At 44.2% G+C, this 144,179-nt stretch overlaps 1 protein-coding gene across 3 annotated transcripts; it reads left to right on the top strand.

Moving 5' to 3' along the window:
* Window positions 1-32,994: 32,994 nt before the first annotated feature.
* On the top strand, window positions 32,995-102,716 carry TSC22D2 (TSC22 domain family member 2). Of its 3 annotated transcripts, XR_012232874.1 has the most exons (4): window positions 32,995-34,942; window positions 63,649-63,824; window positions 96,437-96,488; window positions 100,211-100,294. XR_012232874.1 is itself a non-coding variant. In XM_073579075.1 (3 exons), the coding sequence occupies exons 1-3, from the start codon at window positions 33,432-33,434 to the stop codon at window positions 100,475-100,477; spliced, it is 1,830 nt and encodes a 609-aa protein (XP_073435176.1). In that variant the 5' UTR covers window positions 32,997-33,431; the 3' UTR covers window positions 100,478-102,716. The 3 variants fall into 3 exon arrangements, 2 of the variants coding, with proteins under 2 accessions (XP_073435177.1, XP_073435176.1); XM_073579075.1 differs by lacking the exon at window positions 63,649-63,824 and having other exon boundaries at window positions 32,997-34,942; window positions 100,211-102,716; XM_073579076.1 differs by lacking the exons at window positions 63,649-63,824; window positions 96,437-96,488; window positions 100,211-100,294 and adding an exon at window positions 74,236-75,280.
* Window positions 102,717-144,179: the final 41,463 nt, after the last annotated feature.

Below are 144,179 nucleotides of genomic sequence, written 5' to 3'. Positions count from 1 at the left end.
TTAGTCAGTCAGCAATAGTGCAAGTTCCACCACTTAAAAAGATGAGAGGCGTCTGTAATTTACATCATAGGTAGACCTCAACTATGGGAGACAAACTGAGAAAAAAAAATCCAGAAAATCACATTGTCTGTTTTTTTTTCATTTTATTTGCATATTATGGTGGAAAATAAGTATTTGGTCAGAAACAAGCAATCAAGATTTCTGGCTCTCACAGACCTGTAACTTCTTCTTTAAGAGTCTCCTCTTTCCTCCACTCATTACCTGTAGTAATGGCACCTGTTTAAACTTGTTATCAGTATAAAAAGACACCTGTGCACACCCTCAAACAGTCTGACTCCAAACTCCACTATGGTGAAGACCAAAGAGCTGTCAAAGGACACCAGAAACAAAATTGTAGCCCTGCACCAGGCTGGGAAGACTGAATCTGCAATAGCCAACCAGCTTGGAGTGAAGAAATCAACTGTGGGAGCAATAATTAGAAAATGGAAGACATACAAGACCACTGATAATCTCCCTCGATCTGGTGCTCCACGCAAAATCCCACCCCGTGGGGTCAGAATGATCACAAGAACTGTGAGCAAAAATCCCAGAACCACGCGGGGGGACCTAGTGAATGAACTGCAGAGAGCAGGGACCAATGTAACAAGGCCTACCATAAGTAACACACTACGCCACCATGGACTCAGATCCTGCAGTGCCAGACGTGTCCCACTGCTTAAGCCTGTACATGTCCGGGCCCGTCTGAAGTTTGCTAGAGAGCATTTGGATGATCCAGAGGAGTTTTGGGAGAATGTCCTATGGTCTGATGAAACCAAACTGGAACTGTTTGGTAGAAACACAACTTGTCGTGTTTGGAGGAAAAAGAATACTGAGTTGCATCCATCAAACACCATACCTACTGTAAAGCATGGTGGTGGAAACATCATGCTTTGGGGCTGTTTCTCTGCAAAGGGGCCAGGACGACTGATCCGGGTACATGAAAGAATGAATGGGGCCTTGTATCGTGAGATTTTGAGTGCAAACCTCCTTCCATCAGCAAGGGCATTGAAGATGAAACGTGGCTGGGTCTTTCAACATGACAATGATCCAAAGTACACCGCCAGGGCAACGAAGGAGTGGCTTCGTAAGAAGCATTTCAAGGTCCTGGAGTGGCCTAGCCAGTCTCCAGATCTCAACCCTATAGAAAACCTTTGGAGGGAGTTGAAAGTCCGTGTTGCCAAGCGAAAAGCCAAAAACATCACTGCTCTAGAGGAGATCTGCATGGAGGAATGGGCCAACATACCAACAACAGTGTGTGGCAACCTTGTGAAGACTTACAGAAAACGTTTGACCTCTGTCATTGCCAACAAAGGATATATCACAAAGTATTGAGATGAAATTTTGTTTCTGACCAAATACTTATTTTCCACCATAATATGCAAATAAAATGAAAAAAAAAACAGACAATGTGATTTTCTGTATTTTTTTTTCTCAGTGTGTCTCCCATAGTTGAGGTCTACCTATGATGTAAATTACAGACGCCTCTCATCTTTTTAAGTGGTGGAACTTGTACTATTGCTGACTGACTAAATACTTTTTTTCCCCACTGTAAAATACAATGCAGTTCACATGAGGCATATGGGGCATATTCATATGGGACCGCTATCACCCAAACTACTCCGCATACGGGTACTACAGCAGCCGCCATACAGCCGCAGGGGATAAAAGCCGAGCGCTCACTAAAAACAAACCACTGGTCGCACGCTGTGGTTACAGACTGTAAGAGACCGCTATCATCCAGACTGCTCCGCATATGGGTATTACAGCAGCCGCCATACAGCCGCAGGGAATAAGAGCCCAGGGCTCAGTAAAGGACCGCTGGTCGCACTCGGTGATTGCATAGACTGTATGGGACCGTTAACACCCACACTGCTCCGCATACGGGTATCACAGCAGCCGCCATGCAGCCGCAGAATGCTACTGCCGCCCACCAAGAAGTGCTACATCTTTCCCGCCAAGCAGAAGCCCGCCATACATAGACTGTTTCCCGCCAATGTACTCAGCAGTACGCAGCTAAACGCACAATGTCTCAAAAAAGTGTGGCGCCCCCAGGGGTATTGTCGCCACAGTGGCATTACCTTCCTCCTAGGGAGGGTGATGTCATGCTTGGAAGCAACAAAGGGTATCTCTATCAGTTAAATACAACACACAGCACAGTTCCCACTCCAGGCCAGCAGGAGAGCTCTAAACCAAACTGGGGGAGGAGCTACTCTCTGGGGGCCAGGAAGGGGAAGTTAAGGCAGTTCTGTGAGGAGGGCAAAGTGTGTGGATGTGGAAAAGAGGAGCTGGAGGATTGAGGGGAATTCAGGCCCACTTCTGGCTTCAAGCACATGGTTCAGAGTCCGGTATCCGAAGTTGTATGGATGCTGATGGTCCTGCAGCAGATACCGGAGGAGCAGAAGGCTGTAAATGCTCTGTTCCCAACTAAGACTCAGAGGCACAGCAGTAACGTGTGTGAGCCAGAGGAGATAGAAGGCTATGGCTGCCTGCCATACGAGGGGCGTTCTAAAGAGAGCAAGCAAGGGGGACTTCAGTGTAACTCAGTACTGCAAGTACCTCAGATAAGCACTAGGAAGGAGACTACACAACCCATCAGCATAGAGAGATTCCTAAGTTGCTTCCAGGCTAATCAACTCCTGTTCCATCTGTGATCAGGATCCTGGACTGCACTGACAAAGCACAGTAAAGGTAAAGGAAACTGCACCCTGTTGTGTCATTGCCTTCTTTCTGCAGCCCCTTCAGCACTGCTACATCTCTGTGCCTAACACTGCACCCTCTCCCTCAACATCTATTACTACTGCCCTGGAACTACAGCTCCACCTGTGGGGAGCTTCAACATCATTGCTGCACCACACCATCTGTTCCAGAGAAGCAACCCTGCAGCGCTGGTCAAACTGACCGGAAACCACAGGTGGCGTCACGAATCATCTCAATAACTTTATCCCCATCACTCTACCACTTTTACATTGACTGCCTGAGGCCACGGACCGGGTCACTGCCACTGTGACTGTCATGATCCAGGTTGGATTATGACAGATAAATGCACAAGTAACCTTTTTTTCCTTAAGCTGTGTGCTTAAAGATAGTTTTGCCCCCCGGTGGCCATTAGGGTCATTGCACTGTGGTGGTTTCAGTTCTAGTTTTGCCCCCGGTGGCCGTTGGGGTCATTGCACTCTGGTTACTTTAGTTTAGTGCACGTGATTATGAAGCAGATGTGATTACTGGCTCTTACCTATAAAAGAGTGTCAGGTGGTTGCAATCACTGTTGGTGATATTGGTCATTTCAACCATCCTTGGTGGAGGAAGGATCTAGAGAAAGTTCCTGGCAGCTCAGTCAGAGTCCTGGTGTGGAAGGAGCTAGAGAGAGTTCCTTGCAGCTCTGACAAAGCTTGGTGAAGCAGCAGCTATTCAAGAGGAAAGCTGCATTCTGGTGCTGGACTCTGTTGCTGGGAGCAAGAGCAACAGAGCAAAGCTAAGTGGTGTTATCCCTGTTTGTACCTTTCCTTTTGTGTGTTTCAGTGCAGTGGTGGGATTAGTTTCTGCACCGTCCATTTCACTAGAAAGGGCTAGGTGCAGGGCGAGCTAGGGTTTTTAGGTATCCTGATCATTGCCAGGTGCGGAACCTGCATAGGGACTGTTAGGAGGGCAGAGACACTGACTCAGGGGAGTGCAGAAGGTCTCCACGTCCCCGTTCCCTATCGCAGGGCCCTCCATTGTATCGGTTTCCCTGGTGTTTCCCTTTATTATTTAAATTCGCCCAGCTGGAGGCGGCGTATCCAGATTCACGTGTAATACTGAAATTCGCCTGCTGGAGGCGGTGTATCCGGCTGCACGTTATACTATTTAAATTCGCCCTACTGGAGGCGGTGTATCCAAGGTCACGTGTGTCAGAGAAATTCGCCCTGCTGGAGGCGGTGTGTCCAGTCGCACGTTGACCATCACAGTGACGTCTCCCATTGAAATCAACGGGCCCGGCACCGAGTACCCTACTGCCTCCGGGGCGGGTCAAAAGCACATCTTCACTTAAAACAAGGTCACGAGCAAGCTTCAGCAGGTCATCATTAGCAGAGCTCGCTGCCGTCGCTCACGCCGAGGCAGCCAAAGCAAGATCTTCCTTCGCCGAACGAGAGATGCATCTAAAGCTAAGACAAGCAGATCAGGATACGGAAACCGAACGTCTGCAAGCAGAGAGAGAGACCGAAACCGCACGCCTGCAGGCAAAAAGAAAGACTTGCTGCAGACAAAGAGACAGCAGCTGCAATAGCTAAAGCAGAGTATTTGGAAGCTATGAAAGATCCTGATTATGAGAGATGCAGCAACATTCTCGGACCAGATCTAGAGCAGCAAGATCCAGCACAGCGCGTTGCAGAGTACGTCCGTCAACATTCCGGCGTGGGTGACAGCCCTGAAGCATCATATCGATCAGCACATGCCGATTACCAGCGATCCAACCCCGAGCCTCACTATCATAGGTGAGATGTCCAGCACAGGAATGTCGACCACAGCTACCATTCCACTGAGAAGAAGGTACAGCTCCCATCCCGCCTTAAAGAGACACCTTCTTCATCGACAAGGTACCGCACAGACTATCCAGAGTCAGAAGCGTCTTACAGGTATGGTGATGCACCACACACTAGACATGACTATTACACACCGGCTCGTGCCAACACTGACGGAGCCACAATGGACCTTGTAAAGTTCCTTGCCCGTCAAGAACTGGTTACAAAGGGACTTGTAAAGTTCACTGATAAACCCGAGAACTATCGGTCATGTCGAGCCTCATTCCGGAACGCCATTCATGGTCTGGACCTTTCTTGTAGTGAGGAGGTAGATCTCCTGGTAAAGTGGCTCGCAAGTGAATGAGTCGAGCATGCCAAAAGACTGAGAGACATTAATGAAAAGCATCCTCGCACAGCCCTACATAAAGTGTGTGAAAGACTTGATGAATGCTATGGGACAGTAGAAGTCATAGAGAATGCATTATATAAAAGAATTAATGATTCTCCTAAGATAGAACCTAAAGGTTATCTAAAGCTTAGAGAACTGAGAGATTTATTGAATGAGTTGCAGGTTGCCCAACAGGAAGGAGACTTGCCCGGATTGGCATTCTAAGACACCGTTAAGGGTTTCAATCTGATAGTACAGAAACTTCCTTACAACCTACAAGAAAAGTGGATTACATGTGGTTCAGAGTATAAACAAAATCATAATGTATCATTCCCTCCTTTCACTGTATTTGTTGATTTTGTCACCAAACAATCTAGGATCAGAAATGACCCCAATTTTGACTTTACTCTGTCGTGTTCCACTGCCCCTGGTGTCAAACCTGGTAAGACACCCGTGGCAGTCCACAAAACTAACATTGTTTCCACAGGCCCTCCTCTAAAGGTGAATAAAACTCCTCCAGACGAGAGCAAGCCTCAGGATCTCAGTAAAAATTGTCCTCTACACAAGAAACCACATCTTCTACTAAAATGCAGAGCCTTCAGGGAGAAGTCTTTGGAGGATCGCAAAGATTTCCTCAAGGAGAACAGTATCTGTTTCAAATGTTGTGCCACAACCTCTCACTTCACCAGTAACTGTGAAGCTAACGTGAAATGTGCAGAATGCAGCAGCATGGTTCACAATACAGCCATGCACCATTGATCAACTCCACGAGTGTTGTCGCAAGCAGAGGAGCACGATGAGAAGCAGAAGGACACTGACGAAGACACCCCTGTGGTCAGCTCTCAATGGACGGAGATCTGAAAGGGACTCACAGGAGGAAGGTGCTGTTCAAAAATCTGCCTTGTCCGAGTCTATCCTGCAGGCCGCAAGGACAAAGCCTTCAAGATTTATGCAATTCTGGATGACCAAAATAACAGGTCTCTAGCCAGGTCCATCTTCTTTGACAACATCAGCATTGTAGACCCTGGTTCTCCCTACACCCTGAGGACGTGTTCAGGTCCAGTTGAGAGAGCGGGGAGAAAAGCAACCAGATACAAAGTGGAGTCCATAGATGGCCAGAACTGCCTATCATTAACGACCATCCTGGAGTGCAACCAGATTCCTGACAACAGGTCAGAGATACCTTCACGGGAGGTGGCGACACATCATCCCCATCTGAAGCGTATAGCCCACCTGATACCTGAGATGGATCCAGGAACCCCAATAGCTCTACTCCTGGGAAGAGATATACTACGAGTCCACAAGACTAGAGAATGTATAAACGGCTCTTGGAACGCTCCATATGCACAGGGGCTCGACCTTGGATAGGTCATCATAGGAGACGTCTGTCTAGAAGGAGCACACAAGCTGGCTTCAGTCAACAGTATGCTTACCAGGACACTAGAAAATGGACGTCCATCTCTCTTCCAGCCATGTCACAATAGTCTGCTGGTAAAGGAATTGCCAAACAGCACTCCACTACCTTGCCCTTTCTCAGCACCTACCAATGAAGACAACGCCTGTGAACGTGAACAAGACCACATAGGATGTACGGTCTTCCACAGGAAAAAGAAGGACGACAAGGTAGCGATGTCCATAAAAGATAGGATGTTCCTGGACATCATGGATACGCAAATAGTCTAAGACAACCTCAACAAGGGACAACCTATTCCTGGAGACAGCGTGCTAAAGAAGCTCGATCCAATTGTTGACCAAGACGGGCTGCTGAGAGTAGGTGGCCATCTTCAAGAAGCCGAGGTAGAAGTTTCAGAGAAACACCCGGTAATAATCCCCAGATGTCATCACGTCACATCCCTGCTCATTCATCATCATCATGACTTAGTGAGACACCAAGGCCGTTTGTTCACCAAAGGGAATCGGCGGGCGGCTGGTCTATGGATAGTCGGCGCAAAGAGAAGCGTTAGCAAACTCATCTTCAACTGTGTTACGCGTCACAAACTCCATGGCTCGTTCCAAAATCTGAAGATGGCCTTTCTTCCATCTGACAGACTCAGAACCGAACCCCCCCCCCTTCACCAACGTTGGATTAGACGTATTCGGTCCTTGGTCTGTGGCTACTCAATGCACTTGGAAAGCCAATACTGAAGTAAAGTGTTGGGCAGTTCTATTCACTTGTCTGTCCATCAGAGCTGTTCATATTGAAGTAGTCGAGTCTAAGGACACTTCAAGTTTCATAAATGCGTTTCGACACTTCGCAACAATCAAAGGGCCTGTGAAGCATATTCGCTCCGACAGAGGTATGAATTTCATTGGAGCAGCAAGAGAACTCCAAATCCCTTCCAATTTGGACATCGCTAATGTTGAAAGGTACCTAGGCGAGCAAGGATGCACCTGGACTTTCAATCTGCCACACTCTTCGCACATGGGAGGTGCCTGGGAGAGAATGATAGCCATAGCATGCAAGATACTGGACTCTATCTTCTTGCAAACGAACACCAGACTCACACTTGAGAGTTTAACTACGTTCTTGGCTGAAGTATCGGCTATCATGAATGCCAGGCCACTGTCAGCACTTTCCAGAGATTCCGGAGATCCGACAATTCTTAATCCAGCAATGCTACTCACACAGAAAACCTGTGTCCCGAGAGGTCCTCTCGGAGAATTCAACAATAAAGATCTCTTCAGATTCCAGTGGAGGCATGTGCAAAGCGTGTTTAATGTCTTCTGAGACAGATGAAAGAAACAATATCTCTCCACTCTACAAACCAGGACAAAGTGGCACAAAGACCGCCCAAACATTCAACCAGGCGATGTGGTACTTGTCAAAGACACTCAGTCACATCGTAATGAGTGGCCACTCGGCCTAGTCACCAAGCCTCTTCCCAGCAAGGATGGGAAAGTGCGCAAGGTAGAGGTCAAAGTGAGCAAACTTGGGGAGAACAAACTGTTCCTCAGGACAGTTACTGAACTTGTACTGTTATTATCCCCAAAAGAGCCAAATTGTGGCATCTGTTGACGCCAAGCAGGAAGTGTTCTGCCCATTTTCTGCAGCTAGATATTTTTAAGTGCTGTTCCAGCTATCGCCAGTAGATGTCATAAGTTACCCCTCTCTTTTATTCCTGTGTTTGGACTTTTCTGTTCCCCAAATGATTAATTGTTCAGAACCGCCCTTTCTTCTAGCCTTGGTCAACAACGTGTAACCATTCTCCAGTCGTCTCCCGAGCAGCCCACATTTGTTTAGATCAGCTCTTTGCAAAGCCATTGCTATAACAAGCGGATTCCGGTAAGGATTATGCAATTATGAGTTATGCATCTGTGTTAGAAACCATAATGCAGCCCCCCATGATGTTTGCAATGCATGCTCAGCTCCTGTGATATTTCACTGCATGTTTGTTATAAGCATCCTCTCTTGTTATGCATCCTCTGTTTAGTGAGTGTAAGGCTGGCAGCCACTAGTTGTGTTGGATATTTCTTTCTCCTTTGCTGCTGTGTATGTTGTATTGCTCAGCTCTTGTGTGATGCATGATGACAGCATCCTGTGTCATTGTTACTGTTGTGATAGTACCCTGCAATGCTATTACCTGCTAGTATTCGTGTATTGTATACTGTCTAAGTACTCACATGCTGTATTGTCTGTCTTATGTAGTTTTTACCTGAATCCTCCTCATTTTGTACAACAATCTGCTGAATTATCAATCTGTTATCTCCCGTCCTTGTCCATATCAACCCAATAAATAATAGACTTAATCACCCATACAGTCTTGTTTCTGGGAGTGGATGAAAGGTTAAGCCGTATGCTGGAATCCACACAGCGTCATACGTGAAAGAAGGCAGAACAGCAGTAATCAACGTCATTCTCGATCCTGGCCAGTAGAGCAAGGTGCTAGTTGTATAGTTTATCTGTCTTATAGATGATAGCTTTAGCCCAGCTCCTGAGCCATCACTGCACTGTAACAATATGATGCCTCGCTTTAACTACCTTCTGATGTAATAGCATGTCACAGGGGGAAGAGGTTAATATTCAGTATGGCATTGCACTCACTTTTGAAGTGGCTCGGAAGCTGGAAACGTTTGGACCCGCTGTTGTAAGTTTTATGGGATAAGAACTCCTTTCTAAGTGAAAGAATATATTTATCATGGAATTCTATAACTTTTTTTAAGCCAATAAAAATGTAGTGTGATTTAATAAAGAATACATACAGTGGGGAAAAAAGTATTTAGTCAGTCAGCAATAGTGCAAGTTCCACCACTTAAAAAGATGAGAGGCGTCTGTAATTTACATCATAGGTAGACCTCAACTATGGGAGACAAACTGAGAAAAAAAATCCAGAAAATCACATTGTTTTTTTTTTCATTTTATTTGCATATTATGGTGGAAAATAAGTATTTGGTCAGAAACAAGCAATCAAGATTTCTGGCTCTCACAGACCTGTAACTTCTTCTTTAAGAGTCTCCTCTTTCCTCCACTCATTACCTGTAGTAATGGCACCTGTTTAAACTTGTTATCAGTATAAAAAGACACCTGTGCACACACTCAAACAGTCTGACTCCAAACTCCACTATGGTGAAGACCAAAGAGCTGTCAAAGGACACCAGAAACAAAATTGTAGCCCTGCACCAGGCTGGGAAGACTGAATCTGCAATAGCCAACCAGCTTGGAGTGAAGAAATCAACTGTGGGAGCAATAATTAGAAAATGGAAGACATACAAGACCACTGATAATCTCCCTCGATCTGGTGCTCCACGCAAAATCCCACCCCGTGGGGTCAGAATGATCACAAGAACGGTGAGCAAAAATCCCAGAACCACGCGGGGGGACCTAGTGAATGAACTGCAGAGAGCTGGGACCAATGTAACAAGGCCTACCATAAGTAACACACTACGCCACCATGGACTCAGATCCTGCAGTGCCAGACGTGTCCCACTGCTTAAGCCTGTACATGTCCGGGCCCGTCTGAAGTTTGCTAGAGAGCATTTGGATGATCCAGAGGAGTTTTGGGAGAATGTCCTATGGTCTGATGAAACCAAACTGGAACTGTTTGGTAGAAACACAACTTGTCGTGTTTGGAGGAAAAAGAATACTGAGTTGCATCCATCAAACACCATACCTACTGTAAAGCATGGTGGTGGAAACATCATGCTTTGGGGCTGTTTCTCTGCAAAGGGGCCAGGACGACTGATCCGGGTACATGAAAGAATGAATGGGGCCATGTATCGTGAGATTTTGAGTGCAAACCTCCTTCCATCAGCAAGGGCATTGAAGATGAAACGTGGCTGGGTCTTTCAACATGACAATGATCCAAAGCACACCGCCAGGGCAACGAAGGAGTGGCTTCGTAAGAAGCATTTCAAGGTCCTGGAGTGGCCTAGCCAGTCTCCAGATCTCAACCCTATAGAAAACCTTTGGAGGGAGTTGAAAGTCCGTGTTGCCAAGCGAAAAGCCAAAAACATCACTGCTCTAGAGGAGATCTGCATGGAGGAATGGGCCAACATACCAACAACAGTGTGTGGCAACCTTGTGAAGACTTACAGAAAACGTTTGACCTCTGTCATTGCCAACAAAGGATATATCACAAAGTATTGAGATGAAATTTTGTTTCTGACCAAAAACAGACAATGTGATTTTCTGGATTTTTTTTTCTCAGTTTGTCTCCCATAGTTGAGGTCTACCTATGATGTAAATTACAGACGCCTCTCATCTTTTTAAGTGGTGGAACTTGCACTATTGCTGACTGACTAAATACTTTTTTTCCCCACTGTATAAGTTGCTAGTAGCAAAGGTGTAAGCCCTAATTATAAAGGATTGCTTCAATTTAGAAATACAGCTTTCTAAGGTTATTTTCTCTGTGCCAACTTCAACTGTGGATTCTCGACTACACGTTTATTAACTGCTCTAATTGAATTTGATGTTGCAATTATGCAGTGATATATTATTAAATCAAATACTTTTGATGTAATTAAATATTTTATGGGAATTGAAATCCAACATATGTCTGGAGAATATGCGTATAGAAAAATCATCCGCCATTCAGTTAATCTGCTTATGTTATGTATACTTTCCTATAGGTATACTCTGTAAACCCTGTAAATTATTATACTGTGAAAAAATAGAATAAAAATGATAGGTTTTTTTTTACTAAGATTAGTATGCAAAAATCTCAATTCCTAGGGAGCTCCATGGGTTCATCCTCAGAGACCAAGCCAGACAAGGCAGAAACCGAGGTTTCTGTGAAGAAGATGCTGGACAAGGAAATCATTTCTCGAGAATCCTCTCTCTGGAGCGCTGGAGACGCAGGTCAATCCGAATGGCGAGGGATATGAAATCATCCAGGGTCTCGGGTAGGTCCCAGACAGACAATTCATCCTTGATTCTTCTGGGAAATCCTCGCCGGAAGGCTCCGACCAGAGACTCATTGGTTCACTGGAGCTCCGAAGCCAGGGTGCGGAAATGGATGGCATACTGACCGACAGTGAGAGAGCCCTGCTACAAATTGAAGAGAGACCCCCATGGCAGATGTAGCACAACCAGGCTCATCAAATATCTTGCAGAACGTTTCCATGAATTCCTGCTGATCAGATACGATGGGATAATTCCGCTCCAGGTGAGAGGCAAGGAAATCCACCTTGGCCATGTCAGTCGGATAGTGCTGAGGCAATAGGCAAAAATGCAGCAAGCATTGTTTGAGAAATCCTTTGCACAACTTGGGGTCACCATCGTAACGAGGAGGCTTTCAGAGACGAGGACAGGTCCCCTAGTGGGCACAACTGTTGGATGCTGTACTGGAGGCTGAAAAAGTCAGGGGTGGCAACCAGCTGTGCCTTAGTCAACTGGTCACCCACAAAGGTCAATTAGCCCAACAAGCAGGTCTGCGTGTTACGTTTGTGATTGAGTTCCTGATGGAGCTCTTCTAGCTGGGTCGCGTTGGTGGGCTCGGCAGCCTGTAGAGACAGGCGGGTATTGAAGGTTTGCATAAAGGCCTCTAGCTGATCCTGGCTCTGACGAAGTGTAACCAGCTCTCTCTGGACAGAGACTCGGGTATCAGCTGAGTCCATGGCCTGGGCAAACTGTTATGCCCACAGGGTGTGCTGATGTATAGTGGACTCACTAGACCACTGATGGTGCAGTGGCAGCTGTACACCCGATACTCAAGCGACAGGAGATTGAGCTTGATAAAACCAAGGATATTTATTAAAGAGAGTTAAACAAAAGGGAAAAGGTGCCTGAGAGGAGGACCCTCTGGATCACAACACTGTACCACGTAGTCGAGCACTGGGCAAGGTATACCCCTATACAGAGATTCCCCCGTCAAAACAACAGGAGGCCTAAATGCCATGAATCCCGGACCAGAGGGGCAACCCGTACAGATCAGAGAGAAGAGACTGTGGAATACTGGCTCTGTCGGTGGAGAGAATCCCGGAAGCTCCGTATAATCCCGGAAAGGCTGATGCAGCCGGTAATGGTATCCAGATAGTTCCACGAGGAGAGGTTTGGTCAGCTTGGAGTGGGATCCGGAATGTCCAGAGGGATCCAGGATAGGGAACTGCCAGCAGAGGACTCTAGAGACAGAGGTATCTGTTGTGAGTTCATTTTTCCCTTCACCATTGAGGTGAAGGAAGGTAGTGAGGCTGATTACCAAACACCTGGGCAGCTAGATGATGACTGGGTGGCTGGAATTGAGGACTGGATATAAGGCAGCCGACGCCCTTCTGCATTGCTGGTGATCCTGCTGGATTCTTGGAGACCAGCCTGATTCCTGCGTCTCAAAGCTAAGTTTTTCTGCTCTGCTTTGTACTCTTCAGTTTTGTTTTGCCTTGTTTTTGGGAGTTCTGCCATCCCCGGCCGGGGGTGAGCTGAATTCCATTTTTGTCTCTGATCTGTTGATCTTTTGCTCTGTCTTCAGAATATACCTGAGTGCTGGTATAGTCTTTTGAAGCCTAGCGACTTCAGGGCCTGTTTTTCCTATCAGTCGGTTGGCTCATTTTGGATAGGGTTTTTGCGGATGACAGACAGCAGCTTTCCTATCCTGTCCTATTTAGTTAGCTTGGGCCCCATCATTTGCTCAACCTATCTTTCTATCTGTGTTAGTGTTTTCATCTTGCTTCACCGTCATTATATGTTGGGGGCTGCCTATTGCTTTGGGGTCTGCTCTGGGGCAGTTTAGCTTTTCCCCTTTCTGTCTTTAAGCTATGTAGTTCTCCGGCTGTGATCGTGGGGTCTAGGGCACCGTAGGAACCCCCCACGGCTACTGCTAGTTGTTGTGGATCGGTTCAGGGGTCTGCAATCCGATAGCTGCCAACCTCTCTGGTTTTTCTGGACTTAGCTAGTATTTTGTTTTTTCCTCCTTCGGTGACTCATCATAACAGGTATCAGTATAATGCAATGCAACAGTTTTCAGATTGCAGAGCACTGCAGAGTGTGACCTGAGCAGGAGGTAACAATCTTACAGAATGAACCCGTTGCCCATGCACCTCCCTTAAGGGGAGGATGCCTTTTATGCACAGAGCATCACAGCACAGACAGCCCTAATAGAGAACAGGTGCCCTGCTGCTATAAGTATGTGAAGGAAACGGGGCTCTCCTCCTAAGAGCATTTCCAGGAGACCTGCCAAGGGAATGTAGTTACTTAGCAGAGAAAGGAGCCGCTGATCATCTGGAGCCATGGACAGGGTGAGCAGTACCAGTGGAGCTGTGTGATAGCCGCTGGTCTCCCTGTCCATGAGAGACGGGGCCCACAGCTAAGGGCATGACACTCCCGCTGGCTTTATTGTCTGAAGTGCTTGACCGTGCTGTAGCCAATCAGTGAGTTGAGGGGTTCAGGTAGACATTGGAAGCAGTGTTGGAGCACAGCATAGTTTGTTGGAAACTTTTTAAAACCGGGTGAAAGGGATTTTTCAAAACCAAAAACCACAAAAAAATCCAAGACTGGGCAGCAAACATCAGAATACTACAACTTAAAGCACAGAGCAGACACGCACACACACCACTTGAGCAGAGCTACAACTGGCAGAGATTAGAGGCAAACAGCCAACTAAATCACTCCAAAGAGGAGACACCTGTAGGATACCCAGCACACGCCAACCCTGATTGGATGACTAGACAGTCACTCACCACACAGACAGCTCAGCACCCCAAAGCCTCTGATTGGATTGCTGAGCTATCACAATACTGACAGCTCCGTACACCCCTGCCCCAGATTTGACGGCTATGTTGTCACTCACCACACTGAGTGGAGGAATTATGACAGTATGTAAGAATACAAAAGCTAATGTGAATAGCCACATAGAATATAATGTGTCAATGTACTGTTATTAAAAGAATGGTCATGGTGCTTACACAAAACACTGACGTGTGATTACAAACCCTACTTACCCAATGCCACTCCTGTTCTGCCTCAGTGCTGCTCCTCACAATCTTTGTTGATACCACGATGTGCCTTGGGTTTTTGTGCGCTAACCAGGTCCCTAGAACTCGGGTGCCCTAGTCTATCCATGTCCCTCAGATTACTCCTGAAGGTGGTGACTCTGGATTCACATGCCTTGATATCATAGGCAGATTATAATGAGGGCAATCTGGGCTACTGCCTGGAGCCCATGGTCCAATTGTCTTCATTATGTTATGTTTCACCGCTGCCACTATTGGCAGCACACATATACCGGTAGCGTAGATGCTAGTATATGGGCTCTTTCCTGGTATGACATCATCTCCTGTCACGTGTTATTGGTGTGTTCTGACTCAGCAAAGCAAAAAGCAACTTTTAATCTGTGGACGATGTTGTCTCTTGCAGCGCTATCCATCTCTGCAATGCTGAGAAGCTGAGGCTGCAGGCGAGTGAGGTCAATGTCCTCAGAGTGAAAAATGGGAGGTTTTTTTTTAAATTGGGGTGAGGGTTTACGGTTGGGGCGGGGGGCTGTCTGGTGGGATTTGAAGTGGAGGTTTTGCTTGGAAGGGCTCTCTTATGAGCAGTGTCGGACTGGGGTGCCAAGAGCCATTGACTTTGTGGGGCCCACTTTTCACCTGTATACAAATATTACACTACCCTGGTTCACAAAATTACGTATATCTCTATATAATAATAAGCTAGGTAGTTTGGTTAATGAATGATGAGATGCTGCTTTTTTTCTGTACAGAGTAAATCAAGTGAATTATGCCAAGTATTATCCATATAGTGAGGTTGGGAGCCCAGATCTGCACAGGGGCCCACCGGGGGATTCCCCTGTTACCCTGTGGGCCAGTATGAGCCTGCTTGTGAGGGTTTATGCTTGGAGAGGCTGTCTGGTGGGGGTTCATGCATAAGGGGAGATGTCTGCTGGGAGTTTATGCTTTGGGAGGCTGTCTGGTGGGGAATCATGCTTGGGGGGCTGTCTGCTGGGGGCTTATGCTTGGGGGACTGTCTGCTGGGGGTTTAAGCTTGGGGGGGGGCTGTCTGCTGGGGATTTATGCTTGGGGGCGCTGTCCGCTGGGGGTTTATGCCTGAAGTTGCTGTCTGGTGAATAGCAGCGCAGCTCCAGGGGTGCTCCCGTTGCCTCTGCTGTGACATGTCAGTGTGATGATGTCATCAGCCGGCACGCACCAGCATATACATGCTGGGCACAAGTAGAAGCGGAGCCTTGGAGACCAGAGCAGAGCCATAGGGGAACAGACATGAGGTGAGTATGAATTTATGTTTTTATTTTTAAATTAATATGTGTATGGGATAGGTGCCTACTAGTGATGAGCGAGAGTATATTCGTTGCTCGGGCTTTCCCGAGCATGCTCGGATGTTCTCCGAGTATTTTGGCGTGCTCGGAGATTTAGTTTGTGTCGACGTAGCTGCATGATTTGCGGTTGCTAGACAGGCTGAATACATGTGAGGAATGCCTGTTCGTTGGAGAATTCCCACATGTATTCAGGCTGTCTAACAGCCGCAAATCATGCAGCTACTTCGACAAAAGCTAAGTCTCCGAGCACACCAAAATACTCGGAGCACACCCGAGCATGCTCGGGAAAACCCAAGCAACGAGTATACTCACTCATCACTAGTGCCTACATATATATTGGCTATGTGAGGGCTCGTACTGTATATAGTGAGCTATGTGCGGGCTCATACTGTATATAGGAGGCTATGTGCGGGCTCATACTGTATATAGGAGACTATGTGGGGGCTCATACTGAATATAGGAGGCTATGTGGGGGCTCATACTGTATATAAGGGGCTATCTGTGTACTCACTCTATGTAGAGGTTGTGTGTGGGCTTATACTGTTTGTATGGGGCTGTGTGTGGGCTCTTACTGTATATAGGGGGCTGTGTGGGGGCTCATATTGTATGTAGGGGACTATGTGGGGCATAATGCATGGGCCCAGATTTGGACTGGCCCATCAGAGAACAGGAGAAGCCTCCGGTGGGCCCTGGCTTCTTCTTCAGGAGAGTTCATAGTGCAAACCTTGAGTGGGGGAGGAAGGTGGGCCCTCAGAGTCAAATCCTCTGGGGAGCCCAATGTTCTTCAGTCTGACCCTGCACTGGGCCTGTGAGCTGTTATCCTCTTTACAATACATCATATGGTCTCCTTTTCTTGTCCTGAGTTAAGCAATTCCCTGATGAACCCCTGACTGACCAAAAGAGTGGGGAAATGCATTGAAAGAAGATGCCATTAAGCTAACGACACAACTGTCAGGCCATACAGGGTCTATATAGATATACCTGCACCTGCGATTCCATACTTGTCCACACCTGCGGTTTGGTGCCTATCCGCACCTGCGGTTCAGTGCCTATTTGCACCTGTGGTTCTGCGCCTACCTGCACCTGTGGACTGGAAGCTGTTCCAGTCTGAACTAGGTTCTACCTCTGTCTGTATATCAGCCGTGCCTGCTAGCACCTGCCTGCCAGCACATCAGCTGTGCACACTTGTACATGGGCCGTGCCCACCAGCACCTGTCAATCGTGCCTGCCTACCTCTGCCTGTATATCAGCCATGCCCGCCTGCACCGACCTGCCTGTATACCAGCCATGTGTGCCTGTACATCACCTGTCCCCAGCAGCACCTGTCTGCATGCCAGTCATGGCTGGCAGTACATGCCTGCCTGCACCTGCCATTACAGTGTCCTGTCCCTTTGGGGGTTAGCTGCCGTGCGTCCAAGGTCTGTCCATCTGGGGCTCTAGCGAAGAGTTAGGTGTTCGCTTAGCCACACCCCTCCAGGATCTCCTCGGTTCACAGCACAGTGGGTTCACTAACCACGTGTGACTCCTGCACTTGTAACAATCTGAGGTATATGGATGTTTTGTGGTTTTAATTGCACTGCCACTTGACTGGCCGTTTATGATCTGAAAGGTTATTCTTTGTTTAACAAGGACATCATATATATTTCTTCCTGGACTTTGTTAGGGTTTTTTCTGGTCAGACTGTTGAAAAGTATTGATGATACCCCTCAGGTCACTAGTATCTACAATGTTTATATTTATATAAGTGCATTACATATTATGTGATCATCTATTGAGGATGCCTGGTCAGTTACAGTAGTGGTATGGCTACATAAGGGCAGTCGATGAGGAGCGGGGGCAGCATACCGTTTCAACTAAGAGTGCCAACCTCCATTGTTAGGAAGGGAATTGTGAAAGTCAAAACTAATCCCTGTATCCCCTCATTTCTACTCTTTTTTTTTTTTTAAATCACTGTTTTTCTGTGCAAGTGCATGTGTAGTTATGTCTTATGTATTGGGTTTTTAAATTAAAAGAGAGAAATCTTTAAGGTTTTTTTATGGTTCAGATGTATAATGGCCCCATAGTTTGATCGCTTTGGTTGTTGATTGAGGGGGCTATGTGGGGGCTCATAGTATATAGGGGGATGTCAGCATACTTAATTCTGCTCAATATTAAGTCATACAATTAATATAAAAAAATAATTGTAATGAATATGTCAATATTGAATATAATATGTAATATAATAATGAATATGTTTGTAACACAGAGCCGTGAAAATAAAAAATCAAATTTTTCCCACAAAAATTTCCTTTAGTCACAATTTTTTTATTTTCACAAGGTAACGGAAGAAAATGGACCCAAAATTTTATTGTGCAACTTCTCCTGAGTATGCAGATACCCCATATGTTGTGAAAAAATACTGTTTGGGTGCATGACAGGGCTCAGAAAGGAAGGAGAAACGTTTTGGAATGCAGATTATGATGGAATGGTTGTAACGTAGATCCATGAAAATAAAAAAAAAAACAACACATTTTTCCCACAAAAATGTTATTTTAGCCCCATTTTTTTATTTTCACAAGGGTAACAGGAGAAAATGGAAACCAAAATTTGTTGTGCAATTTCTCCTGAGTACGACAATACCACATACAGTTGTGCTGAAAAGTTTACATACCCCGACAAAATTTTTGCTTTCTTGGTCTTTTTTCAGAGAATATGAATGATAATAACACCAAAACTTTTTCTCCACTCAAGGTTAGTGGTTGGGTGAAGCCATTTATCATCAAACTACTGTGCTTTCACTTTTTAAATCAGAATGACAACCCAAAACATCCAAATGACCCTGATCAAAAATTTATATACCCTGGTGATTTTGGCCTGATAACATGCACAGAAGTTGACACAAATGGGTTTGAATGGCTACTAAAGGTAACATCCTCACCTGTGACCTGTGACAAATACCAGGAAAATTGTTCGGGATGCAAAGAAAAACCCACAAATAACATTGTCACCGGAATAACCAGGCCATGGACACCGCCGGTACCGCATTCTCCGCCCAGATAGAGCTGGCTAACTTGCACAAGAATCAAAAACGCATCATGACCTTCATGCAAACTATGGACTCCTGTCTAACCTCGTTACAGGCCTCCGACCTGGTTAATGCAACTCAGCTTGCTGGCCTCCAGCAGGAGCTCACTCAGCAGCGTGACACACAGACTTGCATGCTGAGTTATATGGCTTCAGTTGATGACCACCTGTATAACCTGCAGACCGTTGCGGCAGTTCCGGCTCAAGCAGCTTCTCGTGACCTTGACTCTGCTTCCCAGCCTCATCCACCACCGCATCTTGGTAAGCCACCCAGGTACAGTGGGGATCCCAAACTCTGCAGGGGATTCTTGAATCAGTGCTGTCTCCACTTTGAGCTCCTCCCCAAGCAATACACCACCAATCGAGCCAAAGTAGCTTTTGTAGTATCCCACCTGGAAGGGGATGCTTTGGCTTGGGTTCATCCCTATGGGACCATGATGATGTCTTAGTCTCCCAGTTGGCGGTGTTCCTAGATACCTTCCGTAGGGTCTTTGACAAACCTGGACGGTTGGCATCCACGACTGAGTCTCTGTTCAATCTCAATCAGGGCTCCCTGTCAGTGGGTCAGTACGCCATCTGCTTTCACACCCTAGCCTCAGAGTTAGGGTGGAATAATGAGGCCCTAGTTGGCGCTTTTTGACGTGGATTGTTGAGCCGGATAAAGGATGAGCTCGCTGGGTGTGATACTCCTACCTCCCTGGAGGAGTTAATCTCTTTGGCTACACGCATTGACCTGCATTTCCAGAAATGGTCCCGCGAGGTGGTCAGAGAGAGAACGACTCGTTTCGCCCATCCAGTCTGCAGATCGTCTAGTCCTCGCCACGCGGGGTCCTCCTCAGCGTCCTCACCTTAACCCATGCAGGTGGATCGGGTCAAGATGGCAGAACAGCACCGGAGGGAGAGACGTGCCCAAGGTCTCTGTTTCTACTGTGGAAGTTCCACCCATCTACTGTGGGTCTGCCCAGAGAGACCGGGAAACTCCTCCACATAGGACAGGTAGGAGAGGCCTTCCTAAGTGTTTCTAATTCCCCTGACACTGTCTGTCTTACTGATGTTAGAGCAGAGACCCCATTCAGAGGTGGCCTACGTGGATTCGGGAGTGACGGGCAATTTCGTCAGTCTTGAGGCTGTTCGGACACTTCGGATTCCAGTACGGACCCTGGACAGACCACGTTTGATTGCTTCAGTAGACGGGATAACCAGGCAAAAGGCTGTTACCTTGGTGACTGAAGAAGTAGAATTACAGATTAGAGTGCTACATCGAGAACGTATTTACTTATACGTCTTGCCGAACCTCTTGCACGCTCTGTTGCTTGGGCTACCTTGGCTTAGGCTCACGAGCCTACTCTCGACTGGCACTCAGAAGATGTGCTCCGCTGGGCATCTACTTGCCTGAATTAGTGTCTGCAATCCATGCATCCAGTTTACGCTCCTCAGCCTACTGCCGTTCCCGCGGGATTACCACAACCGTATTGGGCCTATGCAGATGTCTTCAATAAGAAGGAGGCTGAGAGTCTTCCCCCGTATCACCCCTACGACTGCCCAATTGAGCTTGTCCCAGGCTCCACATCACCTAGGGGTAGGATTTACCCGCTGTGTCCTGCGGAGACTCAGGCCATGTCAGAGTATATCCAGGAAAACTTGGCCAGAGGATTCATTCGAAAGTCTTCATCCCCTGCAGGAGCAGGATTTTTGTTTGTGAAGAAAAAAGACAACTCTCTTCGACCTTGTATAGACTACAGGGGTCTGAATGACATCACAGTCAAGAATCGATACCCCTTGCCTCTAATCCCAGAGCTCTTTGATCGACTGAGGGGGGCTCGAATTTTCACTAAACTTGACCTTCGAGTCGCCTACAACTTGGTCCGAATCCGCTCCGGGGATGAGTGGAAGACTGCCTTTAACACTCGGGATGGTCACTACAAATACCTAGTCATGCCGTTCGGTCTCTGCAACGCTCCTGCCGTGTTCCAAGAATTTGTCAATGACATTTTCTGTGACTTCCAGTACTCCTGTGTTGTGGTGTATCTGGATGACATCCTTGTCTTTTCTTCTGACCTCTCTACCCACAGAAGGAGTGTTCGTCTAGTCTTGCAGCATCTGAGGGAGAATCTTCTGTATGCCAAGCTCAAAAAATGCCTCTTTGAACAAACTTCTCTTCCCTTCATGGGTTATATTATCTCGGACTCAGTTCTAAAGATGGATCCGGAGAAGGTGTCTGCCATCCTCGACTGGCCGCGACCCTGCAGGGTAAGAGCTGTTCAAAGATTTCTTGGATTCGCCAATTACTACAGGCAATTCATCCCTCATTTTTCTTCTGTGATCAAACCTATCTCTTCTCTTACCTGTAAAGGTACTAGTCCCAAGTCTTGGAATCTGGAAACAGAGGAATCTTTACTTCTAAAGCAGTCTTTCACCACAGCACCAGTAATCCATCATCCTGAGACTAACAGACGATTCATTCTATAAGTGGATGCTTCTTCCACGGGTGTCGGAGCTGTACTTTCGCAGAGGACCTCCGGGGGTTGGTTAGTTCCTTGTGGCTTCTTCTCTAAAACGTTTTCTGAAGCTGAACGCAATTATGCCATTAGAGACCACAAGTTGCTGGCATAAAACTAGCTCTGGAGGAGTGGGGGTATCTCCTCGAGGGGGCCGTGCATCCATTTGTGATCTTTACCGATCATAAGAATCTGGCCTATCTCCGATCCACACAGAGACTCAATCCTAGACAGTCTGGATGGTCCCTGTTTTTCACCCATTTTGATTTCAAACTTCATTTCCGGCCGGGCGACAGGAATGTCAAAGCGGACGCATTATCGAGGTCATTTCAGCATGGCGATGTTGAAGAGGAACCAACGCATATTGTGAATCCTGACAAGGTCATCACTGTGGCTCCTTTGAGTATGACCAGCCTGCCGCTTGGTAAGACTTTCGTCGCTGAGGGCAACAGGAGAGTGTTACTCTGGGGACATTCATCTAAGTTGGCCGGGCACGTCGGAGTTAAGAACACTTTTCTTCTCATTACCTGCTATTACTGGTGGCCCACTCTGCGTCTGGATGTCAAAGAATTTGTCGCCTCATGTCCATCTTGTGCTAGGAACAAAATTCCTAGACAATTACCTTCTGGAACTCTGCTTCCTCTCCCAGTGCCAACTGCTCCTTGGCAGCATATAGCCATGGACTTCATTACCGACCTTCCCAGTTCCTCTGGCTGTACCATCGTCCTAGTGGTGGTAGATAGGTTCTCTAAGATGGCTCATTTTGTTCCTTTACTCAGTCTTCCATCTGCTCGTGAGTTGGTCAAGACCTTTATTGGGAACATCTTCAGACTCCACAGGTTCCCTCAGCACATTGTTTTCGACAGAGGAGTTCAATTTACATCCCACTTCTGGAGAGCTCTGTGCAGACTCATGAAGGTGACTTTGGACTTCTCTTCTGCCTACCACCCTCAGACCAATGGCCACGTGGAGCGGACTAATCAAGTCTTAGCTACCTATCTTCGACACTTTTCTAACTCGCACCAGGATGATTGGGTCAACCTACTTCCTTGGGCAGAGTTTGCCTATAATAATCACTCCAGTGAGTCCTCCACCAAAAGTCCTTTCTTCATCATGTTCGTGCAACATCCAGGTATGCCTCTTCCTGTTTCCATAGCTTCAGAAGAACCAGCGACCGACTCTTTGATTCAGGAAATCTCTCAGATCTGGGAAGACCTCAAAGGGACGCTCGACTGTTATGAACTCATTTTCGGCTCCATCAGTTGAGAGTTCCCCTCCCGTTCTCCCTCTGGTGGTGACAGGAGGTAGTGCGGTTGGATTAAGTGGTAGTTATCCGCCACCTGATGAGGAAGATAACAATTGGATCTCTGGAGTATCAGACTGGATATAAGACAGCCGACGCCCTATCCTAGTGCTGGTGATTCAGTCTGCTTCTCAGGTCCTGGACTTCAGCTCTCTTCCAGTCTTCTCAAGTTAAGCTTGTTTTTTGCTATTGTTCACACTTGCGCTTGTTGGTCAATTCAGTTTCTTGTGTTGTCAGCCTGCCCCTGCTGGGGCTATGCTGAATTTCCACTCCTATGTATCAGTATTTGCCCAGCTGCTTTTTGTCCCTTATTGGATTGGCCTCTTTTTGATCTGTCTCAGAATATTTCAGAGTGCTGATATAGGTGTAGAAGTCTAGTGACTTCAGCGTTAATTTTGTTATCAGAAGTGTTGGACAATATTTTTGTAAGTTTTTTTGGCAATTGCAGACAGTGTCTTTCCTTTCCTGTCCTGTTTAGCCGGGCCCCATCGTTTGCTCAGCCTATTTTCCTGCCTTTGTTTGTAATTTCATCTTATTTCACCGTCAATACATGTGGGGGGCTGTCTTTTCTTTGGGGTCTACTTTGGGGGAGTTAGTTTTCCTCTTTTCCTGCTTTAGGCTTATGTAGCTCTCCGGTTGTGACGAGGCGTCTAGGAACATCGTAGGAACGCTCCACGACTACTGCTAGTTGTGCGGTTAAGATCAGGGATATGCAATCTGCATAGTTACCAACTTCTCTGGTTTTCTGAGACTTAGCTTGTTTATTTTTTCCTCCTCGGTGACCCATTCATAACACTCGACAAAGCATCTGGTAGGATGAAAAGACACGCCGATAAGAGGCCCCTGGATTCTCCTCTTTTCAGTCCCGGCGACAAGGTGAGGCTATCCGCAAGGTACTGTAAGGGAGCGCTGTCATTCAGATAGGGGACACTCGCTTGGCAGCCAAATAATCAGATCCGGCACGGGTTTTCCATAAAGCAATCTCAGTCCATGCAGTTTATTCATGCATCATAAACCATCAAAGCAATAGAAAACAGCATAGCGTCCATGACAGAGCTTCGCTCTGTCCAGCCTGTGGTCACACAGGTTATGCAATGTTCCATACGCAGGCTCTTCAGCCTCAGTTATCTCACCCTGTCAGGGTTCCCTCCTGGCTGCTTCAGCTCACTGCAAACGTCCATTCCCTCCAGGGAATTAACAGTTAACAGGCACATGCAGCCATTAAACACAGCATTCACTTGTTGTCAGGAAGACAGCCCCATCTCTCTCAGACGGGACCTTCCAAAACAGACCAACCAGGTCCCGGCATTCACTTGTGACCTACCCTGGTCACCTTATATGGTCTGTAGCCACACCCACCGGGTCACATGGCTATGACCTCATCACAGGTCCTACAAGTATTCATACATTCTTTAGTATGGCGTTCTAGACACACCCCTGGGTGGATTTGTAGGTAGCTCTCCCTAACCCATTGGCACGAAACCTCAGCAGTATCACTGCTGATCAACACATACACAAGTCTTCATCTCAAGGCCACCCACCTTGAGATACATTACGATCATTCAGCATCCTACACCTATCAGGACACTGGAAATGCTTATACACCTGTACTGGGACACCCACACAGCGCGCCCTAGCGGACACAGTGGTCACTACAACACAGTACATTAGACTCAAGATACTATCGTACAAGTTGGGTCCTCGATACATTGGTCCCTTCGAGGTGCTGAAACAAGTCAAATGTGTGGTCTACAACCTGAGATTGCCTGCCTCTCTCTGCATTCCCAATACCTTCCATGTGTATCTGCTCAAACCTGCTATCTTCAACTGCTTTCAATCTTCTTCTGGTGCTTCTTCACAACCTGTGAGTGCCGAGAATGTCTTTGAGGTGAAAGATATCTTGGCCATGAAAAAGGTTCGCGGGAAAGCTTTTTTCTTGATTGATTGGAAGAGTTTTGGTCCTGAGGAGATGGTCCTGAGGAGAGGTCGTGGGAGCCGTTAAAGAACATCAATGTCCCTCGTATCCTTAATAGGTTCCTGTCCAGTCGTGGTAGGAGGGTTTGTAGAGAGGGGGAACTGTCACTGCCGCCATGCCTGCCACCACCGCTGCTGTGCCTGTGGGGAAGGCGACTTGACAGACAGATGTGACTGGTAGAAGGAGGGGACGGTTTGTGCACAAGAGATGGAGATTGACAAGATAGAAGGGTGACAGCTAGGAAAGGTAGATAGGAGAGTGCAGTACCTAGAAATGACCACAAGATGGCAGGGGGGAGTAGCTTAGGACTTAACATCAGCTTATGGCTTGAGAAACGCTTAGTCATGGGGGGCGGGGAGATAGGAACCCAGGAGGGGAATTCCCGGTGAGAGAGGAGATAAATAGAACAGGATAGGGTTCCAGGCAGTCTAGTCCCGGGAGGAGCTCGGTAGAAGACGGTGAAGAGAGAGGAGCTCGATCAGGGGATGGACAGCAAAGAGACAGTCGGGGGGGGTGTTATGATGAGTCACCGAAGGAGGAAAAAACAAAATACTAGCTGAGTCCAGAAAAACCAGAGAGGTTGTCAGCTATCGGATTGCAGACCCCTGAACCTATCCACAACAACTAGCAGTAGCCGGGGGGGTTCCTACGGTGCCCTAGACCCATCGATCACAGCCGGAGAAGTATATAGCCTAAAGACAGAAAGGGGAAAAACTAAACTGCCCCAGAGCAGACCCCAAAGCAATAGGCAGCCCCCAACATATAATGACGGTGAAGCAAGATGAAAACACTAACACAGATAGAAAGATAGGCTGAGCAAATGATGGGGCCCAAGCTAACTAAATAGGACAGGATAGGAAAGCCACTGTCTGCCATCTGCAAAAACCCTATCCAAAATGTGCTGACCAACTGATAGGAAAAACAGGCCCTGAAGTCGCTAAGCTTCAAAAGACTATATCAGCGCTCAGGTATATTCTGAAGACAGAGCAAAAGATCAACAGATCAGAGACAAAAATGGAATTCAGCTCACCCCCGGCCGGGGATGGCAGAACTCCCAAAAAACAAGGCAAAACAAAAACAAAACTGAAGTGTACAAAGCAGAGCAGAAAAACTTAGCTTTGAGACGCAGGAATCAGACTGGTCTCCAAGAATCCAGCAGGATCACCAGCAAGGCAGAAGGGCGTTGGCTGCCTTATATTCAGTCCTCAATTCCAGCCACCCAGTCATCATCTAGCTGCCCAGGTGTTTGGTAATCAGCCTCACTACCTTCCTTCACCAGAGGAGGGAGTTCATCAGACTTCAACGGTGAAGGGAAAAATGAACTCACAACAGGGGTGGCCCTGACCCGACGGACCACAGGACAGATGAGGCCCCGGAGGTACCGATTGGACTACGACCTCGGGCAGGTGAAGCGTTGGCGGTAGATTGGTCTAGGACAGCCCCAGTGCAAGATCCGCGAGGGACGTTACTTCAACTGGAGCAAAGGTGCAGGTACCCGGGCCTGGAGACAGAGAACTGTAAAGAGGCTGCGGTACGTGGTTGTGGCCATCAGGAGGACGACGAATAAATCCGGAACTGTTACTATTGAAATCTTTGTCCGCCTCGTCCTTGCATCGCCTGGTGTCTGTGTCATCCGGACAGGGTAAGCAGTGGTCCACCCCCCAATCCCGGCCCCCTACCACATGCCTGCCACCACTGCCGTCCCTGCCCATCAGTCACTTACTTGGTCCACCGCGGGCAACGGTCCCTTCGGCTTCTCTCCCGGGTCTCGGCGCGCTGTCCCTGCATGGTCCCGCCGCGTCTCCCCTCTGCTTCCGGCCTCACGCTCTTCCCGGCATCTGCGCATACGCCGGGTCCCTTAAAGGGCACCCGCACCTCTCAGCATTTTATATCTTTGGATGCTTCAGTCCCGTAAAACACGGTAGCCATTCCGGGTTAGTCATGGGCTATTTCTGGACACCTCCTCTATGGAGAGGTGCCTGGTTGTTCAGTTGTTAGTGTCATACTATACACTTCGGCTTCCCAGCTCCCTGGGACTCCCTAGCAACTTCTGCAGTGTTGCTATCAGAGTGTCAAGAGTGGGAGAAGAGGGTTGCATTGACAATTCAACACAAGGGGCAGCACTTTGAACACATTTTATAAGTGCTCATAAACTTGTAAATAACTCATGAAAGAATAAAGTTACGTTAAAACCAAGCACACCATTGTTTTTCTTGTGAAATTCTCAATAATTCTGATGTGTCACATGACCATCTTTCTATTGAAAAAAAGTTGGATCCAAAATGGCAGCCATCCATCTTGAAAAGTTTCCCCCCTCCCATATACTAATGCGCCACAAACAGGAAGTTGATATCACCAACCATTCCCATTTTATTTAGGTGTATCCATATAAATGACCCACACTGTATTTTAATTTTGCAAGGAAACAGATTTTACCCCTGTAAAACTGCACAGCCAATGGTAAACGAAAAGTTTACATGTAAAAACCTACAAATATATTGAACAAAACAAACAATAGTCACTTGTTAGAGTAAGGGCTCATTCAAATGAGCGTATTCTACGTACTTGCGCTATCCAAGTTAAAAATTGGATAGCACACGGACAGCACACTGACCAATATTATTTAATTTGTCAGATGACCGTTTTTCCACCAGGACCGAGTGTGTGAAAAAAAAAAAGCAGAATGTAGTAGTCTTTTACATATCTTAGCGGTTACTCGCCTATCTAAGTCTATGTGTAAAAAAAAAAAATTGTATCCCATACGGATCATCTGTATAACATCGCATTTTTACAGATATATTGCAATTCTTAACATAAGGAACTGTATTTGGTCTTGTCATTTTTTTTAAAAAATGTTGATGCATAAAAATGGATGTCAACAATCCAATCCAAACAATCCAATGACAACACAGATGAAAATCGTCCTTTTTTTTCTTGATGAAAATCGATGGTTTTTCAGATGCTCTTATGCTGATCCAGCACCAATACTCCTGTTCAACCGTAGAGGTCTCTGCATACAACACAGTTCAGATGATACAAAGTGCTGGTGCATGGCAGCTGGGTGCAATCAATGACTACAACAAATAGCATACATACTGGAACCACTGCAGTGGCCTGTCATTGTCAAGAGCAGAACATGTATGCATGATATTAGGGGAATCAGATCTGATGGCCATTTCTAAGCTAGGTCAATAATTCAGAAATGAGAAAATGGAAACGGTCTTAGGAGCGCAGGAAAGAGACTCAGACAAGAGATGGGTTTAAACCACAACGCGTTTCGACGGAGGATCCGTCTTCATCAGGTGAAGGTGACTTTACCTGATGAAGACGGATCCTCCGTCGAAACGCGTTGTGGTTTAAACCCATCTCTTGTCTGAGTCTCTTTCCTGCGCTCCTAAGACCGTTTCCATTTTCTCATTGCTCCTATCCTCCATTGGAGGTTTTCGGCTGGAGCTGAGGTGGAGACCTGACATCTTTGTCTGCCCCTGGGTTGCTTCCTAAGCGCTCCTCTATGACCGCTTATCACTGACTCATAATAATTCAGAAATGGACAAACCCAATTATGACCTTTGTTTTGATCAGTCTCTAAGAATCCCAAAAGTTCAGGCTATAACTGTCTTCAATGAGCCTCGTTACCGTTTCTCCTAGAAATCTGCACTGACAGCAGCTGCCCTTTTTTTTTACAGCAGTTGATATGTCAGAGGTGCTGTCAGTGCCGGCCTGACAAAAGAGGCTGTCACAGAGGTCAGCGACCCTTTAGAGGCTCAGTTACAGTTTACTTTTGGCAAGCAAAAAGGTCAGATTACCAATAACCTGGAAAATGGTCAATTATGCTTTACAAAGGAAAAGCTATAGAGGATTTCTCACAGCATTGTATTTTAATGAGAGGGTCTATTAGATGCACAAATAAAAATAGGCTAGTAAGTGCTATGACCCCCAATGAATATGCCCCCGATAAATATTTCTTATACTCCGCTAAATACAGGCTGCAACCGATCAGTGGCTGCAGCGGTTACGTGACTTTGATTTTGTCAGGTGACATGAAGGTGGCACAGAGTTGCGATTGCAGAAATAGCAGAACGCAAATGTGGATTTTTTAACTTATTTTGTGCAGGGTCCAACCCGCAGGATCCAGATGTTACAGCATAGTGGATGGGATTTCAAGATATCCCATGCCCCCGTGGCTCACCAGCGGAGACAGACATGTGGCGCGTCTTTCCAAACTGCAGCATGTCCATTTATCTTGTGGAGACGCTCAGTCTCCGTAAATCTCACCCATACAATATATAGGACGCGGTGATTCCACACGGTTCAATGAACACATGCAGAATCACCTGCATTCAGGTATGGACTGGGGCTGAAATTCAGTCCTGGCATTTGAAAACACACAGGCCCATGTTGTCCTCATCCCATGAACCAGATGGGATATATTACTAATATTACCCTGGATGGAGGAAAGGAAGATTTACTGTAAGACGGAGTCAGCAACTTTGTCTTCCATCACAACTCTTAACAGTATGGGTGTCTTGAGAACACCGATTCTTTTAAGAACGTAGCAGACAAGGCAGCCCATGACCAGACAGGCCCTTCTGGCATTTGCCAGAATTGCCAGATGGCCTGTCCGGCCCTGCCTGCATTCAATAGCCGGCAGCGCTTTGGATGCAGCAGACATGTGCGGAGTCAAAAGCACTGCCAGTTACTGAACGTCTGCACATACTCTTATAGTACCAGCATAAGCAATGAGATCTCTGAAATCTTGTGTACACGATGCTTTGTTTTTCATATGTATTTTTGAGGCCTGTTGTGTTTTTGCCAAGATTTAGCATGCCAATTTTTACAGCGTTTTTCACAGGGCATTTAACCCATTAAAATAAAAGGGTGAAGACATTAAGTAAAAACTCTTGAAAAATCCATGTAAAACCACGTCAAATGCGTGTACTGTTTTTTTTCCTGCTACCACTCGCTTTAAATATGCAATGCGTTACCATACCCTTAGGGCTAGAAATTGGTTAAGGCTGGCGCTAGGGTAATAAAACAAATTAGATAAAAAAAAATTAAAAATAAAGTATAAAAAAAAATACATACAGTACTTTTTAACAATAATTTATTTTTTGTTTAAATGTTATGACGGATTTCAGCAAAAAGTAGCACTGTTATTTGCTTAGAATATAATGAGAGCTTGGGGATAAGGGACTAAATACTGGACTGTTGCAAGGAACTTAATGGCCCACGCGTGAAGAGGCGAAAATTATCTGCTATGCCTGGGAGCGCTGACATCTCACACTACAATACTGTTAAAGGGAACCTGTCACCACATTTTGGCCTACCAGCTAAAAATATCAGTCAACTGAATGTCAGCTATGCTTTCCCAAACTACTCCTAAAACCGCCTGACTCCCCATGTATCACCCATAAATACCTTTTTTATTTCTCTGGCGCTGTATGTTAATCAGTTTGGTCTGGTCCGATGGGCGTTGTCTCTGTTCCCTCACTCCACCCCTCCTCAGCTGCTGTACGCAATATTTTCCGTAAATATGGCAACTGCATACAGATCTCGCAAGTGCGCAGTATGCTTGGCTCAATTGCGGGCAAAGCCGAAAAGCAGAACAGCGCATGCGCCCTACATCTTTTTGGCTTTGCCCGCAGTTGGGTCAAGCATACTGCGCACGCGCGAGATACCATTTCACTGCCCACGTGCGAGATCTGCACGCAGTCTGCGATATTTATGGAAAATATTGAGTACAGCAGCCGAGGAGGGGTGGAGTGAGGGAACAGAGACAACGCCCATTGAACCGGACCAAACTGATTAACACACAGCTCTGGAGAAATAAAAAAGGTATTTATGGGTGATACATGGGGAGTCAGGGGGTTTCAGGAGTAGTTGAGGAATGCATAGCTGACACTCATTTGACTGATATTTTTAGCTGGTAGGCCAAAAATGTGGTGACAGATTCCATTTAAAGACTAAATAGTGAGGGAGGTACTAAAAAATGCTGGTGAAACCTGCTGATTACAAGATCAGTGTGTCGCGTGTTGAGACAATTTTCACTTGATGGCGGCTGTTCAGAGAATAAGGGTCTAACATGTTGTAGATCACCAAGCTGGATTCTCAAAGGACATAAGCCTCTACCAGAACAGAAGAATCCAGCGGAAACAGACCAGAACAGAATAGTCCAGCGGTAACAAACCGGAACAGAAGAATCCAGCGAGAACAGACCGTAACAGAAGAGTCCAGCGGGAACAGACCAGAACAGAAGAGTCCAGCGGGAACAGACCAGAACAGAAGAGTCCAGCGGGAACAGACCAGAACAGAAGAGTCCAGCGGGAACAGACCAGAACAGAAGAGTCCAGCGGGAACAGACCAGAACAGAAGAGTCCAGCGGGAACAGACCAGAACAGAAGAGTCCAGCGGGAACAGACCAGAACAGAAGAGTCCAGCGGGAACAGACCAGAACAGAAGAGTCCAGCAGGAACAGAAGAGTCCGGCGGGAACAGCAGCGTCCGGCGGAAACAGACTGAAACAAAAGAATCCGGCGGGAAGAGTCTGGCGGGAAAACAAGAGTCTGGTAGGAACATACTGGAATAGAAGAATCCAGTGGGAAGAGAGAGGCCCGGCGGGAACAGAAGAATCTGTCAGGAACAGACTGGAACAGAGGAATCCGGTGGGAAGAGAAGAGTCCGGCGAGAACAAAAGAGTCTGGCGGGAACAGACCAGAACAGAAGAGTCCGGCAGGAACAGACCAGAATAGAAGACTCCGGTGGGAACAGACAGGAACAGAAGAGTCCAACGCGAACACAATGGAATAGAAAAGTCCACGGGAGTCTGGCGGGAACACACTGGAAAGGAAGAGTCCGCGGGAACAGAAGAGTCTGGCTGGTACAAAAGAGTCTAGTAGGAACAGAAAAATCCGGCGGGAAGATAAGAGTACAGGAGGAAAACGAACAGATTGTGTCAGAAACAGAGGAGTCTGGAAGGAACACAGGAGTACAACAGAGTAAGGCGAGTTGGGTGGGAACAGTAGAGTCCGGCGGGAATAGACTGGAACAGAAGAGTCTGGCGGGAACAGACTGGAACAGAAGAGTCCGGTAAGAACAGAAGAGTCTGACGGGAACACACTGGAATGGAAGAATCAGGTGGGAACAGAAGAGTCTGGTTGGAACCTGCTGGAATAAAAAAAGTCCACGGGAACAGAAGAATCCAGCGGGAACAGGAGTCTGATGGGAACACACTGGAATGAAAGAGTCCGCGGGAACAGAAGAGTACAGGGGGAAAACGAACAGAGTGTGTCAGAAACAGAGGAGTCCGGCAGGAACACAGGAGTACAACAGAGATTTCGGAGTTGGGCAGGAACAGAAGAGTCCGGTGGGAACAGTAGAGTCCGGCGGGAAAAGACTGAAACAGAAGAGTCAGGTAGGAACAGAAGAGTCTGGCGGGACCACACTGGAACGGAAGAATCAGGTGGGAACAGTAGAGTCCGGCGGGAATAGACTGGAACACAAGAGTCCGGTAGGAACAGAAGAGTCTGGCGGGAACACACTGGAACGGAAGAATCAGGTGGGAACAGTAGAATCCGGCGGGAATAGACTGGAACAGAAGAGTTTGGCGGGAACACACTGGAACAGAAGAATCAGGAGGGAACAGTAGAGTCCGGCGGGAATAGACTGAAACAGAAGAGTCCAGTAGAAACAGAAGAGTCTGGCGGGACCACACAGGAACGGAAGAATCAGGTTGGAACAGTAGAGTCCGGCAGGAATAAACTGGAACAGAAGAGTTTGGCGGGAACAGAAGAGTCCAGTGGGAACCTGTTGGAATGAAAAAGTCCACGGGAACAGAAGAATCCAGCTGGAACAGGAGTCTGATGGGAACACACTGGAATGGAAGAGTCCGCGGGAACAGAAGAGTACAGGGGGAAAACGAACAGAGTGTGTCAGAAACAGAGGAGTCCGGCAGGAATGCAGGAGTCCAACAGAGACAGGGGAGTTGTGTGGGAACAGAAGGCGAGCGCCTTGCTGCCCTCAGTCTCTATACCCGGCCTGGTGCAGGAGTTTATAGAATACCGTACAGGGATGACAGGACGTGTTGGCGCCATTCCTCCCGACACTGAGCTGTGACTAGAGAGCACGGACAGCGGGGAGCAGGTATCACACTGCTCCCTGTGTGCCGATCATTACCGGCCTCTAGCACCGGCTGCCGCTGCAACACTCCGCACTACAGGCTCCTGCCGTGAAACAGTTAATCCCAGCTCGCGGACCGAACGAGCCCTCAGAGACAAAGCAGCAGCAAAATGATGGGGCGTACCAACTGCACCACCCCCTCCTCCGCCTCCCACAGCAATGCCCGAGGGGAATGGTTTCTCCCGCCTCTCGTCCCCGCCTCTTCTTGCTTCCCGCCTCTTCTGATGACGCATAGATTTCAACCAATGGAGCGGATTTATGAATGGCTGCCTGGGTGCTCTGCACAGCGCCTCTAGCGGCCGTCTTGCGTACAGTGATGAGAGAGGTTTGAATTTCAGTGTGAGCAGCGGTGAGGGGGCGGAGGCTGAGGTCACGTGCGGGGGGCGGGGCCCCGGAGGCGCCGTCACTAACAGACATTTGTCCCTTGTAGTTTGCAGCCCCCTCGGCGGCGCTCACTTCCTCTCAGTGATTCGGGCACAGGACGGCGCCACATCCTGATCCTGGCATGTCCGCCGCTGTGGACTGCAGGTAGGGGCGAGCGGGGAGCCGCGGCCTGTCCCCTCCTCTGGCCTCCCGCACAGGCTGGAGCCGGCAGTCCCGTGTGTAGCAGCCAGCGGCCTGTGCATCCCCGGACTGTGGTGACAGGAGGCCGGGCCTATCCGGGGCCTGCAGCGCGGAGCCCTCATCCTTCCCGGCGGCCGCAGACATGAGTGCGCTGCGCTAGGCGGCGGCCCCGGGACGTGTGACCAGCCGGACTCCGCTCCTGCCTCCCGGGGGCCGTGTCTGCCCCTCATCATGTCCAAGATGCCGGCTAAGAAGAAGAGCTGCTTCCAGATCACCAGCGTGACCACGGCGCAGGCGGCCAGCAGCATCACCGAGGACACGGAGAGCCTGGACGACCCCGACGAGTCCCGCACCGAGGACGTCTCCTCCGAGATCTTCGATGTGTCCCGGACCACGGACTACGGGCCTGAGGACGTGGTGGAGCGGAGCTCGTCCGAGGAGACGCTGAACAACGTGGGGGACGCCGAGACCCCCGGCACCACGTCCCCCAATGTGCCGCAGGAGGCCCGAGGCCCGCTCCTCCCGGCACAGCCGGCCTCCCCCGCCACCAGCACGGCCGCCTGCAGCTCTCGCTTCCGAGTCATCAAGCTAGACCACGGCTCCGGAGAGCCGTACCGGCGGGGGCGCTGGACGTGCACCGAGTACTACGACCGGGACTCCGACGGCTCCGTGATCACCAGGACTGCGGACTCCCTCCGCCACTACGATCACAGTGCGGAGCGGGACAGCGGCCTGGGCCACACCGGCGGCTCGGTGCATGCGGCGCACGGCCCGGAGTCTGACACTTCCCTGCCTGCGGTGTCACAGCTGACGGGCCCGCAGCACCCTGCGCAGCCTGCAGGGGGAGCAGTGTACCCCGGGGCGCATCACCTGATGGGGCAGCCAGGACAGTCTTACATCCATGCCCAGAGCGGGCACAACGGCAAGGCCCCGCAGAGCGCAGCCCAGGCCGGCATCACTCAGCAGTTCCCCTACACCCAGGGGCACATGGTGGGCACCCAGGCCTCTGGCCAGGCTGATTATGGACCACATCTATCTGCTCTACAATCACAAGGATCCGCTCCAATAGCCGCAGGTCCTGGGGCTCCATCCAGTCTTCCGGGCCAGCATGCGCAAATTGTAGGACTTCATCCGAAACCCGGGGACTCGACGATTCAAGGATCGGGACTTGTGCCCAGTGCACCAACTGCCCAGAGCCATCCGGTTCATATGCAACAAGCGGGAGGCGTGGCGTCTGTTGGTGGCGGACCTCCGATATCTCTAAGTCAGCAACAAGTGACTGGAGGTAGTCAGCTCTCAAACATTCCTGGTGGCCACCATGCCATCCCTCCCGGCCCGTCACACAGTGTGCCCAGTTCTGGGGTTTCTGGAATAACAAGTAGTGGCTCGGTGGCTACCCCTGTTACTATGCCAATTGCTCCTTTGACTTTTGTACAGTCTCCATTGAGTAGCCATACTTCTGTCAGTAGGAGTAACAGCTTGATCCCGACAGTTGGGCTTCCACCCGTGCAAGGTACAAGCACTGTACATACGAGCCTGCCACAGCCCACCATTGGTCAATTTCAGGGCCAGCCGTCGGCTGCTCAGATCGATGACCGGAGAAAGTCGGAACCCCTACCTCAGCCGCCAATCCCCCAGATTTCTGAGAAGTCTTTTGTGAAAGTTCCTATCACAGACCCGCTAACAAACCCTCTTTTACCCGTATTTGGTTTACCTATCTCTGTTGATGGTGAGGATGACAGGTATGGAGCATTTCTCATTTCTTACTGCTTACATGCCTTTCTTTCCAGGAACTCGCCTACAATGTGTGATGACACTCCAGACCAACAGGTTTGCAGCGATGTGAAAAATGGCTTTACCCTTTCAGATCCAGCGCAAACTTTGTAGTGAAATGACGTTTGTCCACTTGCAGCTGTTTCTGGTTCTAGGAGGGCACCAATGTAGGGCACAGTCTGGGTGGCACCTGGCACTGAGCTGTACATGAGAGAAGCTGCTGTCATGGCCTAGAGATTAGAGGGGAATGTGCACCCCTGTAAGGGAACTGTATCTCGCCATGTTACCACTGCATCGGACTGTTGATCCTTATTTTTTTTTTTTTTTCTGGTGCACTAATGAGAAATATTGGCTGATAAGAGCATGTCATCTGGTGATGTCACAAAGGAATGTCTACAAAAAGTCCACAGTGTCCAATCCATTCTCTGTAGTAGCCTACGGCCGCTCTTCTGTATTATGTAGTGTAAGGACTGCACACACTGTTACAGCTCCATGCGCGAGTCGTATTAGTGACAGATGTGGGTGCCTGACCACATGTACAAGGAAAGATGTATATCTTTGTACCGTGTTAGCCAGTAGATAGAAGAATATTTAGAATTGAGAGTCCCCAGTGGTTGATATCAACCACTGAGGACTCTCAATTCTAAATATTCTTCACATGTACAAGGATCAGGCTGAGGACTGGGGTAGGTCCACACTGGACTTAGTTCCTGCAAGATGACACAGCAGCAGATGCGCGAGGTAGTGAGATGCAGAGCATATATTGTCATACTCGGTCCACCCCACGGCTCAGTGTCATGTGCAGGCTCTGTGTGTGGATGAGTAATGTCATCAGTGATGGTGCTGCTGGAATGCTCACTGGTATGTGGGAGTACCCGTAGCACTTTCAGTGCCAGGACTGAGCCATCCTGGTGGCAGTGTGAGTACAGCTGGAGCTCTAGGACCTGATGTGTAGCTGACGTGATCGTCTCTGCTGTCCCACCTTGTGTGGTGTTCTGGGTACTCGGTAAGCTGGCAGTCTGTGGCCTGTGTACACTCGCCAGAGCAGAGCACAGTCGGACTGACTTGTATTGGCCACATAAGAGCTGTTCTGGATTTGGTGCCATTTTCTGGTTGTAACTTATTTTTGTATCATTACTTCTGGCTGCTTTTCAGCATAGTGAACTTCACCTCACTAGACAGAGCCCCTTTATTATGTATCTTCAGGATAGTTAGTAAGTTGCTCACTAGTAAGGGTCACACTTATCCCTGCTAGGCGGTGTCCAGCACTGACGCTCCGTTGTGCAACAGGCATAAATACTCGCCACCCTTCCGATTTACTGGTGCCAGCAGGCCTACCCCTACTGATCAGCAAGTTATCACCTAGCCTGTGCACAGACAACTGTCTTCATTGGACAGGGGATGTTCCACAGGGGCACTTGTGATTATGGCTGACATCCACTTCAGGCCTTGTTTGGGATTAGAAGAGCAGCATCGAAGAAAAATGCAGGAATGGCTGAAATCCACTGATATCTGGTAAGCTGTAGCCTCCTGTGCTTGCTCTGACTTGCTGTCCTCCTATATGTAGTGATTGCAAGCTCCTCGGACAGGAGTGAATGAGTATGGTAGTGCGCTGCTTCTAGGTGAATAAAGTCCTGTATATTGGCTGACACAGTCTCGTACTGTCCATGGTGGCGATACTTCATGGACAGATCAGTCTGCCGCCTTCCCGATGGCCTGCTGGAAATGTCTTATTTCCTGAGGTAAAATATCGCTTCTTGCTATCAGTTTTGTGGTGTAATCTATAGCTGCGCACAGGAAAGCAACAAAACCTGATTATTTGAGGAGACAAGTGCTAGGTATGTATTGCTATACATCATGTCCGGTGTGAGGTAAAACTGTCAGGGCCTTGTCATTGTGGATTTACCTACCGAAAAACATAGATGCTGATTGCCTCCGTCCATAATGTTACATAGACTATAGCCCCCAAATATTTTTCGCTGCCAGTGTATCTATTGCTCACCTCAGTTGAGGGGTCTTGCATTTTGACCATAGATTTGTAGTGCCTCAGCTTTCCACAGACATCTTACATTGGCAGCAGGGGTATCTGCACTCGACCACAGAGGAGACATTTTAGCATTACTTGGACTCGTACACTTGCCAGCTTGTAGTCTGTCACATGTCCATCTGATATTATTATGCATTTATATAGCACTATTTATTTCATGGCGCTTTACATGTGAAAAGGGGAAATATAGACAAGTATAATAAACATGTGTAAGACAAGGGACACACAAGTACATAACGAGAGGGGACCCTGCCCGCGAGGGCTCACAGTCTACAGGGATGGGTGAGGATACTGTAGGAGAGGGTAGAGCAGGTCGTGCGGTGGTTCAGTAGACCGAGGATCATTGTAGGCTTGTCGGAACAGGTGAGTCTTCAGGTTCTTCTTGAAGGTTTCCATTGATGGTGAGAGTCTGATGTGTTGCGGCAGAGAGTTCCAGAGTATGGGGGAAGCACGGGAGAAGTCTTGTGTGCGGTTGTGGGAAGAAGAGATAAGGGGGGGGGAGTAGAGAAGGAGATCTTGAGATGATTGAAGGTTGTGTGCGGGTAGGTACCTAGAGACCATGTCACAGATGTATGGAGGAGACAGGTTGTGGATGGCTTTGTATGTCATGGCTAGGGTTTTGAATTGGAGCCTCTGGGCAATAGGAAGCCATTGAAGGGCCTGGCATAGGGGGCTGCTGGGGAATAGCGGGGAGACAGGTGGATTAGTCGGGCAGCAGAGTGTAGGATGGACTGGAGCGGTGCTAGAGGGGAGGCCAGAGAGTAGGAGGTTGCAGTAGTTGAGGCTGGAGATAAGAGCATGCACTAGTGTCTTTGTGGTTTCGTGGTTGAGGAATGAGCAGATCCGGGAGATATTTTTGAGTTTGAGGCGGCAGGAGGAGGCGAGGGCTTGGATATGTGGTTTGAAAGAGAACGCAGAGTCGAGGATCACCCCAAGGCATCGGGCATGCGGGACTGGGGAAAGAAAGCAGCCATTGACATTGATGGATAGGTCTGGTGGGGGGGGGGGGAAAGATGATGAATTCTGTTTTGTCCATGTTCAGTTTGAGAAAGTGAGCAGAAAACGCTGAGCTAGCAGACAGACATTGTGGGATTTCAGTCAGTAAGGAGCGAGGTTGGGTCCAGATGGGTAGATCTGCGTGTCATCGGCATAGAGGTGATACTGCAAACCGTAGGATTCTATGAGCTGTCCCAAGCCAAAGGTGTAGATGGAGAATAGTAGGGGTCCTAGGACAGAGCCTTGAGGAACACCAACAGACAGGGGACGAGGTGAGGAGGTGGTGTGTGAGGGAGACACTAAATGTTCGGTCTGTTAGGTATGATGAGATCCAGTATAGGTCCAAGTCTGTGATGCCAAGAGATGGGTCTGTAGCAGGAGGGAATGGTCTACGGTGTCGAAGGCAGAGGACAGGTTACAGCTGCCCCTGACAGCGTGGCTCCTTGCCATGTCTGGTACGTCTGTGTGGCCCATTACAGGACAGCCAGACTGATAAAGTAGAGCAATTTAATTCTCTACAGAAATGCGTCTCACCTAGATGTCTCGGTACTCGGATAGGGTCCCACTTCATAATTCAGTGATGTAAAAAGAAATCAGCACCTATAGGTAGATGAAAAATGGAGTACATGTGTGTACTCCAATCTACAGTGTATCACATGATCACTTTTCCACTCTACCCAAGTCTTTACTCTGATGTACACAACGATGGCTGTCGCATTTTTTCTTGCGTATTTACTATTTTCATTACAGGAGTTGTCCATGACTCCTATACTGAGGAGCTATCTTTAGCATATATCATCAATATCCTGGTGGGGGGGGGCACTCGGAGTCGGCATCCCTGATATTTAGCTGTTTAGTGCCAGCCAAATGTGTTCAGTTGTGTAGCTGCACAACTCCAACTGCATAGTGGCCACAGATGAGTACCACATCTGCCTCATCCCTCTATTCACATCAATAAGGGGCAGATGTGGTCACTGGCAGTTGATGGAGCTGTGTAGTTCAGCAACTGAGTACAGCTGACCAGTGGGGGTGCTGGTGTCACACCCCACTAATCTGATATTAACCCCTTAATGACCAGAGCTTTTTTTTTTTTTTTTTGTTTTTCGCTCCCCTTCTTTCCAGAGCCATATTTTTTATTTTTTTTTTTTTATTTTTTTTTATTTTTCTGTCATTATGGCCATGTGAGGGCTTATTTTTTGCGTAATGAGTTGTACTTTTGAACGACACTATTTTTTTTTTTTTTTTTTTTACCATGTCGTGTACTCGAAAATGGGGAAAACAATTCCAAGTGCGGGGAAACTGCAAAAAAAAAAAAGTGCAATCCCACACTTTTTTTTTATTTGGCTTTTTTGCTAGGTTCACTAAATGCTAAAGCGGACTTCAGGTCATTACAAATTCATAGACACCAAACATGTCTAGGTTCTCTTTTATCTAAGTGGTGAAAAAAAAATTCCAAAGTTTGCTTTAGAAAAAAAAAAAAAAAAGCACAATTTTCCGAGACCCGTAGCGTCTCCATTTTTCATGATCTTGGGCTGGGTGAGGCCTTATTTTTTGCGTGCGGGGCTGTCGTTTTTAATGATACCACTTTTGTGCAGATATTTTCTTTTGATCGCCCATTATTGCATTTTAATGCAATGTTGGGGCGACTAAAAAAATGTCCTGACGTTTTGATTTCTTTCTCGCTACGCCGTTTGGCGATCCGGTTAATCCTTTTTTTTTTTTTTTTTTTACACTTTTGGCGTGCCTCAATAGCCTCCATAGGAGGCTAGAAGCATGCCATACTTGTTCGTCTCTGCTACCTAAAGGCGATGCTCAGATCGCCTATATGTAGCAGAAATACAGCATTGCTGTGAGCGCCGACCACAGGGTAGCGCTCATAGCAATCTGCCGGCAGCAACCATAGAGGTCTGAGACCTCTGGTTGTTTGTCATGGCAACGCGTCGCTGACCCCCAATCACGTCACGGGGGTCGGCGATGCGCTCATTTCCAGCCGGGTGCCGGAAGTAGTAGTGAAATGCCCGCGCTGTCAGCAGGTGCGGGCGGATCGCGATTCCACCCGCGCCTATTGCGGGCACATGTCATCTGTTTATACCAGCTGACATGTTGCGTCTTTGAGGTGGGCTCACCACCGGAGCTCACCTCAAAGCAGGGGATACTGACCGCTGACGTACTATCCCGCCAGCGGTCGGTAAGCCTTCACGACATGGACTGCACATGTCGTGTCTCGTCCTTTGATGTGGGCTTCGGCGATGAGCACAGCTCTTTTCTGGCACATGTCAGCTGTTTTGAACAGCTGATGTGCCCAGAACTGCCGCTGGTGGAATCGTGTTCCACCCGCGGCTGCTAACCTATTAAATGCCGCTGTCAAACTCTTGACAGTGGCATTTCACGTGCTCTGTGAATTCCGCCCTTCGGTGACCCTGTCACGTGATCGCGGGTCACCGATGGGTCAGCATGACAACCAGAGGTCTCAGCAGACGTCTATGGTTGCCACTGCCAGATTGCTATGAGCGCCGCCTGGTGGTCAGCACTCCTAGCAAGTTAGCAATTCTGCTACATACAGTCGATCTGATTATCGCTTGTATGCAGCAGAGGAGATCGGGTTATGGTAGTTTCTAGTCTCCCATGGAGACTATTGAAGTATACTTAAAGAAAAAAATGTTTTTAAAAATATTAAAATAAAAAAATCTAAAGGTTCAAATCGCCCCCCTTTCGCCCCATTCAAAATAAAACAATAAAAATTCAAACATACACATTTGGTATGGCCGCATTCAGAATGGCCCGATCTATCAATATAAAAGAACTAACCTGATCGCTAAACAGCGTAACGAGAAAAAAGTCAAAACACCAGAAATACTTAATTTTGGTCACTGCAAAATTGCATTACAGTGCAATAACGGACGATCAAAAGATCATATATGCACCAAATGGTATCATGGTGAATAAAAAATCCAAAGTTTGTTAAAGAAAAATAAAACTTGCGTCATTTTCCGAAACCCGTAGCGTCTCCATTTTTTGTGATCTCTGGTTTGGTGAGGGCTTATTTTTTGGCGCCGAGCTGATCCATGACCAGGTGTCACAAAACACGGGGGGGGGGGGAAACCGCAGGCTAATCCGCACTAAGGCTATGTACCCACGTATGCAGAAAATTCCTGACTAAAAACCGGACTCCTTACCAGGAAACGTGCATTTTTTTTATGCGTTTTTTTTTTTTTTTTCTGGAGCATCCCCAGTCTCCTAGAATATAGTTAGAAATGCGGATTTTTCCACGAAATTAATGAGCATGCTGCGTTTTTTTTACCGCAATGCGTTTTTTTCGCTGAAAAAAATGCATCAATGTGCACAAAAAGTGCGCAATTCTTTAAAATAAATGGGATGCTTGTAAGCGTTTTTAAGTGTTTTTGCCGGTAAAAACGCTTAAAAGCAGAAAAACGCTTACGTGTGCGCACAGCCTTAATCCGCAGGTAAAACGCAGGTCATTTGACCTGCGGCTTTAGCTAAATCTGCATGGAAAAAACAGCGGCAGAATCCGCAACATGTGCACACACCCTCAAGGTGCTCCGTGTATTCTTCCATCTGTCCTTGATCTGTTTTGGTTAGTTTGTTCCCGTTGGCATCTTTCAACATTCCAACTCTTGGTTGAAATTTTGTCATATTTATTTGCCTTCAGATGTTCGCTTTCTATCTCTATACATATATTTTGGCAGTAAAGTTCTTTGTGCTTGAATAGCTGCTTTTAGGCCTCATACCCATTGGCAATTAAAAAAACGGTCCAATTTCTGGAGTGGAAAAAAGGGTGGAGTGTTATGCGAGTGTCATGCGATTTTTAATCTTTCCATCCGTTTTCTATCCGTTTTCTATCCGTTTTTTTTCCCAGCAGCTATTTTTCTACAGTCATTTACAGGACCATTTACAGTGTTCTCTACCACAGAATGGTGATGTATCCGTTTAAAACGGATGGAAGATGGATGGTCTGTTTTTTTAATCGCACCCACTGACTTGTATTGGCGAAAATCGCAGCATACTGCGATGTTTTTTTTTTTTTTGTTTTTCCCTTCTCTCAGACCGACTTTGGATGAGAAAAAAATCGCAAGTGAGATGTCACCCATTCACTAACATTGGTCAGAGTGCAATCAGATTTAAAATTGGATTGCAATCGTCCGATTTTATCGCCAGTGAGTATGAGGCCTTAGGCTATGTGCACACATATGCAGAAAATTTCTGCATGAAAATCTGACTCCTTCCCAGAAAACATGCGGTTTTTTTTCCGCGCGTTTTTTGTGCGTTATGCGTTTTTTTTCCGGAGCGGCACCTGTCTCATAGAAAATAGTTGTGGATTTTTCCGCAAAATTAATGAGCATGCTATGTTTTTTACCGCCATGCATTTTTTTCGGGAAAAATGCTCATCAATATTCACAAAAAGTGCAGAATTCATTAAAATGAATGGGGTGCTTCTTGTAAGCGATTTTTAAGCGTTTTTACCGGTACAAATGCTTAAAAAAATGCGATAAAACCGCTTACGTGTGCACATACCCTGAGTCTCTTGCTGATGTCTGCGTCCTGCTTACCTTCTGCCATTCGTTTTTCTTCCGATGATCTATAAGGTCTCCTCTGTTAACTATGTCTTGGTTGGGGGTGTCTCTTCTACCTCTTGTTTTCCTTTCCTTTCTATCTTAGTAATAAATCTTTGAATCCCTAATTGTTGTGCTGGGAATGAGAAAATGGGTTGTGACAAAATGCAATAACGACGCGTGTTTAGCATGTAGTGTTTGAGCCAAAGTACGATTCGTAACCATGTAAAAACCCAGCAGCCACCTTACAGGAGTTTTGTATGAATGCTGGGATACTCTTAAGAATTACATACTACTAAATTATATAAATGGGCTGTCTATTTGCATTGGAAAGAATAACACTCCTGGCATAGGTTGACCTGCTGACTTCACATTTTCTTAATTTCCTACAGCACTTCTACTGTAATATGCAAATTTTCTGTCCAGATTTTTACCAAGTATGCACCCAAGAGGGAGAGTTTTACATGGGCCTGTAGTTAGTGCTGACTGCTCATGTGGCAAGTTAACTGCACATTTAAGACCTGATTTTATATGTTGCATTAGTTGATGAGATGTGCTGCTTAGATATTTTTAAGTTGGTGTCAAAAATTTGATATAAGGCAAAAATGAGTGAAGTGCTAGTCACTGCAGGTGTTCACACTGGGCAGGTATTGGAAGGCTCAATCAAGAAATCATCACCATGTGTGAAGGGGTTGTCTGGTTTTGATATTGATGACCTAGGTTCGTATACCAGCTGAGCTTCAGTTCTTGGCATCCACCCCTAACTGCATGGTGCACATCCATCCGGAGCTGGGAACAGCCGATCAGTGGATGTGAACTGTTCCCGATCTGATCCCCTTAGCAATGTCATAAGGCTGGACAACTCGTTTGATCTTTAGTCAATGTTAACGTATCGATGGAAAATCTGCAGACCATTACCATGAATAAAAATGAGTGCAGTGGGTAAGTCACCGCTCCTATCCTGTCCCATTTGGTAGTTACAGAGCATCTTTGCTTTTAACTTTGCATTGTACTATTCCTGTAATTTCTCCATTTTTTTTTTTTTTTTTTGATATAAAACTGACAATTGCAGGTTACTTTATATGTTCATGCAATAGGATACACATCACTGACCATGCCACTGTTATATATAGGGTGTTGTCTCCAACTAGTAACACTATGAATTTATTCATACATTTCTAGGTGGAATAAGGGTAAGTTCACATGCAAAACCTGATCTCTTGGCAGTAAAGAAGCTACAGGAAAAAAGCATATTTGCTTGCAATGTTTTTTGCCGCACTTTTGGCATGCTAGATTTGTCTCTTTGCTGTTAAAGTTTAGTGTTGAAGTAAAAGTCCTATTCCATAAAACTAGGTTTTGGCACCCAAAACACAGCAAAACGTGATACCTGTGTTTTTGGTGCGTGGTTTTTTTTTTTTCCCACCACCCATTCAAGACAATGGGTGAATAGCACTGAAAGAAGTGTCCAAAAAACCAGGGCTGTGGAGTCGGTAAGCCACAGTTGCGACTCCGACTCCTTCATAAATGGCCAATTCATAACAACAAATTTACTGTTGTAAAATATTATACATCGTGCTTATTCAGTTTCTCACCATCATATAAGTAATCAGACCACTTAGAGCAAAAACTACATTTATTAGAATACAATTAGAATATAGCAAATAACTTTTATAAACTTTTCTAAACTGTAAGTAAATATGCAATAAACACTTTTATGCAGTTAATAAGAAGAAATCTATAAATTTGTCCTCAGAAAAAGTATTGCCTCTGTCAGATCCTCCTTCATGGATGCCCTCAAATATGATCTAATTATTTTGAGAGCAGAGAACAACCTCTCTACACTAACTTGTGTTGGTGGCAAAGCAGTAACCACTCGGGCAACATCTCTGACAATGTCAGGATACAGAGGAATCGCTTGTTGCACTGTTATTTTTGATGAACGGTCAAATTTCTCAATTTCTTTTAGTGCACATGAAAAATTCTGCTGAAATGTACTGGCTGTGTTCCTTGATGGGGATGACTCTTCTATGCGGGAACGCTTTGCACGGTCCTTGTGATCCAAATATTTTTCGAAATTAAATTCTTCATCAGTTGATGATGAGGGTGAAGATGTGGCAGGACGACCAAATTCTTCTTGTTCCTCCTGACTGTTCTGCAACCCTTTCATCCTTACTGCTATTTCAAACAGAGCTTCTTTTCCTTTACTTAGCTGTTGATCATCTAGAAGAATCCGATGCAATGGGTCTACATAAACAGCTGCCAAAAGAATGTTATTTTGTAATAGTAGCTCCTCTCTCCTTTCATTGATGTAGCAATGCCACTTGCAATTAGCCCTCCTCTTTGGGACAGGCGAAACATCAGGTTCTTCCACTCCTTTAAGAAAATACCTGGAGTTAAGTCCTCTGCTTGTAATTTTTTAGTCACTGTAAATGGGTGCTCTAGCAATTTTTCCAGCTCAGTCACCTGATTCCACTGACTTTCATTTAGCGTCAGTTGAGGGTTAGCCATGTCTACAAGAAAGGTTTTCAGTTCAACCAAGCTCTGAATCATTAAGTAAGTACTGCCCCATCGTGTGGCTTGATCAATAATTGCCCCTTTTCCAGCACGTCTCTTCAAAATTGAGTCAACTTTAGGGGTTCTGGCAACAGTAGCCAATTTTCTCACCTTGCCAATCAGTGCAGCAGCATGTCCTTCTTGCAGACCGTCTCTTATAGCCAGCTGTAGCGTATGCACAACACAGCGCATGTGATGAATGAAAGAACATATTGACACAGTTTCAACAAGATCATCTAAACTATCATGTTGCTGTTCATCTGAAACAACTTCAGTTTGCTCCTCAGTTACAATACTGTGTTCCTCTATTTCAAACATTTCTGTGTCTGTGGACCCAGAATGTTCTTCTAGCTGCTGGTTACCATCATTACTCTCATTCATTAGCTTAATAGTACTTATCATATTTGAAGCATTGTCAGTTACGACAGAAAGAACTTGCTCTTTTTTAAGTTCATAGTCTTGCAGAACCTTTTCCACCAAGACCTGGAGAAACTCAGTGGTGTGATGAGCTTTGGTGTCTTTTACTGCCAATGTCTTGGTAACTATTTCATTTTTGTCACAAACAAATCGGACATTGATGGCAAAATAGTTCACTCTGTGACGTGTGCAGGCATCCATTTTAAGAAACAGAAAGCGTCCCTTGAGAGTTTTTTTAAGTTCTTCCTTTTGTTTAAAAGCTTCTTCGATTACTAATTTTCTAATACTCTCTCTCTCCAGAGAAACACCAAGCTTGCGGGCCATTTCCCCATTCAGACACACAAAAGCTGGTCGTGAAAATAATGAAATAGGCACACTATCCTTTACAACAAGCTCTATGATCTGTTTTTTAAATGTATCTACTGTCATTGTCACAGTAACTTTGTCACTGACAAAATATCTTGCAACTGATGGCTGCAAAGTTCTCTGCTCCTTTGTTTGGCTGGAAGAGCTGGGCACTGGTTCATTGGTTTGGATGCAGTCTTTCTCATCCACTGCTTTCAGTACTTCTGGATGAAAGCGCTGTAAATGTCTCTTTAGATTAGAAGCTCTGGTAGGAGCATTTTTATCTTTGCCTGAATATGCACTCATCTTGGCTTCACAGCATTTGTTTTCGTCTGGATCATTTGTCATACACTGACAGACATAATGTTTTCTATCTTGAGTGATGGTGAAATGTTCAAATACAGCTGATTTAATGTGATGCTTCTTTGACATTCTCAGGTTTTTCATTCTGCATTCACAATCCAAATGACAATTGTTTTTCCTAAAAACAATTGTACAAAATTATTGCCAGGTCGTACAACTGATATAGTGGTCAGTAATACTGTTATTATTCCTCATGTACTCAGTTAACTGATGCAAAGTTTGTTGAAAGGATAATACTTCTTACAGTCTTCCTCTTCTGAGTAGCAGGCAGCTGTGAGATGCTTGGAAGACGCACACCTAGTATGATCTAGTCTAGAGGAGGAACTTTACTACTAAGAATTTGCAACACATTTTCACTTTCAGTTTCATACATTGTAAGTAGGGGGGTTGGGGCAGCATGAGGTTAACCAAGTATAAGATTAGATAAGGGCAGTGGAGAACAGTGACACACAAGAAGTAAGAAATGTCTCTATCTCCAGCAGAACTGCTTATCACTGTTGTTCATAGTTTGATAGAACATATATATTTGAGTAACATTTATAAAATTCATATGAAAGTTCAATTATGAAATATTAATACATTTTTTTAAAGCTGGAGTCGGTACATTTCTACCGACTCCGACTCCAGCCAAAACTGACTCCGACTCCACAGCCCTGCAAAAAACCACACAAAGATCAAAATACTGCTGACGAAGTGTGTGCGTGAAACTTCTGAAATCGCATAGGCTTTGCTGGTACTGTGAAATGCAGCTGAAAATTAGCGTAAAAAAGCAGCAAAAACACCGTGTGAACTTGGCCTAACAGTGGAACGAGCGGTGCAATGTTACTAAGCAAAGATGCTGCAGAATTTTTTTCTGGGGAGTACAATTTCTCTTCAAATGCTAGGCATAATCAGTTCTATATCCCATGTCTTCTCCTGGATTACCAACACAAACCACTGAACCGCATGTTGTGATAATACATATTGAGATCTTTCTGCTTCAAATGTATGGCTTCTATGTGAGCTATGGAGATGGTTTATGTGAAGCTGGGGTGCATAAAGGAGAGCATTCCTTTTTGAAAAGTCCTCCACGTTTGGAGCACAGGTAAAATGCTGGAATAAGGAAAGAGTACAGATGATTTTCCATAGATATCTGACCAGTCTGAGCTGCTTCTGCTGCTTTCCAGGAATGCTAATGAATGGATGTCATTGTGGACTGTCGGCTCCAAAAAGTGGGTAGCTAAAAAAAAAACACTAAGCCACTCTTTCCCTTTTTTTATTTATTTTTTTTTAAGCTCCTTTTAGCCACAGTTGTCTGAATGTTAGCTTTTGTAGTGTTGATTTGAAGCTGATGATACAGCTTTATAACGGGCTAAAAAGAATCTTGTAAATTATTAAAGATGCATACATACTGTACATAACATTTCATTGCGAAACGTGCATTAGATGTGTTGGATCGTTGGTTCCATACACTGCAGGTAAGGTTAGCTTTACTTCTAGTCCTATGTGTGGTCTATATGTTGCTAGATTGGTGCTATGCAGGATTGTCACTGACTTATCCACGCTTTACTTAGAACCTCTTCTGATTTGCCATATAGAGATCCCCCCCCCCCCCCCCCCCGATACAATGCTTGTTTGTATTTAACTGATTTCATGAGGACTGTACAGTGTATCATACGCTATACTACCCAACTTGTTTCCTTTACTTGTTACTCCCATTTTTGTTGATCTGTCATGATATTGGCTATATATGTGTTTTGTGTGTGATATAATCCATGTCTGGGAACTATCTTGCTGCCTATTATGTTAAAAGGAACCTGTCGGCAGGATTGTGCACAGTAACCTACAGACAGTGTCGGGTCGACACCGTTATACTCATTAAAATGATACCTTGGGTGATGAAATCCGTCTTGTGGTTGTTTAATCTACACTGCTCAAAAAAATAAAGGGAACACTGAAATACCACATCCTAGATATCACTGAATGAAATATTCCAGTTGCAAATCTTTATTCATTACATAGTGGCATGCGTTGAGAACAATAAATCATAAAAATGATCAATGTAAATCCAAATTAATATCCCATGAAGGTCTGGATTTGGAATGATACTCAAAATCAAATTATAGATTGATCCAACTTCAGTGGAAATGCCTGAAGACAAGGAAATTATGCTCAATAGTGTGTGTGACCGTGGTGTGTGGCACCTCTCCACGTGCCTGTATGACCTCCCTCCAATGCCTGGGCATGGTCCTGATGAGGCAGCAGATGTTTTCCTGAGGAATCTCTCCCAAGACCTGGACTAAAGGATCCGCCAACTCCTGGACAGTCTGGTGCAATGTGACATTGGTGGATAGAGAGAGACATGTGTTCAATCGGATACAGGTCTGGGAAACGGGCTGGCCAGTCCATAGCTTCAATGCCTTCATCTTGCAGGAACTGCTGGCACACTCCAGCCACATGAGGTCTGGCATTGTCCTGCATTAGGAGGAACCCAGGGTGAACCGCATCAGCATATGGTCTCACGAGGGGTCTGAGGATCTCATCTCGGTACCTAATGGCAGTCAGGCTACTTCTGGCAAGCACATGGAGGGCTGTGCAGCCCTCCAAAGAATTGCCACCCCACACCATTACTGACCCACTGCCACACCGGTCATGCTGAAGGATGTTGCAGGCAGAAGATCGCTCTCCACAGCGTCTCCAGACTGTCACGTTTGTCACATGTGCTCAGTGTGAACTTGCTTTCATCTGTGAAGAGCACAGGCTGCCAGTGGTGAATTTGCCAATCCTGGAGTTCTGTGGCAAATGCCAAGCTTCCTGCACGGTGTTGGTCTGTGAGCACAACCCCCATCTGTGGACGTCGGGCTCTCAGACCATTCTCATGGAGTCAGTTTCTACCTGTTTGTGCAGACACATGCACGTTTGTGGCCTGCTGGAGGTCATTTTGCAGGGCTCTGACAGTGCTCCTCCTGTTCCTCCTTGCACAAGGGCTGAGGTACAGTTGTGGCCAAAAGTATTGACACCCCTGCAATTCTGTCAGATAATACTCAGTTTCTTCCTGAAAATGATTGCAAACACAAATTCTTTGGTATTATCTTCATTTAATTTGTCTTAAATGAAAAAACACAAATTGTCCTAAAGCCAAATTGGATATAATTCCACACCAAACATAAAGAGGGTGGACAAAAGTATTGGCACTGTTCAAAAAATCATGTGATGCTTCTCTAATTTGTGTAATTAACAGCACCTCTAACTTACCTGTGGCACCTAACAGGTGTTGGCAATAACTAAATCACACTTGCAGCCAGTTGACATGGATTAAAGTTGACTCAACCTCTGTCCTGTGCCCTTGTGTGTACCACATTGAGCATGAAGAAAAGACCAAAGAACTGTCTGAGGACTTTAGAAACCAAATTGTGAGGAAGCATGAGCAATCTCAAGGCTACAAGTCCATCTCCAAAGACCTGAATGTTCCTGTGTCTACCGTGCGCAGTGTCATCAAGAAGTTTAAAGCCCATGGCACTGTGGCTAACCTCCCTAGATGTGGACGGAAAAGAAAAATTGACAAGAGATTTCAACGCAAGATTGTGCGGATGTTGGATAAAGAACCTCGACTAACATCCAAACAAGTTCAAGCTGCCCTGCAGTCTGAGGGTATAACAGTGTCAACCCGTACTATCCGTCGGCATCTGAATGAAAAGGGACTGTATGGTAGGAGACCCAGGAAGACCCCACTTCTTACCCGAGACATAAAAAAGCCAGGCTGGAGTTTGCCAAAACTTGCCTAAAACGTTTTGGAAGAATGTTCTCTGGTCAGATGAGACAAAAGTAGAGCTTTTTGGGCAAAGGCATCAACATAGTTTACAGGAGAAAAAAAGAGGCATTCAAAGAAAAGAACATGGTCCCTACAGTCAAACATGGCGGAGGTTCCCTGATGTTTTGGGGTTGCCTTGCTGCCTCTGGCACTGGACTGCTTGACCGTGTGCATGGCATTATGAAGTCTGAAGACTACCAACAAATTTTGCAGCATAATGTAGGGCCCAGTGTGAGAAAGCTGGGTCTCCCTCAGAGGTCATGGGTCTTCCAGCAGGACAGTGACCCAAAACACACTTCAAAAAGCACTAGAAAATGGTTTGAGAGAAAGCACTGGAGACTTCTAAGGTCGCCAGCAATGAGTCCAGACCTGAATCCCATAGAATACCTGTGGAGAGATCTAAAAACGGCAGTTTGGAGAAGGCACCCTTCAAATATCAGGGACCTGGAGCAGTTTGCCAAAGAAGAATGGTCTAAAATTCCAGCAGAGCATTGTAAGAAACTCATTGATGGTTACCGGAAGCAGTTGGTCGCAGTTATTTTGGCTAAAGGTTGTGCAACCAAGTATTAGGCTGAGGGCCAATACTTTTGTCTGGCCCATTTTTGGAGTTTTGTGTGAAATGATCAATTTTTTGCTTCATTCTCTTGTTTTTCGGCAACTACCCACTACTTGTAATCACTTAGGAGTGCCAGTGCACGGTTATCATGCCGGTCACCTTTTTTTTTTTTTTTTTCTTTTTTTTTTTTTTAATTTGCAGCTCCCATAGGTGTGATTCCTAGCACCAGTAATCTGTAGGTTGTCCTGTCCATTTCTGGTTTATGCCTACACATGGGTCACAGGTTGATTGTTCTAGTAATGAATTTCACGACCAAGTTGTAGAATCTGACAAAATTCACAAACATGTAACTTTATCAATGTGTCTAGAACACTTAACTCTTCTGCCCAGCTATTGTAATATCACCTCGGGCTAGTATGGGAGATGGCAGTTGCTACGGATACGTAGGGTAGATGGGAGAATTGCCTATAGCTCCTCCTTGTCCCTCCTATCTAGTGGGACATGGTAGTCGCTATGGACATAATCCAATCTCTGTATTGGGAAAGTCTGTCCTCACTGAATACAGATGTTACCTCCAGAATTGAACATTTTGATAATGACTGATCTATTCTGTCAAAATAAGCAGAGTTGCTTGTTTTCATGTATACTATTGATTTATGAAATAAAAAAGGTTGCGCTGTAAATACCTGGGTCATGTCCTAGTAAAATTATACAACAAAAAAACTTCTACCGCACTAGCCCAGTTCTATAGCATATTGGGAAGTGGTAGAGGGAAGGTGTGAATAAATGTAACCTTTATTTGTAATCTAGTAAAATAGATATTTTAACATTTTTCATACATCCATATTGGATATATAAGGTCACAGCTATAAAGAGTGTAATCACAGTTCTGACTAGATCCTAAGATCTAGAATGTGAGCATTATGTATATTCAATTGGCGTACCTGACCATAGTCCCTTGTAGTAATGGGTCAGGCTATTAAACTTCCATTAGCATTAAATGTAGGGTTCAAATATGATGGCCCCCCATATATTGTATGGGAAATCTACCTGTCCCGGATTAATTGGGGATAAGTGGCATGTACTATGGGTATGACCACTATAGTTATTGTTACTCTCTCCTAGCTATTGGGAAAATTATCTTACACATTGCAGTTAATCAAATGAGTCTAAAATATTAATAGCTGGTGTTTTAGGTTGATAATGTGACTACGGACATGGTAACAGTATTCATACAACCTATACAGTCATGGCCAAAAGCTTTGAGAATGACACAAATATTATATTTTCACATGATCTGCTGGCCTCTAGTTTTTATGTGTTTGTCAGATGTTTTTATCACATACAGAAATATAATTGCAATCATATTATGAGTAGCAAAAGGTTATATTGACAGAATGAGTTAATGCAGCAAGTCAATATTTGCAGTGTTGACCCTTCTTCTTCAGGACCTCAGCAATTCTCCCTGGCATGCTCTCAATGAACTTCTGGATAAAATCCTGACTGATAGCAGTCCATTCTTGCAAAATCAATGCTTTTACTTTGTCTGAATTTGAAGGTTTTTGTTTGTCCACCCGTTTCTTGATTGACCACAAGTTCTCAATGGGATTAAGATCTGGGGAGTTTCCAGGCCATGGTCCCAAAATCTCTGTTTTGTTCCCTGAGCCATTTAGTTATCACCTTTGCTTTATGGCAAGGTGCTCCATCATGTTGCAAAAAGGCATTGTTGATCGCCAAACTGCTCTTGGACGGTTGGTAGAAGTTGCTCTTGGAGGACATTCTGGTACCATTCTTTATTCATGGCTGTGTTTTTAGGCAAGACTGAGAGAGAGCCCATTCCCTTGGCTGAGAAGCAACCCCACACATGAATGGTTTCAGGATGCTTGACAGTTGGCATGAGACAAGACTGGTGGTAGCGCTCACCTGGTCTTCTCCGAATAAGCCGTTTTCCAGATGTCCCAAACAATCGAAAAGGGGATTCATCAGAGAAAATGACTTTACCCTAGTCCTCAGCAGTCCACTCCCTGTACCTCTTGCAGAATATCAGTCTGTCCATGATGTTTTTCCTGGAGAGAAGTGGCTTCTTTGCTGCCCTCCTTGAGACCAGGCCTTGCTCCAAAAGTCTCCGCCTCACACTGCGTGCAGATGCACTCACACCTGCCTGCTGCCATTCCTGAGCAAGCTCTGCACTGCTGGTAGCCCGATCCCGCAGCTGAAACACTTTTAAGAGACGGTCCTGGCGCTTGCTGGTCCTTCTTGGGCGCCCTGCAGCCTTTTTGGCAACAAGGGAACCTCTCTCCTTGAAGTTCTTGATGATGGATGGATTGTTGACTGAGGTGCAATCTTTCTAGCTGCGATACTCTTCCCTGTTAGGCCATTTTTGTGCAGTGCAATGATGACTGCACGTGTTTCTTTAGAGATAACCATGGTTAACAGAAGAGAAATAATGATGCCAAGCACCAGCCTCCTTTTAAAGTGTCCAGTGGTGTCATTCTTAATCATGACAGATTGATCTCCCGCCCTGACTTCATCAACACCCACACCTGTGTTAATGGAGCAATCACTGAAACGATGTTAGCTGGTCCTTTTAAGGCAGGGCTGCAATGATGTTGAAATGTGTTTTGGGGGATAAAGTTCATTTTCTAGGCTAATATTGACTTTGCAAGTAATTGCTGTTAAGCTGATCACTCTTCATAACATTCTGGAGTATATGCAAATTGCCATTAAAAAAAATGAAGCAGTAGACTTTGTAAAAATTTAATATTTGTGTCATTCTCAACTTTTGGCCATGACTGTATATCTAAAGTTTTGGATATATTGCACTGTGAATTCTGTTGGCATAGGAAACTGTTACAATGGTGTTCAAAAGTTCTGCATAGGATAAATTTTTTCAAGTTTTAAACGTTTTCTGTCGAATATCTTCGATGTTAATATGACATATTATATATGGTTTTGTTCAGAATACAATTTTGCATTCTCTCCCTGTAATATTTTTAGCTTTTGAAGCAGTTTTGCCTGAAATTATTGCAACAATATGGGAATTGAAAGCACAACTAAATATTGTACAGCTTCAGATCCAAAATTAGCCAATCACAGATGAGGTTCTTGTGACCAATCATAACCTTGATATGGCAGCCAATCACATTGCATTACATTGCATCACATCTGCTGCTTTGTTTGTTTTATCTGTTGGTCTATCTAGTGAATCATACTGTAGAGTTTTATGATGGGAGCCTTCAGATTTTTGTCAGTGGAGGATCGTGTGCGAGTTGTGGTGCTACATGAAGAGGGTTATACTGGCCCGCAGATCGCAAGGAAGGTCGGCTGTAATCCGAGTACAGTCGTAAGAATTTTGCAGAAACATAAGCAGCTTGGAATTACCCAGGACAGGCCCAGATCTGGTCGGCCCAGAAAGTCAACTAAAAGGGAGGATAGAGTACTGATAAGAACATCCCTTGCCAATCGAAAGCTCACCTCTCCTCAGCTTCTGCGAGAATGGCAAGAAATGTGCAATATTGAGGCAGCAACATCAACTGTTAAGAAGAGATGTTTGGAAGCAGGATTGAGAGGGTGCAAGGCCCGAAAGAAGCCATTGATGACAGCCATACAAAGGTGAAAACTGTTGGCATTGAAATATTTAAAATGGAGGAAGGAGGAGTGGGAAAAAGTACCATTTAGTGATGAAAGCACTTATTGCATTTTAGGAAATGATGGCAAGTCTTATGTGAGGAAGGTTCCCACATGAAGAGTACAAGCCAGAGTGTTTGAGCTTCTCTGTGAAACATCCGATGAAAGTAATGGTCTGGGGCTGTATGGCAGCCAATGGTGTTGGAAGGCTTCATATTGTGGAGGGTATGGTTAATGCAAAATAATACATAGACATCCTTAATAAGAAAATGCTGCCTTCTGCTCAACACCTGTTTTCAGGGGATTATATCTTCCAGGATGATAATGCTCCTTGTCACAGAGCTAAGACAGTAACGGAATGGGAAAAAAAAGAACAAGGTGGCTACTATTGACTGGCCAGCTCAGTCCCCGGACCTCAATCCAATTGAAAATTTGTGGCACAAGGTATCATTAAAGATATCTAGAAAACAGCCAAGGACCAAGAGTGAGTTGATTCTCTGATACAGGCCTGGAACCACATCATCACTCGTGAACATCTGCAGAAGCTTGTTCAGTCAATGCCACAGAGATGCAAGCTGGTGCTCAAGAGCAAAGGCTGGCCAATAAAGTATTGGAAGCTAAATATGCACTCAAAAGGCCCTTTTCAGGACTCTGAATTAAATTAAAAATAATAAATCTTAAAGTAAAATTTAAGTCTGTGTGAACTTGCATTGGAAGTTAATGAACTTATAAACCTGTTCACCATTCTACACACTGTACTGGTGTAGGTATGGTTATGCTGTAAAAAAAAAATTATCAAAAATGCGCATACCATAACAATTTATACACTTGGGACATTCAAAAATTAGTATGGCATACAATGAGGGATTACAAAAACATATATGTTCCACCAGTTTCACTGTAGAGATGCAGAAGTATGAAACATATAGTTTTCTTCACGCCTATGCAGGACTTTTGAACAACACTGAACATGCATGTAGCCAGTGTTTGATACATTGTAGTCAGCATCGGTCATTGAGAGATAACAGCTGTTAGTGTAACATTGAACCTGAGGCTGCGTTCCCAACCGGGCCCCTGAATTGCAGTGACCTCAGATCACCACTAGCACAGTCAGAAAAGGTCTCGCGGTGCAGTGCTGAGCTCAGAGTTCACCGGGAGAAATGAGAAATGTCTCCCAGTGAGCTCCCTTCTGCGCCGTAAGACTTTTTCTCACTCTGCTAGCGGTGATGTCACCGGTGGACACCGCAGTTCAGGGGCCCGGCTAGGAACGCAACCTCCGTAACCGGTGACGTCACTGCTAATCTCCAAGGCTATGCTCGCAGCAGCCCATACTCCATTGTTTCTCAGGCTGAACGGTCACATCTTGGCACCGTCCAAGTTGAAAACTGTATCGCCAGACATGGATTACATCGTGGGACACAACAATGGACAGGTGAGGGTTGTGGCTGTTTTTTTTTTATTTTTGTTTTATTACAGGCGATGAGGGCTTCAATAGAATGGGTGTTAGGTGAATATGACTCCTATTTTTAAATGGGAAAATGTGTTTTTTCGTTTATTTCAAATAAACACAGCAAGAATAAAGTGTTTTATTACAACTATTGGATTAGTAATTGATGGGTGTCTTTCAGACGCCTCTCCATTACTAAGTTGTGGGCTTGATGTCACCAGACAATACAAAGGTGACATCATCCCCACAAATATGAACCCCGCTTGCCACCGTCACAGGTCAAGTGGGAAGAGCTGGAAAAAGTGCCAGAATTGGTGCATTTAATAGATGCATGTTTTCTGGACGGCTGTGGGCTGCTATTTTTAGGCCGGGGCCCTACGAGCCCCCAGTTGTCTACTTTAGCTTGGCTGGTTGTCAAACATGGGGGGACCCCATGCCATTTTTTTTCTTCTTAATTTATATAATTAAAAAAAAAAAAAAAAAAGTGTGGGGGATCCCTCTATTCTTGATAACCAGTCAAAGCTGGAAAAGCTGACTGCTTAGGGATTCAGCCCACAGCTGAGTTTTGCCTGCTGGTTTTCAAAAATAAAGGAACACACGCATTTTTTTTTTTTTTTTGCACGGGCTGATGAATACTCCCATGAGCCGCCACCTGCTCTGTTATTGGCATCAGCAGCAGGCATCGGCTGATGGGAGCAGTAGTCCCATCAGCCGATGCCAGTGATCAGAGGTAAACTTATCTTCGATCACAGCTACGAGGCTCATGCACATGGCAGTGAGAGAAACATCCGTTCGGATGGGAGAGAACCCAAACCGTAACACTGTTTATTTTTGGTGTCTGAACAGTAGGTGTTCGGTATGGACGCCGAACTTTCCTGTTCTGGTTCACCCATCTCTACCCTTGATGCCTTTTCATCTCGTGTATTGTCATCCATTTTGTTTAAACGTCGCACATAACAGTTCTCTCCTTTATAATGCATAATGGGACCAGTAGTAGCCCAATATGTTACCCTGCTGTGAGGATCTCCTGATTCTTTGTTGTATTTACTAGAGTTGAGCAAATTTGTTCGGGTCCCCACTTATTGGGCACGCTATAGCGCTTACCAAATGCTACAGAGGAAACCCGGATACAGCTGATCAGCTCCGCAGCTGCATGTGTCGCGGCTATGTCACAGCACATGCATGGAGAGCCTGTGTGTTTGGCTCTCCATGCATGTGCTATGACTGACAGCCACGTGCAGCTGCGGTGCTGATCGGCCAGCGTTCTCGATGGATCTGGGTTCCCGCTGTAGCTTATTCGGCAATCGATATAGCTTGCCGAATAAGCGGGGACCTGAACAAATTCGATCACTCTAGTGCTTACCATTTGTTATAATGGTTAATACAGTGTGTCCGTAAAGTCATGGTGCATTTTTGACCAGTCACTGGAAAGCAACAAAAGTCGATAGAAATGTGAAATCTGTTCCAAATAAAAGTAAAACTCTCCCAGTTTCATACCTATTTAGTGCAGTTCGATGTGGGCTCCATTTGTTGTTGAACTTAGGCCGGTTTCACACTAGCGCATTTTCAACGCGCGCACGGCCGGGGGTAGCTCCGCCCCCGATCCGGCTCTCTGCCCGGCGTGCCCGCCCCTTCCTTGTAGCGCCGCCTCCTAGCGGACAGCGGCGCCTGCGATCGGCGCACCCTATCTTTAGCATAGGGTGCGCCGATCGTGCGCAGGCCGTGCGCTAGTTGCGCTTTGACCTGCGCTGCGCACTTTTGACGGTGCGCCGTGCGCGCCAAAATCAAACTTTTCGGATTTTGGCGCGCACGGCGCACCGTCAAAAGTGCGCAGCGCAGGTCAAAGCGCAACTAGCGCACGGCCTGCGCACGATCGGCGCACCCTATGCTAAAGATAGGGTGCGCCGATCGCAGGCGCCGCTGTCCGCTAGGAGGCGGCGCTACAAGGAAGGGGCGGGCACGCCGGGCAGAGAGCCGGATCGGGGGCGGAGCTACCCCCGGCCGTGCGCGCGTTGAAAATGCGCTAGTGTGAAACCGGCCTTAGCGAGGCACAAAACACTGAACTTTCCTCTGTACCATCCATATCTCCATTGGCATGGGCTCCTCCACTGGATACACGATGTTACGTCATCTGCGCATGTTCACATGCTGCCACATCATCCTACAGAAACTGAGGGTTTTCCTTTTTTGTGCAGATTTCACACTTTTCGTCTTTTGTTGCTTTCCTGTGACTGATCAAAAGTGCACCATGACTTTACAGACACCCTGTACTATGGCCACTTAGTTTAACGATTTGTTTTTTTGTAGCTGGTCGATATTCACAATGTGTTTTCTGACTCTACAGTTTGGAAACTGCCTTCTAATACCTTGCAGAAATAGAGGATTTAGAAATTTTGTATGACTTGTCCCAGACTTTCACCTGCAGAGTACAGGCTGCTTTTTCATATCTATTTGTTTTATAAATTCAGTCCCAGCCTGTGACATGTCTGCTCTGTGGCCTACAGATGACTGCTAGAAAGGCACTGAGGCGTTTGGGAAAAATTACACACAACGGGTCTTGGCAGCAGCTACTCTAATTTTTTTTTTTTTTTTGCCCATTTTTGTTTGCTGTGATTTCAATTCCTATTTGGCACAAAGTATATGGCGGAATCAGACTATACAGTGCCTTGAAAAATATTCATACGCAGTGAACTTTTGTACATTTTTTTTACTTTATACCTACAAACTTAAATGTATTTTATGTGATTTACTAACACTAAGTATCAAGGACCACCGTTTGCTGTTATTACTGATGGTCGTTTGGTATATCTCTGCCAGCTTTAAACATCAAGAGGCTGAAATCTGTGCCCAAGTAGCTCTAGCTCAGTGAGATCGGATGGAGAGCGTCTGTGAGAATCAATTTTCAAGTCTTGCCACAGATTCTCAATGAGATTTAGGTTTGGACTGTGACAGGCCATTTACACACACTGTTTTCATCTAATCCATTTCATTGTAGCTTTGGCAGTATGTATAGAGTCGTCCTGCTGGGAAGTGAACCTATGCCCCAGTCTCAAGTTTGTTTGCAACCTTCAGCAGGATTTCCTCCAAGATTGCTCTGTTTTTAGCGCCATCCATCTTCCCATAGATTCTGACCAGCTTCCCTGTCCCTGCTGAAGAAAAGCATCCCCACAAGCATGCTGCTGCCACCACCATGTTTGAGTGTGGGGATGTTGGTTGGTTTCAGGGTGATGTGCGGTGTTATCCGCCACGTAACTTTTTGTTCTAAAGTTGAAATTTGGTCTCGTATGACCAGAACACTTCCTTCCACATGCTGGCTGTATCCCCTACATGGCTTTTTGCAAACATGACTTCTTATGACTCGCTTTCAAAAATTGATTTCTTGCCAGTGTTCCCTAAAGGCTAGAATTGTGGAAAATACAACTAATAGTTGTCCTGTGGACAGATTCTTCCACCTAAGCTGTGGATTATAATGATAAACATATACAACACACCGATGCCATCCATGTGCTGTATGTGTCTTACAGACTCCTAGACTTGTATTGGCCCTTGCCATTCGTGCTGCTGGTAAAAAATCTACTATATAATTGTCTAATTCTGTCTGTAACGGAAATCCCGACTGGCGCAGTCCAGCCTCACGTGTCGCTGATTGGTCGTGGCCTAATGTACGGATGGTAGCCAGGGTCTGGAGGAGAGGAGACTCCTCCGGACCCTGGGTACCATTACTCTGTAAAAAAATAGAATTAAAATAAAAAATAGTGAGAGACTCCCTTTCGGACGGCCCCCGGACTTCCCTTCTCTAACCACACGCCCGGCATCGCGGTCCCAGTAATGCTTTGCGCCAAAGACCGCTGATGACGTTGCCCTCTCGCGAGAGTGACGTCATCTTCGGTCCTTCGCGCTAAGCCTTACTGGGACCGGAAAATGCCGAGGCAGGAGTGCACGTGAGAATTGCGCATAGCGCTATCCGGCGCCATTTTCCTGAAGACACATTTGCAATGTGTCTTCAGGAAAATGGTGCCGGACAGCGCAGTATGGGCATGCGCGCACTCCGGCGCCAGTGCCACACTCCTCCTGGCTCCCCCAGCCTCCGGCAGAACGGGACAGCGCTGGACCACAGGAAAGATGGGTGAGTATAAATTTATTTATTTTTTTTTATTTGTATGTGTGTAGTTTCCGAGGGGTGAGGGGGACCATGCCTACCAGGAAAGCGGGGGGTGACGGGACCATGCCTACCAGGAAGGGGGGGGTGACGGGACCATACATACCAGCAAAGGGGGGGTGAGGGGGATGACGCATATGAGGAAAAGGGGGTGACGGGACCACGCATATCAGGATTGGGGGGTGCATTATTGCATTATTACTAAATCTTCATAAATAAACTACATACATATTCTAGAATGCCTGATGCGTTAGAATCGGGCCACCATCTAGTAGATTATAATGGGTACTTGTGGTATCCGTGAAAAAAAAACTGATAGTGATGCCACATGTACCTGAAACATGTGAAGGGGGTCTTAGTGTTATCAGACTACAGTAGGCTGAATACTAATACATATCACAATCTTCAGATTTATAACTTTAAAACAATGTATGGTTTCCTTTTATACTTCACAAATACTTGCTACTTTGTGTCAGTATATCTAAAATATCATAAAATCCCAATAAAATACATTTAAGTTTGTGGATGTAACAGAAAAATGTGGAACTGTTCACCGGGTATGAATACTTTTCAAGGCACAGTAGGCACCTGTGTCATATAATACCGTGTTTCCCCGAAAGTAAGACCCTGTCTTACATTAATTTTACCCCAAAAAGTCCCACCCTGTCTTACTTTCGGGGGAGGTCTTACATTAGCCGAAAAAAAATGACAATTTCTTTTTAACCAATAAATTAACATTTATTAACATGCTGTTATACCCCATAACAGTGCCGTATCCCACTGCACACAGCCCCACACCCCATAACACTGCCGTATCCCACTGCACACAGCCCCACACCCCATAACTGCCGTATCCCACTGCACACAGCCCCATACCCTATACAGTACATGTTTCCCTACTTGGTTTTTAAATGCTGGACGTTTTCCTCTGCGGTGCGGCTGTGGGTGCGGAAGGCCTGTGCTGCAGGGAACGCTGTGCCAATCAGCAGGGAAACAGCGGTGACGTGGGGCTGGGGCGGCCAATTACAGCCCGAGCTGCTGGACCAATCAGTGCTCGAGCCGGGGGCCGGCGGTGACGTGGGGAACAGGGGCGGCCAATGAGCTGTTGAGCTGGGCGGATTGCGGGGTTAACACGGCGAGTTAACCCCATGAGCGCTGGACCCGCCCAGCTGCACCTGAGGACACCTCTGGAGCCTGGGGACCCAATGGGGGACAGCGGCGGCCCAAAGGTAAGGGCCTTACATTTCACAGCGGCCCCCAACCCTGCCTTACATTCGGGGGAGGCCTTACATTGAAGGACCCCCCCGTAACCCCCACCCTGTCTTACTTTCGGGGGGGTCCTACTTTCGGGGAAACACGGTACATAAAATTGGATAGAAGCATTAGATCGTTGTTGGCAGACCCCTGATCACAATCTGTTGTATGAGCTGTAGAGATATCGGGATACCTGTCGGGGTAGATGGTGTGTAAGGATATAGAGGGGTTTGTGGTCAAACTAGTAATGAGCCATTGACGTTTGTCTTCAGTAATGATCTTCAGAGGAAACTTCTACATGCTCACCCCTGCTAAAGAGGAACCAGCACTGTGCAAAACTAGCAACATGTACAGGAAGGTGATGCTGCAGCTTTCTCGCTGACACACATTTAGCACTTCAATTTACTATTTTAAGTCTTGGTTTCAGTTACAAAAATACCAGTAACTGAGACATTTGTGTCTTTAGGCAATATGTCTTTAAGCTGGGGTCTGTTGGTGATCCTCGCCTTCAGATGAATTGGTGTCTTACCTGATCTGTAAAATGATGCACTTTTGCAGTCTCCGTCTTTATATAGCAGACATGTCCGGTCAGAAGTGCTCTTGGTGGGTTTCTGGCTGCTGAGTGCTGCACTGCTGGCATTTCAAATGGGTGACAGTGTTCTTCAAATTGTCACTGCTTGTGACAGCTTCTGGTTTCATGGTTCAGGAGTGCACCGCTCCTTGCTTGCCTTGTTATCTGTGCGCTCATAGAGGTTCACTAGGTCCGTTTCAGCCGGCAGTATGTCTGAACTGTAACTTTGCATCTGTGGTGTCAGCGATGCACATGGACACTAAAACTGGTCGGATCCAGCAATCTGGCTAGCCTCAGAGCAGAACTTGCATGCTATCCAAGAAACTCTGATAGATTAGACTTGACTGGTACCCAAAACAATAAGCTGTAAACTATAGTTAGAGAGAGAGAGAGAAAAAAACCCCATCCTTGACCAGAAGAGATTTTAAAAAAAGTAAATCACAAAGTTGCTTAATTTACAAGCAATTTTATCCATTTAAGAGCATGAAGCAACTCCTTTTAATTTAACTATAGGCTTTTCATTTTATGTTCTGTAATATTTTTTCCCTTTTTCGTCATCTACAGCACAAATAATTCAACTTTTTTTTCTTATTTGATTCTTGGGTCTCACAGGAATCCTTCCTCTGCTTTCTATGAAGCATTTCAAGTGAAGTTCCGTGGGTCAAAGAGACTGGGTAATAGGTATGAGCACAGTTTGGCCACGGCAGCGACTTGCATGACCGGCTTGCCATAAAGCTTGATTCTTGAATTAACCAATGGGAGCGGTGCTGTGGCCGTGGTGGAGTGATTCTGGTGTCGGTAATTCCAATGACTGGGCTTGATAGATAAATGAACTGTTCTTTTCTTCAGGTTTTACCTGCTCCCTTCATTGCTCAGATCCAGTTTTCGTCTTCCAGTTATTCATTCCCCTCCGATCAAACTTTTTTTTTTTTTTTCAGTTTGTTATAAATAGTGTTTGCAGATCGATGATGAGATGCAAACCGTTTCAGGTAGACCATGCTGGACATTGATTCAATGGAGGGCACCCACCACATCAACCTATTGGTCATCCCATCCATTGTGACTCTTCTTAAATATGGTTCCTAAAGGTACTAAAACAGTGACCAAATTTAATGTTAGGGGTGTGCAAAAGCACAAAACAAACTTCTAGATGTCTCTTATATAATGATCGGAGTTCTAATTCCTCTGTACCTTTTGGTGTTCTATCACCATCACTTCGTATAATAGTAAGTACAAACTCTAATGACCACTTTAACAGTAAAGGATCAGGCCCCCTCAACTTAATCATTCTTCAATAATGAGACCACATTCATCCCCCTGATGCACACCTGGTCGCGGTGCCGATACTTATGAGTCTTGTACCTGGATAGCCAAATGACATTACTGCATTTTGATAATGCTGAGACTTGCACAATGTTGTGGTTTTTGTGCCTGATCTACATGGGTCCTCTAATAACCAATATTACAATCATTTATGGTGTAAATTGTCTAGTTGAGGTCAGTGGGCTATGGAACAGACTTGGAAGGTCATACCAGCATGTAGACCTCTCCCATTACTAAGGGCTTCATCGTGTCCGTGGGGTAGAGCTTGGTGCCTCTTTTGAGGACCTCAGTGTTCCCCCTTCCCCCGCATAGTCTCACAGTACATACATGTGCAACCTATGTCATACATAGAACGTCTAGATTACTAACATGAGATTATCTTCAGTGTTGTATATCACACACAGACTGGACAATGTCTTCTACCACCATCCCTCATTATCTGTTTCATACATTCATGCCCACCATTCTTCTTTAGGGGTGACATTCTGTATGGTGCCCCAGCAAACATTGACAAAGCCATCATTTTTTTTTTTTTTTTTTTTTTTGCTCCAAAAACCTCAGTTCCCAAGTCCTGTGATCCTTGGTAGATGTGGAGGGAGCTATATAATCTAATTGTCTACACCTTTTTTTTTTTTTTTTTTTTTTTTTTTCTTTAGTCTTTTTAGATCTACAGTATTTCTATTTTGCATTGGAAGAACTTGGAAAACTGGATTAGAGCAGTCAAGGGAGCAGGGAATACCGTGTAAGAAAAATAAGTGGGATTAACAGTGTGAACACCGACTGATTTAGCAACTTTTTCTAAGTCCCAAACAGAAATAAAGAAACGGAAAAGGTAAGTTTTATTTCCCTTTATTGAGAAGGGTGCACCGAGTCCGTTACCAAATACAGGATTTGGCAAGTTTTGGGGTAAAGGAATATTGGGTATTCGGAGAGAAGTCTGCAGCTTGATGTTGGGGGAGAGAAGTCTGCAGACACACTTCTGCTAGGCCATGACTTGTGCGGAGTGATCTGTGACCATCGTCTGACATTTGCATTCTACTAATCTGTGGTTGGCTTGTAACCTGAAGGTGCACATTCGTCTTGCATTGTGTGATGTGTGCTTGTAAACACAATGACTTTGTACGGTTTTTATGCTGCATGACCATATTACAGATGGCTTGTAGCTCTGTAGACATGAACCCATAATGTGGAACAAGTGTTAGAACACAGATTGCTTCCAGCTACATACGTTGGCTATTCCGCCTCTTCTTTCCTCTGGGAAGTGGTATTTTCAGCCTTGCCGTTAAGGTTGCTATGTGACTTATCCCTAGAGTTCAGTAAAAGAAAAACCAGTTCATCAACAGGAATTAACAGTTCGGGCCTATTTGTTTTGTGGCTATATTACAAACATCGCAATGTGAGAAACACCTTAGCTGGGATACAATTGGGTTGTCTGATAAACACGACGCCGGATCGCTCTCCTGCATGTACAGTGCTCATTACAGCAGGGCACATTCAGGTGTACACGGTGACATACATGGGTACTTTAGTACCAGGGGAGGGTAAGTAGCATGCCCTGCTAGATGGACACATTTAACACCTTAAGAACCTGGAATTTTCTATTTTTGAGCTTTCAGCACTGCCTTGTATACTGAAAATCACTGTCTGCTATGAATGCCAGCTAAACATTGGCTTTGACAGGATAGTCATGATCAGCACGGACATCTTCAGGAGACCCCCGGCTGTTATGGCAACCCATCGGCGATCTGTGATCACATCACGGGTGCATTGATTGATATGGCCCCCTGATGGTGCACGTTAAAATGCTGCTGTCCGAGAGTGACAGCGGTATTTAACAGAGCAGACATGGGCTCCATCCGCTTCTGTTAAGTCGTGTGGACATGTTGAGTACATTTGGTGAGTGTTTTTTTTTTTTTTTTTTTTTTTACCTCCATATTTGTAAGCCAAAACCAGAAGTGGAACAATCTGAGATAACAACATATGATAAATACGGACGTGGTGACGTGTTTCTATCGCCCACTCCTGGTTTTAAAGGACACTGTAGGAGAAAAAAAGCGTGACTAGGGTCTTATCCGATGCAGATTTCAGGATATACAATCAGATTGCACTCACCTGATGTAGCTTTACATTGGAGCTTAGAATCTCACCAGGGTTGACACCTGCTGCAGATTCACAGGTCAAACTGGTGACCACATCTCCTATAGCAACTCCTGAGGAAGAAGTCCTATTGACTTTGAAACGCGTTGAGAATAAACCACCATTCCTTATCTTCAACTCTCCTGGACCTTTATTTATTCAGCAGCGCGGCCTGTATCCGCAAATTTTCCAGATTTAATGCCATTCCTGGTTTTGGCTTATAAATACTGATGTGAAATACTAAATGTGTGCAAGTGGCCTTAGTCACATGATGGCTAATTAAATCAGCCATCATTTGCCGGGAAAGATTCAGGCTTGGCATGTGAGACCGCATCAAAGGCAGGGACACAACATATGATGTAAGTGTACGTCGTATGTCATGAAGGGGTTAATGCACAATGAATGCTATAAAAATAAACCCAAAAACAATGGCAGAATTGTGTTGCGTTCACTCTTTCACCTGGGTTTATTTATTTTGTTATTTTCCCTTACCATCAACATTACCCTACAGAGTGTCATTCAGAACTACAACCTGTGCTGCCATAAGTCCTGATGTCTCACTGCAAAAATAAGTCGTCGCTATTTAAAAAGGGAGAAAAAAAAAATACGATTGGCAGAGAAGGGGTTAAATAAGTGAGGTTTCTCTCCCCTACTTCCAGCTTTCAAATCCTTGTGATCCTGAGCTTTCACTTGGAACCATAAAAAACACAAACCAAGTCACCAAAAAGGAAACACCATTAAGACACGCGGCAAAATACAGTGGATGTATTTGGAAGCAAATTCGACAGACTGAAGCAAGCCACCCTACAGCTCGGTGATCTTTGCCACCTTAACCAGTTTTTTAAATGCATCAGGTTTTTGCACTAATCTCTTAATGTGTGCATTGCTGCTGTATATGTCCAGTCTGACTGCTCCCTACCCAGTGGTAATAGTCCTGTTCAAGGGAAACTAGCATGGATTTATTTATGGCTGACGCCATCTAGTGGACCACAGGCAGTATAGCAACTGCATACACATTCTACTTTGTTTAGTTGACACATCTTCTGGTTGTAATATGGCTTAATTGTAGTTCAATCACCAACATATGAAAAGAATTCATTCAAATTGGCATCCGTACAATTCTTTTATTTTTAAAAAGGGTTGGGCCAATTTCTCATTAGTTCAGTTTTCCATGCAGTCCACACAACACTTTTTTGTCCATGTAATAACTACTGGTGGAAGAGCAAGTGACCAAACCTGTCTGTCAGTCGTCTCCAATTGTAAAGCTGCTTTTCTATTGAACGAGGCTGATTGACAGGTCTGACACGCTTTTCCACAGGCAGAAGCGCTGGTCAGTTTGTAAGGAAAACTGAAACAAAAATTTTTTTTTTTTTTTTTTTTTTCTTTTTCTCCATTTTTATTCTGGGAAGTTGTTCGTATGCTACTTGCTTTTCATCCATGAACCAACTTAACCTCTACGCCTTTTATTTATTGTGCTGACTGTGTGTATGTATGTGTGTTTATGCATACATACATACATACATACATACATACATTCCTCAATTTTCACATCCTAGGCTACCTGTTTCAGGCACTAAGGGTATGTGCACAATGTTAATTATCGGCTGCAGATGTTTCTGCAGGGTCCCATTCTTAAGAATAAGTGAAAAATGCTGCAAATATACTGAAAGAAATGATCTGCTGTAGATTGGAAACTGTGTCAAATCTTCAAGGGAAAAATTAAGCAACATTTGCATGAGATTTCAGATGCTGGGACAGTAAAATGCAGCATTCTGTACGGGGGGAAAAAATGCGCAGGGGGAAAGCACATTGTGAGCATAACCCTGAGGCCACATTCCCATGATGAGTTTTTGTGAGTTTAACACTGCGGATTTAAAAAAAAAAAAAAAAAAAAAAGCAAGTAACTAGTTACTTAATGGGTGCAGAAAATCTCAAACTCATCAAAAGCTCATAGTGAGAATGTAGCCTTAGGCTGATTTGAGCCCTATCTTATCTTCTGTATTAAAGCATCTGAGTGTTGTGAATGGTGGGTCCTATATCGGTGTGTGTATAGAGGTGATGTAGTAATGAGACTTCTGCAGTTCATTACTCCATGTTTTTGTATGATTTTAAAGGCTCCCATACACATTAGATGGCTGTCTTGGGAACCATTATCCTCTTCCTAGACTCATCCCCTCTCCATAAATCATTTTTGCTCGGCCTACACTCCTGTTTCCTGTGAAATTCGCTGGCAGACTTTTCTGGCAGCAGCTTGTCTCCATGAGCACAAAAGGATAAACCATTGGCAATCGGACATACAGGATTCTTTTTGTCTCATCCATAATCAGGCGTTTTGGGAGACCCCCATACATTTTAGAATGTTTTCTGGTCCTGAGTGGTTCATTCATTCAATTTCAGTCTGTGTATGGGGGATTTTAGCTAATCCCCAGTGCCAAAACTTCTATAGTGTTACATTTATTTTTTTTGAGAGATTGAGATCTGAACACCTTTTTTACTTTGGCAAAATTTTAAATAAAAAAAATACACTTAAAGGACCACTCCAGCATGTTTTTTTTTTCAATTTTTTTCCCTTCTAAGTGCTGCCACTAATGTAAGTTCCCTGCCACTAGTCTTGCGCTTACCAGCAGTCATCTTCACCGTGTATCAGAGCCGCTCTGGTCAGTCTCCTGCAGTTAACCCCTTGCCGGATCGTTTTTCAATGCAAGTCTGAGCGCCTCGTTCTGGCCCTCAGACTTGCATTGAGAGCTTCAGGTCAGTCAGACATTGCCGTCACAAAATGGGCTGCGGGTCTGGGAGGGCAGTGGGAAATGCTGAAGATAATATTGGGTGCAGGGATCTTGCGTTAGTAGCAGCACTCCAGCGCTGCAATAAAAAGAAAAAAGTGTAGTGATGTAAGATGGGGGGGAAAAAAACACATATGAAAATGCACAGAACAAACTTGCTTGTTTGGCATCATTGACTTATTTTCTCTTTCCCTTTTTGGGTGCTGAAAAATCAGCTGCATCTCTGCTGTGTGTGAAGATGCAGTGTTTCCCAGGCTATGGCCCTGTTACAGTATGTGTATTGAGTATTTGGTGCAGAAATTTCTGTATCTCCTCTTGGCAGGAATAACACACAAGTTTGTGTTTGCTGTGTTTGTTTTGTTTTTTTTACATGGGTTTTTGGTGCAGATTCCCACCCCTCATTAGTATGAGTGAAATCTACAGCAAAGTGCTGAAAGCATTGACATGCTATAGATTTAAATCTGCACCGTATCTGCAATCACAAATAAGCACCGTGTGCATGAGACTTCGGGATTCTTTTACTTTGCTGGCATCAGGGAACCCTTCAGGTTTTGTGACAAATCTGCACAGAAAAAGCGACATCTGCAGTGTATGCACAGGCCCTTAGTTGTTTAGCAAGTGATCTGGAATACCTGGATGAGGTGACATCAATTGCACAACAGTTACCTGAGATTTATGGCTGTGAGGCGAGCGCATCCTGCTGTCATGCTTGTGTGGGTGGATGGATCTTATCGAAGGTCACAATGACTTGTCGCTAACAGACATAATGTAGATCAGGTTCCTCTGCAGTGTTTTTCCTTTAGGTCTATTTTCAGATAGCATATAATGTTATGTGGACATAAGATCTCTTATCAGAACATTAAGATTGATTTTGAGATTGTTTTTTCGTGGCACATTATAATTTATGATAATGGTAAATTTAGGTCGATAAGTTTTGTTTATAAAAAGTTTCAGAAATTTGACAAAAATTGTAAAAATAAAAATTGCAATTTTCAAAAGTTGAATGATTATCCCTTTAATCCAGATAGTCATATCACACAAAAACATTAAATGACATTTCCCACATGTCTGCCATACATCAGCACCATTTTTAAAACGCAAATTTTTTTTATTAGCCTTTTAGGAGGGTTAAGGGTTTGTGCTTTTCTCTACCCTGTCTGGATCCAGTGCCACCTTTCCACCTGTGCTCCCAGTTTCCTGCAGCCAATTACTCTGTGACTGGCTGCAGCAGTGTCGATGTGATGTTGGTGTTAGGCAATGATACACAAAGCAGCTGCCAAGACTCTGCTCAGGACCCATCACTGTGAATAAAGAGGTTGGTTTTGTTTGTATTTTGTTTTTTTAAGACAAAAGCTGCAACCGTGGGACTGGTTTTCTGAAACTGTAGAACCAGTTTAAAGTCGGTCTGTCACCAATTCGTACTGCCAAAGCCATGGTCATTCATGCTGCCTGCCTGGCTCACTTAAAGGGAATCTGTCACCCCTTTTTTTGAGATATCATATAATGATATCATTCAATTGTGTGTTGTATTGTAGTTTGAGTTGAGCGACTTTGGTCGGATCGGGTTTCATGAAACAAAATGTGTTTCGGATGAAATTGGTCCGACTAGGGCAAAAAGTCGGAGTTTCGTCCGAAACCCGACCCCAATGCACGTCAATGGGAAATAAAAGTCGGCATTGAGCGGATGACATAATTGTAGTCGTACTTTTTATCCTCCCACTGTCCCCGCACCTTTGATGTATAAATACCTTTATCACTTTTCAGATTTATGGAAATTGCCGCGGTCTGGTCCGATGGGCGTGGCTTATTCTCCCCCCACCTTGGCTTGCTGGACGTAATTTCTTCTGTGAATATAACAGATGGCGTTGTTCGCGCTTGCGCAGTATGCTTTGCCTAACTGTGGGCAAAGCATATAATCGCTACTGTGCATGCGTCTGTATTTTTCCCTGCGCCTATCACCCGGAGGTCTTCATATGCAATGTCAATTCTTTCTGCGGAATCCGTAGCGGGTTCCTATTTCCACCATTGTGGAGATGGTGAATCCGCAGGACTAAACCGCAGATAATCCGCAGGTCTTTTTTGACCTGCGGTTTTTGCAAAATCCGTGCGGATTAATCCGCAGCGGATTCTGCAGCGTCTGCACACACCCTTAAAGTTTAGTTACCCTTTTAAAATATATTTCCAGGCTTTGGTGATCCTATAAATGTAACTTGAGAACTGTGTTTGGACTGAGGCCAGACAACTTTCTTGATCAGGTCATTTGTCAAACTAAGTAAACTCCTGGATGACGATGTGATTGGGTGAGTCAATACCCCTGTGTGAGTCGGGGGTTGGAGTCAGGATTTCTAGGTCAGAACCATTGTTGAATGACTCATGCAATTGTTCTCAAATCTTGTGACACATGCGTGTAAATATTACCTCAATCTCCGATTAGGATATTAACCTTCAGAGAACGAGAGGCCATAAGTAAATGTAATAAAATGGTATTTGCATCTGCTGCCTCTACATTTCGCTCTATTGGATCTAGTATATCGAAGTGTATTTTATTATGGCTTTCAGCATCAGTTGATTATACGCTATATTAGGGTGACTGGACTTGATAATGCTCCTCTGTACCTCGCCTCCAGCACCCTTGTGAAAAATTATGTCTGGTTGATTACTATGGAGGAAATGTATTGTTTGTTCATACAAGAAAAAAAAAACATTGAGTTTTAATTAAAATAAATCTAATATATATGTACTCCATAGGCTTCATGTTCTGGCACACTGAAAAGTCAAGCAAATGCGTGAAGCTTATAAGGTGGTCAGCAGATTTTCCTATGTGAACAGTTTTTGAATAGTCTTGTTCCCCCCCGGCTGGTATGTACACATGGGCTTTTTAATCTGTCGCCAGGTTTTTCCCACCTAAACTGAGAGCAGCATAGAGTAGAGGGAGAGACCCGGATTCCAGCGATGGATCGCTTACTGGGCTGTTTAGTGTAATGTTAATATTTTCTGATAAGTGATTTTCATTAGAGGACTAGTAAACCTGATGCCAAGTAGTCATATGCATAACCCTGCCTCCATCACTGATTGGCAGCTTTCTTCCTATGCACAGTGTAAGCAAAGCTGCCAAGCAGTGGTGTGCTATACAGAGCTTAGCATTCAGAGTACTGCTAGATCTGCACCAAATAAAACAGTGATTTGTATGAAAAAGACAGCAAGTAGCCCAGTAAGTGACACATCACTAGAATCCTAGTCATTGTCTTTACATCATGCTGACCGGATTGGAAGTGCTTCTGCACTCTCTGGAGTTATGACACAAGTAGTAATAGATAAAATTGCCAGTTTATTGTCAATGCGTTTCAGAATCCACAGACTCCTCCCTCAGGATAACTATACTTTTTTTTTTTTTTTCTGTATGGTTGTCCTGAGGGAGGAGTTGGTGGACTTGTCATAACGCCGAAACACTTCCAACCCGATTACCTTTCTTTGATATTCTATGGAAGCTGCTGCATTTGGTCTTTACGCTCTTTAAGGGGAACTTGTCACCAGGAATAACGCTGTTGACCTGCCGATATGCTGTTAATCTGCAGGTTAACAGTGTTCTGATGCTGTGTGGCACCTGCACGCAGCCGAATTCAGCAGGGAGGAAATGATCTTTATTCTCCCGCCAGCATTCAGTCATGGGGGTGGCGCTAGTTCAGTCACTTCTGAGTATACAGAGCGGCCGCTGTAATCGCACCCCCGTTCCTGACTGACACTGGCTCTACGTTGCTGCTGGCTGTCAGTCAGTGCAGGGGCTGCCCCCAGCACTGAATAATGAATGCTGGCGGGAGAATAAAGATCGTTTTCTCCCACTGCTTTCACCTGCGTGCAGGTGCCGGGCAGCATCAGAACGCGGTTAATCTGCAGGTTAACAGTGTTATTTCTGGTGACCGGTTCCCTTTAAGTGTTATGTCTCGCCTAACCTTACAAGGTGAGCAGATTTACCTATATGCATTCAATGTTTAACCTAGATAAGATGCCATTGCGCTCTTGTATTTCTCTACATCATGCTGCTCTCAGATGGCGTAGTAAAAACTTGGTGACAGATTCCCTTTAAGCGGAATGTACAGTCAGAAAGTGACTTCTAGCGTAAAGTGGCGGTTCATTACTGCACCTCCCAAACCAGCGCTGCTTCTGTGATTGTTGATAGTCTCTTCCAGCGGTCACATGACCTTCTGTTAGTGGCTGCAGCCTCACATGACCACCATGCATCGCAGTGCTGGTTTGGGAAGATTATTTTTTTTTTTGTGTGTGTTTGGAATACTTAAGCAGTTAAGAAAAGGGTTGTCCAGTAGTAGACACCATCTTACTCTTTAGGTTATCTAAAGGCATTTTTGAAGATGGACACTGGGGCCATTTTCTGTCCATCCAGACTCCTAGTCATCACAGTCAGGATTAGAATTGTCAGTAACACCTTTAGGGTATCGTCACATTAACGATCCAGACAACAATACGACCCGGTCAGGATCGCTGGTGCATCGCTAAATGGTCGCTATTGAGCTGCCAAGCCAGCGGTGCAGCGGCGGTCGCTACTTACCTGTCAGACGCGGCGATGAAGACGTCCTCCCGCACGCGTCGCTCGTCGGCGCCAGCAGGAAGCGCCCGACGAGAAACGGCCCAGGATGTTCTCGCGCGATCAGCGATAATCAGTGGGGGAGCCGGTCGGAGGTATCACATGTAGCGATATCGTTGGCAATATCGCTGCTGCGGCACAAAATCGGTGACGCTTTAGCGATATCGCTATGTGTAAAACCCCCTTTACTGACCTCGTGTCTGATACTGTGTTGATTATCTAAACCTAATGAAATTAGGATGATCATACCCCCTGAGGATTAGAACACAAGAAGCCACTGAGTAGTCTGTAAACCCCCGCCGCCCCCTTCCTCTTGTGTATATGGGTCATTTTGTCTGGAGGAATGACAAGGTAGTTCCACACCCATTGCTGATAAAGCCTTGCTCCTCAGTCTTGGTGACACATGAGTCTCTTGCACAAGTGCACACAGCTCTGTACGTGCAGGAGGGAAGGTTGGCTAGCATTGCGTTCACTGGGTTCTTTCCCTTTTTTTGAAGTCATAAATGCAAAAGCCAAAATGGCATGTAGACGTTCCTTCATGGGCTCCTCGTTTCCGCACTCCTCCCGGGTGCGAGCCTATTGGTGAGTTTTATTTTCTGTCTTTAGATCCTTGCATTCCAAGACAAATCTCTAAGCTTTATTTTTATACAAAGCGAAATGCATACATGTTACTAAACTTTTATTTTAAAGTCATCCTATGCTTTATGAACAGACTGAGCAGTGAGGTATGTTCGGAGAGATTTGACAATGAAGAAAGTGTGTGTGTGTGTGTGTGTGTGTGTGTGTGTGTGTGTGTGTGTGTGTGTGTGTGTGTGTGTGTATAATCTGCTGCATCAACATGTGCTGATAAATCCAAAAATCTATCAAACAATTGACACCTTCTTACTTTCTAGGTGTAAATAAAAGAATTGCTTTGGTCTCCTTAAAAGCTGTTTGCCTTCAAAAGAAACCTGGTCAGGATTTCTTTAACACAATGTGCAAAATATCTAGTTTTGTTTGTGCCATTGTAGTTCTCATGCTTGTAGATTTGATTCTTACTAGGACTAGTAATGAGGAGTGCATACTAAAGTGGATAAAGTTGGTGTTCACCTAAATCTAATTGGTTTGGTCTTCATGGTCCTGGTGTGCAGTTGGCATCAATTACTGGTCTAGTCCTGCTGTATGCACATGCATTAAAAAGCTTCCTACAATGTAAATTTTTTTTTTTTTTTTTTTTTTTTGTATGTACCCAGGTTAAGTATTTGCAGCAGACATTTGTACACCCAAAGTCAGTCACTTGGCAGGAAAAACGCTGCAAAAATATACACATTTTTATGCATTTTTTTTTCTCCATTCTGATTGGGTGAAAAACCCTGCAGAAACGCTGGAGGAATTGACATACTGCAGATTTAAAACATGTTTCAAATCTGCAAGGATGAAATAAGTATTGTGACTGAAACTTCAGAACTCCCCTCAGCATTACTGTAAAATGTTAAAATGTGGTGGCTTTTTCATGGGGGGGGAGGCAACATGTAAACAAGCCCTAAGGCCGCGTTCACATGTCTAGGTGTCATCCAGATTCCGTATTAAAACAGAAAACTGGATCCATTGCCAACGGCAAAATACTTGTGACTTACAGTATTTGAATGAGTCTGTCTTCAAAAATAAAAATGGGACCTGTTTTAACCTTTTTTTTTTTTTTTTGCGTTATTTTCTCAATATTAACAGATTTGTTTTTGTTACAGATGTCTTTAACATTTACAGATCTTACTCAGACTTGAGAACCCGCACAGTGTAAACACTGTCAGGTTTTTCACAGATGGGCTTGTGATCTCATGTATGTGATTGCTTACATGCGGTCATCTGCTGACTGCGCACTGGTACACTCAATATAAGTGATTTTAATCAAGGCCGGACATGTAGAGTCAGAATATGGCCAAAAGTATAGAAAATACGTACCTGTGCTCACGTGTTTGCTTGCACACATCATCAGAGGATCTTCACAGCGCACAGTGACTGCAGACCTGAGTTCCAAGCCAGGACAACCCTTTTAATGGATAACCATCTGTTTGAAGATCAGTTTTTTTTCCATTAACATTGAAGGCTATGCAGTCAACGTTTTTTTTTTTTAAGTCCCATTCCATGAACTGGTACTATACAGGATTGTCTCGTTTTTATCCTACAACAGATTCTAAAGTGGAAATGACTACTGGACATATGAGCAGAGTCTTTAACGGGTTGTCCACTACTAGGACAACCCCTTCTTAAGCTAAATGTTCAGCCCCGATAAAATAAAGCCTTCACTCGCCAGCTCCTTTCAAGTATCAGCACTCGTGGTCCTGGGGTTGTAATGCAGTGTTGTGACAAGTGACACCAGCGTCCAATCAGCGGTGGTGTCCCTGTCCCCCCGCCTTCGCACAAACTGAACATTAAGAGGAAGCCAGGGGTGCAGCTGATCCCAGACTTCCTCTTCCTGTTCAGTTTGTCTGAAGGTGGAGACAGTGACACCACCGCTGATTGGCATCGGGCATCACGTGTGATCAGAGTGCTGATACTGCTTGAGCGGAGTAGGCACGGGAGGCAAGTAAAGGCTTTATTATTTTATCGGGCCGAACATTTACCTTAAGGGTTTGTCTTAGTAGTGGATAACCCTTTTTAAGTTAAACTTGAATACCTCCTCCAATTGTCACTGCTTTGCTGATTCTGGAACAGCTTTTCTCTTATGCTTTGTTGCAAAGTTTTGATCCTGTTAATAAAGATGCAAATGTTCCCTTCAGCCAATTGTATGAACCGCTGAACTTTTTTGTGGTCATTTTGCTTTTTATTCTCTATAAGGCTAGTTTCACATTAGCATTTTTTAGCGCTGCGCTTCGTGCGCAATAGAATCGCATGCAGAAAAACGCATCATGCGTTTGCGTTTTTAGGCGCATGCGTTTTAATCAGTTTGTAGCCATGTTGACTTTTAAAACGCATGCGACTTCAAACGCAGGCGTGCGCAGGTCCATGTGTACACCTGCATTCCCATAACCTGCAATGTGTTATTTTTGCGCATTCCGTGCGCTAGCGTGTGCATGTGTTGTTTTTTTTTTTAAATTTTTTTTTTACTCTGTTGGAAGGACCCAAAAATGCAACAGGTTGCGTCGGGCGCACACTACAAATGAACGCATGTGCACGAAAACGCATACGTGCAAATGCTAGACCATCCGCCTGCCATGTTAAACATAGGGGCGCATGCGCATAGACGCGCACGATGCGCTGCGCTAAAAAACGCTAATGTGAAACTAGCCTAACTGACCAATAACATGCGACATGAAGTTGGGGAAAAAAGAAACCTGAGAAGAGAGTTGCAGCCTGGCTAAGCTAGTTCTCATTCCACAATTGCCGTGTACATGCACAATCATCTGTGCGGCAATAGCACCATGCTAAGCCAGGTACCGCTGTGAACTCTGTGGGCGTTTGCCTTTTCTCCTCTGACACTGGCCAATGAAAACATGTAATAAAGGGAATAGAAAGCCAACGCCCACAGAAATTCTGTGGTATACACCTAATTGGTTGAATGAGAAAATTTACAGGGATAACTTTAGAATGGGGACACAAAAGAAAAACTCCTAAATCGAATAGTGCTAAATGAAGTTGGTACTCTCTTAAAATTTAAGAGACACTTCCTCTTTAAGTCACAAATGCTGATAAAAAGGTGAAAAAAATCTGCATGCACCCATCAAATCCTTGCTGTTAAGTACCCAATCTTCTACTTATCTAGCTGCGCTGATGACATCACACATACCTCTCGCATAACTGCTGCAGCCAATCACTGGTCTCGGTGACATACCAGGAGACTGAGACTGGACGTATTCACTAAAACCAGATAAGTGGAAGACCACCTACTGGAGATGGACACCCAGATTCAGTCTACTACGTCTGCATCCATCTCCAAAATTGTGCACGTCTGAAGGCCCTGTCACACTAAGCGATATCGCTATAACGTCACTGGTTTTTGTGACGTTATAGCGATATCGCTATGTGTGATACTTACCTCCGACCGCTCCCCCGCTGGTTATCACTGATCACGCGAGAACGTCCTGGGCCGTTTCTCGTCGTCAGCTTCCTGCTGTGACGACGAGCGACGCGGGCGGGAGGACGTCAGGATCGCCTCGTCTGACAGGTAAGTAGCGACCCCCGACCCCTGCAATGTCGCTGGTGAGATCTGCCTGTGTGGCAGCTCACTAGCGACCACTTAGCGATGTACCAGCGATCCTGACAGCGTCGTATCGCTGGTCGGGATCGCTGGTACATCGCTAAGTGTGACAGTACCTTGAGTGCTCGTTTCCTCTGTTGCCATCATTATAGTTTTATGGCCCTGTTGGCGCATATACTCAAATTCCGTTTGGCGGGGTGTTCATACGTAGACTCCGACAGGGCCATTGAACGGGTTCCTTAATGCAGTGCGAAAGCACCCTAAGGCTATGGGAGAGGTAACAGCCAGCAGTGACAGTATTGGGATTGATGGATCCTGTGTTATCAGCTGTGTACACTGCGTGCAGAATTAGGCATGTTGTCTTTGAGAGGATTCTTTTTGTTATTGAACAACAACTATGCTCTCAATCAACCCAAAAGACTCATAAATATCAATGCTTAATATTTTTGGAAGTTGGAGTGGGGTTTTTTTTAGATTTGGCTATCTTAGGAGGATATCTGTTTTTTCAGGTAACTATTACTGGGCAGAATTATTAGGCAACTTAATAAAAACCAAATATATACCCATCTCACTTTATTTTCACCAGGTAAACCAATATAACACAAAATTTAGAAATAAACATTTCTGACATTCAAAAAAAAAAAAAATCAGTGACCAATATAGCCATCTTTCTTTACGATGACACTCACCTTCCTTCCATCCATAGATTCTGTCAGTTGCTTGATCTTTTTACGATCAACATTGCGTGCAGCAGCCACCACAGCCTCCCAGACAATGTTCCGAGAGGAGTATTTTTTTTCCCTCCTTTTAGATCTCACATTTTATGAGAGACCACAGGTTCTCTATTGGGTTCAGATCAGGTGAACAAGGGGGCCATGTCATTATTTTTTCTTCTTTTAGACCTTTACTGGCCAGCCACGCTGTGGAGTATTTGGATGCATGTGATGGAGCATTGTTCTCCATGAAAATCAATACCGACTTCTTCCTGTACCACTGCTTGAAGAAGGTGTCTTCCAAAAACTGGCAGTAGGTCTGGGAGTTGAGCTTCACTCCATTCTCAACCCAAAAAGGTCCCACAAGTTCATCTTTGATACCAGCACCCCACCTCCACCTTGCTGGCGTCTGAGTCAGAGTGGAGCTCTCTGCCCTTTACTGATCCAGCCTCGGGCCCATCCATCTGGCCATCAAGAGTCACTCTCATTTCATCAGTCCATAAAACCTTAGAAAAATCAGTCTTAAGATATTTCTTGGCCCAGTCTTGACGTTTTATCTTATGTTTCTTGTTCAAAGGTGGTCGTTTTCCAGCCTTCCTTACCTTTGCCATGTCCCTGAGTATGCCACACCTTGTGCTTTTGGATACTCCAGTAACGTTGCAGCTCTGAAAAATGGCATCTTGGCAGCTTGACGCTTGATTTTCCTCAATTCATGGGCAGTTATTTTCCGCCTTTTTTTTTTTTTTTTTTTTTATCAACACCCTTCTTGCGACCCTGTTGGCTATTTGCCATGAAACGCTTGATTGTTCGGTGATCACGCTTCAAAAGTTTGGCAATTTCAAGACTACTGCATCCCTCTGAAAGACATCACACAATTTTTGACTTTTCAGAGTCCGTCAAATCTTTCTTCTGACCCATTTTGCCAAAGGAAAGGAAGTTGCCTAATAATTAGCACACCTTATATAGGGTGTTGATGTCATTAGACCACACCCTTCCTCATTAGAGATGCAAATCACCTGATTTACATAATTGGCAGTTGGCTTTCAAGCCTATACAGCTTGGAGTAGGACAACATGTGTAAAAAGGATGATGTGATCAAAATACTCATTTGCCTAATAATTCTGCACACAGTGTAGAGAGGTGTTACCTGTCATTGGAAACTCTGCTGGTAAGGAAATGTAATGTAAAGAGTTTTCTGAAAAGACAAAAAGTACAGATTTAAAATGTACCAGTGTGAAAATTGGAAGACTCTTTTATTCCAATAAAAAAAAAAAGGCTGAAAACAGTCGTCATTGTTTTAAATGGTTTGTGGGTATGTACTTTTAAAAATCTGTCAGTTTCTGATGATGGCTTTTTGTTAATGGGAACCGGTCACCAGGTTTGGCCAATAGGAGTTACGGCCACCACCTTTCAGGGCTGATGTACAGCATTCTATAATGCTGTAGATAAGCCCCAGTAAGGCTAGTTTCACACTAGCGTTTATTTGGCGCCGCTAAGCCCCGCCCCCTGCCGGCTTCCTGCCCGCCCCATCCGGTCATCGCCGCCTACTATCGCACATGGACACTTGCGATCTGCGCACCCTTTCACATAGGGTGCGCTAGTAGGATTTTGGCGTGCACTGCGCACTTTTGAAGTTGCGCCCGTGTGCGCCGAACGCAGCATGTTGCATTTCGGCGCACCTTCAAAAATGCGCAGCGCACGCCAAAATCCTACTAGCGCACGATTTGCGCACCCTATGCTAAAGATAGGGTGCGCAGATCGCAAGCGTCCATGTGAGATGATAGGCGGCGATGACCGGATGGGGCGGGGCTTAGCGGCGCCGTGCACTGCGTCGAATAAATGCTAGTGTGAAACTAGCCTAAGAGAAGAAAAATAACTTTTATACTCACCTGCGGGGTGGTTCGGTCCGAGAGGTGTTGCTCTTCTTGGTCCGGCCCCTCGGTCTCCTTGCAAAGCCATCTTCCTTGGTTCATGTGGATGACGCGTCCCTGCATCATCCACACAGTCTCCCCAGCATCGTGCTCCTACGCAGGCGTACCTGTCTGCCCTGTTGAGGGCAGAGCAAAGTACTGCAGTTCGCAGGTGCTGGGCCTCTGACCTTACCTGATGCCTGCGCACTGCAGTACTTTGCTCTGCCCTCAACAGGGCAGACTGGTACGCTTGCGTAGGAGTGCGACGCCAGGGAGCCTGTGTGGATGACACAGGGATGTGTCATCCACATGAAGCAAGCAGGAGGACGGCATCGCAAGAAGATGGGAGGCGCCGGACCAAGAAGAGCGACACCCCTCAGACCGCACCGCAGGTGAGTATAAGTTATTTTTCAGTTCTTCCAGGTCTGGTTGGGGGCTGATATACTGCATTATAGAATGCTGTATATCAGCCCTGAAAGGAGGTGGCTGTAACACGTATCGGCCCAACCTGGTGACAGGTTCTCTTTTAAGGCTGGATTCACATTAGTACAAGTGAAGATAAAACTCTTAAATATATCATTAATCAACAGGGTGGATTTTTCACACTTCATTCATGGATAACCTAGGATAAAAACAAAGAGCAAATTCCCTGCAGTAACTGAATAAATGAATAGTAACGGTACCTGTAAATAACATTGAGTATTTATTTTTATTTTTTTTTATCCATATAGTGTCAACTAAATAATTGTAAAAGTCATCCCACCATGACAAGGTGCCTCCAATGTGAATGGTTCTACCTCTAAAGTAGAACCTGTGCGTGCCAGCAGGCCTCAATAGACGGGGCAGTCTCTGGCTCTGCCGCCACTATGATAAGCTGCTCAGTCTGTAGCTATATGCACTCAGAGCCTGGTGTGGGCATCCTTATGACCATGTAGTATTTTCAGTTGTTTTTTTTTTTTTTGTTTTTTTTTTTAATAAATTTGCAAAAATTTCTACATTTGTTTTTTTTTCAGTCAGGATGGTGTGCAGAGCGTACATTGAGGGGAAAAAATGAACTTTTTTGAATTTACCAAATGGCTGCAATGAAACAGTGAAAAATTTAGGTCTGAATACTTTCCGTACCCACTGTATGTGGCGCTCATGTTGTATATTGGAGCCTCTCATACTGTGCATAGGAGGCCATGTTGGGGCTCTTAGTGTGTGTGTATACACACTCTTATGGTATCTAGGGTCTGTGTGGGGGATGTCAGCATACTTCTGCTCTATATTAAGTAATACAATTAATATAATTTATAATGTGTTAAAAATATTAGTCAGAATTGACTTCTGCCTATTGGTTCAGCCTTCCACAACAATTATGGCCTCTGATGCAGCACTTTGGGAAAATTTAATAGCCCACCCTGGTCTTCAGTGACTAGAGATTTTTCCAATTATTAGTATCAAAATAGACTTGTTACTCCTGATAGTTCTATGGATAGGGGTGTGGGAGGCGCTGAAGGCCGACTGTGCGCTGCAAGTTTACATGACACGTCGGGTACACGTGAAGCAGTATTTGCATTGCTTTTTGGTCCCTGTTTAATCCACTCCATAAAGTGTACATATGATGGAGACTGAACTAATTACCAAAAGTGACATGAGTTCTCCATCCTTTTAATTGCTACATATATTAGTGGATATTATAGACATATTAGTCTATCTGTTAAAGGGAACCTGTCATGCTGTCTGAACCATGTGCAGCATGAATGACTGCCTGCTTTATTTCAGTCACGTTTGTATTGGGGTGCTTTCACACAGCGTTAGTCACCCGTTCAGTGGCTTATGTCTGGGGCCCCACCACCACAAAATGAGATTTGGAAGTACAGTGCCTACAAGTAGTATTCAACCCCCTGCAGATTTAGCAGGTTTGATAAGATGCAAATAAGTTAGAGCCTTCAAACTTCACACAAGAGCAGGATTTATTAACAGATGCATAAATCTTACAAACCAAAAAGTTATGTTGCTCAGTTAAATTTTAATAAATTTTAAACATACAAGTGTGGGTCAATTATTATTCAACCCCCTAGGTTTAATATTTTGTGGAATAACCCTTGTTTGCAATTACAGCTAATAATCGTCTTTTATAAGACCTGATCAGGCCGGCACAGGTCTCTGGAGTTATCTTGGCCCACTCCTCCATGCAGATCTTCTCCAAGTTATCTAGGTTCTTTGGGTGTCTCATGTGGACTTTAATCTTGAGCTCCTTCCACAAGTTTTCAATTGGGTTAAGGTCAGGAGACTGACTAGGCCACTCCAACACCTTGATTTTTTGCCTCTTGAACCAGGCCTTGGTTTTCTTGGCTGTGTGCTTTGGGTCGTTGTCTTGTTGGAAGATGAAATGACGACCCATCTTAAGATCCTTGATGGAGGAGCGGAGGTTCTTGGCCAAAATCTCCAGGTAGGCCGTGCTATCCATCTTCCCATGGATGCGGACCAGATGGCCAGGCCCCTTGGCTGAGAATCTGCCCCACAGCATGATGCTGCCACCACCATACTTGACTGTATGGATGGTATTCTTGGTCGTATGCAGTGCCATCCAGTCTCCAAACGTCACGTGTGTGGTTGGCACCAAAGATCTCGATCTTGGTCTCATCAGACCAGAGAACCTTGAACCAGTCTGTCTCAGAGTCCTCCAAGTGATCATGAGCAAACTGTAGACGAGCCTTGACATGACGCTTTGAAAGTAAAGGTACCTTACGGGCTCGTCTGGAACGGAGACCATTGCGGTGGAGTACGTTACTTATGGTATTGACTGAAACTAATGTCCCCACTGCCATGAGATCTTCCCGGAGCTCCTTCCTTGTTGTCCTTGGGTTAGCCTTGACTCTTCGGACAAGCCTGGCCTCGGCACGGGAGGAAACTTTCAAAAGCGGTCCAGGCCGTGGAAGGCTAACAGTAGTTCCATAAGCCTTCCACTTCCGGATGATGCTCCCAACAGTGGAGACAGGTAGGCCCAACTCCTTGGAAAGGGTTTTGTACCCCTTGCCAGCCTTGTGACCCTCCACGATCTTGTCTCTGATGGCCTTGGAATGCTCCTTTGTCTTTCCCATGTTGACCATGTATGAGTGCTGTTCACAAGTTTGGGGAGGGTCTTAAATAGTCAGAAAAGGCTGGAAAAAGAGAATTAATCCAAACATGTGAAGCTCATTGTTCTTTGTGCCTGAAATACTTCTTAATACTTTAGGGGAACCAAACAGAATTCTGGTGGTTTGAGGGGTTGAATAATAAATGACCCTCTGAATAAACTTTTCACAATTTAAAAAAAAAATTAAACAAAGAAATAACATTCTTTTTTGCTGCAGTGCATTTCACACTTCCAGGCTGATCTACAGTCCAAATGTCACAATGCCAAGTTAATTCCAAATGTGTAAACCTGCTAAATCTGCAGGGGGTTGAATACTACTTGTAGGCACTGTATGTTCGGCCCAAGACTATAATGGCGCTGACAGGGAACCTGCGCTCTGCCGTGCAAAATTGTCAGGCGTGCACGCCTACCGAAGATGGATACTGTGTCTGTGTTCACTTCCAGTGTGCATATAGGCCCAAAAATTATTCACGGCAGAGCACAATTTTGCTCTGTTGGCATCATTATAGTCCATTTCCCGTCCAACGCATACATTTGAATCCCATTTTGCAGGAGGGTGGTGGGGTTTGGACGTAAGCCCTTACGGGGCAACTGAACAGGTGCTTAAACGCAATGTGAAAGCACCCTTAGGGTGTGTGCACACATTGCGGATCCTGCTGCGGAATTTTCCGCGCAGATTTGTTCAAGTCCGCAGGTCAAAAGACCTGCGGTTTGACACCTGTCATGGAGCAGGTGCCAAACCGCTGCGGAATCTACACAAAAGTGACATGCTGCAGATTTAAAACTGCAGCAAGGGAAAATTCCGCACCGTGGGCACTGCGTTTTTCAATTTACATAGACTAAAAGGGTACTGTACAATGTAGCAGAAACTGCTGCTGATCTGCAGGGCCAAATCCGCTGTAGATCTGCAGCATGTGCACACCCTTACTCTAAAACATTGTGTGGTTTCAGAGAAAACATACTCTAGTAAAAAGTCGGTCAGGAATTATGCATGTCTTTTAGTCCAAAATAGATCCCTTGTGGCTCACCCTTCACTCCTAGACTGAATGGTCTTTTGCTATACACCCACTAATGGGTATATACTTGCCAATCTAGGGGGGACATGGAGAAACTGCCTGAGAATGGTCATCCAAGGTGCATAGACCCTGGCACCTTGGCTGTATTACTGAAAGTGTTTGTGTTGGATTACGGTTCCCTGTGGTTTGGGCAGCATGAATCAGCTTACAGGTTCCCTCTTAAGGGCCCCGTCACACATAGCGACGCACCAGCGATCCCGACAATGATATGACCTTGTCAGGATCGCTGGTGTGCTGCCAAACAGGCAGCTTCACCAGCGATCAACACCAGCGACGCACGTCGCTTAGTTACCCACTGTGTACCTTAGTTACCAGGGAGCTGGTAACCAAGGTACACATCGGGTTTCTAAGAGCGCGGCACTTAGAAACCCGATGTGTACCTTGGTTACCAGCTCCCTTCACTAGCGTGCTGGTAACTAAGGTACACACCGAGTTTCTAAGCGCTGCGCGCCGCTTAGAGACCCGGTGTTTACCTTAGTTACCAGCGCGCTGATCGCTGGTCTCCCGCCTGTCACACGCAGCAATGCGTGCTGCCCAGCGGGAGACCCAACGATTAAAAAAAAATGTCCTGGCCATTCCAGGACGATCAGCGCTACCCGCAGGGGGGCCGGTCGCTGGTAAGTGTCACACACAGCAATCTCGCTGGTGAGATCACTGTTGCGTCACAAACCTTGTGACTCAGCAGCGATCTCGCTAGCGAGATCGCTGTGTGTGACTGGGGCTTTAGCCATCGTTCACATGTCGGTGTCTCTGGTATGTGTGACATTTTTCACACGTGGCAGAGACACTAAAACACGTAGACCCATTCAAGTGAATGGGTCTGCGGACATGTCACTGTGTTTCCACGTACCTTGTGTTTGGGAGCAAAACACGCTGACATGTCTGTTTTTCAGCAGCCCGGGCTGCAAAACGTCCTGCACACATGCACAAACATGACATCCGTTTTTTTTTCATCAGTGTGATGTATACAGGTTCTGTTCCCGCTGATCGGCTGCTGGAGGCAGCTCTCTTCATTGTCCCCTGCTCATGCTGAGATCATCATGAGTAGCGGACAGTGTTCATAGTTGTATCTCGCCCTGCTATCTACATAGTATAAAATATAAAAAAAACTATACTCCCCTTAACACACGATCCCTTGAAGCCTCTGTCCCATGTAAGAAAAATGAAAAAATAAAAAAATATCCCTCGCCTGTCCGAAGTTGAAAGAATCCATCCCACACCGTATTCCATCTGTTCGACATTTGCTCATCGGCATGAACGCTGGGCTGACGTGACTGCTCTTGCTGAAGTGCAGGGTTGAATGACTTGCTGCAGCGAGAGTGAATCCAGATTTCTCACTGTGATCTCATTGAGGTCAGCGCAGTTCATGGGCCCATTCTTGCTGCAGCAAGTCATTCTCCCCTGCACTTCAGTATGTGCGGTCGTCTCAGTCCACCACTCATGCTGATGAGCAAATGTTGCACAGAAGGATTATGGCGTGGGACGTACTTTTTACAGGGGACAATGGCTTCAGGGGATTGTGTTACGGTGAGGATAACTGTGTGTGCGCCAGAGAACATCGCAAACTGCCGGATTTTCTCAGGTGCCGGTACATGTGATACTGATGTGACACACGTATTAAACACAGATTTCTCCGGTTCAGGCTTTTACTGGAAATATCAGGATGTGTGAAGGAGGCCTTAACATGTGCCATTAGTGTGATTTTTCTTTTGTCACTAATATGGATGCTACAATAGCCAATAGATGCCCATCCTAAAATGCTCATGGCATATACGCCATCCATCATTCGAAGGCTTCCAAGTATTCCTTTAACTTTGAAGAGGCTGTGGCTATTACATCTCACCCCAAACCGCTGACCGGAGAGGGTGCTGATAGTTGGACCCCACCAATCTAATAATCTTGCATTATTCTAAGAAAACCCCTTTAACTGAAAGGCTGGATAACGCTGTTAAACATGGTGGTCCACACTAGATGGTTTGTGTATGCATATTTTGCCTCTCGGCTAAACAAGTTTTCATTTGCTTTAGCAAACGGATGTATAAAATCCCCTATTGTGTATTAAGCTTTTTTTTTTTTTTTTTTTTTTTTTTAATAAACTGTAATGTAAAGATCTTATAGCACTTATTTGTAGATAACTGCAACACATTGAATGGGACTGTAGGAGCATGTTGTAGAGACTGTAGTGCCAAACTCTCATCAGTGTCAGCCATGCAGATGGAAAATTGCAGCTGGTGACTGATATTTACTGGTATAGAATGTCTTTGATAGAAAATAGTGTTCATAAGTGCACAATAGACTCCACTTCATGTATAGCGATGTGCATGTCCACTTAATGAGCAGAGTGCTGTTGGACAGGCATGCCCCGTTATGGTGCTTACTGCTGGATCTTCATGTATATTTTTCAATGTAGTAGATTCTTAGTTCACTGAATATAGTGGCATGTAAATTTTGGGCACCCCTAGTCTAAATTACTATAAAGTTAAAGGTTAAAGATCTCACATTTCCTTTGTATTTTAAGGAAAAAATATATTTTCATCTTTTACATTTTAAAAATTACAAAAAGGAAAATGGTCATATGCAAAACTTTGGGCACCCTGCATGGCTATTATCTAGTAGCACCCCCTTTTGCAAAAGCATCACAGCTTGTAAATGCAATTTGTAGCAAGCCAAGAGTCTTTAATTCTTGTTTTGAGGGATTTTCATCCATTCTACCTTGGAAAGTTCTCCCAATTCTGTGAGATTCTGGGCTCGTCCTGCATGCATTGCTATTTTAAGGCCACAGATTTTCAATGATGTTCAGATCAGGGGATTGTGAGGACCATTGTAAAACCTTCAGCTTGTGCCTTTTTGAGATTATCTGTTGTGGATTTTGACATGTGTTTAGGATCATTATCCATTTGTAGAAGCCATCCTCTTTTCAACTTCAGCTTTTTTTTTTTTTTTTTTTTTTACAGATAAATGTTTGCATCAAGAATTTATTGCAAATTTAAATTTAATTGAATATTTTTCCTTCTACCTGTGAAATGTTCCCCATGCCATTGGTTGGAACACAACCCCAAAACATGATTGATCCACCCCCCATCCTTATTGGTTAGCAAGATATTCTTTTCCTGAAAATTCTGTGCCCGTTTTTTTCCTTTGATCATTGTGGCCAAAGGGTTATATTTTAACCTCATTGGTCCACAGGACCTGTTTCCAAAATGCAACAGGCTTGTTTAGATGTTCTTTTGTATACTTCTGACACTGAATTTTATGATGAGGATGCAGGAGAAGTTTTCTTCAGATGACTTTCATGAAGGAAATATTTGTACAGGTGTCTCTGAACAGTGGATCAATGTACCAGAACCAGCTGAGGGTATGTGCACACGTTACGGATTGCTGTGTGGAATTTTCTGTGCGGAATTTTCTGCGCGGAATCTGCATCTCTTGGCCGAATCTGCAGGTCAAAATCTGCGTGTTTTTTTTTTTTTTTTTTTCGGATTTCCTGCGCATTTATTGCGTATTTTGTGCGGATTTGGCATGTGTTTTTACACCTGCGGATTCCTATAATGGAATGGGTATAAAAATGCTGCGGAACCTGCACAAAGAAATGACATGCTGCAGGAAAAAAGACGCTGCTTTTCCGCTCGGATTTTTCCACAGCATGTGCACAGCAGTTTTTGTTTTTTTTTTCCCCATAGAATTACATTATACTGTAAATCACTTGTGGATCTTCAGCGGATCCGCAGGGGAAAATCCGCTACGGATCCGCAGTAAATCCGCAACGTGTCAAATGGGGGGGTTCTGATTTGCCTCTATCAATTCTAAGAGCAGCTCTCACTGAAACTTTGCTTGGTCTTCCATACCTAATCTTGACTTCTACTGTTCTTGTTAACTGCCATTTCTTAATTACATTTCGAGCTGAGGAAAGGGTAACAGAGTGGTAGGCAGCTACTTAGAAGAACCTATGGCTGCTGTTTTTTGGCACAAGGTTAGAGGAGGCTGGGTTTTTGTTTTTTTTTATTAAGGCTATGTGCCCACGTAGCGTTTTATTCCAGACACTAAAAACTGGACTCCTTCCCAGAAATCGCGCGTGTTTTTTTTTCCCCGCGATTTTCGCGTGCGATATTCAAGCACTTTCCGAGCGATTTGAAGCATCGCTTGGAAAGTGATTGACAGGTTGGTCACACTCGTCAAACATAGTGTTTGACAAGTGTGACCAGCTTTTTACTATTGAGGCCGCCTATGCGGCATCAATAGTAAAAGAATGTTAAAATGCAAAAAAAAATAAAACTGGGTATATTTACCTTCCGGCGTCCCGCGCAGTCTCAGCGGCGCTCCTGTTCCCAGCGATGCCTTGCGAGACCTGTGATAACGTTGGTCTCGCGTTGCTATAGCGATCTCGCAAGACCGCTAGAGTCACGCGAGACTACGTCCTCACAGGACCTTGCCGCAAGGCATTACTGGGAACGCTGAGGCCGGGAATGCAGCGCGTGATGCCGGAAGGTAAATATACCCTGATTTTTTTTTTTATTTTTTTTTTTTATTTTTTTTACAGGGGTATGGTACCTAGGGTCTGGAGGACAGTCTCCTCTCCTCCACACCGTGGGTACCAACCGCACATGAGACTCTTAACTTCCCGCATGGTTGGCATAGCCACATGCGGGAAGTAAGCGATTCTCATGCATTCCTGTGGGTGCGGAATGGCGGCAATTCTTTGCGATTCCGCACAAAAGAATGACCATGCTGAGATTTTTTTTTTCTGCGATGCGATTCCGCCGCGGAAAAAAGCGCAGCATTAGCACAGCATGTGCGGAATGCCATAGGAATGCATGGGGGGCGTTCTGTACACGATTTTTAAACGTTTTCGCGCCGAAAATCGCGGCAAAAACGCTTAAAAATCGCTAGGTGGGCACACAGCCTAAAGCTGGGAAATTGTATCACCTGACCTTTCCAAACTATGATGAACAAGCCACAACCCTAACAGGCTAGTTGAGGTCTGAAACCTTGATCAAAGTTATCTGAGCACACAAATATCCAAGGGTGCCCAAAATTTGAAAAGATGGGAGATATATATATTGAGTGGCGACTTTTGTGTTTCGACTTTTATGTGGCGAGGTTGGTGTATGTGTGGTGAAATGTGTGCTGAGGGTGGTATATGTGTTGAAGCACGTGGTAGTGTGTGGCGCATTTTGTGTGTTCATATCCCCGTGTGTGGTGAGTATCCCATGTCAGGGCCCCACCTTAGCAACAGTACGGTATATACTCTTTGGCGCCATCGCTCTCATTCTTTAAGTCCCCCTTGTTCACATCTGGCAGCTGTCAATTTGCCTCCAACACTTTTCCTTTCACTTTTTCCACATTATGTAGATAGGGGCAAAATTGTTTGGTGAATTGGAACGCGCGGAGTTAAAATTTTGCCTCACCACATAGCCTATGATGCTCTCGGGGTCCTGACGTGTGACTGTGAAATTTTGTGGCTGTAGCTACCAGGGCTGTGGAGTCGGAGCCGGTGCTCATTTTGGTGGAGTCGGTATAAAATGGTCCGACTCCTAAAACATATAATAAATTGGGTACAGTAATTCAATGCAGAATGTGCTGAATATTTTTTCATAGGAATTTGGGAAAGTTATTAAATGTCCTATAAATGGCTGTTCTATTCCTGATCTAAGGCTACATTCACACACAGCGTTTTTCCTGCGTTTTTGAGGATACGTTATTTAGCTGCAAAAGCAGATCAGCTTTTTAAAAAACCGCAGCACCTGAAAGGTTTTTGAGCTCATAGATAATGTTTTAAATAGCAAAAGCAGATTAGAAATCTTCCATATCTGTCTGTCTATATCTTATCTGTACCGAAAAGAATGAAAGCTGGGTAGCACACAGACTAACACTCCTGGTCTCCCACCTGTCACACGCAGCGATGCGTGCTGGCCAGCGGGAGACCAGCGATCAAAACAATGTCCTGGCCATTCCAGGACGATCAGCGATACCCGGCAGGGGGGCCGGTTGCTGGTCAGTGTCACACACCGCGATCTCGCTGGTGAGATCGCTGTTGCGTCACAAAACTTGTGACTCCGCAGCGATCTCGCTAGCGAGATCGCTATGTGTGACGGGGGCTTTAGAATTTGTATTATGGCAAGAAAAAAGCAGCTAAGTAAAGAAAAACAAGTGGCCATCATTACTTTAAGAAATGAAGGTCAGTCAGTCTGAAAAATTGGGAAAACTTTGATAGTGTCCCCAAGTGCTACAAAGAAACTGGCTCACATGAGGCCCACCCCAGGAAAGGAAGACTAAGAGTCACCTCTGCTGCGGAGGATAAGTTCATCCGAGTCACCAGCCTCAGAAATCGCAGGTTAACAGCAGCTCAGATTAGAGACTAGGTCAATGCCACACAGAGTTCTAGCAGCAGACACATCTCTACAACTGTTAAGGAGACTTTGTGCAGCAGGGCTTCATGATAAAATAGCTGCTAAAAAACCACTGCTAAGGACAGGCAACAAGCAGAAAAGACTTGTTTGGGCTAAAGAACACAAGGAATGGACATTAGACCAGTGGAAATCTGTGCTTTCGTCTGAGTCCAAATTTAAGATCTTTGGTTCCAACCACCATTCATTCATTCATTCATTCATTCATTCATAATATGGTTTTGTGTTTTGCCTGAAATACAAAGAAAATGTCATCTTGAACATTGGGCCTTTTAGAGATCATTCCATCTTCAACTTGCTTAACTTTTCACAATGCCAGTAATTTTGACTAGGGCTGTTGAAACTTTTACACGCCACTGTATCTATGCAAACTGCTGGTTAGTGAAGAGCCTGAGCAGTATCGCAGTTGTGTACAGCTATGTCATGATTGATTTGTGAGGATACCGGTACAATTTCTTTGACCCCATGGTATACAGTTGTGCTAAAAAGTTTACATACCCCAGCAGAATTTTTGCTTCCTTGGCTTTTTTTCAGAGAATATGACTGATAACACCAAAACTTTTTCTCCAATCATGCTTAGTAGCTGGGTGAAGTGTTATGATTGGGTCACCGAGGAGGAAAACAAGACCAAGCTAAGTCACAGAAAACTAGAGAGCTTGGTAACTAAGCGGATTGCAGACCCCTGATCCTAACCACACAACTAGTAGTAGCTGTGGAGCGTACCTACGATGATTCTAGACTCCTCGCCACAGCCGGAGGACTAAATAAGCCTAAAGCAGGAAAAGGGGGAAATCTAAACTGCCCCAGAGCAGACCCCAAAGGAATAGACAGCCCCCACACATGTATTGATGGTGAGACAAGATGAAAACACAAACACAGGTAGGAAAATAGGCTGAGCAAACGATGGGGCCCACACTAACTAGAAAGGACAGGAAAGGAAAGATACTGTCTGCAATCACGCCAAAAAACCCTGCAAAAATTTCCAACACTTCTGATGGCAAAAAAAACCCTGAAGTCACTAGACTTCTCCCACTATATCAGCACTCTGGCATATTCTGAGAGCAGAGCAAAAAAGAGGCCAATCTAAAAAGGAACAAAAAGCAAACTGGCACATGCAGTGACCTTGGAATGGAAATTCAGCACAGCCCCAGCTGGGGCTGGCTAACCACACAAAAACTGAATAGACCAGACCAAATCAAGTGTGAACAATAGCAGAGAACACTTAGCTTGAGAAGGCAGGAACTGAACTGGAAACTAGAACCTCAGGAGGCAGGAAATAATCACCAGCATTGGGAGAGGGAGTCGGCTGCCTTAAATCTAGTCTGAGACTCCAGATGTCCAATCCTCGTCCTCATTATCAGGTGGCAGGTCTCTGTTAATTAGATTAGCTTCATTACCTCCAGCCACCACCAGAGGGAACCTGGAAAGAGAACTCATGACTCCTCTGTCAACACAACCAGCTCCTTCACCAGAAACCAGAGGCAGACCAGAAAATGAGTTCACAACAGTGAAGACCTCTATTGTCAAACTACTGTTTTCTCTTTTTAAATTTTAATGACAACCTAAAACATCCAAGTCACCCTGATCAAAAGTTCACATACTCTGGTGATTTTGGCCTGATAACATTGCACAGAAGTTGACACAAATGTGTTTGGCTACTAAAGGTAACATCCTCACCTGTGACCTATTTGCTTGTAATCAGTGTGTATGCATAAAAACTGAGTGAGATTCTGGGATCCAGACAGACTCTTGCATCTTTCATCCAGCCCCTGACGTTTCTGGATTGTGAGTCATGAGGAAAACAAAAGAATTGTCAACGGATCTACGGGAAAAGGTAGTTGAACTGTATAAAACGGGAAAGGGATACAAAAAGATATCCAAGGAATTGATAATGCCAGTCAGCAGCGTTGAAACTGTAATTAACAAATGGAAAATCAGGGGCTCTGTAACAACAGAACAACGGTCAGGTAGACTAACTGAAATTTCGTCCACAACTGACAGGAAAATTGTTTGGGATGCAAAGAAAAACCCACAAATAACATCAGCTGAAATATTGGACTCTTAAAAGTGGCGGTGTGGTTGTTTCAAGATGCACAATAAGAAAAATGGTCCGCATGGTCGAGTTCCCAGAATAAAGCCATTATTGCGCAAATACCACAAAGTACACCTCATCTACAATATGCAAAATAGCACAGAGATAAGCCTCAAAACTTCTTGAACAATGTAATGTGGAGTAATGAGACCAAAATTGAACTTTTTGGCCACAACTATAAATGTTACATTTGGAGAGAGGTCACCAAGGTCTATGATTAAAGGAACACTATTCCTACTGTAAAGCATGGAGGTGGATCGCTGATGTTTTGGGGATGTGTGAGCTACAAAGGCACAGGAAACTTAGCCAGTGATGAAGGAAAGTTGAATGCAGCACGTTATCAGCAAATACTGGAGGCAATCATCAGCCTGAAAGCTACATATGGGATGTACTTGGACGCTCCAACATGACAACGATCCAAAACACAAGGCCAAGTCGAGCTGTCATTGGCTACAGCAGAACAAAGTGAAGATTCTGGAGTGTTCATCTCAGTCTCCTGACCTCAATATCATTAAGCCACACTGGGGAGAACTCAAGCACGCAGTTCATGCTAGACAGCCCAGGAATTTACAGGAACTAGAGGCTTTTTGCCAAGAAGAGTGGGCAGCTTTACCATCTGAGAACAAAGAACCTTATCCACAACTACCACAAAAGACTTCAGGCTGTCATTGATGTTAGAGGGGCAATAAGAAGTATTAAGAAATAGGGTATGTGAACTTTTGATCAGGGTCATTTGGATGTTTTGGGTTGTCATTATGATTTAAAGATAGAAAACACAGTAGATTGACAACAAATGGCTTCACCCAACCACTAACCATGATTCGAGAAAGTTTTGGTGTTATTATTCATGTTCTCTGAAAAAAGGCCAAGAAAGCAAAAAATTCTGCTGGGGTATGTAAACCTTTTGAACACAACTGTAACTACCCGCAAGTGAGCTTTCTTGAGGGGAATGGAAACTGCCTGACTGATTTTGTGCGTAGGGGAGTAAGATGCAGTGCATGCAGCCAGTTTTGGTAGTTGAAGGCAGAATATAAATCATATGTGACTCGCAGTTATGTTGAAGACACAGTGCAGGGAAAAGGAGTTTGAGTCTTGACGTTTTTTTGTTGTTTTTTTTTCAGTGTGCAACAAAGTCACTAAATAAACCACCAAAAAATGGTTAAAGGGAATCTCACTAAGTTTTTCCCACCTAATCTGAGGGCAGAATCATGTAACAAGTACCCCAATTTCAGCAGTGTCGCTTGTTGGGTTGCTTAGTATACTTTTGATAGTCTCCTGCTGATGAACCAGTGATTTTCACTATAAAGGCCCTTTTACATTTAGCGATGCACCAGCGATCCGACCCGGTCAGGATCGCTGGTGCATCGCTAAATGATCGCTAGTGAGCTTTCATACAGAAAGACCTCACAGCGATGCAGCAGCGACGCAGCGCACGATACTTACCATTCACACACAGCGATCCTGCGTCCTCCCGCCCGCCTCCATGCGTCGCTCGTCGTCACAGCAGGAAGTCTCAGCAGGAAGCGCCCGACGAGAAATGGAGCCAGGCATTCTCGCGCGATCAGCGATGGACAGCGGGGGAGCCGGTCGCTGGTAAGTATCACACATAGCGATATCGCTAGCAATATCGCTATAACGTCACAAAACCAGTGACGTTTTAGCGATATTGCTAGCGATATTGCTTAGTGTAAAACCCCCTTAAGACTAGTAAACCTCCTGCCATGTAATCCTCCATACTCATCAGCTATGTAGTAATCAGTGGGAACTGCTAGATCTACAGCAGATTAAGTGATTTTTTTTTTTTTTGTTCTCTTTTTTTAAATCAAAACTACAGCAGCGATACCAGTATTGACCAGTGTGGTGGTGTTTTTTTGTGTGTTGATTAAAGCTGATGGGATAAATGACATGTTGGGGTTTTGCAAAACTGTTCCCTCTTTCAGAAATTATTGGATAGGTTAATTTTTATATTTTTAATCTGATTTTTAGGGTTGCCGCAATGGCAAGTGTGGTTCTGGTTTTTCCCCACAGCATCCCATCAGCACCTCATGATTGCATCGGAGGGGGCATGTGGAACAGGTCACCCCCAGTTTATGCACTTTAAATGCCACTATTAGAGATTGACTGCAGAATTTAACAGGTTAAGGCCTCTGCTCTTCTCACTGCTTAGAGGCTGATGAATGCTGAATAACATACATGTTCATGGCTGTCAGGAAAGAGGCTAGAATGTATAGAAATGGAATTTTCCATTTGGGCGATACAGGAAATATTTTCTTCAAGCTTCTTTGATATAAAAAGCTGAATATTGAATGCTTGGCCTTCTTGCAAGTTGCCTGATTTGGGGAACACTTCTAAGTCTCCTGACATTTCTAAATATGTAGTTGTGGAATATTTCAGTTGGATGGTAATCGATCCATTTTTATAAGGGCGAGTTTAACATGGACTTTGTTGCATATAAAGGCCTCATAGATTTATTTTGAGTGGGGTCTTTTTTCTGCTTTTATTGACTCTTGTGATTTGCGGCTGTTACTGAAGAGGTAACAGAACTTCTGTCCCCTGATAAGTGTAACTGGAAATGGTATTTTCTACCATGTATTTAAAGGTCACCTGTCAGTTGATTCATTCTGCCTAACCGTATGTTTCCGCCTTTAAAATAACACCCTGACTGCCAGTGCTGTGCCAGCGGTGCCGGAAACCTCTCCCAGCGATCGCACGACTGTGATGTCACGCGAACCCTGCAGCCAGTCTGTGGCCGCTTTGCTCTCCCTGCTTTTAGACATATATTGCTTACATCTGGAGGACGAGAAAGCGCAGCAACGTTCACTTCCTCCGGATGTTAGTAGACTGGTTAGACCACTCTGTCCTACATGACATTGGATCTGCACAGATTACTACGCAGAAGTGAATATTGAGGAGCACAATGGAGCCATATGTATATCACTGCCCATCTGACCAGTTTAGCAGATGTCACCGATATGACTACACGTTTGTCAAACACAATCTGACCTATTGGATAGTTTCACATGTCGGTCAGCACCTGAATGGGCTATTGCCGTGAAACTGAGGCGAGAGGGTTGGAAAACTGAAATGCTCACCTGCAGAACTGATCGTCTCTATGGAGTACAACACATTCTACATTTATGGCATCAGAAAATTAACGCTATGGTGCACATTTACTAAAAAGCATTGTATTCGCCAATCTCCTTCATTAGAACTTTGAATGAAATGTGCAAATGGTTTTTAAGCAACACTGCAGGCATACGCCTCACCTAGGAGGGAGGTGCTGTAGAGTTTTGTTAATGTTTGACCATTGTTGGTGTGATTTATAGAAAATGGATCTGGTGGCAGGTGGTCTTGGTCCTCCATCTACTTTACAAAAAAAGGGGCTAAAAGCTACATGCTTTTGCACAAGCAGCTGACAGCATGTACATCTATATTTACACAACTGTATCATGTAGCCTTCTATAAATGGCCCTAATGTGCAGTATTGAGATTTGCTGCACTTCTGATGATTATTCCCATATATAAACCATAACATGGTGTTACAAGCTGAACACCTGAAGTCCCGTCAACTAAAACACCAGTGTGTAAACTCATCCTAAATGCGGTCATATAATTTATACCAAGTTCCATACCGTGCAAGCTCTTGGGATGCAAAGTTTTTACAGCGATGGTAATTTGTAGGACATGTAATTAAGCTGGCATGTCCTAGTCACTGAGGACAGGACTGACCGTCGGCAACAAGGTGGTTATTACTGCACCTTTAAATGACCTGAGAATAGAAATCTCCTTCATCGGCAGCACTATTGGAAGTAATATGTAACCTGTAATTCTGCCCTCAGAGGAGCTGGCAGATCTCCCTGATGGCTGTCCCAGCAGTTACACCTGTCATATCTCTGGCATTGAGCTGCTTGCACGGAAGCGGCTATAGTAGGGGCATCAGCAGTGTGTTTTTACACAGGAAGCGAGGATCCGTAATGTTTTGCGAATTGCAATTGCAGTGTTACTAACACTTTTACAGTACTGTGATTTTCTTGAGTTGTGATTGAATAGTCTATGAAGACAAACCTTTGTTTTGTGTAAATGTTTCTCACTTTTATTCTACATGATGTGGACAATTGTCAGAACAAAGTACAACTGTAAATGTTTTACCTTCTATAACTTTCCCTTATAAGTTGCCAAAAAGCAGGATTAATCACTGACAATTTAGGTGGCATGAACACACCCATAACACTTTTTGGCTTGGATTGATGTTTCTATCTCTGCAATCTGCTACAGAAACATTGTGTGTAAAGTCGAATAATTTTATTGTTAAATAGAGCCATGGAAAACGTTCACTGCTTTGTCATGTCGGGACTGATATGAAGTCTTGGAAATATTGGTTTGCATCCCAGCAATGCAGCTAATTATATGTTTCGTTTTTCTTTTTTTCCCTCAGCTCAACGAGTGCGAATGTTGTAGCCATCGACAACAAGATAGAGCAGGCCATGGTAAGTGCATTCTTGGATTATAGGTTTCTAAACTGGGGATCATCTCGTTTCTCAGGCTATGTGCATAATGGATGAGGTGTGAAACTGCAGCGTTTCTGCACTAAAGAATTGACATGCTGCAGATTGTAAACCGCAGCAAAACCGCGCGGAAAAATCCACAGCATGTGCACTGCATTTTCCAGTTTACCATTGAAAACAATGGTACTGTACAACGCACCTAAATCTGCTGCGGACCTGCAGCAGAATCCGCACCGTGTGCACATAGCCTAAGGTTTGCCATTTATCTAAACATCATTAAAGCATCTAAATTTAATGTATGAATCTCAGACAAACCTACATTTTAAAATGTCATTTGTAATGTGTAAGGCTGGTTTCACATTAGCGTTTTTTAGCGCAGCGCATCATGCGCGTCCATGTGCCGCTATGTTTAACATGGCGGGCGCATGGTCTAGCGTTTGCACGCACACATATGCGTTTTCGTGCGCTTGTGTTTTTGTTGTGTGCGCCTAGACGCGCCTTAAGCAACCTGTTGCATTTTTGGGTCCGTCCAACGGCGTAAGAAAACCGCATGTGCACGCTAGCGCATGGAATGCGCAATAATAACATTGCAGTCTATGGGAACGCAGGCGGCGTATGCCTGTGTTTGAAATTGCATGCATTTTAAGAGTTAACATGGCTACAAACTGGTTCAAACGCATGCAAAACGCATGATGCATTTTTTTTGCATGCGTTTCTATTGCACACGAAGCGCAGCGCTAAAAAACGCTAATGTGAAACTAGCCTAAGAGGGCTGCACAACACACCCACCAATGAAGTAAGATCAAGCAACTTGGGGTTGGCAAATATTTAGAAAGGTAGGTGAGATTTGGTTGGGACTGAACCTGTAAACTACAGGCCTGTAAATTTAACGTCCAACGGTTGGCAAAATCCTTGAGGGTTTTCTAAGAGATCCTATCCTGGAGTATCTCGATAAGAATAACCTCGTAATCCAGTATCAACATAGGTTTAAGTTATAAGTCCTCTCAAACTATTCTGACCCATGAGGGGGTAAGTTTCAGACTCTTAAGTCCAGATATAACATATCCACGGCCTTACTGTGTTCCGAAGTTGTTTGTTACAGTGGCACACACAAAGGGTGGGAAAATTTTAAAATGGGAACATTCGGAATAGAAGAAAATATGTAATTGAGGTAACTGGCTCAGTAATATGAAACAGGATGGTTATTAATGGAACACACACTCACTCTGTGAGTTAACAGTGGGGGTACCCCATGGGTCATTATTGGGCCCTCTTCTTTTTAAAATATTATGTATATTTTTTTTGTCGACACAGAGGATCATTTAATATTACAGAAGGATTTATGTAAGATAAAGGGCTTGACTGAGAAATGGCCATAGATGTTTCATGTAGATAGTTTTAACCCATGACCTTACATTTATCGCTGAAAAATACTTGGGTATATGGGTGAATGCAAATTCTGTGTAAGTGACCAGTGACAGGCAGCTGCTGCCAAGGATGATAAAATAATGGGATGCATTAAGAGGCATAGATGCTCATGACACGAAAATAGGTTTGCCTCTGTATAAGTCGCTAGTGTGGGTAGACTTAGTACTTTTTACAATTTGGGACTACAATATATGACATAGCTGAAATGGAGCTGGTTCAGAAAAGAGCATCCAAGGTGAAGGGAATGAATGGATTACAATATCAAGGCAGGTTAGCTGTTCAATGTAAAAAAAAAAAAAAAAAAAGAAAAAAAAAAGCAGGCTTAGGGTCGGTCTGACTAGCAATGAGAGCGGCAGCTGTAAGCATGCACCGATAGTGACACCCGGATCAACAGTGCATCATCGCAGAGACGGATGTCATTCTAACTGATATTGCTCTCAATGCTGTAAATGGTGACTGACTAAAAGCTGGGAGCTCCCAGGAGAAATTTCATTTTTTTCCCAGGTGCTACACTTTTAGTACTGCAGCTGGTCACCTTCATAAAGCGATTAGCAGTATAGGACCCGATAGGTTGTCATAACGAGTCTGGCTGCAATATCACATCACATGCCACAGACTGACAAAGAAGGTGTTGTTTCTAGAAGAAAGTCATGTTCTCTTTTAAAGGGAACCTGTCAGCAGGATTGTGTCGAGTATCCTACAGTGTCAGGTCGGCACCATTATACTGATTAAAATGTTACCATGGTTGATTTAAATTTGTCTTGTGGTTATTTATTCTTTATTTTCAGTTAATAATATGCTCGTGCTTTGGGGCGTCTGCATGTGGTGCTCTGATTAGCTATTCATATTTCATTATGTGAACTAGGGGGCAAGTAAGTGAAGGATCAGTGACCTGTCAGAAGCCATACTGGTGAATACCTAATGTAAGCTCCACATGGAACATGTGAATATCGTTAACTAAAAACTGAAAATAAAGCGAAAACAACAACCACAAGACAGATTTCATCAACTAAGGTATCATTTAATCAGTTATAACGGCACCGACCTGACACTGTCTGTGGGATACTCTGCACAATCCTGCTGACAGGTTCCCTTTAAAGGGAATCTGGCACTGGAAGTTGCAGGCCTATGTAAATGGCCTGGGTCCGGTCGATGGGCGGTGTTTGTTCTTCTTTCTCCACCCCATCAGTGATCTTCTCCGATATTAGAGTAGTTCTGCTTCATAGTTCGCACATGCGCAAAGCAATCTTGCTTCGCACACGTGCAGTATGCTTTGCTCAACTGTGGGCAAAGCCGACAATCATTACTGCTCATGTGCCGGTACACTATGTCCTGGGAGTATTTCGCTGTGTCCCGGGACATAGTGTTCCCGAAAATAAATGGGTTTCACATCCTGCTGTACCCTTTTTTGTTTTTCACTAAGGGTATGTACACACGTTGTGGATTCTGCGCAGATTTTGCTAAATCCGCAGGTAAAATGACCTGCGTTTTACCTGCGAATTTAGTGCATATTTTCCTGCGGATTTTGTGCGGATTTCCCCTGCGTTTTTACACCTGCGGATTTCTATAATGGAACAGGTGAAAAACCGCTGCGGATTCCACACAAAGAATTGACATGCTGCGGATTCAAATCCACGGAAAAATCTGCAGCATGTGCACAGCGTTTTTGGATTTACATAGAATGGTACGGTACACCGCAGGAGAATCTGTTGCGGATCCGCAGCAGAATCCACAACGTGTGCACAGACCCTAACACGCTGCAAAAACTGATAGCAACGGGGGGGGGGGGGGGGGGTTTACAACTTTTTTGCACTTGTTTATTGCTTTCGATGGGTAAAAAATTTCTGCAAAACTCAAGTGACATGCTGCAGCTTAAAAAAAAGCAGTTTTCCAATTTAGTCAGGGAAAAAAGCATGTGACTTGTGAAATCTCATTGCTTTTGCTGGTACTGTAAAATGCAACTTTCTAGTTTGCATAAAAAGGCAGAAAAATCTCAACCTGTGACCATAGCCTAACTCAAGAGGAGGAAAAAACCTTAACTGAATTATTTTGAAATCATAACTGATCTGTCGAGGGCTTGAGAAAGTGAAGCGATCATTGACTTGTAGCCATAAGTGAGAATACTTTCCCACCCCATAGTAGATGAAAGCTAGCTTTCTATTGTAAAGAGCAGCTCTGGAATCAGTGGTTCTTTCACTTTACACACTAAAATAGAGGGGTTAGGTTTACTTAGGGACTCTGTTAGGCCAAGTGTTAATATTTTTTTGTTCTTCTAGGACCTGGTAAAAAGCCATTTGATGTACGCGGTACGAGAAGAGGTGGAAGTCCTGAAGGAACAAATAAAGGAATTAATAGAGAAAAACTCTACACTTGAACGTGAAAATGCACTGTTAAAAACCCTTTCTAACAGCGATCAGCTGTCTCAACTTTCGACCCAAGTGGGTCTTGGCACCTTTCAACCGCCACCTCCAGTGACTACAGCTCCTCACACGGCTCCACAGACCGCACATCCCCCGCAGCAACCGAATGTTTCTTCGGCGTAAAAAGTGTACAAAAACTGCTTTCTCGCCTCGTTCAGAAATCTGAAAGCAATCTGTCCTTGTGTGCCACTGCTGTTCTTTCCACTTTAAAAATGAAAAAAAAAAAATGAGAAAAAGAGCAAGTAGCCATGCTTCATTTGTGTATTTTGGCCTTTTCAGTATTAGACAATCGTACTCCCTGATCTCTCGCTGTGAGAGAGGTGATGCCTATTGCTTTGCGTATCAGGTTTTTAACACAAATGAATGGTAAAATCTCTATATATACGCGCATATACACATGCACATACAGAAATCATACATTCTTTGAATACTGACAATGAATGTGTGCAGGTCACTAGATCCTCTGGAAAGGGGTCAAGAGCAGCACTTTATGTTCTAGAAAACGTGAAAAACGCATGTCTCTACATTGGTACTAAAGCCATCCATTGTTCATACTGATTAATCGCTGTGGTTTTTGGGAAAGCATGATGGATTATGTCACCGCTGTCATGACCTGTCTGCCATCGGATGACCGTGAGTCTGTATCATGGTAAACCTTCCTGCCTGACGCCTCCTTTTTCGAATATCCAATCGGCCTATTTGAAGGGTATAACGAAATTTGCCTGCAATCTTAAAGAACCCGCTCTTGATAAGATCAGGGTCTTTGTACAGTGGGCTTCTTGCCATCGGCTTCCTGCTGCATTTATTTGATATGGTAGAACGTACTTGTATTCTAGATTGCTCTGCATGTTCTCCCGGTATTGTCCTATGTTGGCGTGCTTGTTGGCTTAAAGGGGCAGCGCGTCGTGTGCTTCTCCTGCATTGGTATTGATGGACAGCTACTCTATAAATTGATCTCTCATTTTATAGACTATATGGTTGGTTTTCTAAAACATAAACTGCTGCCAGAACTGATTAAGGTCTGATATCCAGCAATGGGTCTTACTTAAGGAGCTTTGGTGGCTCTCCCAGGGGGGAAAGCGTCTCGTTTTTTTTTCTTTTTTTTGTTTTTTAGATTATACTCTGAGCCATGTTTTGTCAGTTCTCTGTAAGCAAAACTAATCATCGTATTCCTAGCGAGAGCCACCATACTTTAAGTAATATTTTTTTTTTTGCCTCTTTATAGTTTCATTTAAATGTTTTGTGTTTTATTTATTACAGGGCTGCTATTTTCTTAATATGTATGAACAATGTCACAGACACTCTCTTTTATTTTATTTTCCTTTATATAGAGAATAAAAATGTAAATCTATCATAAATAGTAGAGAAACCGGATTGCATCCGATAGGGCAATAACCGAGCATACCTATCCAGGCATATATATGTATATCTAACACTAACAGCAATCTTACTTGGTATTTATTTTACAATATAGAAAAGATCCAGTCTGAATGTAAATTTTGTAAAGAGTAAGTATGGAAACCTATTGCACCTGTACAGGAGAGCGACAGTTGTGATACTAAATAAATGATAGATTAGCTATTTTGATGAAGAAAACTTTGTTCATTTCTCTTCTTTCCAAATGTGGGAGGAATAAAAAATTGCCATGATTCCTATGCTTTTTAGAAAATTTATGTGAATTTATTATTTTTTTTTTTTTTTTTCTTTAAGGGTGGGATAAAAAAAAACTGTGAAATTGTTCAACCTACTTTGTAACCAAAGAAGCAAAGCTGTGTAACTTTTTTTTTTCATTTTATGCACATTCTCTGTATTTTTATTCAGTGTTCTATCACTCACATTATTTTTCCTTTTTGCTGTTTAGCATGATCTGCATGACCTATTATCTCTGAACCACTTTCGTACCTCATGTTTTTTGTTTTTGTTTTTTTTTTTTTTTTTGTCCAGCACTCTTATTGTATATGTAATCTGTGAACTGCATCCAATAAAAAGAGCAAACAGCTGGTGTCGGGGGGGGGGGGGGGGGAGAAGACCTAGTGTGAAATGTGCGCTAGCTGTTAGACAAAAGACTAAAAAAAAATAAATAAAGTGAGCCATCTTTTGTTCATTTAAAATGGTGTTATGAATTTCGTATGCAGAAAAACAAGTTTTGTTACATTGCAGATTTTAATGTATTTAATAAATTCTACATGCAGATTGAGTGGAGTGTATAAGGAGTATTTCCATTTACCAAGATACAAATGTACATTTCGTAAATCTGCCAGCACATCTGTTTGTTTCTAGCCATACACATCTGTCCAATTATTGTAAAGATATCTATTTTAACACCCTTTTATGAAATTATTAAATTGCAGTTTTGTTCAAAGATGTGACTCTAGAATATGTTCCAAGCATTCTGGTATTTATTTGTATACCCTAAGTTCATTACAAGCCATTCTATTCTGCATTAAAGGGGGATTGTCTTGTGATCATTTTTTTTTTCTTCCAGGAGAGAATTGTTCACCTGCCACTTGGCTTCCAGCATGGTGCACTTCTGAATTGTCCGTTCAACCCAGGGGTCTTAGCTGAGACAGTGCCCTCGCCGATGCTGCAAATGGAGACAGATTTGTGTCTGCAGCCTCAGAGGAGCACAGAGGCACAAAGTGTTGGATCCTGCGATCCAGCCAGCTTCAAAGCAGTGCTTGAACGCTGTAAATTACTTCTAAGCACTGCTCTCACTGCCCAGCAGAGGTGGCTGGTAAACTAGTCCGTAAGTAGTAAAGGATACACTTAAAAATCCTTCCGCTCTTGATCTAAGGATTTTTAATTTAGAAGCAAACTTAAAAGAAATTTTGTCCAAATTATAAACTTTTTAAGGTTGTAATCACATTTGCACTCACTCATGTTTTGTTTTTTCCACTTGATAGTACTGTCATTTTGAGTAAAAAATGAGCTTTTACATGTACATTTTTGATCCCAAGTCCTTGTGTTTGATGCAAGAACCATTCCCCCATTAAGGTCGCCATCCAGTACAGCGCTTGTTGGAATGTCTCCTTACTCGAGGACTTTTTAGGGTGTGTGCACATGCTGTGGATCCGCAGCTGTTTTGGCCCTGCGGGTCTGCTGCGTTGTACAGTACTCTTTTATCCTATGGAAAACGAAAACCGCAGTGCAGACTGTGCGGATTTGCTGCGTTTTCAAATCCGCAGAAAGAATTGACATGTCAGTTCTTGCTGCGGTTTGCCATCTCCTCCATTGTAGAGGTGACAAACCGCAGGCTAATCCACAGATAAACCGCAGGTCTTCTGACCTGCGGCTTTTGCAAAATCCGCAGCAGAATCCGCAGCGTGTGCACACACCCTAAAATGAAAATGTTCCCCCTCCCCCCAAGCAAAGGTGACATTCAAGTTGAAGAGCACCTGACAGCTGATGTATGCTGCCTAATCCATGCCAGAATTCAGCAGCAGGAGCATGAAGGAGAACTGTGAAAAGAAGGTGTCCATTAGGTGAGGAGGGAGATCGGGCTTACAGCCTGAAAATATCACTTGGATTGAAAATCTGACCGTGTATAGTTTGATTCATAAAATGCTGAGTGTTCAGCAAGGCTTAGTCTTTCTAGGATGGATTTCTAAAGTACAAAAACTGCTATTTCATGATATAAGCATGTGGGACCCTGGCCTAGTGGCTACATCAGCAATCGATGCGAGCTCAGCAAACTGCCTCCTAAATGCTGGGATCCCTGCCGCCGCTTCTGGGTTGTGGGCCCAGCTCAACGTCATCATTGCAAGCATGAGTGTTTAGCCAGGGTCCTTTGAATTAATTCGCTCATCTCTAATTGTTAGTTCTGGTGACATCCTTTTCAAGGGCAAGCAATCATTTGAAGATATTTTATTATTCAAATTAAGATTGTTTAAATATTTTGCTGTCTGTCTTTGAAGTGCACATAGTACATCACCCAGCTTTGCACATAGACTTGCCTCTACACCTAGCTTTCACATGGTATGCCATTCGGCTAACCCCAGCGTTATTTATGACCTTGTGTACTCTGGCTTGATCATATGCATCTGGTCCACTCTTAATTGTGTGACCAAGATGAGCAGAAACCACTCCTCTCTGCTTCACACCTGAATGCACTTAGTTGTACATATATTGCATAGCGCAAGTCTGCATAGACTTCAGTCTGCAGTGTGATTCCTATAAGTGTGAAGATAAATTTTAGAATTAAAACCAGAAGGGAACTGAAGGTAACTGTACACAGTCACTGTAAACAATGTTTCTGTTTGTTTTCACTTTCACCCCTATAATCCTTCACTTTCTGCTAATTCCCCTAATCCCTACTCCTAGTAAGGAACTGTTCATCTCTTCTTCAATCCTCCCCATCCACCTCACCTCCTCAAAACTGTTCCTTAACATACAATCCTCTGTCTCCAAACACAGACAGCCCACTCATGCCCTCTCCTGCTGCCACCTGCTATCACTTTCTCTGCTCCTCACTGCTGGTGATATCTCTCCAGATCCTGGTTCTCCTCACCACATTCCCACAGTCATTTCTACCTCCCATCCACGCTCTATCACTACCTTCCGTAACCACTCCAACCTTATACCCATTCAACCATCCCCCGCTTCCCCAGTCCCACTAACAGGAGCTCTGTGGAATGCTCGCTCTGTCTGCAACAAGCTTTCCTATATCCATGATCTTTTTGTTATTACCAAACTTTCCCTCCTCGCCATCACCGAAACCTGGCTCAACCCTTCTGACAGCCTCTCCTGCTGCACTTTCATATGGTGGCTTCCACCTTTCTCACACCCCCCACCCCAGCAGCAAACATGGCGGAGGAGTTGGTTTTCTCCTGTCAGATACCTGCTCCTTCACCCCAATCCCACTGCCACCCTCTGTTACCCTCCCTTCCTTTGAGGTGCACTCTGTGCGCATCTACTCCCCCTTCAACTGGCTGTCATCTACCGCCCCCCCAGGGCCAGCCATCACCTTCTTTGACCACTTCACCACCTGGCTACTTCATTTCCTTTCAGCGGACATCCCTGCTATCATCATGGGTGACTTCAACATCCCCATTGACACTTCCCTCTCAGCTTCCACTAAACTTCTATCTCTCACTTCCTCCTTTGGCCTCACTCAATGGTCTTCTACAGCCACCCCCAAAGATGGCCACACACTGGACCTCATCTTCTCCCGCCTCTGCTCCCTATCTAACTCACCTCTTCCTCTCTCTGACCACAACCTTCTCACATTCTCTTCCCTCTCCAATCCATGTCTACAATCCTCACCCCACAAACTTTCACACCCTCGCAGAAATCTTAAACACCTTGACCTACACTCATTCTCTGAATCCCTCCTCCCTCTCACAGATATAAGTTCCTTACACAATGCAGATGATGCTGCAGCTCTATATAACACCACAATAGCTGTAGCTTTGGAATCTGCTGCCCCACTTACACATACCAAAGCTCGCAAAATCAACAGACAGCCCTGGCACACCAGCCTGACCAAAGAACTGAGGCGAGCTTCCAGGGCTGCTGAGCGCAGATGGAAAAGATCCCACTCCAACGAGCACTTCATTGCATTCAAACAGTCCATCACTACTTTCAAGACCACACTCGCCACAGCTAAGCAAACCTACTTCTCATCTCTCATATCCTCCCTGTCTCACAACCCTAAACAGTTATTCAACACCTTCAATTCTCTCCCTCCCCACTCATCTCAGCTAAAGACTTTGCCTCATTTTTCAAGCAGAAGATTGATAACATCAGAGACAGTTTTGGTCAACAACCCCTAGAGCCCTTCCTCCCGACTTCCCAGCCCTCCAACTTCACCATTACAGAAGATCGACTCTCCACTCTACTCTCAAGATCACATCTCACCACCTGTGCACTTGACCCAATCCCATCCCACTTCATCCCAAACCTCACCACAGTCTTCATCCCAACCCTAACCCATCTCTTCAATCTATCACTAACAACTGGTGTTTTCCCCTCAAGCTTTAAACATGTCTCCATCACACCTATCCTCAAAAAGCCCTCTCTTGACCCATCCTCTGTATCTAGCTATCCCCCTATATCACTTCTTCCCTATGCCTCCAAGCTACTGGAACAACACGTCTACCTTGAACTGTCCTCCCATCTCTCTTCTTGCTCCCTCTTCGACCGCTTACAATCTGGCTTCCGGTCACACCACTCCACTGAAACTGCCCTTACTAAGGTCACCAATGACCTCTTAACCGCCAAGAGCAAGCGACACTACTCTGTCCTCCTCCTGGACCTGTCGGCTGCCTTTGACACAGTGGACCATTCCCTATTATTACAGACCCTCTCATCCCTTGGCATCACAGACTTGGACCTATCCTGGATCTCATCATACCTAACAAACCGGACATTCAGCGTCTCCCACTCACACCACCTCCTCACCTTGCCCCCTCTCTGTCTGAGTCCCACAAGGTTCAGTCCTAGGACCCCTGCTCTTCTCCATTTACACCTTTGGCCTGGGACAGCTCATAGAATCTCATGGCTTTCAGTATCATCTCTATGCTGATGACACAGATCTACATCTCTGGACCAGATATCACCTCCCTACTAACCAGAATCCCTCAATGTCTGTCCACTATTTCATCCTCCGCTAGATTTCTGAAACTTAACATGGACAAAACAGAATTCATCATCTTTCCCCCATCTCACGTGACCCCCACCCCAACGATCCTATCACAGTAAATGGCTGCCCACTCTCCCCAGTCCCACAAGCTCAAACCACATATCCAAGCCCTTTCCACTTCCTGCCGACTTCAACTCAAAAATATTTCACGAATCCGTTCATTCCTCAACCAAAAATCTGCAAAAACCCTAGTCCATGCCCTCATCATCTCTCGCCTTGACTACTGAAACCTGCTCTGTGGCCTCCCCTTGGACACTCTCGCACCCCTCCAATCTATTCTAAACTCTGCTGCCTGACTAATCCACCTGTCCCCCCGCTATTCCCCAGCTTCTCCCCTCTGTCAATCCCTTCACTGGCTCCCCATTGCCCAGAGACTCCAGTACAAAACCCTAACCATGACATACAAAGCCATCCACAACCTGTCTCCTCCATACATCTGTGACCTCGTTTCCCGGTACTTTCCTGCACGCAACCTCCGATCCTCACAAGATCTCCTCTACTCCCCTCTTATCTCCTCTTCCCACAATCGCATACAAGATTTCTCTCGCGCATCACCCCTACTCTGGAACTCTACCACAACATATCAGACTCTCACCTACCATCGAAACCTTCAAAAAGAGCCTGAAGACCCACCTCTTCCAACAAGCCTGTAACCTGCAGTAACCACCGATCGACCAAACCGCTGCATGACCAGCTCTACCCTTGCCTACTGTATTCTCACCCATCCCTTGTAGATTGTGAGCCCTCGCGGGCAGGGTCCTCTCTCCTGTACCAGTTATGACTTGTATTGTTTAACATTATTGTACTTGTTTTTATTATGTATACCCCTCCTTACATGTAAAGCGCCATGGAATAAATGGCGCTATAACAAAAAATAATGTTTCTTCCACTTATCAGCTGTTTTTATTACAATGTTTTCTCATTTTTATTATAATCTTTTTCACACGGACAACTGGTGTTTTTTGTTTGTTTTTTTAAGACTTCCCTTTCACTCAGAAAATATTAAGATTTGAGTCCTCAGTGGTTGATACCATCTTTTCAGTTAGCTATTAAAAGGTAACAAATTGCAAGCTTTCAAGACTACTCAGGTCTCTTAATCAGGCATAGAATAACACAAAATCTGGAGAGTCAAATATTTATGTACAACAGGAATAATGCAATAGATGAGACAAGTGAAGTGACACAGAACTATCAGTATGGGAAGGGGCAAATGGTTATTACGGATAATATTGGAACAGTTCATATTCTCTCAAGAAGCGTGTACAGGAATTTTCTTACCTGTCATTGTAATCTTGCCCCTACTGAAAACACCTCTATACACAGCCGCTGAGTTAAAGGGAATCTCACCCATTTTTCGCCTATCAGCTGCAGCAACCTCCATCAGGGGCATATCTACAGCATTCTGTAATGCTCTAGAGAAGCCCCCCCCCCCCTGATGTAGCCTGAAAGAGAAGAAAAAGGAATTATACTCACCCAGGGGCAGTCCGGTTTTGGTCCGATGGGTGTCGTGGTCCGCTCCGGCACCTCCCATCTTTTAGCGGTGACGGCCTCTTTGCTTCCCGTCGCTGCTCCTGCGCAGGCTGCACTGCTCTGCCCTGTTGAGGGAAGAGCAGAGTCCTGCAGTGCGCAGGCGCCAGACCTCCCCAGGTGAGTATAATATAACTCGTTTTTCTTCTCTTTCAGGTTACATCGGGGGCTTATCTACAGCATTCTGTAATGCTGTAGATAAGCCCCTGATGGTGGTGCCGGCAGCTGATGGTCAAAAAATAGGTGACAGATTCCCTTTAAATGTATTTTTATTTTTTTTTATTTTTTTTTTTGTGGGGTGGGGTCACAAAAATTGATTTTTTTAATGTCATTTTTTCTGAACCTGTTGTATCTAAAAACCTGCAGATATAATGGTGATTTCCAGGTAAGTAGCATTTAAATAATGCTTTGGTTTAATGGTAGTGTGGATACAGGGAGAAAAGAAGTTACATTCACCGCTCCATACATGGAGTGCACTGCCATCATCCCCTGTACACTGATTGCTCTGGCTGTCAATCCATGGGCTGAGAAGTGATTACAGCGTGCTCACTGTATAGTGGATGGAATCTGCCGCTACATCGGGCTATTCTCAGATGTGGAAGCAAATATCTGATCACCGATTCCCATTATATAATGGCTGGTGATTGAGACTAAACATGTTGGTGGCCTTTTAATATTAAATTATATTGCTAGAATCTGTCTGAATCCTGAAACGAGCTAAGAGACTACTTCTAACAGTGGATGAAACCGAATTGAGTCTTCGGAATTATTAATATTTTTTATTATATGTAGCAATTGAGCCCTAGAGATCGTGTAAGAATTCTCATAATGACTGGACGGAGCAGGATGCCGTAACACCACATCCTGCGTATTCTGCATCAGCCACTTTACTGGCATTCAGGAAGTGATTGAGCTATCAGAAGGTATTAAAAACAATGTGTGCTTTTATTTTACAGTACCTTGTTCTTGTTTTTTTGTTTTTTTTTGTTTAACGCCTGCATTTTTTTTTCCTTTCCAGATTATCATCCCTGTCATGTTATGGGACTTGTCTTTTATTCATGATTAGTCTAAATTACAGTAAGATTTTAGTAAACTCAATTATTAAGATATTGGTGCAATGGGCAGGTGCACATTCATACTGGATAATTTGCAGGCAAATCCCAGGATAAAAAAAGACTTTATTTGCAAATACCCTGCAGTAAGTAAATGGTAATAGTACATGTAAATGACATGGAGTAATTGGTTGACACTATTCTGATAAAAAGCGTAAAAGGATAATACAGAGAAACCGGTGGGGAGCACCGGAGCTTGGTTTGAACAGTCATACAGTGCTGACGGTTTCCTTTTACTATATTGAGTGGGCTATAATATACTTTAATACAGGGAAAACCTTGGTGCCAGTATTAGGCTGCAATGGCAAAACCTCTGCACCCAGTGATCACCTCACTTCCTAAAACCACTTAGGTCGGGTGTCAGTATCACTAGTGATGAGCGAGTATACTCGTTGCTCGGGTGTCCGAGTATTTGGGCGTGCTCGGAGATTTAGTTTTCGATGTCTCAGCTGCATGATTTGCGACTTGCAGACAGGCGGAATACATGTGGGAATTCTCTAACAAACAGGCATTCCACACATGTATTCAAGCTGTCTAGCAGTCGCAAATCATGCAGCTGAGATGAGGAAAACTAAATCTCCAAACACGCCAAAATACACGGAGGACACCCGAGCAATGAGTATCCTCGCTCATCACTAAGTATCACAGTAAACCCATAGTAACATCTTCAACCTAATGCTAAAATATGTCAATCGATCTCTTCATCAGCATCCAAAATTAAATTAGCTGCCACGTTTAGACCCCAAATCATTTGAAATGCCAGACTTTAGACCTAATAGACAAGACTGATCTGCACACCCTATAGTAGGAGAGGAAAGTGGATACAGTGGGAAAAATAAGTGATGTACTGCCGGTTTTGCAAGTTTTCCCGCCTACAAAGAGTGGAGAGGGCTGTAATTTTTTTTTATCATAGGTACGGTTAACTGTGAGAGACAGAATCTAAAAATGAATACCAGAAAATCACGCTTTATGGTTTTTTTTAAACAAATTGCATGAAATAAGTATTTGATCGCCTACCAACCAGCAAGAATTCTGGGTCTCACAGATCTGTTAGTTTTTCTTTAACCCCTTCATGACCCAGCCTATTTTGACCATAATGACCAGGCCATTTTTTGCAATTCTGACCAGTGTCCCTTTATGAGGTAATAACTCAGGAACGCATCCTAGCGATTCCGAGAATGTCTTTTCGTGACATATTGGGCTTCATGTTAGTGGCAAATTTAGGTCGATAAACGCAAAAATCTGTGGAAAAAAAAAATTTGGCGGAAATTTAGCAATTTTCAAATTTTGAATTTTTATTCTGTTAAACCAAAGAGTTATGTGACACAAAATAGTTATTAAATAACATTTCCCACATGTCTACTTTACATCAGCACAATTTTTGGAAACAAAATTTTTTTTTGTTAGGAAGTTATAAGGGTTAAAAGTTGACCAGCGATTTCTCATTTTTACAACAAAATTTACAAAACCATTTTTTTTAGGGACCACCTCACATTTGAAGTCACTTTGAGAGGGGTCTATATGGCAGAAAATACCCAAAAGTGACACCATTCTAAAAACTGCACCCCTCAAGTTACTCAAAACTACATTCAAGAAGATTATTAACCCTTCAGGTGCTTCACAGGAACTAAAGCAACGTGGAAGGAAAAAAATGGACATTTTAATTTTTCCAACAAAAATTTTTTATTTGGCATCAATTTTTTCATTTTCACATGGGTAACAGGTTAAAATGGATCCTATAATTTGTTGGGCAATTTCTCCTGAGTACACCGATACCTCATATGTGGTCATAAACCACTGTTTGGGCGCACGGCAGGGCTCAGAAGGGAAGTAGCGCCATTTGACTTTTTGAATGCAAAATATGCTGTAATATTTAGTGGTTGCCATGTCGAGTTTGGAGAGCCCCTGTGTGCCTAAACACTGGAGCTCCCCCACAAGTGACCCCATTTTGGAAACTAGACCCTACAAGGAACTTATCTAGATGCATAATGAGCACTTTGAACCCCCAGGAGAAATTGGACCACAAAAGTTGTGCAATTTGTCCTGAGTACACCGATACCCCATATGTGGGGGGAACCACTGTTTGGAAGCATGGGATAGCTCAGAAGGGAAGGAGTGCCATTTTGGAATGCAGACTTTGATAGAATGTTCTGCGGGCGTCATGTTGCGTTTGCAGAGCCCCTGATGTGCCGAAACAGTAGAAACCCCCCATAAGTGACCCCATTTTGGAAACTAGAACGCCCCAAGGAGCTTATCTAGATGTGTGGTGAGCACTTTGAACCCCCAAGTGCTTCACAGAAGTTTATAACGCAGAGCCATGAAAATAAAAAAAAAATTCCTCAAAAATGATTTTTTAGCCAGCTATTTTTTTATTTTCCCAAGGGTAACAGGATAAATTGGACCCCAAAAGTTGTCCAGTTTATCCTGAGTACGCTGGTACCCCATATGTGGGGGGAACCACTGTTTTGGTGCACGGCAGGGCTCAGAAGGGAAGGAGCGTCATTTGACTTTTTGAATGGAAAATTAGCTCCAATCGTTAGCGGACACCTGTGTGCCTAAACATTGGAGCTCCCCCACAAATGACCCCATTTTGGAAATTAGACCCTCTAAGGAACTTATCTAGACGTATAGTGAGCACTTTGAACTCCCCAGATGCTTCACAGAAGTTTATAACGCAGAGTTGTGAAAATAAAAATATTTTTTTATTCCTCAAAAAATGATTTTTTAGCCCGCTATTTTTTATTTTCACAATGGTAACAGGAGAAATTGGACCCCAAAAGTTGTTGTCCAGTTTGTCCTGAGTTCGCTGTTACCCCATATGTGTGGGGGAGGACTACTGTATGGGCACACATCGGGGCTCGGAAGGGAAGAAGTGACGTTTTGAAATGCCGACTTGATGGAATGGTCTGCGGGCGTCATATTACGTTTGCAGAGCCCCTGATGTACCTAAACAGTGGAAACCCCACACAAGTGACCCCATTTTGGAAACTAGACCACACAAGGAACTAATCTAGATGTATGGTGAGCACTTTGAACCCCCAAGTGCTTCACAGAAGTTTATAGCGCAGCGCCGTAAAAATAAAAAATAATTTTTTTTCAACAAAAATAATTTTTTTTAGCCCCCAATTTTTTATTTTCCCAAGGGTAACAGGAGAAATTAGACCCCCAATGTTGCTGTGCAATTTTTCCTGAGTACGCTGATCCCCCATATGTGGGGGTAAACCACTGTTTGGGCACACGGGGCTCGGAATGGGAGCACTGTTTGACTTTTTGAACGCAAAATTGGCTGGAATAAATGGTGGCACCATGTCGCGTTTGGAGACCCCGTGATGTGCCCAAACAGTGGAAACCCCTCAATTCTATCTCCAACCCTAACCCCAACACACCCCTAACCCTAATCCCAACCCTAATCATAACCCTAACTCCATCACACCCCTAATCCCAACTCTAACCCTAACCACAAGCCTAATCCCAACCTAACCCTAATCTTAACTCTAATTCTAACCCTAATTCCAACCCTAACCCTAATGGAAAAATAAAAATATTTTCTTTATTTTATTATTTGTCCCTACATATATGGGGGTGATAAGGGGGCGGCGATTTTACTTTTTTTTTTTTTTTGATCACTGTGAGAGTTTATTACAGTGATCAAAATAAATGAATGAATCTGCAGCATTGCAGATTTGAGCGGGCACACTGCGCATGCGCCCGTCATTTTCCAAGATGGCACGCCCATGATCCGGGATTGCGGGACACCGGGAGCCAGAGCTGGACATAATAGGTACCGGGAGGGGTGAGGGGGGATCGGACTTCGGGGGGGAGGGGAGGGGGAGCAGATCATGACGGTAGCGGCCGATCACTGCCGTCAGTCCGTGGCGGGGGCCGATTGCCCCTGCTAGCCGGTGTGGGGGGATCAGGTCTTGGTCTCCAGCCATGTCCGATACTACTGCAGCATCGGCCATGGCTGGATAGTAATATTTCATCAAATTTGTGATTGGCTGTTAAAAGTGAAACAACCAATCGGAGCGATCGTAGGCACGTGGAGGCTAAGCCATGCCCCCTGGGGTTAACTATAAAGGGTCCTCTGTGTGTGGGTTGGGTGACCTTTCAGTGACCCCATTCACCCGACGCACATGGGGGCAATCAATTCATGACGCCACATAGGCGTCATGGGTCGTATTGGCACGACTTTTCATGACACCTATGTGGTGTCAAAGGTCGGGAAGCCCTCCTACTATGCATTCATTACCTGTATTAATTGCACCTGTTTGAACTCATTACACACTCAGTGAATCACACTACAACCTCTCTACCATGGCCAAGACCAAAGAGCTATCTAAGGACAACCATGGACAAAACTGTAGACCTGGACAATGCTGGGATAGGCTACAGGACAATATGCAAGCAGCTTGGTGAGAAGGCAACAACTGTTGGCACAATTATTAGAAAATGGAAGAAACACAAGATGGCTGTCAATCTTCCTCAGTCTGATGCTCCATGCAAGATCTTGCCTCGTGGAGTAAGGATGATTCTGAGAAAGGTCAAGAATCAGCCCAGAAATACAAAGGAGGACATGGTCAATGACCTGAAGGGAGCTGAGACCACATTTTCAAACATTATCTTTATTAACTTCACCATCATGGCTTAAAGTCCTGCAGGGCATGCAAGGTCCCCTTCCTATCACAAGCACATGTCCAGGCCCATTTGAAGTTCACCAATGACCATCTGGATGATCCAGAGGAGGCATGGCAGAAGATCATGTGGTCAGATGAAGCCAAAATAGAACTTTTGGTATCAACTCCACTCGCTGTGTTTGGAGAAAGAAGGAGTACAACCCAAAGAATCCTGGGGGTGCTTTTCTGCGAAGGGGACAGGACAACTACCGTGTCGAAGGGAGGGTGGATAGGGTCATGTATCACAAGATTTTAGCTAACAACCTCCTTCCCTCAGTAAGAGAATTGAAGATGGGTCGTGGCTTGGTCTTCCAGCAAACACACAGCCAGGTGATCTAAGGAGTGGCTTCATAAGAAGCATTTCAATGACCTAGCCCGACTGGAATGACCTAGCCCGACTCCAGACCTGAACCCAATAGAAAATCTTTGGAGCTAGCTGAAACTCAATGTTGCAAAGCGACTTCCCCGAAACCTGAAAGCTCTGGAGAAGATCTGTATGGAAGAGTGGACCAAGTGGTCAAGAACTACAGGAAATGTCTGACCTCTAATTGCAAACAAAAGTTCTGTTTTTCTATTGTACCAAATACTAATTTTATACAATAAAATGCAAATAATTATGTAAAAATCACAATGTAATTTTCTGGATTTTTTTAACATTCTGTCTCACAATTGAAGTGTATGTATAATAAAAATTACCATTCTTTGTAGGTGGTAAAACTTGCAAAATAGGCAGTGTACCAAATGCTTATTTTCCCCACTGTACATATAAAAGAAGGTCAGGGGTTCTGGAAGTAGCATGGCACGGAAATTACATTGATCCCTTCACTCATTGTCCACTGTGATTATATCCACTTGTCAGCACTGTGTATTCTACCAAATGGCCCCAGCACAAGTGCTAAAAGAAAAAAGTGTCCATCATTACCATGACTCTGTCTGCAGGACCCCAAACATGGAAATCACCTGCTTGCTACCAAAGTTAAAGCAAACTAATATTTCAATCATTTAATAGTAATTAAACCGTATAAAAAAGCGAGTTTGCATATGAACAATATCCATTCTACACCCTTAGCAAGAGGCAGAGGCAATCAGGGTTGTGGAGTCAGTAAGCCAAGTCTCAGACTGCAACTCCGACTCCTCAATTTCCATGACACCGACTCCGACTCCTTCATACCAAGGCTGTGGAGTCGGTAAGCCAAACTCCAACCCCAATGTCCATGACACCAACTCTGACTCCGACTCCACCAAAATGGGCTCACACTCCGAATCCACAGCCATGAATGCAATGAAGTATGCCACATACAATGCCTGCCTGACTAGCAGTGATATCTATATAGCCACATGCAGTGCCTGCCTACCTAGCACTGCAATCTATATACCCCATAATTAGTCCTTAGAAGCACTATTGATTTAGCTGGATTTGTGTATTCAATTATGATATACCCACAGTTACTGATACCCCACCTATTCTGTCCCTACCGTTGCACCAACTTTCCCTACACTGGTGATTCCGGAGCTGACTGGGATGAGCAGGGTGGCGGCAGGTCTGATATAGACCTGATGACGCTGTGCGGCCAGTCAATCACTGTAATGCCACAACTAACATAGCTGCGGCATTACAGTGCCTGGCAGACAATCCCTGCATGTTGATTGGTGCTCTAAAGAGCACCAAACACGCAGGGCGGAGACCAGAGCGCCCGCTGAACAATCCCGGAAATGCTCGCCGAGCACCACGAGTACAGCAATGCTCGGGCGAGTACCAAGCATTAACAAGTATGCTCGCTCATCACTAATCACCAAGCTTAGTACAGTGATCAATTGAAATGTTAGGTCAGCCCTCGTCATATCCAATCGTCTTGCACTAACCTACAACTTCAAGTATATCCTTTACAATGGTAATGAGATGCTGGGAGTTGTTGTTACTTGCCATTTAAAGACTACAGACCGCAGAGCAACTACAGTGCTGATTAGAAGCAGTCAGTATCACAAAAAAATGTACACACAGGTATCCTTTAGATGACGTTTTATCTGATTAAAGTCGTTCTCTTTCCGTTCTCTTCCATTTTCTCCAGAAGCCATATTAAATTAGCAATTCAGCAACCATCACTCATCTCTTTAGTCTTCACTCCCCTGCAGCACATACCAACACGATGCACTTAAAAATAACAGGCTATTATGCACTATATGTATACAATATATACTGTATACACTGCATAAAACTGTCTGCCTGGGCTGTGCCCATGAATAAATATTTGTCCTCACTGTGCTCCCTGCACAAAATATGTTCTCCACATTGTCCCTCTTATGATACATTGACTGCACATTTTCCACTTTTATGAACTAAAACTGCCACATAGACCTGTTTGAACTACCACCACCACACTGTCTGCCCTTGTGAGCTATTACCACCACATTGTTCCCTATATGACCTATTACTGCCACACTGTCCTCCTTATGAGCTATTGTATCCACACTGCCTTTGCTTCATGCAGTCCCTGCTCCACTATTTTCCATTCACACATAGCGAGATCGCTAGCGATATCGCTAAAGTGTCACTGATTTTGTGATGCAACAGCGATATCGCTACATGTGACACGTACCTGCGATCCGGCCCCCAGCTGGATATCGCTGATCGTGCTCTAAAGTCCTGGGCCATTTTCTTCTCGCTGGCATTCTGCTGGCGCCGACTAGCGACGCATGGACGCAGGTGGAAGTCATCATCGCTGCGTGTGACTGTTAAATATTAATAATCCGTTAATTTCTTATAAGACCCAGTTCTGTAGAATGCTTTAGCTTACACGACATAGGCTATTTTTAAGCTTGGCTCATGGTAGAAAGACAGCTCCATATATGTAGAGATCACGTGTTTCAAGAGACGTATATAATTCATGGCTAACTGTAGAGGGTGCTGTCTTCTTCCCTCACCATCATGAGAGACAGACGCAAGATGACATAACTCAACAGCTGGTATGTTACTTTAGTACGAAGAAGTCGAACAGAGAGACAGACGCCATTTGCCATGTGGGTTCCCGGAGAGAAAGAAGAATACATGCTGCTTTGCTATGAACAATGGACAATATCTCACCTCTTTTTATTCACCTGTTTTTCTGTAATAACCTTTCTTTGATGGAAGAATCCAAATAAACCACTATATTTTTATCTGGTAACTAGTCCTGAATATTTTACAGGATATGCATTATTTTACATTGGAGAGCCAGCCAGATCTGAATTTTTGTACTTTTTTGCGGATTTCCTTCAACTTGCACACACGGGGGATTGGACTTTGCTAACGTCAAATCATATGTGCAAGTTATCGGGAATTCCACTACTTACAAGAATCACATGGAACCTAGAAGTAAGAAGTACCAGATAGATTGAGAAGTACTACAAGTGCCAAAAGTACCAGACCTAAGCCAGACGTGTGAAGACAGGAACCCAGCGTTGTCCATCAAAGGAGCTGAGACATTTCAAGGTAAGATAAAATGGATGTCATTAATTGTCTTGCTAAGCAGAGTAAATTGAAATTTAAGTCTGTAGACAATTCTAATTCAGAAGTTTTATGGTTAAGTTTATATGCCGAGTGTGAACTCGAGAATCAGAGGTTAGATTCTAAGTTTTTCAATAGAGAAAGAGAGAGATTAAAAAATATTCTACAGATGGTAGATATATTTCATAGATCTGTGTCAGAGAAATCTAAAAATGATTGTGTAGAGGATAGTGATATTCCCGAGATTCACTGTAATGTGGAGAAACAGTTACAAGTAGCAGTCATTGAAGGTGACCTTGCAGACGTGGAACAAGATGGAGACGTAGGAGGAGACTTCAGAACTGACATAGAGGACGTACAAGGGAAAGACGTACCACTAAAAATAGAAGACTCACAGGCCCAAATCCGAAGTAGCGTGAGGAAGAATTTGATAAAGATATGCCAAATAATTCCTGCTTATGACAACAAAATAGATGTTTATAGAAACTCTGAGATCTTTGAAAGTTGTACTGATAACTTTGATTTATCTAACGAGGAGAAGAATCAGTTGTTCAAAATGTGGATCCCTGTAAATTTTGCAAGGAGATTGTCTTTAAAGTTATCTGGTGAAACACATGAGAATTTAACTGATAAGGACAGATTAAAAATTCTCATTTTTTGTTCATCAAATGAAAATCATCCAGATATTGATATTCTTCAAAAATTAAGGATTGGTCGGAAGGAATGTATTTTTACGTTCATGTCCATATATGAACGTTTGTACAAAATGCTGAGTGAGAATGTCAAAACACCGTCCCTCATAAGGAGTTTTGTAAGCAAATTTTGGTTTCTAAATCCTGCATCTCGTGTTATTGCGTCACAAAAAGATTCTTTGTTTGAATGTGCGCAATTTCTTGATTTTGCCAGGAAACACGAGAATCGTGAAAGGAAAGTAAATTGTGCTAATTTTGTAAAGACAGGCAGAGTAAAATCTTATCAGAAGCCTGTATTAGCAAAGCCTTCTAAAATGAGTTTTCCCCAAAATCAAATCTACGAAGAAAGAAAAAGAAAATCACATGTTTGTTATAAACCATATGGAATGATGCAAAAGAACACCGAAAAGACACAAATTGAATTAAGAAAAATGATGAGTTCTGATTTTCTTTCTGTAACCAAGATGGCCGAATGTGACAGACAGAAACAGGTGGTGAGTGACATCATGGCCTGTAAACTGAATACTCTGCTCCAAGAATCTATTAGCTTTAAAATGGCAAGAACCTTTCAGGATATTTTTTGCAGAGAAATAAGTATGGGTGTAGGAATTGGTTAGAAAAAGTAATATATATATTGTGTAACAGTGTTATACAATTAGTGAGTTATATGTAATTATTTTATAGAGTATAATCCAGTAGTTTTATGGTTTGTGGATATATACATAGTCATACAGTATATATATAGAGTGTTTGTAGAAGTAGAAATAGTAGAACTGTATTTTTTAATGAAAATTAAAATCTACATCAGTAATAATATTTAGAATTATATGATATTAACCTTATTTTTTATGTTTCCTTAGAATTTTCATTTCAAAGCAGGACTTAATCGAGAAAAATTCTCTTCCAAGGATTTATGTCTTTATTTACACAGGAAGTTGCAATAATTGCATGATTTTATATATATCTAACCCTTAAAAGGAAATAACCAATTGCTTTTTAAAATGTTCTGGGTGTGTGTTTTTTTTTTTACTGCATGGTTTGAATGACAACCACAGCAGGGGAATTTGAACCTTGTTCTAATAATACAAGTATACCAGTATACTATGTCCCTGTTCCTTAGGAAAAGAATTTTAAAGGGGGAATATTCAAAGAAATATTAAGAGACTAAATTGAAATAGTTTACAATGCATTGATAATTAGGATAATTTGGGTTAAAATACGTGTATTAAAGTTAATATGTGACACAGTCTGAGTGACAGTGACTGAGTGTATGAGCAGCTGCTGAGCGAGTAATGTGATACGTTTGTGAGACCTCAGGATCCTGAATGCATGAGAGAAAGGAAAAAAAAAAAAAAAAAACCCAAAAGCTTTTATCTTTAGGAGAAATATGCAGATCAGTTAAATTATTAGAATATTAGGATACATAATGAAATATTATCTATACAACATATATTTCTATATTTCTATGGTAATTATTATTTCTTGATTTAGTTAATTGTGGATAAGTGCAATCGCACAACAAAATAGAAAATAGTTTAGGAAGAAAATCTATTCTTTCCTTATCAGCTTTAGCTCTTTTAAACAGGCACCAGCACAGAGCCTGGTATTCACCAGCTGTATCTGGGAATAGTGGACCTTCCTTCTCTGTCCAAGTGTGTTACATTTAAATTAATTTTTCCAAAGGATAATTTTATGATATTCAAATTAATTTTGATGGTTACACATCTTCAGACAAATAATGGTATAAGCAAGTATAAATTCACATAATTTATACATTAATTATTTTTAATTTTGGTTTTGATAAATGAATTATTTCATGAAACAATATTTTTTGGTATTAAGGGGGAAATATGTTTTTTATCCTGACTACATAATCACATTTGATTAATACTTCTTCTTCACACATTTTAATAGGAAAAAATATTAATAAGGTACAATGGTATAAGTATTGGGTATAATAACAAGTATTATAAAGAGTCATTTCTTTACACTAAGAGGAATTACATGCAAAGTTGCATAATTTGAAGACATAACTACTCTGCATCAACATAAAGGCCTTATTCTTATTTTTATTTTTATTCTTATTTTTCATTATTTTTAATTCTTTCATCAATATTTAGTAAAGTAATATCTACTGAGAATATTGCTTCATTAAATATAGCAATTATATGGTTCTATTACTAAGAAAATGTTTCACTTCTGAGTTATATGCAACAATTCTTTTATTCATTCATTCGCTCACTCATATATTCTTATTTTGGTTCATGGCTATACATTCCTACATATTATTAGTATAATAAATATATTCCTTATTAATAAAGATGAAAACACTGGTTACATAAAACACAGTGACACCTATGGGTTGAAAAAGGTAATTACACCTATGACATAAAAAATGTTCTATCACATGAAAAATATGGATAATAATGTATTATCACTTATTATTGGTTTATTATTTCAAATATTGAAATCCATATACAGTACAAATTCTGATAATAATTATATGGATATTACTGATTGCTATGGTACGCTGATATTATAGGATAGGAAATTACCAGATTTGGTATAGAATAGGGAATGAAGACTTCAAGCAAGATACTGAAATTATGTTAATAAAGACTTTTCACATTTCTAAACTTCATTGATTTTTATCAGTTGCAAGAAGAAGAATGCCGCGATCCAGAAGTCCCAGAAGGTAACAAAGCTATGATTACTGAGTAATAGACTGTGTTAATTACAAGTGCAGTATCCACCACTGACAGTCACAAGTGCAGTATCCACCACTGACAGTCACAAGTGCAGTATCCACCACCGACAGTCACAATTAAAGTGTCTAACCTGACAACCAGAGGACGATGATCCTATGATGCTGAGATGAACGGTGTTATCACGTTCTTATCAAGTTCCAGAGGTTTTCAATCACCTGAAAAGCTTCGATGAAAGCTGGTGAACAATGAAGGTAATTATCAGGAAGCTACAACCCTGACATATGTCCTGTGCATTAGGACAAGGACTGGTTATGGTGCTATGTTTAGCAAGGAAGAGTCATTTTAACCCTTGCTTTGCTGACCAAAGACGTCACACCTGTTCAAAGACCAGTACCGATGGAGGATTCCAGAATATCCAAGGCGAGCCAATGTAAGCCCAGGTTTTTAAAGATGACACTGCACAGATATTAAAGCTGCATAGACTTTGTTTCGTATTAACATTTGAAATTATGGACTTTGATTTGATACACAACACATCTATATGCTATAAGAAAACTGTATTTTTAAAAGAACCAAGAAGAAGACAGAAGACATCAAAATGAAGACCAGATGACATCAGATGATGATGACTGGACCTGAGATGCTTCAATTTAGACTTAGGGAAGTATAATTATACATATTTTATATGAATATTGTTCATGGCTTACCATAACATGAATTCACATCAATTATGTCATTGAGTACTTATAACGGTAATCTAATATTATTATTATTATTATTATTATTATTATTGATATTAAATTATTTTGTCAAAGAAGAAGAAAAGAAGAAAGAAGATCTTGTTATATTTGAGGGTTCCAATTAATGTCTGTCTCCCTCAAAAGGGGGAATTGTTAAATATTAATAATCCGTTAATTTCTTATAAGACCCAGTTCTGTAGAATGCTTTAGCTTACACGACATAGGCTATTTTTAAGCTTGGCTCATGGTAGAAAGACAGCTCCATATATGTAGAGATCACGTGTTTCAAGAGACGTATATAATTCATGGCTAACTGTAGAGGGTGCTGTCTTCTTCCCTCACCATCATGAGAGACAGACGCAAGATGACATAACTCAACAGCTGGTATGTTACTTTAGTACGAAGAAGTCGAACAGAGAGACAGACGCCATTTGCCATGTGGGTTCCCGGAGAGAAAGAAGAATACATGCTGCTTTGCTATGAACAATGGACAATATCTCACCTCTTTTTATTCACCTGTTTTTCTGTAATAACCTTTCTTTGATGGAAGAATCCAAATAAACCACTATATTTTTATCTGGTAACTAGTCCTGAATATTTTACAGGATATGCATTATTTTACAGTGACAGGTAAGTAACGACCGCTGCTGCGTCGCTGGTGAGATCTGCCTGTGTGGCAGCTCACTAGCGACCATTTAGCGATGCACCAGTGATCCTGACCGGGTCGTATTGTTGTCGGGATCGCTGGTGCATCGGTAACGGGACCCTTAGAGTTGGAAGGGACCTCCAGAATCATCATGTCCAACCCCCTTCTCAAAGCAGGATTCACTAAACCATCTCAGACAGATGTCTGTCCAGCCTCTGAAGACTTCCATATAAGGCGTCAACTCAGAACACTGCCTGAGACAAGATGTTCATTTTGCCTCCCTGAAAAAGTGGTCCTACCCACCAACACCAGACACCATACCATAATTGACCGGTATATAATCGGCGGTTATTAAATAGCCTGTTTAGAAAGGCAGTTTGCATTCATTATGTGTTCAGAATGACCAGTAATATATTGCCCTGGGTGCTTAGGCTGCCATTGTAATTGGCAGCAAAGATCATTTTGCCCAACTAAAAAGGGTTTTGTTCGTTCATTGGGTGATCGGCTGTTTAGACTGCAGAATTATCGTGAAATGAACGTTCTTAGGAATGGTTATTTATGGTAATCATACAGTATTAATGCAGGTTATGAGACAAGGATAGCACATACAGTTCAGTTGAGGAAATACGGCGCTCCTAGAATGTTCTGGTGCTCGGATAGGGTCCTATCCAATAAAAGTCAACTAATGAAAGAATCCGACTCTCTATGTAGACGTTAAAGATACTATTTATTCATGTGAATCACGGTGTCAATAGACATATACAAGGTGAGGACATAAAGAGGAGGACGTGACTCTGACAAGGTGGCGATGTGTATAAAGGGACTACTATGGAGTAAGCGCTAATGAGGACAGCACATACCCCACCCAGTATATCTCTACAGGGTTTTTCTTAAAAAAAAATTGAAAAATAATAGTGTTTCCACAAAAATCAGATAAATCATTGGAAATGTTTCTTTTTCTGAGTTGAACTTCCTCTTTGAAAATATTTTGTTCCTTTTCATGTTTGCATAAATGTTACATTACTGCTAAATGAAAAAGGCGGACGTTTCTGTGCAGCAAGAACTAGTTTCACATTCTTCTCTTATCTAGGCCAAGAAGTGCGTTCTTTTCATTATTAGTAATGCTGAATTATTGCATGTCATGCAAATAAGACTGTGAATGTAGCCCAAGAAAGTGAGCAGCGTCTAACTCTGCCTCCATGCAGTATATGGAGGTTTCTGGCAGCCCGAATAAACTGAAAACCGGCTCAGCGACAAGAAACCAATATTGTAGATACCCAGTCAGATAGATAACACTGATGTGATAGCATAGATGACAACATTCCTTCCTGCAATTAGTCCTGTCATTGAATACCAGCTTCATGCTATAGTTTTTTTTAACATGGAACTATCGTTTATCCCCTACAAGGGAATGGAGGGAGACCTGCATGCTCGGCTACCTCTTCATTCAGGGTGGTGCACAACAGGGGCCAGTTCTTGAGATAGATGGAAACGGAATCTATAGAACATTAATGGCTTATGCTATAATGTTCAAGATGGTAATTGCCCTCTCTCCCCTTCTTGACAAGGTATTTTTCACTTTTGCATTTCATTTCTTTCTCCTCTTCTTCCAAGAGTCATATTGCTTTTATTCGTCTGCACACGTGAGATCTTGTTTTTTTTACAAGACGGGATATAGTTGTAGATGATGAGATTCATTTTGCAATTAACTGTATGGGAACATAGGAAAAAAAAATTTGAAGTGCAGTGGAAGTGTACAATAAATTAAATTTGACAATTGTTATTTGGATTTAATTTTCTCGCCGTATATTTTGTGGTATAAAATGAACTGACATCATAATTATCCAGGACAGCATGATTCTGATGATCAAACTTATACATATGTAGTGGTGAAAAAAAAAAATCTGAAATTTGTACATTAACATTTTTTTTGCTTATGCCACAATTTTCAGAGACCTATTATGTTTTCATTTTTCGGTCATAAGCTCATATGTTTATTGATACCATATTTAAGTATGGTAGATGCAACATTTTGAAAGCTTGTTATTGCAATTCTTTTTCTCTCATTATGCCATTTACCTAAGGTTAACTAATTTTATTTTCTGATAGATTGGACTTTTATGGAACACAGCAATACCACATATATTTACTTTTTATATTTGTTTTTATTTTTAATGGGAGAAAAGGGGAATGGTTCAAATACAGGATTGCCCTGTATTTATCTCCATCCATCTTCCTCCATCTTCCCATCCTTTCTGACCAGCTTACCCTTCTCTGCTGAAAAAAAGCATCCCCACAGCATGATGCTGTTGCAACCATGTTTGACAGTGGGGCTGGTGTTGTCAGTGTGATGTGCAGTGTTAGTTTTCCACCACACATAACATTTTAAATTTAGCCCACAATGTTCTACTTTGGTGTATTCTGACCAGAGCACCTTCTTCCACATGCTGTCTGTGTCCCCTACATGACTTTTTTGCAAACTTCAAATGGGACTTCCTATGGCTTAGTTTAAAAAAATGGCTTTACACTTCACAAATACTTGCTACTTTGTGTTGCATACAATCATAATAAAATACAATTTAGTTTGTGGATGTAACATGAAAAAAAATGTGGAAAAGTTCACCGGGTATGAGTACTTTTTCAAGGCACAGGGCCAGCTCCAGGTTTTCGTGGACCTCTGGCGAAAGAGTCTCAGTGGGCCCCTTTAACACATACCACAATTCATGATGCACAGATACAGCAGAGAAATATAGGTATAAGAGGAAAAAAAAAATTGATCCAGCTTGAGACGGATGTGGCTGCAATTTTACAAAGCTTTATTGGACAGCTTAAAAATATGTTGGTTCTTTAAAAATCACTTATAGCAAACACCAAGCACACCAGTGAGGAGGATCAACGCGTTTTAACTAAAAAAAAAGTCTTAGTCATTATCTGTTTTTTTTAATTGAAATGCGTTGATCCTCCTCACTGGTGTGCTTGGTGTTTGCTCAAGCTGGATCAATTTTTTTTTTCCTCTTGCTCCTAATTGATGTGGATGATCACCACAGTCCGTGCTGGGCGTTGGCAGGCTTGGGGATTGCATTTCAGACGGGTAAGCTGACTACACTTTCTTTACTTAGAAATATAGATATAGTACAATGCCAGGGGCGGGACTACCACGGTCGCAGGGGTCGCAGCTGCGACGGGGCCCGGAGTCCTTAGGGGCCCGATCGCGGAGCTGCAGCCACGCATTGGCTGTGCAGGTCTGTGGCTGCCAGGCTGCAATTGTCCTGACGTGATGGCTGTTCTGTGGCACAGGATCTGTGATGAGGTCACAGGAGGGGAGGTGTCAGGGGTCACATAATCAGGAGCCTCTGTGAATGCAGCACTCTGCTGTGCTGGTTGTCATGGTGCTGCTGGATGAGGGTAAGTTTATGTGTGGGATCAGGAGGGGTTTACAGGGTGGATGTAGCAGAGCTGTGTGTGTACGAGGTGAGTGGAGCCGTTTTTGTACGAGGTAAGCGGAGTCGCGCGTGTATGAGGTGTACTGGGCAGAGCCGTGGGTGTACAAAGTGGACAGAGCGTTAGCTGCATGTGTACAAGGTGGGTGGCGCCACATGTGTATGAGGTGTACGGAGCAGAGATGTGCGTGTATTTTGGCATTGGGGGGGCCCCATTTGAAAGTTCGCACTGGGGCCCATAACTTTGTAGTTCTGCCCCTGTACAATGCCAAAGATTTCACTTACATTACATGAGTGATAACTATTGTAAATTCTACAATAGCTCAGAAACTGGACAATATAGTCCTCCATACAGAATAATGGACCTCATATAAAGCTCCATATAGATATGGCCCTCTATATTGCTCCATACAGTATTATGGGAACCACATAGAGCTCCATACAGAATAATGAGCCACATATATTATTCCATACAGAATAATGGACCCTAGAGTGTTATGGGCACCACATAGTGCTCCATACAGAATAATGAGCCCCATATGTTGCTCCATATAGTATATGATTGGCCCCATATATTACTCCATACAGAATGGGCCCCATATAATGCTCTATACACAACAGGCCCTATATAATGCTCCAAACAGTATATGATAGGCCCCATATTATGCTCCAGTATATAATGGACCCCATATGATGTTCCATATCTAATGGGCCCCATATGATGCTCCAGTATATGATGGGCCTCATATAATGCTCCATTCATAATGGGCCCCATATGATGCTCCAATATATGATGTCACTGAGATCTCAATCTGTACATGAGCCGCATACTCCAGGCTTTCACAACATGTTGGCGGAGCCCCCGTACCACCAAGCACCGCCGAATACTGCCGCACCAGTCTGGGACGGGAGTAAGATCATTGCCCTTCAGCATCAGACCACCGAACACCCCCTCTTCCCAGCCAAGAGCTGGCAAAATCATCTGACTCCTGCTGCCGCCAAACTCCTGGTAAGTACATTCCGAATATAAGACGCACCCTCATTTTACTCCCAAAATTTTTTTTCTTATAGTCCGAAAAATACGGTATGTGCATGCATGTGTATATATCTGTGTATATATGCATGCCTGTGTACATGCCAGTGTGCATATCTATGTGTGTCTATGTGCGTGTCTGCGAACGTGTATACGTGTATGCTATCTGTGTGTGTGTCTGCATGTGTGTCCATCTGCTTGTCTGCGTACAGGAGTGCATGCGTGTCTTTGTGTGTATCTGCATGTCTACATATATATTTGTGCATGTCTATGTGCTATTCCGAAGACTTATTATACTTGACAAGACTTTTAAGGGGAGGTAATTAGGGGAAGAAAAGTGTGAGGAGGCAAAGAACAGTGACTCAATAGTATAGAGGGGCAGTATAGAGAAGGGATAGCATGGGGGGGACAGTATGCTGAGGAGGGGAAGTGATGAGGGGGCACAGTATAGAGATTGGGCCCTATAGGGGGACACAGTGTGAGAAGACAGTGTAAATGGGGGTCCAGTATGGAAAGGAGAGGACAGTGTGGAGGGCAGGTACCATAAGAGGGACAGTGTGTGGGTCATATTTTTTACAGGGAACACAGTGAGAGGTAACAATTTATTTAGAGGCTTAGCGTAGGGCAGATATTTTTATTCAGAGGGAATTGTAATAACACTCTTATTTTTAAGGGCATCATGTAGGGATGTGCTGCAGGAATACCGGAGAAATGGAAGTCTGCAGAGAGGAGCTGTGAATGTGAAAAGTCATCATGGAGTCTGGGCAAGATGGAGAAGAAAATAAAGAGAGCAACTGTAATCAGAGAAGATGTCATCTATAAGGTACCTGGGTGTAAATGTTTTTTTGTGATACTGACTATCAGTGCTTTGGTTCCTGTATGGTCCGCAGACTGCTCCTGCCGGAGATTCAGATGCCACTGCTGATGTCACGTTGACAGCACGGTGGACTTTTTTCTGCTCTGCTCTGCTCTGTCAATAGGGCGGGACAGTTAGACAGCGGGAATCCGGCTGTCAATCAGAATGACGTAGGAAGTCCTGCCCTGTTAACACAGCACAGCGGAAAATAATCCACCGCTTTGTCAACGTGATGTCAGCAGAGGCAGCCGAATCACTGGCAGGTCTGGGACCGCTCTGTGTCGGAGAAGTATGGCGCTGTGCCACTATTTATAATTAAGCTTGTTACCACTGCTGCTTTAATGCAGCGACCAGAGATAAGCAGGTTAAAGATGGACCGCCACAACTCGACGGCCACTGCTTTGTGATTGCCCCCCAGGCCCTGGAGGTGTCGCTCAAGGGGACTCACAATTAGTACTGCTCTAGCATTAGGCAGCAGCGCTGATAGATGATCTATTCTATATACTAATTCTTTCAAGTTTGTCTCAGAGACACCAGTCTCCTTTCTTTCCATTGCTGTGCTGAATTGCTGCCACTGTCAGTCCAGAGACTGGTAAGAAACCATAAGAATGCAGCCTGCTGCTGTAAAAGTGAGGCATCGATAGGTGAAGAAGGAGAGAGTGCATCGTGGTGTGAAATTTGTAAGACTTCTCATTTTTATTCCTAATGCAGATTGTGATATGGTAAAAAATTAATTTTTCTATACTATACATCCAAAACAAAAACCTTGATTAAAACAATTCATTTTCTGATGACATCATGCCTTTAAGTAATGTTCTTTATATATCAACACTTTCTCTAGAACACCAGTGTGATCAATCAGGCCAGAGCAATCAGCTGATATTGAGTTTTATCTGACCACGCTTCTTTAGCAAGCAAGTAGGTCTATATAGTGCAGAGACGGACATGGACAGAAGAGGGTCCCTGTGCAAGAACAGTACATGGGCCCATTGCAGTCCTACAGCTCATTGTAATGTACTTCTTTATGTGTCTGTGATAGAAGCTGCTTGCTAATTTTAGGTGGAATTCAGCCCCCATACCTCCTGGGCTTAAGTGCAGCAATGGTATGTGCACCGCTGATATAGTGGTCCTTCAATGGCAGACTATTTGATATAGGTGCATAGTCCACCAGAGACTGGTGGCTTATAATGCTTAGATGGCCATTTCCAAAATATTTCACACCATCAGGCTGGAAGCCTTGAAGCCTTGAAAGTAGGATGCACAGAGCTGGTATGTCACTCTCCACCAGGAGAAACGTTAACCCTCAGCTTTAGAAATAAGATGAAAACCATATGTTGCCGAGTCAAAGCTTTAGGCACAATTGTGGTGGGCCACTGGGGAAGCGCCAGATGTAGCAGAAGGGCAGCTGGGGCATATAGTCCCACTGGCAGCAGATAATGATGTCACGGTAGCTGAAGTGGTAAGAAGTACTCACAGTTTTGAGCCTACCGTTTCCTTTCACACGGGGTAGGTTAAGCAAAGTCAGTAGAGTGGCAGCCATGAGGATCTGATTCTGGCTAGAAGCAAACAGGATAAGCAGCAGGAGAGCACATGTACAGCTTTATCTGACAGGATGAGGCTTCACTCCCTTGTGGACAAGACTATGAGGAGAAAGATGTCCCCTCTGCGTGGACTCGCATGGAAAACTATGATGGGAGCAGTAGTGTTTGCTCCTTCAGGCAGCTTGAAGTGCCCACAACTGGAAGTTACCTCAGGAACTGTGAGAGTCCTGAGCTGGGAGGCTCCTCCCAACCATTTCTATGGCAGCTTGTTGTGAGGAGAATAATCACTTAACTTTCATTTACACATTGGCTAGTAGATGGCAGCAAAGCACATCCATGAGTCTACGGTGTACAATGCAATGTATTACATTTTCTAACTCACCACGCACAAACTAATTCTAACACACTGGAACAAATCTACTGCCACACGACAACTGCCTCACTCAGCAGCAGTAGAACGGGTACCAGGATACCACAAACTCCTTCTCTTAAGAAAAGTTGTCCTCATCGTACAGTTGGAGGGTGAAGCCTTGTACTAATGACAAAGTTAGGAATACAGAAGAAAAGTGTTATACACAAGTGCATGGCAAAATGGAATAATTAAAAGTAAACCAACGTAGGATGTGAACATGAGAAATATTCAGAACATTGTTGTGTTGGAGTCTCTAGGCATATGATGTAAATGTCCATACTTTAAAACAAATGCAATAGTAGATAAACATGAGCAAAAGCAACATTCTTAGTAATAAATATAATACTGTTACATTTAAATGGGGTTAATAAAGTTTAAGATTTCTTGGCTTTGTGAGCCAGGCGTAGTCCTTGACCTGTTATATTTACTTGAAAAAGAAAACATTTATCTGGTAAATCTGAGTATGTAAATGCCAAGAGGGCATATCATTCAAGAAGGATACATGGTGAGGTACCTAGTCCTTGTACCGAGCAGGTAGGATACCTTGTGTACTCCGCTCAGAGCGTCTCAAAGGTACTGTCCATTGACTGGAGATCAGTTCAGGTTCTATGGTCTCTTCAGGTGGAAGAAAAGTATTCTCTGTTGAGGTAGAAATTAACTGATGACAGCCAGGAAACACAAATTGTGGAGCAAAGATAAGTTCAGTGAGGCTCGGCAGTCTTTCGGATGAATATGGAAGATTTTCTGTTCCAATCAAAGGTGACTTGGGTAGTAATGACTCCCTCAGGAGTTCTTCCTCGAGACACAGTTTAAGGCAATTTCTGTGCACCGTCTGGAGTTTCCAACTAATTTTGGATATCTTGTACACATTAGACGATGGAAAGGGTATAGCACTTATTGTGTATGGTTCAACTTCCCAAAGTGGATCCAATTATCCATTCCGATGTTTGTTTCGGAGCCAGACTCGGTCATCAATTTGTAAGGGCTTGGCATGGGCACGTTGATTATAGTCTCCTTGTTATCTTCTTCGTGCTTTCTCCATGTGAGAATCAACAATTTCCTTGGCTTCCACTATGCGTCGGCGGTGTTGAATCACCCATTCCATTTGTGTAAAAGGATTACTGGCATCAGGTACTTGTACACTTAGAGCAAAGTCTGATGACAACTTGCCTTGTCGGAAGAACAGCAGATAAATGGAGCATGACCAGTTGAGGAATGGGTGGTGTTATTGTAGATGTGGACAAGATAATAATAATAATAATAATAATCTTTATTTTTATATAGCGCTAACATATTCCGCAGCGCTTTACAGTTTGCACACATTATCTTTCAGAATCTCAGGCCACTCAGTTCCCTTGGTGGCAGAAGTGTTGCGCAGCATACCGATGATGACTTGATTTGCTCATTCACATAGTCCATTACCTTGTGGATGCTAAGCAGTAGTATGCAGTTTCTTGCAATCTCTGTACTTGCACAGCTCATGGAAAAGTTGAGATTCAAAGGCAAGTCCGCAATCAGTGTGAATGTGGTCTGGACATCCATAGTGTTGGACGAATTCGGTATCGAAGACTTTAGCTGCAGTTTTGGCTGTAGGATCTTTGACTGGAGTAATAGAGGCAAGCTTTGTATAATGGTCCACCATTGTGAGGGCATATATATAGCCAGAGTGAGTTGGACCCAATTTCACATGATCAAGAACAACAATTTCTCCTGTTTTTTGTGCCTTGATAGGGTGTAGGGGTGCTTTTTGATCTTTGCATCCATGTTTTGTGATGTTATATGTGGTACATTCTCGCACCAACTTTCAATGTCTCATCTCATACCGACCCAGTAAAACTTTCGGCGGATGGTGGCTTCCGTTTTCTGGACACCGAAATGGCCAGACCGATCATGATAGGCTTCAAGGATGACCCGTGCATCTCTCCATAGAATGAGTATTCAGTGAAGTCTGTTGCCTGAGACAGGGTCCAAAGTGTTTTTCATTATGAGCCCTTTCTGGGCAAATAGACGATTTCTCTGTCTCCAGAGGAGGGTAAATTCCACATCAGGATAAACTTGTCGTAGCCGAGTTAGAACTCTTCCAGCAGTAAGAAAGTCATGGAGTTCTCCCAGGACTCTGCTCTCTTCTTGTAATTTCTTCCACAGGGAAGATTCTTGAAACGGTTGTGCAGGTGGCTTAGAAGGAGATTCTTCCATTTCAGCAGAGACAGTGATGGCACTCTATTGGGCAAACCTTGAGTAGAAAGGAGGCAATTCTACCTCTTCCCAGATGTCATCTTGGGGTGGTTCTTCTCCAACAGGCAGTCGGGACAAAGCACTGGCATTGACATTTGATTTGCCAATGCGGTATTTGACTGTGAATTTGTAGTTCGCTAGGCGTGAAGCCCACCGTTGTTCCATGGCTCCTAGCAAGGCAGTATCGAGGTGTGCTAGCGGATTATTGTCTGTGTAGACAGTGAAGGGCGTGGCAGCCAGGTAATCTTTGAATTTTTCTGTAACAGCCAAGACAAGTGCAAGCAGATCAAGCTTGAACGAACTTTAGTTGTTGTCATTCTTCTCAGTTCCTCTGAGGCTGCGGCTGGCGTAAGAAATCACACGCTTCTTGTTGTCCTGGATCTGGGACAAAACAGCACCTAGCCCTTGGAGGCTAGCAACTGTATACAAAAGGAATAGCTGAGTGTAATCAGGATAGGCCAGGATAGGTGGTTGGGTAAGAAGGGTCTTCAGTGTTTGGAACACTTGTTCTTGTCGATTTGTCCAGTCTACTGGAAGCCTTCGGTTGTAGTTTTCCTTGGGACATCGCCGTAGCAACTCAGTAAGTGGATCAGATACTTGAACAACTGAGGAATAAAGCAGCGATAGTAGCCTGCAAATCCCAAAAAGCTTTGGACTTCTTTGACGGTAGTTGGCGTTCTCCAGTTTTGAACTGCAGCAATTTTTTCAGGGTCAGGTTGCACCCCTTCCATGCTTACCACATGTCCAAGATAGTTGACTCGTGGTTTTAGCAAGTGGCATTTGGAGGGCTTGATTTTGAGGCTATGTTGGCTTAGTACCTTGAAGACCTCAGAAAGATGATGAATGTGGTCTTCATATGTCTGTGAATAGACAATGACATCATCAAGGTAAAGGAGGACACTCTGGAAATTTTTGTGTCTAAGACATCTCTCCATTAGCTACTGGAACATAGCAGGGGCATTGTAAAGCCCAAAAGGCATAAAGTTAAATTCAAAAAGCCACATTGATGTGGTAAAGGCAGTGTTCTCTCTGTCCTCTGGCACAATGGGATCTTGCCAGTATCCACAGGTTAAGTCAAGGAGTCAAGGGAAGAGAAGTAGGAGGCATATCTAAGAGCAGTCAGGGACTCTTCAATTAATGGCAAGGGGTAGGCATCCTTGTGTGTGATGTTCAATTTGTGCTAATCCACAGAGAAACGGGTGGAGCCATCTTTCTTTTTCACAAGGACCAGCCGTGCAGCCCAAGGGTTTTGACTTTCACGTATGACATCAGCCTCTTTCATGTCTTGAAGCATTTTCTTGACAGACTGATATTTCGCAAAAGGTATGAGACAATGTCGCTCCTTGTTGGGAGGATGATCACCGGTGAGGATTCAATGCTGAATCAGAGTAGTCTTACCAAACCAAAATTCAACAGGTGCTTACTGAATGCTTGATGACGACGCTTGGCAAGCTTCAGAACTCCATTGATTCTCTCTACTGGAGTAGTGACATCTCCCACATTCAGCTCAGTCCACCAGGGGACTGAAGTAGCTTTCTTACTGTCTTGGGCAGCTTGGGAGGAATGTTGATTAGCTGTTACCTCTCTTGAGATGTCTTCTGGTGAGAGTTGAGACAACTGCGCTATTGGAGGAAATTTGTGGAGATTAACAGGTGCATCACTTAAGTTAATCAGTCAAACTGGCACTCTTCCATTGGAGACAGTTACCATGCTGCGACAGCATTCACTAATGGTTGTCCTTCTAGCAGGATTGGTTCTAGGAGAGCCTGATAATCTTGACTTTCAATACCTGTTCAGCATAGCACCATACCATGGTCTCTGAACTGTATAATCACTGGTCGGGTGTCTCGGATGCAAACATGGCAAATTTCACCTTTGCTATTTGCAAACTTCTGCTGGGCGACAAGTACACGGATGGCATGCTGAATGGTCTGCTGATAAGAAGATGTAGCTGTAGGAAGAGAAGCATGCAAGGCAGACAACACTTCTGGAAAACAATTTCTAAGAACATTCATGCCTAGAACAATTACAGAAAAACCCTCATCCTCAACATCAGTTACAATGACACCCTGTCTTTGGAGCTTAATGTCCCCAATCCGAATAGTGGGCTCCCAGTAACCCTTGTGAGGTATGGGTTCACCATTACTAGTTATAATGTTCATCCAGGCATCCGGAGGGTTATTTAAGTCACTAAAGTCCCAGTGTTCAAGATATGCCTGCTTCTGCAAAGTGGTTACCTGTGAGCCAGGGTTGACGAGAACGTCCAGAGGAACATCATTTACCAAGACAGTTATGGGTGGGCAGGGCGAGATGAAGCCAGGCACCCACATGGATGCTCCCTCTGGACCTTTTTTTTCTTCCTCCCGAGGGGCGGTTCTCAGCCTCGGGAGTGGATCATTTAAATGATAGCACTGGGCCTCGGAGTGTCCATATCTGTGGCGGAGCTGACAGAACGGTCTCTTACGGTGAGCAGCTTTGGAGGTAGACTTCTGGGTGGAGGCTCAGGGAGTACTGTCCTGGGTTTGTTCCCGGGAGCGTGAAGGTGGAATAATCAGGTTTTTGATCTCCTGGGAGACTTGCTTGAGTCTTCTGGCAATGTCATCTACACGGGCTTCAAGGGATGCCTTGGAGTCCACAGCGGGAGTTTGCGCAGCTTGTGTACCTTGCATGGAACCTGGGGATGTCATCTGGAAAGATGGAGGGGTAACAGGAATAGACCCAACTAGAGGAGCAAGGGTGAAAGAGTTTCCCTGTGTATATTCGTTTCCGAGGACACAGATGGCTAGGGTTTTGAAGTCTGCAAAGGTGAAGCTGTGATGTTGTGTAGCAAGCATGCGGCGTTGGCTCTGTCACTGTTCATAACCCGCCCCCTCTATGAAGAGGTCTATCAAGATTTTGTGAGAGTCTACACTTTCACGGGGTTCAACCTGTAGAACAGCGGAGAAAGCCTCTTGGAGAGATAGAGCATAGTCCCGTAGAGTCTCACCTGGCTGTTGTCATCTTGCAAAGAATTTAATTTTGACCTCTGCAATGGATGTAACGTCAAAGGCATCCTTCAGTTTCACAAGGATTTGTTCAGGTGTTCTCTTCTCTGATGCTGGCCAGGATCGAACTTCCCTGGAAGCAGCACCCTCAAGCTGACCCAGCAGGATCTGCACTTGCTGTTCTGGAGAGAGGAGGTAAAACAGAAAGAGAGCCAGCAACTTGTTATGGAAGTCAATAAAGGTGTGTGGCTCCCCCTTGTAGTGTGGCAACCAAGGTGCCCCAGGATACAATGGGACAGAGAATGGCATGTTGCACGCCATGGGCGCGGAAGAGTTGTTGGCACCAGCTTGGTTGTTGTCACTGGGTTTACTCATGATGTACAGTTGTGCTCAAAAGTTTACACACTCTTGGTCTTTTTTCAGAGATTATGAATGATAACACAAAAACTTTTTCTCCACTCATGTTTAGTGGTTGGGTGAAGCCATTTATTGTCAAACTACTATGTTTTCTCTTTTTAACTCATAATGAAAACCCAAAACATCCAAATGACCCTGATCGACAGTTCACATACCCTGATGATTTTGGCCTGATAACATGCACAGAAGTTGACACCAATGGGTTTGAATGGCTACTTAAGGTAACATCCTCACCTGTGACCTGTGTGCTTACAATAAGTGTGTGTGCATAAAAGCTGAGTGAGTTTCTGGAATTCAGACAGACTCTTGCATCCTTCATTCAGCCGCTGACGTTTCTGGATTGTGAGTCATGGGGAAAGCAAAAGAATTGTCAATGGATCTATGGGGAAAGGTAGTTGAACTGTACAAAACAGTAAATGGATACACAAAGATAACAAAGGAATTGATAATGCCAGTCAGCAGCTTTCAAACTGTGATTAAGAAATGGATAATCAGGGGCACTGTGAAAACAAAACCATGGTCAGGTAGACCAACAAAAATTTTGTCCACAACTGCCAGGAAAATTGTTGGGATGCAAAGAAAAACCCACAAATAACATCAGCTGAAATACTGGACTCTCTGAAAACTACTGGTGTGGCTGTTTCAAGATGTTCAATAAGGAGGCACTTAAAAAAAAATGGGCTGCATGGTTGAGTCGTCAGAGGAAGGCCATTACTGAGCAAATGCCACAATGTATCTCACCTACAATATGCAAAGCAGCACAGAGACAAGCCTAAAAACTTCTGGAACAAGGTAATTTGGAGTGATGAGACCAAAATTTAACTTTTTGACCACAACCATAAATGTTACATTTGGAGAGAGGACAACAAGGCCTATGATGAAAGGAACGCCAGTCCTACTGACTGCATGAAGCATGGATCGCTGATGTTTTGATGTTTTGGGAATGTCTGAGCTACAAAGGCACAGGAATCTTGGTCAAAGTTGAAGGAAATATGAATGCAGCACGTTTTCAGCAAGTACTGGAAGCAAATTTGCAATCATCAGCCCAGAAGCTACACATGGGACATACTCGGACGTTCCAACATGACAATGATCCCAAACACAAGGCCAAGTCGACCTGTCATTGGCTACAGCAGAACAAAGTGAAGGTTCTGGAGTGGCCATCTCAGTCTCCTGACTTCAATATCATTGAGCCACTCTGGAGAGATCTTAAGCACGCAGTTCATGATAGAAAATCCAGGAATTTACAGGAACTGAAGGCTTTTTGGCAAGAAGATGGCGCAGCTTTACCATCTGAGAAAATAAAGAACTTCATCCACAACTACCACAAAAGACATCAAGCTGTCATTGATGTTAGAGGGGGCAATGCACAGTATTACAAAATGGGGTATGTAAAATTTTGATCAGGGTCATTTGGATATTTTGGGTTGTCCTCCCCTTCTCTCATTTCTGCTGAAGACTTTGCCTCCTTCTTTAAGCAGAAGATCGACAAGATCAGACAAAATTTTGACCCGCTGCCCCCAATGCCCCTCTTAGCCGCTCAGCCCTTTTCTGCAAAAGCCAGCTTCTCCACCATGACAGAAGATCAGCTCTCCACCCTTCTGTCAAGATCACACCTCACCACTTGTGCCCTCGACCCACTTCCGTCTCACCTCATCCCTAACTTGGCCACAGTCTTCATCCCATCTCTAACACACCTCTTCAACCTTTCACTTACAAATGGTGTCTTGCCCTCATCCTTCAAACATGCCTCAATCACACCCATCCTCAAAAAGCCCTCCCTTGATCCATCCTCTGTGTCTAACTATCACCCAATATCTCTTCTCCCTTACGCCTCAAAACTACTGGAACAGCATGTATATCTTGAACTGTCCTCCCACCTCTTCTCCTGTTCCCTCTTTGACCGGTTACAATATGGCTTCCGACCGCATCACTCAACTGAACCTGCCCTAACTAAAGTCACTAACGACTTACTAACCACCAAGAGCAAGCGACACTACTCTGTCCTCCTTCTGCTGGAACTGTCCTCCGCCTTCGACACCATAGACCATTCCCTCCTGCTACAGACTCTATCATCTCTTGGCATCACAGACTTGGCCCTATCCTGGATCTCATCATACCTAACATACCGAACATTTAGTGTCTCCATCTCACACACCACCTTCTCACCTCGCCCCCTGTCTGTTGGTGTTCCTCAAGGCTCTGTCCAAGGACCCCTACTATTCTCCATCTACACCTTTGGCTTGGGACAGCTCATAGAATACTATGGTTTGCAGTATCACCTCTTTGCCGATGATACGCAGATCTACCTATCTGGACCCAAACTCGCCTTCTTACTGACTGAAATCCCACAATGTCTGTCTGCTATCTCAGCCTTCTTCTCTGCTCGCTTTCTCAAACTGAACATGGACAAAACAGAATTCATCATCTTTCCCCCATCTCACTCTACCCCTCCACCAGACCTTTCCATCAATGTCAATGGCTGCTTTCTTTCCCCAGTCCCGCACGCTCGGTGCCTTGGGGTGATCCTCGACTCTGCGCTCTCTTTCAAACCACATATCCAAGCCCTCACCTCCTCCTGCCACCTCAAACTCAAAAATATTTCCCGGATCCGCTCATTCCTTAACCACAAAACCACAAAAACACTAGTGCATGCTCTTATCATCACCCGCCTCGACTACTGCAACCTCCTACTCTCTGGCCTCCCCTCTAGCACTCTGGCTCTGCTCCAGTCCATCCTACACTCTGCTGCCCAACTAATCATCCTGTCTTCCCACTATTCCCCAGCCTCCCCCCTATGCCAGGCCCTTCACTGGCTTCCTATTGCCCAGAAGCTCCAATTCAAAAGCCTAACCATGACATACAAAGCCATCCACAACCTGTCTCCTTCATACATCTGTGACATGGTCTCTATGTACCTACCTGCACGCAACCTTCGATCATCTCAAGATCTCCTTCTCTACTCCCCCTTATCTCTTCTTCCCACAACCGCATACAAGACTTCTCCCATGCTTCCCCCATACTCTGGAACTCTCTGCCACAACACATCTGACTCTCACCATCAACGGAAACCTTCAAGAAGAACCTGAAGACCCACCTGTTCCGAGAAGCCTACAGCCTGCAATGATCCTTGGTCTACTGAACCACCGCATGACCTGCTCTACCCTCTCCTACTGTATCCTCACCCATCCCTGTAGGCTATGAGCCCTCGCGGGCAGGGTCCCCTCTCCTTATGTACTTGTGTATCCCTTGTCTTACGCATGTTTATTATACTTGTCTATATTTCCCCTTTTCACATGTAAAGCGCCATGGAATAAATGACGCTATATAAATGCATAATAACAATAATAATAATAAAAAGAGAAAACACAGTAGTTTGACAATAAATGGCTTCACCCAACCAATTCATCATCTTTCTCCATCTCATTCGACCCCCCTAATGGACATATTCATTACATTAAATGGCTGCCTACTCTCCCCAGTCCCACAAGCTTGTTGCCTCAGGGTAATCCTTGACACTGATCTCTCTTTCAAACCACATATCCAACCCTCACTCCAACCGCGACTGTGGCCTGTCTCCTGCTGCCCGCAGCTGCTCTGCCCTCACCCGTGGTCGCGGCAAGCCCAGTGCCGTCGGCGGCCACCACTGTCCCGCTCCGATCCGCGTCAGGGACCGAGCCTCTGCTTGCCGCGGATTCCCCGTCGCAGCTGCTAGCTGCACAGGTGGCCTGTCACCCGCCACCCCGCATTGCTGCCGTTTGCCCCATCCAAGGGCTGCGGCCTACTCGTCCAAGGACTCCTCCGGGCCGGAGGTGCCCCAGCACCACAGGAGCGGCAGAACGCTCGAAGACTATGCCAACTCTTCAGCAGCTGGGCCCAGCGGCTGCTCCGCCGAAGAACCACCATCCAGAACGCCGAGGGATGTCAGGACGGCTAAGTTGACTATATAGCGAAGGACCCGTAGTCGGGCCATACCGCGGCCCTATAGTGACCGGCTCTCGCCGGATGTAGTCGTGTTCTACTCTGTTTGTGTTTACTGGCATTGAGCCCCTGCGAGGGCAACCCTTGTTACCCCTTTTGGTCGGTCAGGCTGAGCCTGAGGAAAGTCACCTCTAGGCCTATAAACTTTATTACCAAAAGCACCAAACCAACTCGCGACTCGTCACTGCATCCTGCGTACCTGCTAGTACCACAACTACTGCAACCTCCTGCTCTGTGACCTCCCCTCTAACACTCTCACACCCCTCCAATCTATTCTAAACTCTGCTGCTCAACTAATCCATCTGTCTCCCCGCTATTCCCCGGCTTCTGCCCTCTGTCAATCCCTGCACTGGCTCCTCAATACCCAAAGACTCCAGTTCAAAACCCTAACTATGGCATACAAAGCCATCCACAACCTGTGTCCTCCATACCTCTGTGACCTCGTCTCCCGGTACTTACCTACACACAACCTCTCCTTCTCTACTCCCCTCTTATCTCCTCTTCCCACAATCGCATACAAGATTTCTCCCGCGCATCACCACTACTCTGGAACTCTCTACCACTACATATCAGAATCTCGCCTACCATCGAAACCTTCAAATAGAACCTGAAGACCTACCTCTTCCAACAAGCCTACAACCTACAGTAACCACCGATCGACCAAGCCACTGCAAGACCAGTGAAAGACCAGCTAGGGTTTATCTGTTACCTGTGTGTGTTATTTATACTGCACTTATTTTCTGTTTCTTTCTGGAAACTGGATGGCTTATTTTATAATAATAATAATAATCTTTATTTTTATATAGCGCTAACATATTCCGCAGCGCTTTACAGTTTGAACACATTATCATCACTGTCCCCGATGGGGCTCACAATCTAAATTCCCTATCAGTATGTCTTTAGAGTGTGGGAGGAAACCGGAGTACCCGGAGGAAACCCACGCAAACACGGGGAGAACATACAAACTCCTTGCAGATGTTGTCCTTGGTGGGATTCGAACCCAGGACCCCAGCGCTGCAGCGCTAACCACTGAGCCACTGTGCTGTTATTTTCTAACAGTATGTATTTAATCCTCTAGTATTTTGTGGTTTGTTTTACTCAATTTGGGATATTTTCCTATTTAGCACCCTTTCCCTTCTGTAAGTAATTTGCACTCTGCTCTGCCCTCCAGTTTCCAGTCCTTTAGGAGGTACATCAAGAGCTTGACGGCTTTTCAGGCAGCATAAGTCCAAGTTGACATAGCCTAGTCTGTGGTTAGGCCTACTCAGCCTACGCAGGAACCACTAGGGACTGCGGGGTCAGGATCTCTAGTCTGTACAGGAATCGTTCAGTTTTTTAATCACAGCTGTTAGTTTAGAACTGTTACAGGTCAGTTGCAGCTTTTAAGTATGTTACCTACTTTCCTAAGTGACTTGCTGCACAATCATAACCGTCTGCTTTCTTCCAAAAGTAGTATTGCATCAACGGAAGTAATCAGTAATATCAGACACAGCTCATGGTCACAAATCGTGTCTTTTGGAAAAAAAATAGTTGTTATGTGTTTCTAATTCTTGAACAGTAACACTGCCCCATGACAAAGAAGCACCACATATCTTCATTCATTATGTATTTAAACATACTGTGTGTCTTTTCTTATTTACTGAAATACCTTTTTCTCAAATAAATCTTACTCTGTAAAATTTGCCACTTTACAATATCAGACTACAATAACAAAATAATCTGATTCATTATACAGCCACCACGCCTCAATCTCCCCTTTCAGAAGACACAAAAAATGAAAAGAAACCAAGAAAAACAAGGAATTGTATAACAGAATGTTACTCTACCGGTTCTAATTCTACTATACATGGTCCCCAAACACACTTTGTTAACTGAAAGATCATAATTTTTTTCCTGTGCTATTGTAAGCAGGTACAGGAATGCAGTAACGAAGGGATTGCAGAACAATGCTGTATAACAATGTTATTTAGTTTTTAACAAAAAGAATGGCAATGGGAGTTAGCAACCAATAAACAGTAAACAAGGGAAGTAAAGGGTTAACGCAACAGACTGGTATTTAAACGACACTTATCGTAGCCTTCTCTGGTCCTCATCCATACACAGTCTGATGGGAGTTGGAGTACCGGCAACGGCCAGCGCGATGTCCTCAGGTAAAAACCGCAAATCACGGTCCAGCTTCTGGTGGCAACCGGGTTTGCCCACTGAGCCCCTAGTCCGTAAATCTGTGCAGCAAAAGTGGGAAGCTCTGCAAGAGTCTCTGTCCAACACATGTGGTGCTGCACGTCTGTCAACAATGAGGAACGCACCTCAGGGTCCAGCACCTGGCACCCGCTCCTCCGCACGACCACTACACTCTGCTTAGCCGGGCCCGCGGCGCTCTGCACACTCACTGACTTACTGGAGCGTTTGCATAAGCTCTATTGGGGCATGGCTCCACGCTGTCTCTCACACTGCGGAGCACGCCGCACATCTGCTTCCGCTCTCGTTGCCGGTGGGAAAATTCTGTCTCCTGCGTTTAGCCATGCCCTTTTCCCCGGGTCATGGGACCTGTCCAGTCCCCCATTCCCCCCCCCCCGGCAACACTGGACACAGCCTCGACAGTTCCGGACTCAGCATGACGCAGGTACCCGCAACCCCATCTTCCTCCTTACATTATATATCTACCAGACCGGAGTGACTAAGCCATTTAATTCTAAAAGATTTTCTCCCACAGCCATAAATGAAAAATAATTTTACAAGATAAATATGAAGCCCTCTACATACCAATGTTCTCAAGATGGTTAAATCAATGAGAAAGACTCCCAAAGTACACACCAGCGGATTTAAAAGTAATTAACAAGAGAAAATAATAATTCTGTCAATAACTTTCCTCCATGCGATGATGTACCATACAGCCCGTGTTTGGTCTGCATTTAGTGCAATTGGGGAATTTCTTGCAGCCCAAGTGAAAAACTGAATGGCAGTCTAAAAAGCTCAATGGGTCAATATACAGTATACAGCAATGAAATAAAAGGAGATAAACCCAAAAGCAACTTTAATATTGTCATTCCATCTGCATCAGTAAAGTCCACCTTCATTTGCAATTTTTCTGTAGCTTATTATGACAATGAAACTTAGAGCAAAGTATAGCTGGATTTATAATTTTTTCACCTTTTAATTTGAGGACTAAACTCATGGAGAGGCAAGTCTGTAGAATCAGGGACTTATCTTAAATCCCCCACGACATTTTACGTGGCATGATCTAAAAGGTAATCTGTCACTGCAGCACTGACAGGTATAATGCATTGCAATGCATTATACTAGCGATCAGACTAATATGAGTTAAAAGTCCCATACAGGGACAAGGTAAAAAAGTTTAAAAAATTATAAAAATATAACAAAAAATCATAAAATAAATAAAATAACAAAATTAAAAAATGTAAAATCAAAAAAAGTTTTATTTATTTATGTAAATAATATTTGTGTAAAAAAATAAATAACAAAATACACATAGTTGGAATCATCGCATCCAGAACGACTCGACCTATAAAACTGTCACACTATTAAACCCATTCAGTGAAAAAAATAATCAAAAACATGACAAAAAAATGATGCTTTTCATCATACCTCAAAAAAAAACAGTGGAACAGTGGAGTGAAAACATCATCTTGCCCCGGAAAAAAACAATATGCCATGAAGTTATGTACGATGAAGTTTATTATGTGAAAGAGGCAAAACATAAAATATATATATATATATATATATATATATATATATATATACTGTATATACACTGCTCAAAAAAATAAAGGGAACACTTAAACAACAGAATATAACTCAAAGTAAATCAAACTTCTGTGAAATCAAACTGTCCACTTAGGAAGCAACACTGTTTCACAATCAATTTCACATGCTGTTGTGCAAATGGAATAGACAACAGATGGAAATTATTGGCAATTATCAAGACACACTGAATAAAGGAGTAGTTCTGCAGGTGGGGACCACCGACCACATCTCAGTACCAATGCTTTCAGGCTGATGTTTTGGTCACTTTTGAATGTTGGTTATGCTTTCACACTCGAGGTAGCATGAGATGAACTCTACAACCCACATAAGTGGCTCAGGTAGTGTAGCTCATCCAGGATGGCACATCAATGCGAGCTGTGGCAAGAAGGTTTGCTCTGTCTCTCAGCGTAGAGACGCTACCAGGAGACAGGCCAGCACACCAGGAGATGTGGAGGGGGCCGTAGGAGGGCAACAATCCAGCAGCAGGACCGCTACCTCATCCTTTGTGCAAGGAGGAACAGGAGGAGAAGTGCCGGTGCCCTGCAAAATGACCTCCATCAGGCCACAAATGTGCATGTGTCTGCACAAACTATTAGAAACCGACTCCATGAGGATGGTCTCAGTGCCCTACGTCCACAGATGGGAGTTGTGCTCACAGCCCAACACCGTGTGGGATGCTTGGCATTTGCCACAGAACACCGGGATTGGCAAATTCGCCACTGGCGCCCTGTGCTCTTCACAGATGAAAGCAGGTTCACACTCAGCTCATGTGTCAGACGTGACAGAGTCTGGAGACGCCGTGGAGAGCGATCTGTTGCCTGCAACATCCTTCAGCATGACGGGTTTGGCAGTGGGTCACTAATGGCCTGGGGTGGCATTTCTTTGGAGGGCCGCACAGCCCTACATGTGCTTGCCAGAGGCAGCCTGACTGCCATTAGG

The sequence above is a fragment of the Dendrobates tinctorius genome, unplaced genomic scaffold, assembly GCF_039654945.1.
Source record: "Dendrobates tinctorius isolate UK_male_01 unplaced genomic scaffold, ASM3965494v1 ptg000060l, whole genome shotgun sequence".
Classification (NCBI taxonomy): domain Eukaryota; kingdom Metazoa; phylum Chordata; class Amphibia; order Anura; family Dendrobatidae; genus Dendrobates; species Dendrobates tinctorius.
This window is presented reverse-complemented; position numbering and strand designations above follow the sequence as displayed.

Excerpts from the sequence above, each read along its gene's own strand:
- TSC22D2 (XM_073579075.1), top strand. The coding sequence starts at position 33,432 with ATGTCCAAGATGCCGGCTAAGAAGAAGAGCTGCTTCCAGATCACCAGC. Across the intron at positions 34,943-96,436 it reads GTTGATGGTGAGGATGACAG|CTCAACGAGTGCGAATGTTG; the intron begins GTATGGAGCATT and ends TTTTTCCCTCAG. Across the intron at positions 96,489-100,210 it reads ACAAGATAGAGCAGGCCATG|GACCTGGTAAAAAGCCATTT; the intron begins GTAAGTGCATTC and ends TTGTTCTTCTAG.